The sequence below is a fragment of the Gossypium hirsutum genome, chromosome D12 (genome assembly GCF_007990345.1).
Source record: "Gossypium hirsutum isolate 1008001.06 chromosome D12, Gossypium_hirsutum_v2.1, whole genome shotgun sequence".
NCBI lineage: Eukaryota > Viridiplantae > Streptophyta > Magnoliopsida > Malvales > Malvaceae > Gossypium > Gossypium hirsutum.
In genome coordinates, this window is record NC_053448.1 from 48,807,479 (window position 1) to 48,951,657 (window position 144,179).

The 144,179-nt window shown below is 32.3% G+C and overlaps 7 protein-coding genes, 1 long non-coding RNA gene, 1 other non-coding gene and 2 pseudogenes across 13 annotated transcripts; 5 read left to right on the forward strand and 6 right to left on the reverse strand.

The window, feature by feature from the left end:
- Positions 1-12,519: 12,519 nt before the first annotated feature.
- Positions 12,520-17,136, reverse strand: LOC107946291 (actin-histidine N-methyltransferase). Of its 3 annotated transcripts, XM_041106940.1 has the most exons (6): positions 16,140-16,322; positions 15,410-15,445; positions 14,325-14,526; positions 13,712-14,011; positions 13,343-13,606; positions 12,520-13,178 (listed from the first exon to the last, which is right to left on the reverse strand). In XM_041106940.1, the coding sequence occupies exons 2-6, from the start codon at positions 15,436-15,438 to the stop codon at positions 12,807-12,809; spliced, it is 1,167 nt and encodes a 388-aa protein (XP_040962874.1). In that variant the 5' UTR covers positions 15,439-15,445; positions 16,140-16,322; the 3' UTR covers positions 12,520-12,806. The 3 variants fall into 3 exon arrangements, with proteins under 3 accessions (XP_040962874.1, XP_016736038.1, XP_040962873.1); XM_016880549.2 differs by lacking the exon at positions 15,410-15,445 and having other exon boundaries at positions 14,325-14,491; positions 16,140-17,136; XM_041106939.1 differs by lacking the exon at positions 16,140-16,322 and having other exon boundaries at positions 15,410-16,128.
- A 5,983-nt stretch (positions 17,137-23,119) lies between these two features.
- LOC107946292 (probable calcium-binding protein CML25) lies at positions 23,120-24,239 on the reverse strand. The gene has a single exon (XM_016880550.2). It carries the CDS (start codon positions 23,881-23,883, stop codon positions 23,296-23,298), a length of 588 nt encoding a protein of 195 aa, XP_016736039.2. The 5' UTR covers positions 23,884-24,239; the 3' UTR covers positions 23,120-23,295.
- Positions 24,240-42,730: 18,491 nt separating this feature from the next.
- LOC107946293 (microtubule-associated protein 70-4-like) lies at positions 42,731-48,219 on the forward strand (annotated as a pseudogene).
- A 5,676-nt stretch (positions 48,220-53,895) lies between these two features.
- LOC107946294 (dynamin-related protein 1C) lies at positions 53,896-68,238 on the forward strand. Its single transcript, XM_016880552.2, has 16 exons — positions 53,896-54,217; positions 54,303-54,366; positions 54,725-54,829; positions 55,877-55,978; positions 56,921-56,971; positions 57,077-57,138; positions 62,375-62,465; positions 62,572-62,636; positions 62,983-63,177; positions 63,300-63,419; positions 63,515-63,585; positions 64,050-64,275; positions 65,458-65,508; positions 65,942-66,215; positions 66,510-66,649; positions 67,977-68,238. Exons 1-16 carry the CDS (start codon positions 54,086-54,088, stop codon positions 68,100-68,102), a joined length of 1,875 nt encoding a protein of 624 aa, XP_016736041.1. The 5' UTR covers positions 53,896-54,085; the 3' UTR covers positions 68,103-68,238.
- A 141-nt stretch (positions 68,239-68,379) lies between these two features.
- Positions 68,380-69,621, reverse strand: LOC121224180 (uncharacterized). Its single transcript, XR_005921748.1, has 2 exons — positions 69,464-69,621; positions 68,380-69,293 (listed from the first exon to the last, which is right to left on the reverse strand). It is a non-coding gene; the product is annotated as an uncharacterized lncRNA (long non-coding RNA).
- Positions 69,622-70,621: 1,000 nt separating this feature from the next.
- Positions 70,622-73,603, reverse strand: LOC107946295 (adagio protein 3). Its single transcript, XM_016880553.2, has 2 exons — positions 73,170-73,603; positions 70,622-72,463 (listed from the first exon to the last, which is right to left on the reverse strand). The coding sequence occupies exons 1-2, from the start codon at positions 73,445-73,447 to the stop codon at positions 70,858-70,860; spliced, it is 1,884 nt and encodes a 627-aa protein (XP_016736042.1). The 5' UTR covers positions 73,448-73,603; the 3' UTR covers positions 70,622-70,857.
- A 2,579-nt stretch (positions 73,604-76,182) lies between these two features.
- LOC121224554 (uncharacterized) lies at positions 76,183-80,283 on the reverse strand. The gene is made up of 2 exons (XM_041108014.1): positions 77,902-80,283; positions 76,183-76,737 (listed from the first exon to the last, which is right to left on the reverse strand). Exons 1-2 carry the CDS (start codon positions 80,281-80,283, stop codon positions 76,183-76,185), a joined length of 2,937 nt encoding a protein of 978 aa, XP_040963948.1.
- A 4,648-nt stretch (positions 80,284-84,931) lies between these two features.
- On the forward strand, positions 84,932-88,410 carry LOC107946297 (uracil-DNA glycosylase, mitochondrial). Of its 2 annotated transcripts, XM_016880555.2 has the most exons (6): positions 84,932-85,497; positions 85,810-85,968; positions 86,082-86,112; positions 86,899-87,034; positions 87,525-87,608; positions 88,099-88,410. In XM_016880555.2, the coding sequence occupies exons 1-6, from the start codon at positions 85,006-85,008 to the stop codon at positions 88,163-88,165; spliced, it is 969 nt and encodes a 322-aa protein (XP_016736044.1). In that variant the 5' UTR covers positions 84,932-85,005; the 3' UTR covers positions 88,166-88,410. The 2 variants fall into 2 exon arrangements, with proteins under 2 accessions (XP_016736044.1, XP_016736045.1); XM_016880556.2 differs by lacking the exons at positions 87,525-87,608; positions 88,099-88,410 and adding an exon at positions 87,115-87,518 and having other exon boundaries at positions 84,938-85,497.
- Positions 88,411-94,078: 5,668 nt separating this feature from the next.
- LOC121224820 (small nucleolar RNA R71) lies at positions 94,079-94,185 on the reverse strand. Its single transcript, XR_005922564.1, has one exon. It is a non-coding gene; the product is annotated as a small nucleolar RNA R71 (small nucleolar RNA).
- A 12,483-nt stretch (positions 94,186-106,668) lies between these two features.
- LOC107946298 (putative pentatricopeptide repeat-containing protein At2g02150) lies at positions 106,669-112,210 on the forward strand. Of its 2 annotated transcripts, XM_016880558.2 has the most exons (4): positions 106,669-107,756; positions 107,868-109,384; positions 110,653-110,747; positions 111,012-112,210. In XM_016880558.2, exons 1-2 carry the CDS (start codon positions 106,785-106,787, stop codon positions 109,116-109,118), a joined length of 2,223 nt encoding a protein of 740 aa, XP_016736047.2. In that variant the 5' UTR covers positions 106,669-106,784; the 3' UTR covers positions 109,119-109,384; positions 110,653-110,747; positions 111,012-112,210. The 2 variants fall into 2 exon arrangements, with proteins under 2 accessions (XP_016736047.2, XP_016736046.2); XM_016880557.2 differs by having other exon boundaries at positions 106,669-109,384.
- Positions 112,211-113,111: 901 nt separating this feature from the next.
- LOC107946300 (protein CHROMATIN REMODELING 19-like) lies at positions 113,112-120,193 on the forward strand (annotated as a pseudogene).
- Positions 120,194-144,179: the final 23,986 nt, after the last annotated feature.

Genomic DNA, 144,179 nt, shown 5'->3' on the forward strand with positions numbered 1-144,179 from the left:
CAAGATCTGCAATCTTCAATCTATTCCACTGCCAAATACAGGGAGATAGAGTTATCGGCTTCAATGTACTCCACTGTGGTCAGGGAGGTAAAATCTGCCATCTTTGATCTGCTTCGCTGCCAAATACAGGAAGGCAAGATCTGCAATCTTCAATCCATTCCACTGCCAAATACAGGGAGATAAAGTTATCGGCTTCAGTGTACTCCACTGTAGTCAGGGAGGTAAAATCTGTCATCTTTGATCTGCTTCGCTGCCAAATACAGGATGGCAAGATCTGCAATCTTCAATCTATTCCACTGCCAAATACAGGGAGATAGAGTTATCGGCTTCAGTGTACTCCACTGTGGTCAGGGAGGTAAAATCTGCCATCTTTTGATCTGCTTCGCTGCCAAATACAGGAAGGCAAGATCTGCAATCTTCAATCTATTCCACTGCCAAATACAGGGAGATAGAGTTATCGGCTTCAGTGTACTCCACTGTGGTCAGGGAGGTAAAATCTGCCATCTTTTGATCTGCTTCGCTGCCAAATACAGGAAGGCAAGATCTGCAATCTTCAATCTATTCCACTGTCAAATACAGGGAGATAGAATTATCGGCTTCAATGTACTCCACTGTAGTCAGGGAGGTAAAATCTGCCATCTTTGATCTACTCCACTACTGCTTAGGGAGATAAGATCTGTAATCTTCAATCTATTCCACTGCCAAATATAGGGAGATAGAGTTATCAGCTTCAATGTACTCCACTGTAGTCAGGGAGGTAAAATCTGCCATCTTCGATCTGCTTCTCTGCCAAATACAGGAAGGCAAGATCTGCAATCTTCAATCTATTCCACTGCCAAATACAGGGAGATAGAATTATCGGCTTCAATGTACTCCACTGTAGTCAGGGAGGTAAAATCTGCCATCTTCGATCTGCTTCTCTGCCAAATACAGGAAGGCAAGATCTGCAATCTTCGATCTACTTCACGCCAATACATGAATATAAGATCTGCTTTCTTCGATCTACTTCGCCACCAGTATGGGAAGATAAGATCTGCATCGTCAATCCACTTCCTACCAATATAGGAAGACCGGACCTGTTATCTTTGATCTACTTCACGCCAATACATGAAGACAAGATCTGCTTTAATGACTTCAATCCATCCCACTGTAACTTCAGGGGTATAGGATTTGTTTCTTTGATCTGTTCTCTGGGGAACATGACCTGCAAAATCCATTTCATGGACCTATTTATGCCTAGTGTTTAGGATGACATGATCAGAATGAATCAAATGCTCCTAACTAGATGTGTATGTATTATATTTGTAGAATGTCATGAGAATGATCCATTTTTAATGCTTAGGTTGTCATTCATCATTGTTCATCAAGGTTCTATCACTGATGCCTTCTTGTTCAGCCAGTTTGACAGAAAACCCAAAGAAATAGACGCTATTTAGACTATCATTTCTCAAATGTTTCCAACCCTTAGGTTTGGTTAGTTCTAAACAATAGTCCTGTTTCAGGTCCTCGTATTATTTAGAAACTTTCAGAGTAATATGCAGAACTCCTTCTGCGTGTGTATTGTCAGTCCATTAATCGTTATTTCAATGAAAAATGCTTGAAAAAGATTATCAAAATGGGCAAAATAAAATTTTGTTGAGAGCAAAGCTCTAAACAAACAAATCAATCAAGATAGCAAATTTTGCTGAGATACGAGATGAATAAGATGGAAAATATTATCACAATGGATAAGATGAAAATTTGTTGAGAGCAAAACTCTAAATGAACACATTAATCAGGATAGCAAATTTTGCTAGAATACAAAATGAGAATAAATTAATCAAGATGATGTATTTTGTCAAAAATACAAAAAATGAATAAAATGGGAATAGGTGCCCCAGATATTGTAGCATGAGCTTCTCTGCCCCAAACTTCTTAAGGACCCTTTTGAACTTGATATGTGTTTAGAAGTCCTAGAAGGCTTTGTTGATGCCCCAAGATGTAGCATCTCTCCTTCTTATTAATTCAGAAAGGGTAAGACTACCGCATGCCCCACCTTTGAACAAAATTTGAACTACCCATTCATGGGTTTTCAATTCAAAACCCTTTGGTCTCAAGGCGCCCTTTGCGGGTTTTCACCTTGGCCTCTCCTTTTTCTTTTTCTTTTTTCATTTTTTCATCTTTCTTTTCGTTTTTTTTTCAAGTGAAGTATTTATTTCTTGAATCAGAATTCTCGAGATTAGGTAGGTTCTTGCCATCCATCCTGTCAATATCAACGCTTTTTCAGATAAGGCCTTCCACATAAGGTCCTTTCCAGTTCGGCATCCATTTTCTTCTGAAGTCCTTTTGTATGGCAAGAATATTCTTCGATATCAGGTCTCTGGGGCGAACTTTTTGGTGAGCTCGCGTATTTTATTTTTGGTACTTTTGACCAAGACGGATAACCTTGAATCTTTCCTCTTCAATCAAATTTAACTGATCATATCGGGTTTGGATTTGCTTCATCCAGATTCAGCTCTGACAAGACTTGAAGGGTAGAAATATCAACTTTGATGGGTAAAACTACCTCTATTCCATATACTAGTGAGAACTGAGTTGCTCCAGTAGAGGTTTTTCTTTTATTTGGTTTTTTTTTACTTTTTATTTTCTCGTTTTTTTACCTTTTTTTTGTCTTTTTTTTTGTCCTTTTTTTTGCCTCCACTGAACTGTTCATTTTGGGCGGCATGGTGTTAATCTTGAACAGACTGCAAACTTCTGATGTCGTGCGGTTGTTCAAATTCAATGCATTGTCTAATATGATCCTTTTTGGCGTTTCATATTGACATATGATTCTTTAAGAAATTTGTTGATTGTCAGCTTTGTGATATTGGCATATGAAGCAGCTTCCACCCACCTAATAAAGTAATCGATGACTACAAAGATGACTCGAAGACCGCTAGCTTTTGGCGAGATTAGCCCAATGACCTCCATGCCCCCAATAGGAAAGGTCATGGAAAAGTCGTAACATGAATAGATGGAGGTACATGAATTTTGTCCCCGTAAATTTAGCCCTTGTGGCGTTTCTTGGTATAACTTATGCAATCCCCTTCCATGGTGGACCAGAAGTACCCATATCTCATGATTCACTTGGCCATTGCAAAATCAATGCATGTGTTCCTCAGACACCCGTATAGACCTCTTCCAAGATCTTCTTTTCCTTAAGGGCGTCCATACGTCTTTGTAGCTCAAGCATATCTTGATAATGTGAAAACATCTTTGAATTCTTGGAGTAACTCAATGACATCTCGCTTCGTCTCTGCGGTGATACAGGCTCTGATCTTCACCTTTTTCTCTTCTCCTAAGCTCACAATTTCCAACTGATTTTTTTGTAAGGTAGGATTTGCTTTTCGACTTACTCTACCATCCTTAATAAATCAGGAGATAAATTACAGTCTCGATCATCTTCGAAGTCTTGAAGTTCCCCTAGACACATATCTTGCTCAAAAGGAGATTCTTAGTCAATAGTAGTGTCGCTCATGTCATTGATATTTGGAGACCTATTCTAGGGACGAAAGAAGACTCAAAGGGCAAATGAATCAAAGGGTAATTATCTGTGTAGTATGAGTTTGAATGAAATGGAAGGAACAAAAGAATATTTGCCAAAACCAGACACAAAGATGCATTTCATTGAAATAAAAAAATGTGGACATACGCTTTTTCACAAAAGGATTTTCTATTGCTCCTAGGCTTAGAGCAATAAGAGCGTTCCGAATGTTACTCTGAAATGACCCTAAAAATTACAAAAATCTCCTCCACAGTCCAGTTGTTTTGAATGCCTCTAGGGATGCAGAAACAAATTCATGGTAGGCTTTTTCATTTTTTTAGTTCTTCTTCAAAGGCACAAACATCTTCACCTTTCGAACCATCGATATATTCAAATAATTTCAATTCTTTATCATCCATCTAGTTCTGTACTAGAGTTCTAAACTCGACGTACTTCTGGATTTTAGGAAATTTACTGTATGCAATGAAACGTAGTGTTGATGCATGAATGCGTATTTTTGGATTTTAGGAAATTTATTGCATGCGATGAAATGTAATGTTGATGCATGAATGCAAAAAAAAGATGTTGATTCTCGGTTCAATTCTATTAGAACAACTTTACTAGAAAATAAATCTCTTTACATAAAACGGATATATATATACGACTTTGCCCTCATATGCGGAGACATTCGATCCTCTTCTTCATTCGAGCGTTAAGATAAATCTCACGAACTCTTTAAAATGAACATCTCTTCTATCTCTTTTTTTTTTGCTTGATCCAGGCCGCGACTCGTTACTCACTCATCCTGGTGATGCTCGTTGGCTTCTCTTTAAAAAGTTTACCGGTTCTCGAATAATCTTTGTCATCTTGAGTCTTCAAGCAACGAGGCAAAGTCGTATAGTCCTCCACTGAACTATCATCCTTCTTTTGTTATATCTTCTCGGACCGTATTAGGACAACCGTATCGTCATCCACTTTATCAAGAAACCCATTTTCTTATGACAAGCTCTCTATTTAGCAATTGAACGTGAATCAACACCTCTTTTTATGATGAAAATGCAATGCAATCATAACAAAAAGAAAACATGTTAGTACAAAGCAAAAGCAAGCAAGAATAAATAGAACACCTATTTGGGTGAATACTAGGGGTTCGAAGTGGTTCTACCTAGGGTGGGCTCCTAAGGTTCACTACATGGGGTTTGGTTCTAAAGTAAGGGTACCTGAACCAGCAGATTCCTCGATCCTCACCCATTATAGGCTCATATGGACCGAGTTCAGTTCAGGGGAATACATTTCCCTATGGCCATGCGGAGATGAAAATCTCACGAAGACATAGGTACGGATGTATCCCGGAAGCGATTCACTATCCCATGCGGAGGTGAAAACCTCACGAAGGCGTAGTTTCTCACTCCCACTTAAAAGGGTATGACCAGCGGTCATGCAATGCAATGTGCAGAGGTATAAAACAAAATACAGAACACGATAAAAAAATATAACTCAAAATAAAAGAGATGCAATGAGAGGATCGTAAATTTAAATCGAATTTTCCACTTTCAACAAAAAGACAAGAAATAATCAACACGTGGCTTGACTCTCTTACTATCCCCAGCGGAGTCGCCAAGCTGTTGACACCATTTTTTTGGATGGAAACGGGGTCGACTTGGATTTTGAAAATAAAGCGAAAAATGGGAGTCGCCACCAATCTTTTTTGATGAGGTGTGATTGGGTCACCTCGTAAAACGGTTGTTTTTAATAAACGATTTAGATTTTATTAAAACAACGATTTTTGTCTACGAAATTCAGAAAAATGGGTTCGGGAGTCGGTTACGCACGAGGAAGGATTAGCACCCTCGATACGCCCAAAATTGGTACCTAGTTGATTAATCAGTGTCTTAGTGTCGAAAATTGAAAATTTGAAGAGTTTTAAAAATGTGATCCTTAAAAGAAACTCTGATAACGTGAATTGAAATATAAGATTCTCTTGTTCCGAAGGAATATCACATCCAGCACGTTAGGACACGATACTTTAAACCATCGAAACCAAGATCACCTTATAGTTTAATGAAACCATACTTTGAAGCTTTAAGAGGATATTTGGCTATTTAGTCGAACGAGGAATCGAAACCCAGCACGTTAGGGCACGTTTCTCGATTTTCCAAACGCGAAATATTGCCTCATTTAGAAAAATTTTCCTTTTGATGTTTAGTGTCAATGCTTGACAAAACAACAACGAATACGATGAGGTGAGCAAAGTAAAGTGAGTAACAACAATACAATAGGCAAAATGAAATGACGAGGCGATTACATAAACAAAGCATACAAATAAATAAATAGAACTAACCTTTTAGAAAAAGCACAAGTGTACATGAATAAATAAACAAACGCCAAATAACAATGATGACAATAAATACAATTATGTAAAAAAGTATATGCATGTATAATTTTAAGCCATAAAATAAGAAATGCATATAAATTATAGAATATGAAAACATAGATAAATATATACATATATGTGAAAAATAATATTATAAAAAGGGTACGTATACATGTATAAAAAAAATAAATGTATTAACAATGAATATAATAAGGGTAAGAAAACAAGTATATACACAATATATATGTAACGTGGTACTAAGGATATATATATATACAATACAGTATTTAAAATAATATTTACGTAATACAAAATATAATATTAAAAGGTATATGTACATACGTAATATATAAATACATATATAATATAATGTTAAAATATTTACATAATACTAAAATATTTAGGTAATATATGCGTATATTGAAAACTAGTAATAATATTACCGAGGTATATACAAATATATCAAGTATATATACGTATTATAAATATATAAATATATAACAAAGCATAAACTAATAAAAATAATAAGAATAATAATAATGATAACATTGGAATATAAAAGAAACAAACATAACATTAATAAAATATTAAAATAAAGTGAAATAAAAATATTAAATATGAGAATATATATAGGTATACACGTACATAATAAAACTATATACTAATACATAATAATAATAATGGTAATATAAAAATAACAAGGATATTTAATAAAGATATAAAAATCAACAAAAAAGGACTAAAATTGAATTAAAAACAAAGTTGTGGGGCCAATTTGAAATGAAAACAAAGAAAAGGGACTTAATTGTACGCGCGTGAAACGTTGGGGGACCGAAACAACAATTATTCCTTTCCATTAAAACGCAGCACATTGGCGGGGACTAAATTGAAAAGCGCGAGAAATTATAGGGCCAAATTGAAAACCATAAAAAACTTAATTGTGAAGCATCAGAAAAGCGGAAGGACTGCGCGCATAAATATCCCATTCAAATGAAAACACGCGGATCCTCTAGCGGGTCGGGTCGGATGGGTCGGGCATGGCCAAAACGACGTCGTTTTGGGGCTTAAGTGTAGCCCCCAAAACGACGTCGTTTTGGAGGGCTATATAAGGCCTAAACTAACCAAAAAGAAATCATTTGGGGAGAGGGAAAGAAAAAAAAAGAGAGAGGGAAGAGAGAAGGGAGAGAGAAGGGAGGGGGGAAGGGGAATCCGGCCAGGGGGGCCGGTCACCGGACGGCCACCGGAGGCTCGCCGGCGCCGGCGCCGGCCACCGTACGCGGTGGCCGGAAAAGGTAAAAAATTTATTTTTTTTGTTTTTTTTCGATTTTATGTGTATATATATGCTAGAAATGAGGAAGAAAAAGGAAAAAATGGATTTAAGAAGATAATAGAGAAAAACAAAATCACCTTCCGTTTTATGTTTTCGTTCCTTGTTTCCTTTTTTTTGTGTAATTTTCTCTGCTTTTTGTATTAAAATGCCAAAAAAAAAGAAAAAACCCCCCTAGAATACAGTGTTTCATTCGGCTTTTTATAGCCTGTTTTGTTACACACTTTGTTATTATTTTACTATTCTTCCTTCTGCTTTGCTTGTCTGTTGTTCTTGCAGGGCATGGCCGGTGTTGGTGGTGGGAGTGTCAGACGAGGCTGAGCGGCGCACATGGGCATAGGGCTGCTAGGGTTTCTGTCATTTTTTTTATTTGGGCTAGGGTTTATTTTTGTTGGCCCGTTGGGTTTGTTTAGTTAGGGTAGGTTAGTTGGGTTTTGGGGGTGGGCCAAAATTGGCCTGTACACCCCTCTTCCACCGTTCCCTCCTCCCATTCCCATTCCCATTCCCATTCCCATTTCCCATTATCAACAATACCAACAGCAGCAGCAGCAACAACAACAGAAACAGCAACAAGGGTGTTATTGTCTTCTAAAAATATCTATTGCCCCAGCTACACCCAACTGATGCTTTTATCACCAGTCAGCTTAAGGCTGTCCAGTGCAGTAGAATTCCCTCACTGTGCTGGAAGCCTTGGCATCCAAAGGCTATCTCAGTCCACCCCAGTGCAGTCAAGTTGATAATAAAGAGGAAAAAATTTAACGCGCTGCTGTGCGTTGGTATCCAAAGGGGCTCTTCGTCTCTTTTTCCAATAAATACATCCAATCGTTAACAATAGAAATAAGCACAACCACAAAATTATTCTAACCTTTTTATATGTCCAACCAAATTCAATCAACCTCAACTTCCTTAACCTTCAAAACTTTTAACCTCCTTTCAATTTTATTTCCCCTAAACTACCAAAACAATCATTTTTATTTTGAGTAATTTAATTTTTTTTCTTTTACGTTGAAAGAGATGGAGAAAGGAGGAAAATAGGAGAGAAGTGGAAAGGAATGAAAAATTACAGGAAAAAATGGAAAGTTCAAAAACATAAAAAGAAAAAAAAATAAATTGCTTAAAATGAAAAAATATGGAGACCAATTGTATAATTTAATCTAAAATTTTTGTTTGAAATGATGATTTAACGTGCTACGTCAACTTACTATTATACTGTTAACTACAATTAACGGCTCAATGACTAAAATATTACAACATGTTAACGTAAGTGACTATTTTAATAGTTTACCCTTTGATTTAAAAAATACTTGAATTTTTAAGGTTAAGTTTTTATCTTGTACAAATAAACTTGATTATTTATATTTGAATTAAAATGCAGATATTGTTTGGATACATACTTGTGGAAACGACGCCGTTTGGTTGCCGGAAAGACTTAAGGCAGTAGGAAATTGAATATGAAAACTGGTTGGCGTGCATAGTCAATGTGGGTCACATGGGATCTTCTTTCTGATTTGATTCATCAACTAATCATAGAATACTACATTTCCTCTCTCCTCTCCTCTCCTTTTCTTTCTTTCCTTTTTAAAAATTCCTTGATGATATTGATGGGTATTTTTGACCATTTCCCCAAATATACAATGACTTTAAATTAGATTACATAATTACATCAGTTGAATTTAGACATTTTCCTATCACTCCCAAAAATGAGAAAGTTTAGATAAAAATATTAATTTAAAAAAATAAATTTAAGTAAAATTAATGCCCGTTTTACATATATATTAGGTATTGGATAAAAAAATTTTGGCTTCAACTTAATCCAACCTAATTCAAATATATTGTATTATAAAAATAATATATATTAAATCATTAATCTAATAATAATTAAATACATTATCTAAAACCTCAAAAAAAAATTATCCACTAAACAATGTAATTCAAAATATAAAATTTAAAAAATTATATTTAATACAATAAAATATTTATTGTATTTATATAATAACGTATTTTTAACGTGTTAGAAGACTTTTATTTTTAGCATTTTTAATGTATTTTGTGTATTATACTTTTTAAAACTTTACTTTTAAATAAAAATTAATTTAAAAAGTTAATATGGGTTGGTTGGGCCAGATCTGAGTTTACCTTTTTAAATTAAGTTGAGCTTAAACAAAAAAAATAAATCAATTTTCAGGTCGGGGCAAACTCAAACTTAAAAATTTAATCTAAGAACTTTATATGGACCTAAACCAAACCCGATTCAACTTAATTCATGAGCACCTTTAATTGAATTTGGTCGAGATTTAGTTGATACGATAAAGTTTTTATTTTCAAATATTATTAATTAAAAAAAAAAGAACAATCAAATGATACCTAACGTGATTTTATTAAATAAAGAGGAGAAACTTCCGCCAAAATCATATTTTAATTTATACAACAAAAAGAGTCGTCAAATTTTGGATTAAAATATCAAATCACCATTTCAAACGTTGGTATATAATGTCTGAATTTTAAAGAAAGCCGGTGGATCATTGAATTCATTGTGTCTCTAAGAATCTTCTAATTTTATTTTTTTCACATCCTATTTTTATTTTTATTTTCCGGCTGATTTATTCATATATGTTGGAAAAAAATTATATTTTCTCATATATTTGACTATCAATGGTGATTTTTATGCTGTGTTTTTAGAAGAAAAAGAGCCACGTTAGTTAGTTAAAAAAAGCACCATGTTTTCACTCATATGGTTAAATTTTAGTGTTTTTATCTTAAATCTCGAGTTCGATTCTTCTCTTTCACATTTTTATTTTTTATTTCATATTGTTTCAAGTTTCTTTTTTTTATATTTTTAATTAATAATTTTAATATGTAACTCTTTTGGTTAGACGATTAAATAATTGTAATTTCATCTTTGGGGCATTTTAATATGTATTTTTCATTTTATGTTGTTTCAATCTTTTTTTATTTAATACTTATAATTAATAAATATATTGTTTTTAAATTTTTTTTTATTTTCAACCCATCTTTTAAATTAATAACTCTTTTCTTTATAAAATCAAATAATTATTCATTATTTTTAATAAATATAATTTTTATATGTGTAATATTTATGTTTCAATCTATATTAGAAATATCATACCTGTCAATTTTAGTGAAAACATGTATTATCACACGGTTTTTTGTTTTCTATATCTAAAAATAGTATATATCGATAAATTTCAGAAAAATCAACATAGATGATTAAATACCATTATTTCGAGCATAACTGGATAAATCAAACTTATAATTTATCTCCTAGTGAATGAATTCTTTTAATGTTACAAACCTGATTTAAGAAAAAGAGTATGGAGTAATTAAATAGAAGAAACAAATTGGAGAAAGATTTAAGAAATGAAAATCCCACAAAAAAAAGTGTGGTGGGAGGGAATGGAAGTCTGGGCATTCGAGAAGAAAAGTGAAAGGTAGGGCGGTTTTTTTCTTCATTTATATAAATGTTAGTTGAAAGCAGCACATCAAAATACCGGTTGATTTGGGCAGCTTTATATTCTACATCCACTTCCTCCTAAATGTCAATCCCACTTTTCCTGTAATTTGGCTACTCAATACCATCTTCATATATTTAACAATTTTATTATTCAAAATTCCGAAATTCAATCATTTTGAATAAATAAGAAACTGTGTGTTTGATAAATTAGAAAATAAGTACTGAACTTATATTAAAAAATCATTTTGTTATTTTGATAAACTTATATATCAATTTTTAAAATATTTTTTATTTTTTATTTTAATATAATATTTTATATTATTTGTTAGTTAAAACTTAGATACCCCTTATCATATCAGATCACATGTTCTATTTTTTTTTTAAAAGGAAAATAAAATATGTTAGTTGGAAAAGAAACCTAAAGTCTGAAGACTTAGAATTAGACCTAAGCCCGCCCAAAAAGTGAAAAAGTTTGGATAAAAATATAGGACTGAAAAATGGGTTTAGATAAAAATATAATAAGACTTATTTAGAAAACGAGCCAAGCCTCGGGTGAGGTTTTTTTGGTCTAAGCCCGGCCCAAATATACAAAAGGATTTGTTTTTTTATTGTTTTATTGCTGTTTTGTTGCTATTTTCTTGTTGTTGTTTTTCACTATTTTGCTATCCTTCACAATTATGTTACTACTACTTTATTGTTATTGTATAACTCTTATTTTATTATTAATTTTGTTACTATTTTAGAGGCATTTGTTTATTAAGTTACAACTATCTTAGTGTTATTTAAGTATACATATATTTTTTTATTTTTTTAAAAATTTGTTAGGAAATATTTATTTTAATGTTTGTAGTATTTTTTAGACTCATGCTTTAATATTTTTATCTAGATTGGGCTTGGACAAAATTTTAGACTCATTTTTTGGACTAAACCTAGCAAACAGACCTAAATTTTTATTTGAGCCCGACTTGACCCATGAGCAAGGACTTAGAATGATCAAAACAATAAAACCCTTCTAGTAGGATTGAAACCTCCAACCTAGCACTTAAGAGCTAAAGTTCGCCCAAATCTTAAATCGGAGTTCCATTGAGTTGATTCTCTTGAGTTAATTAAATATCAAATGATGAGCATAAATATATTGATTGATAAAGATAAATTTTGAATTTTAAAAAATATATATACTTTTAATAATAAAATTAATTAATTAAAATTATTATAATTTGATGTTTATTTAAAAGATAATACAATATTAAAATAAAAATTAGTTTATTCATCGGTTGAATGTATTTTAGATCAAGGAAGAGATAACCTCTAATGCTTCTTTATACAAAAGAAACAATTAAATGACTTTCTTAATATTTGTCATTAATGGGATATGATGCATTATAAAATGAGAAGTTAAGTGATGAATTTTTAGTATTAAAAGTTGTTTGTTAAATTTGTAAAAATTAAGTATTAAATATAATTATGTTGTTTGATAAAAGTAAATATTACTTTTTTAAATCTTAATTTTATTAGTATAACATTTTATATTATTTTAGATAATTTTAAATTTGGTAATTTGAATTTATTTAAAATATAATGTATGTATGTACTGTGATCAAAATAACAGTCACATCGCATCACCCAATTTATTAGATACATATTAAAAACATATATATTAATATTGTATGTATGTACTTTAATCAAAATCAAGATGGAGCACTGCAGAGTTATGTTTGATTGAGCTCATTTATCTAGCAAACAATTAATTTACCTTTCATGCTTAATTTCGAACATGGATTATTTATATTCGAGCTCGAAATGAGATTTTTAATATTAAATAAAAAAATAGAAAATATATCTTATGAAGAAAAAAGGATCAGTCTCGCAAGTATTTGATAACTTGAACTCTACACGCTCAATGACTGGATTTGGCAAAAATGGAACCAAATCCAAATTCTTTGGGAATTGAACCTAAATATATAGATCATCAAACTACCCATCTGTTTTTGACTCCCAGTCAAAATTTTCCATAGATAAAAAAGAAAGTTAAATCGCAAAAACCAAAGGGCAAACCTTTTATAACCTGAACAAGGTGTCAAACAACGAGCAAATGGGAGTTGAATGCTTGCATACCACAAGAAATCTAGCCTCAAGCAGTAGTGGTCTCCTTTGATAAAAGAAGCTTTACCCTTTTGGTGAGATCTCTCATAACATCTATAATCACGGATTTCTTCTGCATCCGGAACTGTATTGCTAACTCAGTTGAAACCGAGACGCCTTGTTTTAGGAGAGATTCATCATCCATTATCTTCGTTGGGAAGTGTCCCACTGCAATGACACAGAGTGCAATAATGGTACGAAAAGCAGCTACTTCATTTGCAACTCCAAGGGGACCTTCGGCTGATAAGGATTTTAGTACACTCAAATCATACCTCTGCACCATTTCTCTGTCATTCGATAGTAGAACTCGTAAAGCAGCTAATAAACGTCCCTCTACCAATTCGGGACCTCCAATGGTTACCTATTAGGAATAAACAGAAGGCACAATTAATGACCAAAGTGTAACCAAGGGTCAAACTGTTTTGTCCCAGCAGGCAGCAGCCATTACTTCACTTACAGTTTGGTTTATTGGAAACAATCCAAAAGACAACAATTATGTAAAGTAACACTAAGGGAAGAAATAACCTTGAGATTTGGAACTTCTCCATCTAAATTAAGCTGAAAGAGAATTTCTTGTTGCCATGGAGCTGGTGATGAGAAATTGGGTGAAGAAACACCAGCAGCCATACTGGCAGCATCCATAAGAGCACCATCATATTTGAGCTCGATATGGTCATACGGATTTGATGGTATAACAAATCCATAATCCAGTAGAAAAAAGTCATTGCTTAGACAACCGTAATTCAGAAGTAAAGGATCACTTTGTTTGATTTCCCTTTCAGCTACAACCTGATATGAGAAGGAGAAGAATGAGAAAATCTAAGATCTATTTCAGTTTTTCATCAAATCAAAACTGATTGAAATTACAAAGATAATTTATTGACATGAACCTGCCTTTATCAGCATTTTTGGATTCCCAGCATCTTGTTCTTGCAAAATTCGGGCATTTGGATTGAAGCTATGGTTGCACATATCAATCAGAGGGAGCATCATTGGAATATCACTGTGGGTTCCATTTGGAAGCTTTTTCCCGTACAAACGAAATGCCCTGGATGAGACTGCAGACATAGCCCATCCAAGGGAAGATGCATCTACATCTTGGCCACCCAAAGGGTGTTCACTTGGTTTAAGATTTTTCAGAACATTTTTGACCTCTTGCTCAAACTCCAGAAGAAAACGACACCTTTTATTCACCTGGTTGGGGGGGAAATCACAATCAACTTTGAAGCCAAATGCAGGAATCAACGAAATTTCCAAACAAAAATAAGGGAATCTACTCCCAAAATGGCGCAAATTAATGCGAACAGTGACCTTGTTCTCAAATCTCAATTTCAACACTGACCAAAATTTGATCTCTCCAACCATTAGTGTAGAAAAGATACTGGCTTTCATCAAAATTTTCAAATTTCGTCCAAGTATTTTCCACTAGATTGGATCAAAGAAAGTTCATTCACACAAGGAAATTAGACATTTCCTACCCGGTAAGCTAAATGATGAAAATAAATACCTGGTAAAGCAAAGGAGCATATTGCAAGTTCTTTATATCTTCACCGGAAAAGAAGATTGGTACAGTGTAAGTTTCTGGAAGATTGCTAATGTATGGCCACCAGAAGGATCCAACCTTCGCTCTTTCTTGTAGAAGCTTCAGACCCAGCTTCATTGCCCATAGTTCCTCTGTCAAATGCTCCCAGATAGTCCAATTTAAAACTCTAAACAGCCCAATTTACAAAATTTGGTAGTTATTAACCTACATGAAGAAATCTATTGCATGTGTTATGTGCCAAATTCTTTAAACCCCCCAAAACCATAGTAGTTACTGATCAAATAAACTTGATGCACAACCCCATAAAAATCTATTACATTTGTTATAATCTTGAAGGGTTTATTTTGCATAATTCTATTTATTCCCTTCTGGCCTTCTCTATGTTCACATGCCATTATTTTTCCAATCCGTTTTAAAAGGTTAATGTAACTGACATGAGAATGTGCACTACATGCATGGGCATACAAAAGATAAGAATAGTAAAGTCTGTTAGAGAGAAGGTGGGATAGCACTTAAGGACAAATTATATAAACATGTTTACAGATACACCTTGACAAATGTGATTTAACAGATTGCAGAATGAGAATTTAACCTTAAATTAAATAGGGAAATGTATAGAAACAGACTCATTCGTTGTATTATTTTTTCTGTCACTAATCTCTACCTAGTTTCAGACTAGATGTCTTATGAATATTTAAATTTTTCATAGAAACTATCAGAGACTTTAAAAAGCAGGAATAAACATCCTTGCAGAGCATTTTCACTCATTAAATATATGGTCCTAATTAATGCATTACAACCCTGGTAGATAAAACAAAGTTCTAGACCGAGTAAACAAGCAAGTAGCCAATTCAAGTAAATTTTTAGCTCATTTTTTCTAGTTAAGTCCAAAACAGCTCTACACAATAAAACAACCACTGGTAAACAAACCATTCTAGACTATAAGTGGGCTCTGGGAGAGTCTTGGGGTTGAATCAAGCATAGGAGCAAAATAATGCACGCATAACCACAATAAGCATTAAGCAAGTATAAAATGCTAAGAGAAACACGTTGAAATTTGCTTCCTAGGAAAGAGCATCAAGTTCCTGAAAAGAGACAAGGCTTCCATTAGTTAACACTTAGTCAATCACAATTATTAGCTAGATGGTACTTCATCCATGCGATGGAATAATTGTACAGGAAAATGATCATATATTCACATTACTCCTAGTCCGGAGCATGAAGCTATGGACTGCCATTACCCTAGTAATACTAAGCTTAATTGCTAACTCAACAATATGTACATTTAGCTATAATTTGAGGTTTACAAGGTTTACATAACAGACATTTAGAATTAAACAATAAAAGTACATATGAAGAATTGAAATCTCCTACATTTCAGTTCATTAAATTAATTAATTCATCCCGAGCAGTTTGACAAATGGCATCGTGTAGCCACTGGCAACTAAAGCATTTCAGAGCTACAAACCAAACTGCCTGATAAAAATAGGTCAATCACAATGAACTTCCACATTTAAGCTAAATGAAGTTATTCAACCTGTAAGAACTTAAACGTAATAGCTGGGCTCTTTTCTACGGAGTCATTCAATTAAGAAAACCCACACCAAAATCAATTAAATTCAAATCTTCATGGAGCATAAAGGAATCAATGGGCAGTTCCAATGCTGGGAAGTGCGCAAAAAAATCACCAAAATTCTTCATTGTGGACTAGTATCAAACACTTAAAACACAATAAAGATACCAAAGAAGATTGAAGTGGAAATGCTAAAAAACACATACCTGGAACGCGGTTAGACAAAGGGAGCGAGACAGAGTCAGCCTCATCGTCTTTGTCTGATTGAAACTTCAAGGGAACGTGTTCAGGGAGGACGATAAGATCAGAACCCTTGGGGATTCCTCCAGAGGCGACAAGACCTAGCCCGTAGGTGGTATCCTGGGTAATTGTTACAGCCTCGTGCACGAAGCCACCTTCCCTCTTGATCCACTTGAGGAGGTCCGGTGGGTGAGGGACCAGCCGCGCTGGGTTTGAGGCGGAGACGGCGGCAGCGCATGTTAGCGGCCGGAAGTGGGAGAGAGTGGGGATAAGCAGCTTAGCAGCAGCCATGTGTTCCAACTTACGAACGTTAAATAATTCGGATATGTATATATATTTATGTAAACTAATACTAAATCCCCCACTACGCTCCGGTTTCAATTTTGTTTTGTGATTTTATTTTAGGCTAAATTGTTTAGCTTCGGTTAACTTTACTTTTTTTCAGTTGTAGGGTTATAATGATGAAATCATTTTAAAGAAAAAATGTATAGCATGGTTTGACAGGCCATGATATGTTAATTCAAATATTGAATTCATTATTCATTTTTTAAAATTATAATCATAATTATGTAAAAGAAATCATAAAATTCTAAAAGAACAACATAAATAGTCCCCATCAACAATCTTCATTGAGGTTGTGGGCATCATTGGAACAAAACTCATTCTTTCCTCTCTAAACATGCCGGCCTAGATTTCTAAAAACAAAAAACCCTAAAACTCAATCACCTTAATATACCGCTAAGAGCTGCCACCATCAGTGTCCTCTCCAACCAAAGCCACCTCCAAAATGAATCTCTCCTCCTTCCATGTACATTCATCGGTTTGGATCCACAAAAATCTAAGCAAAATTTCAAAGCCAATAACCTCGATCCATTGTCGGCTCAACACCATTTTAGAGTATAAGTTTCTCCTCATTGACAGCCACCTGCCCAAAATTCGGATTTGTGGAATGATGCCTAAGCCCTAAAGTGCGTGTAATATGTTAGGATATAGTGTTCAAAATGTTGTTTATTCGTCATTTATAATTGTAATTTTTTAAACAGATTTATTTAAATAAAATTTTGTTATTCACATTAACATTATTTATATTTGTCCTCACCAATTTTTACATACAAAATAAAATAAAAGTAAATATTGACTCATTAATTATCTAATATTTAAATAATATTGAGTTGAATTACATGGTCAGATCGTAATGCAAAAATACAACCAGTATTAGTAGGTAATCTAAAAGGTCTATAGTATGATGAATCGAAGTTGAGCAAATCGGTTAAAGAACTATTATGTCGTCTATTAAGTCCAAATGGAGAGATACTTTGTCTTGAGTGTCGGAGTGGTTCGCTCCTAGAAAATAGAAACATAAATGTGATTGTCTAGATTGATAATACATTGTACACAACCCAAGCCGAATTAATCCTAGATCCATTTATGGATTAATTCACTTGTGATGTTCATAGTGTGACTTACCTTAATTCTGAGTAAGTGACTAATTATGTGTGCATGACTCATATAGTTTGATGTATTATGTAACACCCCACACCCGACCCGATTGTCGAATTCGAATGTGTGATGTCACATTATGGTGCCGAAGTAACTCAAGCTAACTTGTTTCTTTTTGTGATATCATTAAAAGCATAATTATCATTCATATAACAATCCATTTACAATCACAATCTTACTTTCAGTTCATCGAGTTGCGGGGTGATACTAAGGTAATTTAGGTGTTAGGACTTGAATCTAAACTCAAGTATCAAGTTTCAGTATTGTGTTTCGAGACAGGGATTTTCTTGTCTTGAGACAGGCTTCCATTTACTTTAGGTATTTTTACTTTGAAAATAAACTGTCTCGAGACATTAAAAATTTTAGCTCAATATAAGGTCTCTTATGTCTTGAGACTGGGTCTCGAGACCAACTTCTATTTTTTTAGCCTCGATGTTTGAATGTCTCGAGATAAGGGGTTCTTGTCTCGAGACTTGGAGCAGGGCAAAACTAATTTAACTTTGGAGTTTACTTGTCTCGAGGTTTAAATAAGATTGTCTCAAGACTAGTTTGCCAAGTCTCAAGACACTAAGTATGTAAGTTAAAATACATGTTTATGTTGTCTTAAGACTCAATGGTAAAATAACCCTAAATGCACATTTTTAAATGACCAAACTATACCAAATGGTACATTAAATATACCTAAATCTTACATCAAAGTGAGACCATCAACTTAACATATACAAATACAACCAAACATCATCAAATTATAACCATCAATATATTATCATTTAACCAACTAATTCACATAATCAAATTTATATAAACTAGCATAATTATCTACTAATTAAAGATTAAAAATTGTCTTATAAAACCTTACTGGCCAAGCATCAAACATACCAAAATGACCACTTAAATATCATGCCCAAAACAATTTAGGTACTTGTCATTTTAACACCAACACATATGTACATACAAAAGAGGTAATAAGACGTGTTCCGAGTTGAGTTGTTAAGTTGGATGCTTGACCAATTGAAATCTATGTCTACTCGCGTATCGGTATACTAAGTATTGAATACTCAATGGTGCTAATATAATTCAAATACATTGCATTAAGAATAAACTAAAGTAAGTATATATAACAAGTACCAATACATTAATATTTACTACTTAAACTCATCATATCATTTTCCAAACTTTCTTATTCATTTCACATTTCAATATCAATTTTAATGCTTATTTATTTTGGCCCCTATTATCTAACGATAAGCATTAGAATAGATACTCAGATCTATATAACGAGTAAGTCCATAATCATCTGAAAAGTGGAACTATTTATTTTGCCATCCTAGATTACCCGACAACGATAGCTTTGAATATTTGTATTTTACCATCCCAGGTTGCTCAACAACGATGACTTTTAATATTTATTTGTACTGTTTATTCTGCCATCTCGAAATGCTGACAACGATAGCTAGTAAATCACTATATCGATGACCCTATAGCATGCCAACTATACCCAAACTACGTCTAACATCGTTTAACGAGGTATTAACATCAACATCACCATTGTAACACGTCATCATAAAATCAACGTCTCAACATTTATATACATATCAAACACAATTTCGAATATTAATCACATATTTCAAATATCACCAATCAAATTCATTATTCAAGTTTATAGGGAAAGATATCATTATCTCGATGCATAGTTATATCGATTATAATGACTAATCAATCTACAAAAGCAAATTGAAATTGAATTATAGAAGCACAAACCAGAAATAACTATTCGTTAACGGCTTTAGCTTTTCCTTTATGCCAAAATGTTTCTACGTCGTCTTTAGCTATAAAATTAAACTCGAATACAAAAACTCATTAATCACAGCTTTCGAACATAATTTACGATAATTTAAACATGAATGCATTTATTACAATTTAGTCCTTCGAACTCTTAATGTTCGAAACATTTGTATTTCACGATTACCCGGTCAAATTTAAAATGAACTTCATAAATATAGTACAGGGATCCTCCTACTACCATTATCTATTATCTAACCTCAAAATTTATATCCCTTACAAATAAGTCCCTAAAATACATAATTTATCAATCAATTCAAACTTAATTCAAGTTTAAATTACTACCTTCTACTACATTTTTATTATGTAATTTTATAAATTAACTTATCTCAATTTTAGCTTTAACATCTAAATTTTTCTATCAACATTCTACATTGGTAAACTAAGTAGAAACTTATTAATACACAAATCTAACAATTGGGCTATTCAGATCCATCATTACTTAATAAAAATTCAACCAAGAAAACTTACTAAATTTCCTTTGAGCAAGCTACGACAATGGCGGTTGGCTTTAGGAAATTTTCTTTCTTCTTGTTTTGTTTGCAAGGGAGAAGAGATGATAGACTTTTCTCTTTCCTCCCACTAACTATTATATATATATATAAATATAGTTTACTAAAATGTTTAGTTTAATTTACTTAATTAACATATTAATTTTATAATTAGCCACACTTCAATGGTAATAGATAGTGAGAAATGACGATGCTATTTTATTCAAAATTAATAGGCATTTTAAATGGTATATTTATCCTAAGGTCCTTAGTGAAATTTACACCTTAAGCCCTTTTTAAGTTCTTTTAATCAAAATTTCCTATTATTTTCACTCTACAATTTAGTCTCTTTATTATAATTAACAGTTAATCTAAATTCATTTCATTTATTAATTCGACTTTATACTTCTATACTCAATACATAGTCATTCGATTCTAATTTCTGATTAACTCAATTTAATGAACTCAATCCTAAAATCAAAATTTTCAACGGTATAAAAATTTAGGTTGTTACATATTGAAAGCTTGAGTTCAAATAACTAAAGAGCCGAAAGTTGATATGTTGGGTATGCGACTTCTGCATGACATAATTTCATTTACAATAATGTAATTCATAACCCAATAAAGGATAAATGATATCCTCTCATTAGCATTACATGATAGATAAAAAAGTAGTGTGACCACGATTCATTTGTCTAGGACAAATGATTTAATTGTTATTTGTTAGTAATTAACTTTTTCATGAAGGAATATGTAATGATTATCATGAGATAAAATATGATTATATTAGGTGAAAAAATTTAACCCAAAGAGATTAAAGATATCCTATGAGGGTAACACACTTGGACAAACACTTGTTAAGCTGCTTTCGTAATGGTATAATTCAATCATGGTACTTTAGTAGAATGACTCAATGATTAAATAATGTTATAATTAATAGATCAAGAGTAGAAACTTAATTACAATTTATTTGAGTTTTAATTATATATGTCAAATCGGTTACCTTGATATAATTAAAAAATGTTATTTATAATTAAATAATTGAAGTTTAAAATGAGATATAAAATTAATTAATTAATTAATTTTCCTACAACCCAGGCGTAATAGTTTTCTTCCAACTTCAGCTTTAAGGTATCACCATCACCAACATCGTTCTCTTCTCTTCCTCCTTGACCTTCAGTTGACTCCAAAATAATGTCCAACTCACAACCCAAAGTTATTTCACTCACAACTCAATCTCCTTCGATAGTGTGGATCGTGTAAATTAAATACTTGATTCCTCTACAAACTGTACTCACTTTTTATTATAAAATTTTACCTTTCTATAATAATATTTATTGTACCAAATTAAGAAGAAAAAAAAGTTGGAGTAACTTGAATTTTCAAGCAGGGTAAACTATATAAATGGTCACCTAATTATGTTCATATTTTTATTTTGGTCATTTAATTTTAAAAAATTTTAATTTAGGAATGTTTGAATTCATTCTTGGTCTGGTCACTCACCGTTAAATTGATAATGAAAAGTATTTTTCTAACTAGTATAATAACATATTTAGTCATCAATATTTACATATTCTATTAATTTGATCTTAATTCTAAGTAATTCAATAAAGTTAACCCTACACATTTATAAATTCTATCAATTTGATCTTCAAACTTCCTAATTAAAGCTTTCAACTTTGTTTTCTGCATCTATAAATTGATTAAGAGATTGTTATGTGTTCTATTTATTTTTAATTAATTTTTAAATCCATAATAATTAATATGTATCAGTAATAATCCGATTTAGTGTTAAATCATTTACTAAATTAATTAAAAACTAAAATTATGCTAGTCGGAGTGAAAAATTATTTTTAAAAAATATTAAATTATTTAAATAATTTTATTATATATTGTATTTTTAAATTTTGTATTTTCTATTATTTTTAATGGTGTTTTAGTTAATTTCTAACACTAACTTCTTAAAAATATAAACAAAGTGTTATGTATCAAATTGGATAATTTCAACCATAAATAAAACAATTAAAAGATGTGGAATGCTTCTGTTTTAAAAATTGAAAGCTTTGATTAGAAAGTTTAAGGATCAAATTGATAGAATTTGTAAATGTGAAGGGTTAAATTTATTGAATTATTTAGAGTTAGGATCAAATTGATAAAATATGTAAGTATTGATGACTAAATGTGTTATTATACCAGTTAGAAAAATATTTTCCGTTATCTATTTAACGGCGGGTGACCAAAACAGGAACTAATTCAAACATTAGTGCCTAAATTGAAAATTTTAAAGTTGAGTGATCAAAACAGGAATATGGGCATAGTTGGGTGACCATTTGAATAATTTACCGTAAATTCAAGTACAATTTAATCAAGGGAGAGAATAAGTCTAATCAACTTAACCAATCAATTCGATTAAATTGTTTTTTGTGGTTAAATCGATTGCATGGTTGATTTATTTGGTTATATGGATCAGTTATTAGTTATTAAATTTCATAACCGAACCAATTGACTTATTATTTATTATTTTAAATTATTTCAAATATATTTATATTTTGTATTATATAAGTTGGTTAAATTGGTTAAATACATTAATACATTCATGCATATCAAATTTGATATAAAATTAAAACTTCTAACTATTTATTTTTGAAACAAAAAAAAATAAATTGTTGAATATATATTAATATGTAGAGTATTTTAGACCGATATGATAGAAATATCGAATCAATTAGAAAATTTACATGCATGACAAATACAATTATGTTGAATATAATAGTGGATTAAGTAATAGGGAGTTAATTTGTTTAAATTGAAAAAAGAAAAGGAGAAAATTAACCTTTTGTACCCTAACTAATACTTAATATGGATATTTTAATTTGCGCTTAGAATTTAAGTTTCATAAGAATTATTATGAAGTGGCAAATAAACATGTAATATTTATGAACTCCTGTTCATATCATATTTTAATTCATGTAACCTACTTACAATGCAAAATACGTAACCTATTAATTTTAGATGTCAAAATTTTCTTTTTAATAAAATTCAATATGTATTTTCAGATTATACCTAATTTTCAATTTTAATACTAAAACTAATCGGTTCAATTTCTCCTCAAATAATAATAATAATAATCCTTCAATTCAATAGAAATTTGAAACTATTGTTTAAAAAATATAAATCTAAAAGAAATATACACAATTTTCCATAAAATAGAAGAAGAAGAAGAAGAAGCAGAGATCCAGATAAACCAACAACTGAAAAACCAGAAGAATGGGTTTCGGGGGGAAGCTATCTAAGAATCCATGGAATCATACATTGGGCCACCCAACATCATAACCTTAAATTCTTCGAAGTCAATCATCCCGTTCCCATCATTATCGACTCCGCTTATCATCTTCCTGCATTCAGTAATGGAGCAATCGTCTCCCAGGCTTTTAAGAACCTTGTGCAGTTCTTCGGCTGAAATCGAACCGTTCCCATCTAGATCATACACCGAGAACGCGTCCTTCAGATTCTCCAGAACCTCCTTGGAATCGACTCCTTTAGTGTTGAGCTCCACGAATTCCTCGAAATTTATGAACCCATCACCGTCTGCATCGAATTCTTTGATCATCTTTTGGACTTCTTCATCGGAGGGTTGTTGGCCGAGAGAACCCATGATGGAAGCGAGTTCAGACGATGAGATCTTGCCGTCGCCATTAGCGTCGAACATCTTGAAGATGTGTTCGAGTTCTTGGGGTTGGATTTGAGCGAAGTTTCGCGATGGGGTTGGCATCGGAGATTGAAGGAACGCCAATCCATTCGGAGGAACGGCTGGAGAAGCTGTTGAATTCGGGGAATGATGCTTCTTTTTGCGACTGAAAATCGACCCAAATCCCATTGGACTGCTATATCTTGGAATCAATTGAGATTGAAGCAAAGCAGCGTTCAGAAAAGGAAAGATGGAAGAAAAGCACTGACAGATTTAAAATGCAAAAATATGGTTTATAGATATATTAAAATGCGGGGTGGGTGGTTAAATTATATATTCGAAGAAAGGGAAATCTTAATTTATTCTTATTCTTCTTTTTCTTAAATGTAGGAATATTTCATCAATATTATGATTGTGGAATGAATTGTTTGTAATTAAAATTTTGGGTTTCTTTTTTCGAACAAGGGAAGATGGGTGTGCTGGTGGTAGAGGGTCTTAGGGCCTGATTGCTTCATAAAATTTGTGGGAAGGAAAAAACGATTTGTTTCAGAGATCGGACTGGACACATCATCAACCCAATTTAATATTTTAAATATTTTAAATTTTGTTTGTTCTATTACTTAGAATTAAATATTTATTTTTTATTAAGTAATAAATAGGTCCTTTTCTTACTTATCATTCCCCATTTTTTTTGGAAAATTTTTTATCTAATAAATTTCACTGCGTGTTTAAAAACTTAAATTGCTGGAAATGTTAATTTTTACTTGATTGGATTTTTTTAGCACTTTATCAAATAAAGTCTAAATTAATTAAATTATACTGTACCCTATGCATGCAAAAATATTAATTAAACTCAATAAAATTAATAAATTATATTTAAAATAGAACTAAATTCATTGTGAACAAAGAATCAAATTAATTTTTAAAAAGAATTACAGCTTCTACTTTCTAGTTGCATATTTCTGCCTGGAGAATGATCCCAATTCCATCAATGAAGCCGAAAGAAAGTAATAAAAGTTTTTCTATTTCTTTCCATTGTATATCAACACTACTATCTACCTTCAATTTGTACTAATTTGTAATTTTTTTGTGAAAATTATTGTAATCAAATTTTAGATAATATAATTTACGCATTAATGATTTAATATGTAATCTATGATTATATTTCTTAATTTCAAAGAATGCTTATTACATATTTATTTAATATTATGTATTCTCAAAAGAATTGTTTATGATCAGTTTTTTTTTAATGAATGTGTTTTTCCTTTAAAATAGTTAATTTGTGTATTTATATAATATGGTTATTATTCAAGGATGTGACATTACAGGTAAATCTCTATGCATGTCAACACATATCCTACTCTAAGGTTAACGCGTGTTTTTTAGATGTGGGTTCGCCTATATGGCGGTGTGAACCCACATCATGCAATCTCATAAAGTATGCGAACACCTGACGTGCAAACTTAAAATGTGAGCCACATAAAATATGAGTCAGGAACCAATTGAGTAATCGGAAAGCGGGTCAATAATAGCAAGTACCATAATAAATTCTTTCTTAAAATTAAGTTTAATTCTGTAAAAAATTATTACATGTTTTCGATTCCGTCATTTTGTCCTATCTTTTTCCTTATGCAAACATAAATTATAATTTGTAAACATATAGTTTGCTAGATAATTATGATACCTAAAATGAAAAGTGAAGTTATAAATATGAATAATAGTAATTAATTTTAACTTATATAATTCTTTTAAAAGTATTATTGTTAAAAATTAAATATTTATGTTATTTTATTAGTTTAACATTTTTATATGATAAATTATTAGTCAATCATTAAAGATTTATTTTTTATCATGTATTCTAAAAATAATTATTTATGGTAAAATTTTCTTAATCAATTGTCTCAACTTATTTTCTTATGCAAGTGTAAATTACTTAAATTACATGTTTAGAATTTTTAACTTTTACCAAATATGTATTATAAAATAATTAAAAAATTATTTAATATTGAATCTTTAGAATTGGAATATAAATATACACGACAAGTTATTACAGTGTCAAATGGCTATATATAAATCGTGTCACATTCGATTGTTTCTTAATATGCAACTTCATATTGCTACAGAATATATGTATATATATATATGAGAGATAAGTGATAACCCAACAAATATAAAATACTAAAGTAATTAAGATAAAATTACATAAAATGTTTTTTTCTTGTTAATTTTATTAGTTGCTGTAATACCAAGTGCTTTCTTGGACTAATGTATTATATATGATTATTTGATTTTAGGTTTTGTTACTTATTTAGAGAATATTTTTAGAATTTAAAAATATGTAGTTATTTAATTACATCTTATATTGTCAAACATGACATAGGAAATTACGAGGTAATTATAGTCGCTGAGCACGAATATCAGGATGTCACACCACCATCACGCATCACACACATTATAAAATGTCACATTAATAGGCAATCGTCCTCTTTATTAGCGCTCTTACAAATTTATAAGTCAAACATATATTAATCATCATTAAAACATGCTAAACATACTTCAAACAAACTTCTAATATCAATTAAACATGCATTAGAGCCACTTAGCAAAATTCTAAAACAAGTTACGCAGGTTCCGATACTGAAACAAAGGTATCGATATTTCTCTTATATAGTATCGATACTATTGGAAAATTGATACCAAAATAATATTATGTTTCGCATCTAAAAATCAAACCCCAGAATTTGTCGGTACCTTAATTAAAGTATCGATTATTTTATCTCGAATATTGATACTCGTGGTAAGGTATTGATACCAAATTATCATACTGACTTCCTGCATATCAAAATATCATAGAGGTATCATTTTTATAACCTGAATCCAAATAACAAAAATACAAAAAAATCTAAGCATTTAATTTATCCCAACAAATATCTAATGAATGTGCATCATTTACTTCTTTAAACCAATGTCAAAACGACCAAAATAACAGTTCAAAACATAAAAAAAAACATGTCCGAGCAAGAATCAACATACTAAGGTCCAAGCCTATAGTTCCTAGGAATAATTAAGCTACAAAATATCCAAAACATCATGGCAATATCATGCAACAGTTATACTACATTATTCAACGTTTATTGGCCATACATATAGTTTATGGCACTTCAACATAGTAAATATTCAAACCAAAATAATACCAATGAAATAATTATTGTAACAACCCAATTTTCAGTGGTGTCAAAAATAGTGGTTTGAGGCCACCAAATCCGGTAAGTAAGTTCGTAAATATTATTATTTAATATTTATGAGTCAAATATGGTTTTAAAAAAGTTTTTGAATTAGTAATTTGTATTTTATAATGATTTATTAGGTTAAGTGGTTTTAGAAAGTGAGGTATCAAGACCTTGTTTCTATAAAACGAGTCTTAAATCCTAAACTCTAAACCTTAAACCCTAAGCCATAAATATTTTTATAAATATTTACGGAGTGTCATTACGGTAGTATTAATTTTTGTTGAAAAATTTTAACGTTTCGATAGTTAATTAATTAAAAAAGACTAAATTAAAAAAGGTGCAAAACTTGCTAATTATAATATTTAAGAGATTAAATGGCTTGATTAATAAAAAGATGAAGGACTTAAGAAGCAAATATACCAAAATTAAAAGGGTGAGGCGGCATAAGGAAGGAAAATAATAAAATAAAGCCATTCAATGGCAAAATTATAATTTAATTGAAATTAAAATGAAACAAATTGGAAATTGAAAATTTTCTAGACATTTCTTCTTGTTTCGGTCTAAACTGCCATAGGAGAGAAAGTTTTAAGCTGGTTGTTCATATTTTGTTTCATGTGAGGTAAATCCTTTCCCGTTTCTTGTAATTTTTATGTTTTTGAGTTTGTTACAATTAGGTTCAACTAAACCTTACCTTAGTTTTTTATTTTATTAAAATTTTTGGAAGTTGGCATTGATTAATATATATGATTTTAGTTATTAAATGATAAATTTTAGATATTAATTGTTATTTAAAAGTATTTTATTAAGTGATTTTTGATGAATTTCCAAATTAGGGACTAAATTGTTTAAATAGTAAAAATACAAGGGTTTGTTATGAAATTATTGCAAAAATGGGCTGTATTGAATGCCATAAATATTCGGCTACCATGAGTTTACATTAAAAATAGTTAATTTTCATGATTTAGGATTAGAGACTAAATTGAATAAAAGTAAAACTTGGGAATTTTGTAAAAATTTTAAAAATGACCAAATTACATAAAATGAATTGTTTTATCGTCTAAATTAATAAATTTAATGAAATTATTAATTTAGATCAAGATCGGGTAGAAAATCAAGGAAAATATAAAATTATCAAAATACCCCTGAATTTTGGTATTTCTACAATTTAGCCAGGTAAGTTCGTACGGTTAAAATTTAATATTTTGTATAAACTGATGAATGGTATTATTTATTTATTCTATTGTTGGAAATGAATTAGTATTGGAATTATAATATTGAATTAGATTTCGGTTTGAGTGGAACGTAGAATTTGAGTACATTTGTAACTTGGTGTATGATGGTATTAGAGGGAGATATCGACATATTAACCAATTAAACCGGGGTTCAATATTTGTTGCAAACTCTCGTGTTTTACTTTCTGTTTGGAGTGATTGGGTGGATTAGCTCTTACGAGCTTCTGTTCAGCTCTTATGAGCTTTTGTTGGCGTATTCTGGTGGACCAGCTGTATGAGCTTCTATTGATGATGCACTCTTATCCGTAAGTCGTTCTTCGTACAGAAAATATCGATAAGGTAAATTGTTTAATAAATTGGAAAGATTTGTTAATTATTGAATGACTAATGCCAATGTATAAATAATTGTGGTTTGATATGTGAATAGCTATTTATATGGCAATTGTGTGAATTGGGACATTGCTAATCAAATAAAAGATGTTAGCATGTGCAATTTGAGTATGGTACGCAATGATGTTGAAATAATGTGGTAATATGTATGAATTAAAAAGGTTGACATTTGATAGTTAATTGAAATGGATTGAATTGGTATATAAATTATGAATGTGTTGATTATTTGAATTGAAAGGAATATATATATGTGCAAATATGATAATTGGATATTGATTGTATTTGGAGGTGAAATTAAACCCTATTAACTGTATCGGGTTGAGTCAGATATAGATGGCATGCCATAAGATATGAAGAGCTCAGGAGTTTCTTCGACTTCGAGTCGATAAGGCACTGGGTGCCAATTTACTTCGGTTTAACAGATGAGACACTGAGTGTCAAATTTATATAGCGCTGGACACAATTATTACTTTGAATTTATCTGATGAGGCACTGGGTGCCAAACTGGTATGTTGGTTGGATCTGTGTATCCGTCCGAGTCTGAGTCGTGTTCATAGGGGTAATTAAATAAAAAGATACTATGATTGATATTGGATGATATTGTATGAGAATTGACAATGAGATAGTGATTTGAAACATGAAAATGAGTTATATACATAAATGCACTAACTTGTGTATTAATGATGGTGATTAGGCTTATGTCAAGTTTGAGATTATGATTGATGTATATGCTTATGTATGGTATTATACAAATGAAATGTTAAGTTCATAATTGAAATGTGATATGATGAAAAAGGAATTGATGAGTTGAATAATTTACTTATATATGAGAAATTACATATGTTATGGTTGAACTTACCTATGTTATGAATAAATATATTAATTAATTGATGTTGTTATTTAAGTTTATGTTTAGTAAATAGAATGGGAAATAAGTAAAGGAAGTTATTCGTAGTTTTATGAAAAGGTTAACAATGGTGTATAATGTTTATAAAATCCTATTTAGTTAGAAATGAATATATATATGATGTTGGTAGACTTACTCATTTATGAGTTGATGGTTATGTAATTGATAAATTTTGAGGCATTGGTATAGCTTTATATTTAATATATAAAGTTTATTATTGAATTGGAATATTAAGTTTAAAGTTTGTACGAGCTTACTAAGCATTCGTTGCTTACGTAGTTATTTATCCTTTATTTCACAGATTATCGGAAGCTTAATAGGGTTGGAAGCTTGTCGGAGTTATATCGGTACTTTCGGATGTTCTGATTTTGGTTATAATGGCATGTATAGGTTATTTTAGATAAATGTTGGCCTATATGTGTTTTGTTGAGATAAGCCACTTATTTGACTTGTGTTTTGGTATTTTGGTATGTGTATAATTTGCCTTATAATGTTGATGTGTGGAATGATTTGTGGTTGAATGATGAAAGGTAAAATAGTAGTTGAATATGCATATGAGGTATGTTTTATAACTTGGTGTGATTTGATACTATGCTATAATAAGTGTATATGTATTTGATGCTATTGAATAAGTGATACAATTGGTACCAAATGTTAAGTTTTGGTAAATGATTTACATGTTGTGTGTTAATGCAATTATACATAAAAGTTGGTTGATTTCTTGGTTACATGGATTACATGATTAAACATGTTTATAATTGTCATTTGAGGTGCCTACGGGCATATTGGTTGTATGTGAAAATACTATATGTTTAAGAATTGATTTTGCTTGTTTTGGATGCTATAATATGGCTTGTTTATACGCATAATGTTGATTGTAGGTTGACACCAAATTGGGTGAAAAATATGGCTTGTAAAATAACCTATTTTCGTCCACACGGGTAGAGACATGGGCGTATGTCTCAACCGTGTGTGACACACGGCCAGGTGACACAGCCATGTTGTAATAGCCCGATTTTAGGCTTAGTCGGAACAGTGGTTTCGGGACCACAAATCCGACGAAAAAAAAATGTAATGGCTTGAATTTTCAGAGGTGTCGGAACGGTGATTCGAGATCACTAAATTCGACAAATGGGTAGAAAATATTATTAATTTAGTAAGTATAAGTTAAATATGAAGTTAGGAAAATTTTTGAAATAGTGAATAGTGCACTAGAAATAAATATTAAAATAATTAGAATCGAAATGAGGTATCAAGACCTCGGGGATTTTAAACTGAGCCATAAATATTTTTATAAATATTCATGGAGTGTTAAAAAGTTAGTATTAAAGTTTCGTTAAGAAATTTTAAAGTTCCGATAATTAATTGAACAAAAAGGACTAAATTGTAACAAATGCAAAATTTTGGGAAATGATTAAATAGCTTAAATGATAAAAGGAAGAGGGCTTTAAAGGCAAATAGACCCAAGGTCTATTTGGGCTGGACGGCAGAGGCATGAAATCAGCAAGAAAGTAAGGAGAATTAAGGGCAAAATTGGAAAATTGCAAAATTTGCTTAATAAAGTTAGGACCCAAGTGGAATTATCTAGATTTCTCTTCATTTTTCTGAATTCTCATCAGCTAAAACACCATGGAAGGGCTTCTTCAAGCTGGTTCTTCATATTTTTATTACAAGTAAGTTCAATTCTTGACTATTTCTTAAAATTTTTGTATTTTTATGACTTTTACAACTAGGCCCACTTGTTAAATCCATTAGTTTTTGATTTTATGAAAGAAGTTGAAAGTTGATATGAATATGTGCTGGAAGTATATGATGATTTAGCATGAAATTAGAGCTTTAAATTGTTCATATGCTGATTTTATTGAAAGAATTGAATAGAAAGTGAATGTTTGGGACCTAATAGTAAAAGAGTTTGAAGATAGAGTTATATGTGGAAATTCTGAATTTCAATAGTTGTGTAACAACTTATAATGTCTAGTAAAGTACTAATTGAGAAAATTAGATTAATTGAGGGGTTAATTGAGAAAGGACCGAATTGTATAAACTGTGAAATTTGGGGCAAAATGGAAATCAACATTTTGCACTAAAGCAGTTTTGGACAGCAGCAGTAGTGTAACTTTGAAAAATCACCAAAAATTGTAGAGATTGAATTATAGGATGAATAAAATATGAAACTAAAGCTTATTGAGTCTAGTTTCTTATAAAAGGAATGATGTGAGCAATGGAATTGTAAATCATGAGATATAATAGATTTTGTGAGACAAGGTCAGAATGAATTCGGGTTCCCCTGTTCTGACTTTGGAAAATCATTAAAAATTGTACAAAAATGATTATGAGTTATAGTTTATATGGTTAGAATCCTTAATGAGTCTATTTTTAGAAGAAACAAGCTAAAACATCATCCGAATTCTGTACAATGAGATAATTAATTTTTAGTGAAGAGTGGTCGGAACTGTCAGACAGCGAAACAGGGGAAACTTTAAAGAATAAACTGTACTATTTGGCTGAACCAAAAATTATGAAAATTTTATGGTATGAAGATATGTGAGCCTAGTTTCAGGGAAAATTAACGGATCTTAATTTGGAGCTCTGTAGCTCCGGATAAAAATAATTTAGTGACTCTGACTCGGATAAACAGCTTTGAATATACATGTTAGTGAATATTGAAATTATGGTTAATGTTGTTTAAGTGTGTTATACACATTAAGGATGTGGAATGGAGAGGAGGAGGAGGAAAATTGGGAAATATATGAATGATTCGTGTATAAATGGTCATATGTTTGATTATAACTCATAAACGATGAAATATGAATGATGCTTATTTTTGTGCATTATTGGTCATGGTTTAAGCTCATGTGTGAAAATAAAGTTTCATAGTATGTGTGTATGGTATATTCAGTATATGATTTGGCATGAAATAATACCATGAATGGTTTATGAATTAACACATGTTGGTAAGCCTGATATATGAATAAATGATCAAATTGAGCGGAACGCCGGATTTGAGTACTTCTGATCAAGTGACAAGTGGAAAGTGATAAGTAATAGCTTCGGCTATACTTATCTGATCAAGTGACAAAGTGATAAGTGGTAGCTTTAGCTACACTTATCTGATCAAGTGACAAGTGGAAAGTGATAAGTAATAGCTTCGGCTATACTTATCTGATCAAGTGACAAAGTGATAAGTGATAGCTTTAGCTACACTTATCTGATCAAGAAACAAAGTGATAAGTGGCTACACTTATCTGATCAAGAAACAAAGTGATAGGTGGCTACACTTATCTGATCAGGGACAAGTGATAAGTGATCATACGTAAGGCCATAGTTATACTATGGCAAAGTGAAAGTGAAGTACTCAATTTTCCGTGACCGTTCCCTAATTTGATTAAGGATGGTAAGTGACAAATGGGCCCAAAAGAATTAAAGTAAATGGATAAGTGGTAGTGTATTTATATCAGGACGATGTTGTTATTCAAACTAAAGTGATATTTTCATTGCTAAATTGAGAATTTCATAAATGTGTTATTGAATGGTATAATCAATAAACATTGAGTTAAATGGTAAATACGTATTAGTTTTGAATTTGATGTCATTGAATTGCACGTGAATTAAATGGAAATTGCTAGTGATATGATTTAAATTATGAGCATGAGAAATTGCGAATTGAATGAAATGGAAGTGAAGCATTAAATTGCATGAGTATGTATCGGGTCTCGCAGGCCCTAATTATTATGATTATAATATTTTGAGGATATATTGTGAAAAGTTATAGAAACATGTTAATTATTTTGAAAGTTTTAATTTTGATGAAATTTTATAACTCGGTTAAATACGTTTACAAGTGTATGTGTTTTGGTAATGCCTCGTACCCTATTCCGGTGTTGGATACGGGTAAGGGGTGTTACATTTAGTGGTATCAGAGCTACGGTTTAGTCGGTTCTCGGACCAAACATAGCATATGTGAGCCTAGCTATACATGCCACGTTATTACTCTTGATGATGTGATATCTCCGGGCTCTAACGAAATTGCTTTGTTAAGACAGAGATGATTTTCAATCGAGCTATTTTCGATAATGCTAAAAATGATATTGAGATAAATGAAATATGCTCACGTTATGTTGGAATTTGGAAAGGTAAGTATAAAAATTTGTGATATGGATGTGTTCATGTATGAAAAGAGATGACTATAAGTTAAAAAAAAGTTTATGTTGTGACAAGCTCATCCAAGTATGTTGGTGATTATATAATGCTATGTGCTCAACATATTTGATTAAGTGAATATGATAAGCAAATTTACTTAAATAGATGGAACGTGTGTATGTACATCTGCTTGAATAAGTGAAATTAGTATGTTCATATGATAGAATCTTATGTTTAATTGTTAAATTAAAGATAATAAGATATTTTGTTTTATGTCTAAACCATGAATATTATAATAGTATGAAAAATTGAATTGGAAGTCAAATTGAGTAGAACGCAGGAATGAGTACTTTCGTTCAGTGATATGTGATGAATTGACGGAAAAGACCATGGTTTGACCATGGCAACATGTGAACATGTGATTATGTGATTCCGTGTAAGACCATAGCTGGGCTATGGCATCGGTAAGTGATATGTGTGATATGTGATTCCGTGTAAGACCATAGCTGGGCTATGGCATCGGTAAGTGATATGTGATTTCGTGTAAGACCATAGTTGGGCTATGGCATCGGTATGTGATTTGTGATTACGTGTAAGACCATAGTTGGACTATGGCATCGAGAAAACGAAGTACTCAATTCCGTAAGACGTTCTCTAATTTGGCAAATTTCGGTAAGTAAAATAGAAGCCAAGTATTGGAATTTAATTAGATATTAACGTTGAGCTTGAGTAAGTAAATTCGTTGTGTGAAATTGTGAGTGACAGAAAACATTTGTAATAAATAGATGTGTTAATTTGCTTGGAATGAATTACGTGGTTATGATGGTATTACATTGATGATGAATACAAAATCATATATATATATGTATCTATGAGAGCAAGTTGAAAGATTTATGACTTCACCATCACCCCCTTATCAGTATTGTTCTATGACGAAAATTATCTTGATGAGACAGATATGTTTTTCAACTGAGTTAATTCTAATAGTATAGAAATAAATACTAAAATGTTTGAGTGAAAATGTATTGATTATGAGTTGAAACTCATAAAGGTATGGATCAAAGAATAAAACATTTTTTTTTTATGAATGTTATAATTATGCAAGCATATGAGTTATGATATTTGGATTATGATGCTATATAGAAATTTTGATTGTGAATTAGTGATTTGAGTTAGAATTTTGTGTTGAGAACAAAAGTGATTAAAAGCAAATGTTTATTAAATGCTTTGAGAATGTGAACTTAGTAATGAATTGGCTATATGTGATGGTATGTGTTATGCGCATTTATGTGTAAGATAAATTTGAGGCTTTACTACACTCACCCCCATATTAGTAAAATGTTACAATGAAATTTGTGAGATTTTGGTTGAATAAGCTTACGAGTGTAGTGTTACAGAAGTTCGTGTACGGGAGAATAATAATGTGGTCGGAAAAGTGAATGAATTAGAAAATGAGGACAATATAAAAAGAGAGAAATATTTGATAGTTCTGAAAACTACTCAGGTTATCAAAATGGATATCATTCTATATGGATTGTAATTTTTCGATACTTTGTGTAGCTTCAGATGCTGAAATATCGCTATCCTGATTTTCTTATGAATCTATGTGATTATCTGTAAAAGATATGAAAATCCAAAATCATGTGTGAATTTGAAATATACTGTGGAAGTAAATCATTAACCTACCATCTGGTAAGATTTTCGGGGACGAAAATCCCTAAAGGGGGGGAGAGTTGTAATAGCCCAATTTTAGGCTTAGTCGGAACAGTGGTTTCGGGACCACAAATCCGACGAAAAAAAATGTAATGGCTTGAATTTTCAGAGGTGTCGGAACGGTGATTCGAGATCACTAAATTCGACAAATGGGTAGAAAATATTATTAATTTAGTAAGTATAAGTTAAATATGAAGTTAGGAAAATTTTTGAAATAGTGAATAGTGCACTAGAAATAAATATTAAAATAATTAGAATCGAAATGAGGTATCAAGACCTCGGGGATTTTAAACTGAGCCATAAATATTTTTATAAATATTCATGGAGTGTTAAAAAGTTAGTATTAAAGTTTCGTTAAGAAATTTTAAAGTTCCGATAATTAATTGAACAAAAAGGACTAAATTGTAACAAATGCAAAATTTTGGGAAATGATTAAATAGCTTAAATGATAAAAGGAAGAGGGCTTTAAAGGCAAATAGACCCAAGGTCTATTTGGGCTGGACGGCAGAGGCATGAAATCAGCAAGAAAGTAAGGAGAATTAAGGGCAAAATTGGAAAATTGCAAAATTTGCTTAATAAAGTTAGGACCCAAGTGGAATTATCTAGATTTCTCTTCATTTTTCTGAATTCTCATCAGCTAAAACACCATGGAAGGGCTTCTTCAAGCTGGTTCTTCATATTTTTATTACAAGTAAGTTCAATTCTTGACTATTTCTTAAAATTTTTGTATTTTTATGACTTTTACAACTAGGCCCACTTGTTAAATCCATTAGTTTTTGATTTTATGAAAGAAGTTGAAAGTTGATATGAATATGTGCTGGAAGTATATGATGATTTAGCATGAAATTAGAGCTTTAAATTGTTCATATGCTGATTTTATTGAAAGAATTGAATAGAAAGTGAATGTTTGGGACCTAATAGTAAAAGAGTTTGAAGATAGAGTTATATGTGGAAATTCTGAATTTCAATAGTTGTGTAACAACTTATAATGTCTAGTAAAGTACTAATTGAGAAAATTAGATTAATTGAGGGGTTAATTGAGAAAGGACCGAATTGTATAAACTGTGAAATTTGGGGCAAAATGGAAATCAACATTTTGCACTAAAGCAGTTTTGGACAGCAGCAGTAGTGTAACTTTGAAAAATCACCAAAAATTGTAGAGATTGAATTATAGGATGAATAAAATATGAAACTAAAGCTTATTGAGTCTAGTTTCTTATAAAAGGAATGATGTGAGCAATGGAATTGTAAATCATGAGATATAATAGATTTTGTGAGACAAGGTCAGAATGAATTCGGGTTCCCCTGTTCTGACTTTGGAAAATCATTAAAAATTGTACAAAAATGATTATGAGTTATAGTTTATATGGTTAGAATACTTAATGAGTCTATTTTTAGAAGAAACAAGCTAAAACATCATCCGAATTCTGTACAATGAGATAATTAATTTTTAGTGAAGAGTGGTCGGAACTGTCAGACAGCGAAACAGGGGAAACTTTAAAGAATAAACTGTACTATTTGGCTGAACCAAAAATTATGAAAATTTTATGGTATGAAGATATGTGAGCCTAGTTTCAGGGAAAATTAACGGATCTTAATTTGGAGCTCTGTAGCTCCGGATAAAAATAATTTAGTGACTCTGACTCGGATAAACAGCTTTGAATATACATGTTAGTGAATATTGAAATTATGGTTAATGTTGTTTAAGTGTGTTATACACATTAAGGATGTGGAATGGAGAGGAGGAGGAGGAAAATTGGGAAATATATGAATGATTCGTGTATAAATGGTCATATGTTTGATTATAACTCATAAACGATGAAATATGAATGATGCTTATTTTTGTGCATTATTGGTCATGGTTTAAGCTCATGTGTGAAAATAAAGTTTCATAGTATGTGTGTATGGTATATTCAGTATATGATTTGGCATGAAATAATACCATGAATGGTTTATGAATTAACACATGTTGGTAAGCCTGATATATGAATAAATGATCAAATTGAGCGGAACGCCGGATTTGAGTACTTCTGATCAAGTGACAAGTGGAAAGTGATAAGTAATAGCTTCGGCTATACTTATCTGATCAAGTGACAAAGTGATAAGTGGTAGCTTTAGCTACACTTATCTGATCAAGTGACAAGTGGAAAGTGATAAGTAATAGCTTCGGCTATACTTATCTGATCAAGTGACAAAGTGATAAGTGATAGCTTTAGCTACACTTATCTGATCAAGAAACAAAGTGATAAGTGGCTACACTTATCTGATCAAGAAACAAAGTGATAGGTGGCTACACTTATCTGATCAGGGACAAGTGATAAGTGATCATACGTAAGGCCATAGTTATACTATGGCAAAGTGAAAGTGAAGTACTCAATTTTCCGTGACCGTTCCCTAATTTGATTAAGGATGGTAAGTGACAAATGGGCCCAAAAGAATTAAAGTAAATGGATAAGTGGTAGTGTATTTATATCAGGACGATGTTGTTATTCAAACTAAAGTGATATTTTCATTGCTAAATTGAGAATTTCATAAATGTGTTATTGAATGGTATAATCAATAAACATTGAGTTAAATGGTAAATACGTATTAGTTTTGAATTTGATGTCATTGAATTGCACGTGAATTAAATGGAAATTGCTAGTGATATGATTTAAATTATGAGCATGAGAAATTGCGAATTGAATGAAATGGAAGTGAAGCATTAAATTGCATGAGTATGTATCGGGTCTCGCAGGCCCTAATTATTATGATTATAATATTTTGAGGATATATTGTGAAAAGTTATAGAAACATGTTAATTATTTTGAAAGTTTTAATTTTGATGAAATTTTATAACTCGGTTAAATACGTTTACAAGTGTATGTGTTTTGGTAATGCCTCGTACCCTATTCCGGTGTTGGATACGGGTAAGGGGTGTTACACATGTGCCCCCTATATCTTTTAAGAATGCAAGACAGTATGTTCACACAGCCTAGTACACGGGCATGTGACTTGGCTGTGTGACCAAGTTAGAGAGTTACACGGGTACGGACATAAGTTGGGACACAGCGGTGTGTCCCTAATTCGAATATCCACACGGCCTGAGACACGGGCATGTCTATTGATCGTGTGAGTCACACGGCCTGGCCACATGGTCGTGTGACTCCTACAGATTTGAAAATTTTTAATGTATTCCGGGATAGTACGTATGAGTTTGATTGGTTTCTGGCATGAATGTTATGTTATATGAAATGTTGAAATTTCTATCTGTTTAATCTGTAAACTCCGGTAATGCTCCGAATCCAATTCCGGCGAGGGATACGAGTTAGGAGTGTTACAATTATGACATCCATCAAAAGAGCTAGAAAACTAAACCCATAAAATATCATGAGGACCACAATAATAATCAATCAAAGTCTAACCATATTGCCTTATCCCTATAGTTCAAAAAATAATATTAATACCACCTACACATAGAGAGAGAGGGTGAGCTTAAACAAATGGAGCTTATCTCACATTCCGTTATCTCTTCAACCTGTCCCAATGCCTCAATGCCCCAAAACACAATACATATAGGTGAGTATTCACAATCTTATGGCATGCTAACTATATCCAATGATTTCAAGAGATCACAAGACTAAAATATCCACAATTACACATTTTTTATTATTGATTTAATGCACATTATCTCTGTTCATATTCATCAATTTACATCACAACTTTTACACAATGCATGTTCATCAGATTCACATTTAATTGCACTTTAAGTGCCACAATAATGCTCATTGAGCCATCACATATTCGACCACATATGTGTGCATTAAAATCAGTACATCATATATCACATACAAGTATTCTCACATATTACATGTCATAATAATACCACATTCCACAATTCAACACATATATACTTATTGAAATTTCGCTCGCTTTCGCTATATATTTGCATTATTAGCATATCATTATCACTGTCATTTGGCATGCATATCATGCTCACAACACAACACAATTCACAATAGTCATCACACATGTCTCATATCACAATATCGTATCATAATAATCAATCCACAATTATTCACATAATTGCGAAAATAAAGCAAGAGAAATAGAAAGCTTACACCGAAACTTAAGATAGGGGTTTAGGCTATTCCTAAGCTCCCAATTAACACTATGAATCATGTCTACAAGTAGCAATTCCAAACACTCACTGATCACGCTTTCGCCTAATTGCTGAAAGCTTAAACTAGCTTTTTCCTTACCTTTATCTTTACTCGTTGAAGGTCCTAACGATTTCGAAACTTCAACAAGGTAAATCACACAACAACACAATCAACAATCAACCAAAGACTCACTTCAAACAATCAAAACACATGCCTAAGCTAATTCTCATGTAATTGAAACCTTCGACATCGCAAACTTGAATTTCAATTATTTCAGTCTATACTTAATCTTTTTGCCTAAAATTGATTTCTTTCATCTAATTGTTCACCAACGACTGATTCTCAACCTTTAAACTACTCAAAACTACTCAATTCATGGTATCGAAACTTTCGACATGTTTATGACAATTTTCAAGAAAATTCATTAAAAAGTTGGAAATCTTCAACGAAACTTTAAAGTAAGTTTAGAAAATCTTCTAATCATGTCAAAAATAATTGAAAAACACTTTAAAACCATGTTTTTACCCAAAATCCTGAAATCCACGACCCAATTTTCGGCTTTAATTTAAAACATGTGATTTAACGGCTAAAAATTCAATTTAAAGGATCAAATAATATAAAAAACTAATAAGGAATCGAATCGTCACCGTAGTTGACAAAAAAATCGAACGTTTGATCAAAAATCTGAAAAATCCAAAAATTCAACAATGGAGAAATCTATGGTGTTCTTGAATGTTTTTCTTGAAATACTATGAAGATTTATGGCTTGAGAAATGATAGAAATCTAAGGAATCAAGTTTAGGAATCAAAATTGAATGAGAGGAACTTTGGAATGCAATGGATAGCAAAACAAAAATATGGAGAAGAGACTATCGTGAGTTTTATAAAGATGAAGGGGAAAATTAGGTGAAAATTAAAATTTGGTTTTATTTTATTTTAAAAACTCATAAATTAGACCCTTTTACAAATCAATCCTTATTTCAAAATTAAAAGTCTTTTGAATATTATTTTCAAAAATTGTTTTAATTTCCAAAATTCCATAGACAAAAATATTTTCAAATATCATGCTAATGAAATTCCCGAACTCACTAAAGTTAAAATCTCCATTTTACCCTCAAAACTTCTAGGCCCAATTTTGAGGTGTGACAATATTTTAATAATTTCATAAATGAGTTGGTACTTGATTGACCTATGATTAACTCATAAAAACACTTAAAATAGTTATAAATACTATAGAATGAGGTAATTTCTTTTTTAGCCAGAAACATAATTATGTGAATTATACTATAAAATTGTGTTATTTATACTATGAAGGTTAAATTTTACTATTAGCCCATGTATTTTATAAAAGTTGTAGATTTATCATTTAATCCTTGTACTTTAATTTGGTCATTTTTTGTTCCTATACTTTTCAAATTTTAGAATTTCATTCATAACCAAATGATAACTATTAAATTTATTAAGTTTTGTTATTTCCCATATCTGATGTGTCAAACATGTTATCATATGTGTAATCTCATGTCAACTTATTATTTCCACATATTACTCACTAAAAAGCATGCTGATGAATTAATGCCTATTATTTGTGTCAATATTGAAGTTTCAAAATTCAAAAAGTATGCGGACTTATAATGATTCAATTGGAGAATATGGGCTAAATCTACAACTGTACAAATATTACAAGACTAGTAATCGAATTTAACTAACGAATTTAACTGCCGTTGTTTGGGTTCAGACTAAAATTTCAAAATTCAAGAGTTACATGAACTAAATTGATCAAATTAAAGTACATGGACTAAATCCATAACTTTCACAAAATACAGGGACTAATAGCAAAATTTTACCAACTATCAAATTGTGTTTAATTTTTTATACAAAAAGAAATAGTTCAACATTAATATAGATTTGGATATATTGTTATAACTTCTGTTAAAGCCCTAGATAGGTGGATGGCATAGGATACAATTAGCAATGCTGCATTATTATATTCGTACGGGTTGCACTTTGCTCCTAAGAGAGTTGGTTGGTTATATCGGCACTTAGTGCCTCACACAAGCTAGCATGTTTTAAATGGTAAAAATTTCTAAGAGTAATAGACTAAAAAGAAGGATTGATAATAGATAATAAATTGGAAAGACTATATTCAAGGAAATTGTAAAATATTCTACAGGTAACAAAACATATTCTTAAAGGAATGTTATAGTAATTTATAATGATTCTTTATATGTTAATAAATGAATTTATTTAAAAGTGCATGATATAAGATAATTATAAAAATAATATAAACAAGAAGAAAGTTGAACGCATTCGAGAAGCAAGATGTCGAAATGAGTTGCATCAATCCTATAACACTCTTCACCCGCATTGATGATTGGCATAGACAAATAATTTGATACTAACACAATGTTCTAAATTTACAAAATTTCTTTTAACAAAATTAAAGATTTCGTATCAAAATTTTAATTTACCTTTTCAAGTGAGGATTTATTCTAATAATATTAAAAATGAAATATTGTATAGTAATATGTATCCGTCTTAATTATTGTTGAATATGTATGTGAATCTCATTAATCAAAATTGATGAAATTTTTATCCAAAACCAGGGCTACCTATGCAGGCAACGGGTCTACCATTGGGCCTTGGCCCTTTTAGCAACCCTACGAGAATTGCACTTCGCTTATCCTAACTAAAACGTCTTTATTAAGTCAGTGAAGTCTTAATATTGTTCTAATATCAATTTCATTTTATAAAAAATTAAAGAAATTAATTTCTTTACTTTAATTTCAAGACGAAGAAAAAAGGAAAAATTAATCTAATTGTGTAACACCATTACATTTTATTATTAAATCACCAACTTAAAAATTAGTAGTTTAATAATGTATATGTAAAGCATTAACAAAATATAGTAGTAGTTCAAATGTTCACTAGCAGTTGGATTAACCCTTTTGTTTTTGTAAATTATCAGTTCTAATAAATTAAGATAGAAGGACTAAAATTTTAGTTTTCAAGAAATAGAATGATGAAATTTAAAATTAGACCTTTTAGATTTGGATTAAGTGTTAATTTTTTACTTACATCACTGACTTAGTTGACCGGTAAACCAAACCAAAGCCAGTTTTCCATTTTTCTTTTCCCCACTAATCTGTAATTTCTACAGCGCCATTAAATGATCAATAATTAATCAATTAGTTAAAGTGATTAGATTAGATTATCCGTGGCTAATCACTCTTGCTTTCTCTCTCCTCACTCTGTCACTGTAACCAGATTTAAATCCACATTCTAGTGCGAGAAAGATAATAATAATAAAGTATCATTGTTCTCTCTCTCTCTCTCTCTCTTGATTTTTTTTCTATATCCGAAAATCTGTTCAACAGCTGTATTTCAACTGATTTTGAAACATTAGCATTTGGATCCACTTCAAGTTTTAGATGTAAAGCAAATCTCTCTCTTTGGATAGAGTCGTTTTCTTTTTCTTCCGTTTGCATTTTGTGCTTGAAGAAGTGGTGAGAGGAAGGATTTGGATCGGAGATGGCGGAGATTTCCGGCGAAGCAGCGGAGATAGGGAGCAATGGGAGGAGTGATTCGCCGGTGAGGATGTCTTTGACCACGGCGGTAGTAGCTCCGCCGTTGGCGGTGTCGGCTTCGTTCAAGGAGAGTGGAGGGAAAGGTTCGTCGAGGAGGAAAGTTGTTAGACCTAGCTTCGATGCGGATAATGAGTTCATTACGTTGCTTCACGGGTCGGATCCGGTGAAAGTTGAGCTTAACCGGCTGGAGAATGAAGTTAGAGGTTAGGAATGTGGGTCGATCCAGTTGTTTTTCTGCCTTGATTGGTCCAATGTAGCTACTTTTTAGATTAAAGTTAACTGTATTTTATTTATTTATTTTGTTGGATTGGGTTACAGATAAAGATAGAGAACTGGGAGAAGCACAAGCAGAAATTAAGGCATTGAGGATGTCTGAAAGACAAAGAGAAAAGGCTGTTGAAGAGGTTGATTAAAACTATTATTTTATTTTGAAAAAATTGGGTTTTAATTTATTTTAGAAATTAATTTAACTGATGGTTAATACACTCTAGCAATACCGGTTGTTGAAGTAGTAATTTATTTTGAGAGTTCTGTAATTTGCTAATATTTTGTTGATTTATGTCTGACCTTAGTTGAACTCCACTGTTTCTTTTTCCTCCGCATTAATAATGTTTGATTTTTGGTGAAGAGGTACGTTTCGTTTGAAGTTTAGAGATGGTACTGTTAAAAGAAAAATAAATTGATGGAAGTTGGAGCTGTTTGTATCCGAAGAGTAGATCCTGTAAATTTATAAATTGCTATTTCTGCCTGCATCATCATTGCTGATAGTGAAACTATGTTCCCTCTGATGGTTGGAATGTTGGTTTCCTGACCTTCGGGATATAATTTGGTTAAATATAATATAGATGTAACTGTTATGTCAGAGTCATGTTGGGTGGAATTTTCATCATTATTACTTGTTGCTTGGTAACTTTTTAAAGTTCAGTGATGGGCTGTCTCATCTAACAGAATGAATCTTTTTTTTGTGCTTTATCCAATTTCATTTTCAGGTTGCCTTGTAGCATCTGTATGTGTTTATTATAAATTGTAGATTATGGCAAATTAATTTCAATGCTTTGCATTTGTTCGGTTGGTTGGGTCCTGTCCGTTAAACTTGTTGGCTTGTCATTGTTAAAGCTGTCACAAGATTTCATGTCTACCTGTAATCTAGAACTTGTCTCATCATAGTTTTTCTATTAGATTAGATGTTCTTCCTCCATTATCTTTCTATATTCATATGCTTAATTATCTAATGGGGTTAATAGTAGTATTCCGTGTCATGATTGTTTTGATGGTTAACTGCCCTCTTTGTTTTATTTCTTACTATATTTGTATATACAATCACTCGCTAATCTTGTGAGGAAAAGTTGTGCTTTTATGTAATATGGGCTCTTCTAAACTTGCCAATGCTCTTGCATCTTAGTTTATGAACCTTTTGTAGCCATTCAATATATAAAATTAACTCATGACTGTTGCAGTGTTGGACCTGTATGAAATGTGATTTTATGTTGATTTGGAGTTCTTGTGACAATTTTTTTTATGATTGAGATGGATTCTGACTTTTTATTTTCCTTTTGCATCATAGCTCACTGATGAGCTCTCAAGAATGGAGGAGAAGCTTAAATTGACAGAATCTCTTCTTGAAAGCAAGGTATTCCTTGAAGGTTTATTCTATTGTTATGATTTTTAGTTGTTGTGTTGCTATGTTTAGTTAATAAACATGTTTTGCAGAACCTTGAAATCAAGAAAATAAATGATGAGAAGAAGGCATCCATGGCTGCTCAGTTTGCAGCTGAGGCCACTTTGCGAAGGGTTCATGCCGCTCAAAAGGATGATGATATGCCTCCAATTGAAGCCATTCTTGCACCCTTGGAAGCTGAGCTGAAGCTTGCTCGGCAAGAGGTATTTCTTGAGCTTTTGAACTATTGGTTCTGTCACATTAAGAGAATTAGAGACTGTTTATACCTTATATTCGATGGACATCTTCTTACTGATTAGTTTTTTTTTTTGGTTCTCTTTGCAGATTGCAAAGCTTCAAGATGATAACAAGGCCCTTGATCGTCTAACTAAATCAAAAGAAGCAGCTTTACTTGAAGCTGAAAGGACTGTACAAGTTGCGTTGGCCAAAGCATCCATGGTGGATGACCTCCAAAACAAAAATCAGGAGTTGATGAAGCAGATAGAAATTTGCCAGGTATTCCAATCATTCTTGGCGTATCCTTTTTTAATGTGCATCAGGAGTTGAGGCAAATATTTTTTTGCATAATCTGTAAACTATATATGAAGAAACTCACATATCCATAACTTGTATATGGTAGGAAGAGAACAAAATTTTGGACAAAATGCATCGCCAAAAGGTTGCGGAGGTTGAGAAGCTTACACAAACGGTAAGGGAGCTGGAAGAGGCTGTTCTTGCTGGCGGTGCTGCTGCAAACGCTGTTAGGGATTACCAGCGGAAAGTTCAGGAGATGAATGTAATGTGCCCAGCATTTTAGTGTCCAAGTTTGCCCGAATTCTTTTTTGCTGATATAATCTTAAAGCTCTTCTGAAATGAATGTTTCTCTGTTCCTTAGGAGGAAAGAAAAACTCTTGATTGAGAGCTAGCACGTGCAAAAGTAACTGCTAATAGGGTTGCCACAGTTGTAGCAAATGAGTGGAAAGATTCTAATGACAAAGTGATGCCTGTAAAACAATGGCTGGAAGAACGAAGATTCTTGCAGGTTCTTGTAAATCATTTCTCCTCTTGAGTCACTTGAATTAATACTTTCTACTCATTGTGGACTTTATTTCTTCCAGGGAGAAATGCAGCAACTTCGGGACAAGCTTGCTATAACTGAGCGTACGGCAAAATCTGAAGCTCAGTTGAAAGTAATAATCTGATTGTGACAACTAGTATTCTATTCTCTATGTTGATACTGCTGCTTTTGAAATAAGAACCATATTTATTTATTTTCCAGGAGAAATATCAATTGCGTCTTAGAGTTCTAGAAGAGAGCTTGAGAGGATCTTCTAATAGTGTTAGTCGCAGTACGTCAGATGGAAGAAGCATGAGCAATGGGCCTTCTAGGCGTCAGTCTCTTGGTGGAGCTGATAGCTTCTCAAAACTTGCATCCAATGGGTTTTTACCCAAGAGATCTCCGAGCTTTCAACTGAGATCCTCTTTGTCTTCTAGTACAGTATTGAAGCACGCTAAAGGAACATCAAAGTCATTTGATGGAGGCACAAGATCATTAGACAGAGCTAAAACGCTTTTTAATGGGTCAGGCTCAAATATTTCATTCAACCAGCCTTCTGAAGGAACCAAGGAGGGTGAAGCACCAAGTACTGCAATTCCTGATGATTTCCGGCCCGTTGACAAAGAGGATAATGTTCCAGGAGTATTGTATGATTTGCTGCAGAAAGAGGTCATAGCTTTGAGGAAAGCAGGTCACGAGAAAGATCAAAGCCTCAAGGATAAGGATGATGCAATTGAAGTTGATACTTTGTACTTTCAAGTTGATGTCATTTTGTTTTATCATTCTGGATAAATGCTCTAGTAATCCTAGTATTTTTCAGATGCTTGCTAAGAAGGTAGAAACATTGACTAAGGCAATGGAAGTTGAGGCTAAAAAGATGAGAAGAGAAGTGGCTGCCATGGAGAAAGAGGTTTCTGCCATGCGTGTGGAGAAAGAACATGAGAATAGGGCCACGCGGTTTGGTAACTCCAAGGGATCTGCTGCTCAGCTGCTTTCTGGAAGGTGCTTTTGTTTTATACTGTTTAGATTTTATTGTCACTGATCTGTTCTACCCTGCATATCTTTGCATTTTGCTTTTGCCTCAAATTTCAAAGTTCATACTTTTTTGAAATTTTTGTAGTATTATGGTAACTCTAAATTTACATGTGATAACATGAAATAAGTTTCTAGCAGACAAAATTACTATCCCATCCATGAACCCTTAGTAGAAGATAGTGTACTTGTGACCTTGTTGGCCCATGCCCATTCTGCTACTTGCTCAGGACCAAATCAAAGTGATAGCATAAACTGTCATCTAGCACATCAGATTAATGGCTTTTAAAAAAAATTTTGAAGTATGGAGCATATCTACATGCTTTATCAACCTTCCTTTGATTTTCCTTTTCTGCCCTTGGCAAAAGGGATAAGGGGGAGATGTAGTGAAGTTGGGAAAGCTATAAGATACATGAGTCATTTTTTGCTTCAGTATGTGCCAGTACAAACATGTATGTATGTATGTATGTATGTATGTATGTATTTGCAAAATACAAATTAATCTACAGTATAAAATTGTACTATTGTAGTAAGTATGATTCAAGTTGATTGTTGATTTGCCTTCTCATCTATGCATTGCAAGATTTTTATATAGATTTTACTGGGGATTGTTACGTAATTATTTTAAAGAAAACTTCCTAGTCAGAAAGCATGAATTGATTTAGTCCTTGGTTTGTCTATCTTATGTTTGTTCACTGCAGTTTAGAGTGGAGGAGTACGCGTAGAGCAAGACATTCTATAGATTTTACCAATCATTGTACATAATCATTCTAAAGAAAACTTTCTAATTAAAGCTTAAGAATATAGTTCAATTCATTTTCATTGGTTACAGAGATAGTTTACTTTTTGTTGATTTCAGTTAACAAGTTCTGAAATTTATGCAGAAATGCATCTCGGAGTGGGTTAACACGCAGCACTCAATGACAACAAATTTTAATTCCGGAAGCCAGAGGAGTAAATTTGCATAGGATCTCCACTCTCCAGGGTCCTTTGTTTTATTATATTTATATAATTTTAATATTTCTTTTACCTCTCCTTTGGTGAGTGAGTATAAAATTATAACCTGCATACTGATGAACCTGCGTTCACCAAAATCAGCAAAGAGAAGAAATCGGTATGCTTTCGAGTTCTGACATAGATTGCGTATTGCTATGTGTAGAGATGAGCGAAAACAAAACAGATAAAAAGGAACTATTGACTGTGGGCTAACCTTTTGTCAGGCTTCCGAGTTGCCAGTGTTTGTGCGGTTGTATAGGTAGCTCTCAACTCATCCCCCATCCTTTTATTTTTCCTTCTATTTTTGAAGTTCATATTTGTAAGATGCAGTTAGTGTGATTTGTCTTTTGAGTTTGTTAATATTATTGTAACCATATCAGATCTTGTGTGGCTTCTGTTATTCATTAATAATAGTTGTAAGAAACAAAAGAGACTTAGAGAGAAAGTTGTGTTATCTTTTTTATTTACAAGGAGTTTATACAGCTACAAATAAGATTACAAGGAAAGAAATAAACGAAATCAATCCTGATTGGTTCTTACAAATTTGCCTCTAAATTTGCTGTCATTTTGTTAACAACTATTTACAGTTATATGTAGCTAACACACTCCCATAGGCTCCTTATTAATTATGCTCAGTTTGTTATACACCCAGAGTAGGGATGGATCACATAGTTTGGGTACTAAAAATATGATTACATTGTTTGGTTTGAATGAATGATATCAAGGAATATGTAAGTAATAAAGTTAAAATGGCATCATTACCCTTAAACTACATAAATGATATTTTGTTAATAACATTATTATTTAATTATATAAATTAAATACGAAATTATAAATATTTCCAAATTTTATACAAAATCATATTGAAAATAATTTAAAATATGTAATATTTCATATAACATTAATTTAAAGTTTTTAAAATATTTTCATACTTATTTTAATATATAATATTACTTTAAAATCTTTTCTTTTTTCCCTAAGAAAACGAATATAAAACAACCCTAGAAACGTCCTTCCATAATTCAACAGTCAGCCACCATATCTGCCATTGTCCGCCACCATAGTCATCGAGGACCGACATTCGTTGTTTTTCAAGAGGCCATTCTTATAACAATTTTTCGTTCTCTCGATTTTTCAATTAATCTTTTTTCTAAATCAACATCTAAACTACTAGAAGAATAATCCAATAAACATTCACCCACCTCGTCATCTTTAATTTGCTACCTTAGCCAAAACCAAAAACTCTCTCTCTCCTGCCTTTAAAATCGCATTAAGAGGATCTATTTAACAAATATGAGAAATCCTACACATGTTACTAAATTCAAGTTTTGCTGAGATATGATTCGAAAATTAATAAAATGTTGAAGCGTGTTTTGAAAAATATTTTTTTTTGTCTATTTTGTGAAAGGGTGAAATGATTATTCAAAGGCTTGAAATGTGATATTACATTTAATACTAATCCCATGAACAAAACCATGCCATAAGAAAATGCGTGAATCGGTTAGTTATTACAGCTAACCAAACACATTATCGGAACAAATCAACAAGTTCTTTTGTCTTCACGTAACTAGTGAAGATTAAACTTTCAAAGATCTTTACTGATGAAATGGTAATTAACCATCATAGATTGGATTTAAAACAATATGAAACGTGACTTTATTATCGTACTAGAGTTTAGAAATTTATAATAAATGCTCTACTTCAATTTCAGTTAAAAGATGATGTATCCATATGATTTCACATGTAGGTTGTGTTATAGCCTTGCACTCAGATTTTGCACTAGATCAAGAGACAATATTTCGTTTTTACTTCTTGCTGATACTAAGTTTCTACCAACAAAAACATAGTAACCGATAGTAAGCCTCCTATCAATCTTGGATGTAGCTATATCAACATCTTCAAAACACTCAATGTAAGTATGCCTATAACTGTTGTACAATATGCCAGGTCCAATAGCTCATATAGATTCTGCCCTAAAGTTGATCGATGATTGATTGTAGGTGTAAACATGAATTAGGTAACAATAGTAACTGCAAATGCAATGTCGGATCGAGTAAGAGTGAGATAATTTAATCTCTCAACTATCTCCCAGAATATTTCACGATAAGGGATCACCATCATTTTTTTCGTAAAGGGGAACTATTGGAGTATTGGAAGGTTTTGTTGCTAATTTTTCATTTTTTGCAAGCAAATTGTAACGCCTTACCTAGTTTAGCGATGGACACAAATAAGTGATGTCATGATAATATTTTCTTTGCTCTTATAGAATTTTTTTTAATACTAAATTCATCATTAAACAGATTAATGAAAACTATCTTGGCTTTCAACACATTTTAAAATCATATTGAATTATTTCATAGATGTTTATACATGATAAATATATTAAATGAACTTTTGAAAATTCAAAACACTTCAAAATAATCTTAACGTGGTCCGGATGTCATTTTAACAAAATCACATTTATTAAAATAGTTTGCCCTCCATCTGGTTGGCTAAATTTTGCAACCCGGATGGCCCTACAGCTATTAGCCCAAACAATACTAACTAATAACACTTCATTTCTAAAATTTTTAAGATCTTTAGACATCATTCAAGCACGTGAATAGTCACACGTTTTGTTGAAATCTAGTGTTCTTAGTATAGTTTTCCGTCATATGTATTTGTAATTGTTCAAACAAATTAATTTAATAAAATTTCCTCATTTACATTAATATCATTTGTATTTATTTTCAACTGTTTTTGCATGCAAAGCAAAATGTATAGGTAAATATTGACTCACTAATTACCTAATATTTAACAAATATTAAGATATATTATACGGTTTGCTCATAATGCGAGAAGACAACTTATATTAGTAGGTAATCTAAATGGTTCATTCTCTAATTGGAATTGAGCAAATCAATTAAAAGACTGTTATATTGTTTATCAAGTCTAATTAAAGAGATACATTGTCTTGAGTATTGAAGAAAACAACTCCTAGAAGATAGAGACATATATGTGATTGTTTGAAGTGACAATACATCAGATAAGATCCAACTAAAATAAATTCTAGATTTGTTCATAATGTGAGTTACCTCAATCCTGAGTAAGTGACGAATTGTGTGTGTGTGACTCATATACTTTGATGTATTGAAAACTAGAATTCAATCGGTAATAAAGCTGAAAGCTGGTACGTTGGGTATACAACTTTTACATGGCATGGTTTCACTTACAATAGTCGAATTCATAGTCCAATATAGGATAAATGATATCCTCTCAATGAAATTACATGATAGATGGAAAAGCAACGTGGTCATTGGTCATTTGTCAAGACAGATGATTTAATTACTATTTATTATTAATTGACTTTTTCATGAAGGAAGATGTAATGATTACCATAGATAAAATAAGATCATATTGTGTGAACAAATTTAACTCAAAGAGATTAAGAATATCCTACGAGGGTAACACATATATGACAAGGTCATTGGACGAACACTTGAAAAGTAGCTTTCATAATAGTATATAATAGGGTAACATATATATGACAATCATGTTACTTTAGTGGAATAACTTCATGGCTAAATAATATTGTAATTAATAGACAAAGAGTCAAAACTTAATTTCAAATTATTTGAGCTCTAATTATATATGTCCAATCGGTCCTTCTGTTAGCTCGGTACAGCCTTGATGCTTTGCATTTGAGCTGATGAGATGAATTAATGAAAACGACAAATCAAAGAAATAGGTTACATGTATCACTATCTGTAGTAAATGAGCTTTCTCGCTATGATTAAGAAATGCCTTAGATTAAATTAATTTCTTTGAATTATTATTTAATTAATTGTAATTAAATAATTGAAGTTTGAAGTAGAAATTAAATTAATAAGTCATTACAGTTTTAGTGAATAAGATAATTAAAATTTTTAACTCATAAATTTTAATACAGTAAAGTTGTCATAACTTTAACGAAATTAAAATTAAGTTAAGAAAATAATTTAATTAGATAAATTACTTAAATTTATTTTAATTAAATAAATAATATTTTAAGAAATAAAAATTATTTGTTCAGTTGGTTAAATTATATGAGTTGGCTAAAAGCTCAAATAACACATAATTTTATCAAATGCACAAGTTAGACCCATAAGCTTATTTAGTAGCATGATGAGCGACAACCCTAGTTTCCAAAATAAGGGTGCCACGAACTAGGGTTGGTGTTGCTCGTAGCCTATACCAATAAGGGATAGGTGTACTTTCTATTAAAAGATTATTTTGCTTCACCTTATTCAAGTAACACTCTTGTATTTCTCTATATAAATAGAAATCATTGGCTAGGTTGAAAAACACCATACACCATACTAAGTGTCGGCACTCAATCAAAATTCAATGAGATTTATTTTCAACCTAGCCCTTTTGATAGAGTTTTGTTTTTTTATTTCTAGCCCTTGAGAGTTATTGATATTCCCACTAAGTATAAATAAAATTTTCGTTGTGATAATTGGTTCGTGAGTTAGTGCCCACATTCTAAGCCAATCGCAATTCGAGAATAGTGAAAAAGATTGTGTTGGTCGAAAATTGAAAAACGACTTATATTGTCTATTCTAAAATATAGATACGAATATAAAACAATTCACTTATTCGAGGCCAGCTTTAAAGAAGCAAATGGTAAGAAGAGAATAATATGTTTTTCTAAGTATAATATGAATATAGATGCTTTTAATTCGTTTAAAATTTTAATGGTTTAATGGTGCAAAAAGCCTTCAATTTTTTTCAAAAAAAAGTAATTAAGTCTTTTTTTTTTGCACTCAGTTGGGTACTTGAACTTTCAAAATGCATAAAAGGCCCTCAAACCTTTTCACCAAAAGCAATTAAGCCCCTACTTTTTTTACACTCAATTGGGTATTTAAACTTTCAAAATGCATCAAAAAGACCCTCAAACTTTAAAAAAAAAAGTAATTAAGCCCCTTCTTTTATTAAAAATTAAAAAAATATATAAAATATATAGAAATATAAAAAAATTATAAAATTTTATAAAGTCGTAAGAAAATTATACAAAATGTAAAGAAATATAAATTTTGTAAATATTTTTTATAAAAATTATCATACCAAAAGAAACATTTTATAATATTTCCATAACTTTTATCGATTATTATTTTTTTGATCTTTTTTCGTCACATGTTACGTTGTGTTGCGACACATGATAACTTTATTGAAAAAACTAGGGGTTGTTAAATTTTTTATGATTTTTTATAAAATTTACAATTTTTTATGATTTTATAAAAAAATTCTATTTTTTATATTTTTATTAAAATTTAATAATTTTCTAAAATTTATTATTTATTATAATTCTTTTCTAATTTTTAATAAGAGTAGGGGCTTAATTACTTTTTTGAAAAATTTTGAGGGTCTTTTTGATGCATTTTGAGAGTTCAAGTACCCAATTGAGTGAAAAAAAAGTAAGGGCTTAATTGCTTTTTCTGAAGAAGTTTGAGGGCCTTTTTGATGTTTTTTGAAAGTTCACGTGCTCAATTGAGTGCAAAAAAGAAGGAGGGACTTAATTATTTTTCTTGAAAAAATTTGAGGGTTTTTTACTCCTTGAATTAAATTTGGCTTTGAGTTTGAACTTTTAGAAATTGTAATTAAGTTTAATTTTATTGATTGAACTTGAGTAATTTACTTAAATTCATGCATGGTTTAAAATAAAATAATATTAATCAATTGAATTTTAGTTCGGTTGGCATTAATATTATTATCGATGCAGGAGTTGGTGGGTTTGGACATTCGCGTATTGAGAGGGGGTTATAAATAGTTATATTAAATTTTTTAAAGCAAATTTATTGATAAATTTTTAGTTTCTTGTTGCAATGATATTTTCCTAAATAATAATTTTTTTCATATTTAATTAATAATTTCATTTTTACTGTAACTATTTATATAGTAATTATGACATAAAAGCTTATGGTGTAGTGTTATAATTTACAAAAAAAGATATGTTACTAAATTAGAAATAATTTTATAAATGATTAACATACATAGCAGGGTTTAATAGTTAAATATCCAAACACGGGCACATTTAAAGTTTTTTCTTTATTTTTTTTGGCCAGAGCACATATAAAGTTGAGAAAAAAACAAAGCACAGATAAATATAAATAGTCAGCCATGCAAAACGTCACTTTCGTTAAAAATCGTTTTGCCGTTTATTATCGTCCTTTCTCTCTCTCTCTCTCTGAATCAAAATTTCCATTTCCAAATTTTGTAATCGACGTAGGAGCATCCATTTCGATCCCACATTGTCTTCTCCAATCCAAATCCCTCTATTATTTGGGTAAAAAATGGCGACGATGACGAGCTTGATTGGGTTGATAAACAAGATCCAAAGAGCCTGCACCCTCCTTGGCGATCATGGTGGCCAAGGAATGTCTCTCTGGGAAATTCTCCCTTCTGTTGCTGTTGTTGGTGGCCAGGTCAAAATTCCTTTTCAATCCATTTATTTATTTATTCACGTTTTGTTTTTACACAAATGTCTTTTTTTTTTTAATGGAAAATCAGAGTTCTGGGAAATCTTCGGTTTTGGAGAGTGTTGTAGGGAGAGATTTCTTGCCTCGTGGATCTGGTAATTTTTTTTATTTCTTTTCCTGGAATTTGGAATTTTAATAATAGAATTTTTTTTAAAAGGAAAAGTAGAACACTTAAATGTTGGTTCTTGGTACTTAAAAGATCTTTTTTTTTTAAGTAAACAATTATAATGCAGTTTTATCACTTATTAGTTTAGCTAAATATATCATTTGAAAGGTGTTATGGATCATGACTAAATTGGAACGGATCCGCCACGATCTCCATTCTAGATTTCAAATCATGCTTATGCTGTGATTTATGATTAAAAATGACATCCACCCATATACTATGCGAAGTTGGTTATGATAAAGAACGTACTCCTTTCAGAATCTAACTTCTTTTTCTTGCTCTCTAAGGCATTGTTACTCGGAGGCCATTGGTGTTGCAACTTCATAAGACAGAATCTGGGACTGAATATGCAGAGTTTCTTCATGCACCAAAGAAGAGATTCACTGATTTCGGTATTTCCATCATGGTGCTCGATCATTTAAACTTTTGAATTTGTTATCTATCCGTCTTCTCGAAATTATTAACTTACTTTTTGGTGTTTATGTTGCTTTCTTGGGTGATCCATGCATGAAATTCATTAACTTCTTTCTGGGGATGGGATAAGTTTATAGGTACCAGATGAGACCGAATAATAGGACTTCTTTGATACAGAAGTGCAACAGTTGTTTTATGCTGGGACAGATTTCTATCCTGTGATTTATAGGATATAGACTGAGTTTGAGGTTCGTGTTCTTCTGGATTAATCTTCAGATGCATTGTATATGTCAAGTATTGCATTATGTTACTATAGACAGATTCTTTTTCCATCACTTTTTGAAGTAACGGTGCTTGCCCAGGAAGTAGATAACTAGATATCCAGTTATTTGATAAAAAGAAAAGAGAAAAAAAAAATCCTTCCATTCCATGATGGAGGTATAATTTATAAAAAGAATTTTTCAGTTGAGTAGAAGAAACAATCATGGCATTCTTGTAAGAGGCTCTGCAGTTGTAGCTCCGAAGGAGTGACATTAATTCGGAATCTTCTATAAAGTCTACCAGCGTAAACCATATTGCGTTTCATAAATGTTAGGTTTGATGACAAGTGTTGCGTTGGTAACTCCGACTTTATTACGCAAGGCACCTTTACGTTCTATCCTATTTTGGTTAATGATCAGAGATTGATGGTCATCCCATGCACAAAGCACTTAATAAGCCTCGAACAACCATGCAAGTAGCTGTGTAATGGTAAATTCAGACTGCAGAGGAATAAGCTTGAACAATTTCCTCCAAGATGAAACTGTTTTCTTTCATCTCCTCACCAACATTATTGTTTCCAGTTTCTAGTTCCTTAAGTTATCTTCTCCATATATCCGTATAATGATTGTTTACTTTAAAAATGATTGCTGCCCCATACTTGGTCAGATTTTGTTTTTCCATTACTCATTTCTTTTCATGTTCTTGTTTTATCAAAATTCAGGTGATTTTATTATTAATAAGTAATGAGAATACTGTTTATGCAGTTGCTGTTCGTAAGGAGATTGCAGATGAAACAGATCGAATAACTGGGAAGACAAAGCAAATCTCTAATATTCCAATTCACTTGAGCATATATTCTCCAAATGGTCTGCATTTATACCACCCTCTTAACTATACAATGAACGAAGTTTTTCTTTTCTTTTATCAGATAACCAGATATAATAATGCATATCTACTTCCATTATCAACTTGAGCATATATTGTAGTGGATCATTCTACTCAGCACACTAAATTGTGCTCTTATTATAAGATTGTTCCATTATCAACTTTGATGATTTAGTCATCGAAAAATGGAACATGGGTGAACTTTTTTTGTTTACAATTATACAGGAACTGAACACATTTGTGGAAATTATGATTCTACTCTCTCCATCCCATTTGTGATACCCTTCTCTCTCTCTCTCTCTCTCTCTCTCTCGTTAAATATTGCTCAATCAGTTGTTTGCTCATTCCTTTGTTGTTCCTCTGAGGAAAGTAAGATTGTGGACAAGTACCCCAGGTTTTCAAGTTTTAAGGGCCAAATATAACTGGATGTTTTCCTCTCTAAATATATACATGAAATAGAGAATAAAACAGCTTGTCTAAATCATAAATGTAATTTCTCTTCATCGATTGTAGCTCGTCATACACTTTGAGTTTGATCAAGTCATGAGAATCATTACCTGTTAACAGATAAAAGTGCATTGCGTCAAAACTCATACCAAGTACTTCCATCAGGAGTTTCTTTGAAGGAGACCCGGTAATGGTGGGTGTTCTGCACCTCTTGGTAGTACCTCTTTGCCTGGAACTTGTATATGGCTTTGCCACTGTTTCATTTTAACTGTGTGACAGTGTGTATTGTTGCATTATGATTTGGTCTTTCATGAGATGTTGTTCCTATGTTTATTCTTTTAGTTCTTGTTTTCTTAAGTCCCCCGTGGTAAAGTCTTGATGTCCTTTTGGTTGTTCATTACGTCTTTGGTTAAGCCTTTTAAGGTGTTTACTGGTTCGATTTCTATGACTATAATGTATTTGGTTTTATTTGGCAGTTGTCAACTTAACACTTATAGATCTTCCTGGGTTGACAAAAGTTGCTGTAGGTAATAACAATAGTTTTTATTTTTTAACAAACTAAGATTTGATCTCCCTCTAAGCACGCAACACAGAATCATTAATCGTGAAGGATGTGTCTATGGTTTTTGCAGAAGGACAGTCGGAGACTATAGTCGAAGATATTGAAAACATGGTGCGTACTTACGTTGAAAAGGTGAGTTACTTGACTTTCTGATATCTTGAAGGGTGACATAGTCTTTTCAATGCTAGATGTATTTGGCTCGGATATACGATATTCTTACAATGAACAAGAAAGATGAACTCAATCAAAAGTACGAACCTGTAAGTCTGGGAAACAAGTGACCATTGTAGTTCATTATTTATCCCAATTTGAGAGAAAACGATGATTATTTAACACACAAAGAAAAGATAGATAGACACAGAATTTGACCAATATTAATCCAGGATGGATTAAACTGCTATGTCCTAATCAGGAGTACATTCACAATGATAAGATGGATAGATTAACCTGCTATGTTTAATTAAACATATGCACAATGAAAAGATGGATAGACACAGAACTTTTTGTAACCATTTGATTCAGGATAGATTAAACTGGTACATTTCAATTACGAATAGATGCACAACTATACAATAGATGATTATTAGACTGGTTTAGGCTTCCACATTTCACAGACATTGTTTAACCAAGAATTTTCATTAATAAAGGGTTAAATTATTATTTGGGGCTTAAATTTGGTAATTTTTTTATATTGGTGTCTGAATTTTTTTTTAATTTAAGTCCAGAACTTGACAATTGTTTCTACATTGGGAAGTTCAAGTTAAGCCCTGAACTTGACAATTGTTCTCATATTGGGTCCTAAACTTTAGGATTTTCAAGGACCAAATTGGACCAAAAAAAAATTCAAGTCCCAATGTGGGAACATTTGCCAAATTCAAGGTCTAACTTGACCAAAAAAAGTTCAGACCCCTATGTGGGAACAATTATTAAGTTCAAGGCCTAACTTGGACCCAAAAAATTTTCAAGCCCCAATGTGAGAAAAATTACCAAATTCAAACCTCAAAATGTGATTTAACCTTAATAAAATGGTCAACGTGTGATATGTCTCTCTACCATGAAGCAGTGATGGAACTTCTATATCATTCAATCTTCGGGTCTAGTAGGTGCCACTTCGCTAAATAACTCATCCTTACAGAGAATATGGCCATTATTATGATATTCTAGGATTACTATGTTTTCACGCCATAAAATTTCTCTGTTTTGTTTTATCTATAGGTAATAGGAGCCATTGCTGACTAAGAGCGATCGATTATAATCACAAGTTTACCTCCTTAGTTGCTATCCTTAAAATTTTTCAATTTTGTTTAAAGTGTCTTTAAAGTTCCTAGCATGGTGCCAACCAAGGCTGGCTCTTCTAAAATGAATTAAGATGATAACAAGCTTGTTAATCATCCTATCTAAAACCAAATTGAGAATAGATAGATAGTCCATAAACGTTGGTTGATACCGCTTAGTACTTCTCCCCATTTATAGTACCAATACTAATAATTGAAACAAATTGGCATCACCAAAATATAATAAGATTATGAAAAACCTCAAACTTAATGAAGTGGTACAATTTACGGTTTTCTCACGTTTAGGCATTGTTAAGCATCCAACCTCAATCCAATTGGAAATAGAAGAGGCACAACTATAATATACGACTACATGAAACCTAATACTTAAGAGAATTACATAACATTCCTCATTTATAGCTCATATTGCCTACATGTGAACAACCACACTAGGGGTCGTGTACCTTATATACGATTAGGCGGGAAGAACAACATTACAAAACCTAGGTCTTTATACCAACAACCACACCAGAGGCCGTGTACCTTAAATAGGATTAGGCAGGAAGAACAACATTACAAAACTTGTTTAGATACCATGTTCAACATCTGATCTTAACTCAATTGGTAATAAGTGAAATGAAGGAATGAGAGGGACTCGTGCGTAATAGGATTGCAAAATTGTTCTAGTCATAGATTGGCCTAAGACTCTAGACGAACAGAAAAACATTTGGAATTCAACTCAACTTGAAACGCAAACAATCCAAGTCAGAATTGGAAGAGAGCAACAAAAATCAAGTAACAAAAGAATAGGGAGACCGAATTAAGAATTAAAGCTCTTGAAGGAATCCAAGTCGATTAAGGAAACACTTGTTCTTGATGAATTTCAAACGAAATCCGACTGTCAATTAAGTGAAAACAAACTATTAGAACATATTTGAAGAATAAAGACTAAAACTGAATGAAATCACAAGAAAGATTAAAGGGAAAGTTCGGACAACCAAGAACAATGAAAAACCTAGTATTTGAAGTAATTTGGGTCATCATTGATGAATAAAAAGTTGTCAAATTGAGATTTAAATAAAATAAACAAAACCAATTAGAACTTGAATGAAAACAAATGAAAAAAGAAACCCAACAACAAAGAAAGGTAGGAGCAGCCCAAAAAAGTCCAAGAATGAGTAGAACAAGGTTTCTCGGAAGAGAATAAATGGTTCTTGAACTCTTAAGAAGCCTCTAAGCATATTGAAACAAAAATAACAAAACAATTTAGTAGAATGAAAAATTAAGCCAAAAGCAAACTGTTTTGTAACAAAAGATTTCAAACAACAAGAAAAGCAAAAGAACTCTTATTTTTGGATGATTTTCTATAAGAGAAGATAGGAGAATGCCCTCTTAATTGAAACAAGACTTGGAATTAAGTAAATTCAAATATTAGATTTAGGAAAGAAATAGAAAAACAAAGAAAAGAAAAGTGATGGAAAAGATGAGAGTGGCGTATAGAAGTCCTAATAAGCATAGGAAACAAGATGAATCCTGTAACACCCCAAACTCATCTCTATTGTCAGATTAGGGTTACGGAGCATTACAACACAATTGAAACATTTAACATCATTAAACCATTCATATATTAATTTAAATATCAATAATCAAAACTAAATATTATTCATAGCATAAATACATTTAGGGGCCTAAAATCGAGCTTACATGACGCTAAAAATAGTTTGAAAACAACCAAGGACTAATTTGAATCAAAATAGAAAAACTTGAAAAATTTTAAAAATTTTGTAAATAAAGATCATACAATCATGTGACAGAACCCAGACCATGTGGCTTAGGGACATGGCCGTGTGGCTACCTCATGCGTTTGTTTGCTCAGACCATGTAACTAATTGCGACAGTGTGAAAAATCCTACTCCTAAAATTAATGAGGCACACGGTCATATGTGACACACGGTCATATGTGACACACGGTTGTGTGACAGCCCGTGCCCCAGGCCGTTTGCACCTTAAAAAGCTTCCAAAACAAGGCAAACTTTATCTTAAACTTAGTACTAAACCAAATCAAAATTAACAATTTCCATACTTTAAAGACACATTTAAACAAGCCTAAAACATGTCAAAACATTCAACCTAAGTGTCTAACCAATGTATCATCATTGAAATCACAATTCAATTATCAACCTTAATTCACATGTCACATCAAACTAATTTGCATTCAAATTCATAAGTTCATACATAAAACTAATGTCAAACTTACCATTTCTTCTTATGTATTCACATCCATTCATATAATTATTCAAACACTTATACAAGGTTTATATCAAATGACCAAAACAACTTTATATGAACATAATCACCAAGATTAAAGGCATATGCACAAGCAAGCTAATACTAATCTTAAGTATCTTTGCATAATCTCATATGTAACACATGTAGTAAATATTCAAAATATATAAAAAAAATACACCTATTACATAACATATAACCCAAAATAAACGTATCAAAATCTACCAAAATCTATCTAGATAGTATGATCTTCAAGTCGATCCTATCGCCCGACTCTACAAAAATTTATCTACAAGGAACATGAAAAATTACACGAGTAAGCTTCAATAGAGCTTAGTAAGTTCAACGGTTGAAACAATAAAACTTGCCGTATGAACATAGTTATTTCATTAACAAGATTAAAAAATAATAAATCTTGTCAATCATAGTCACTCAACAGGTGAGTTTATACACGTACATATACAAGTTGCAAAATATGTTTAATCACATGAGATTATTCAATATCAAGTCACGATATACATTCAGAAGACCATGTAAACACTTATAAGATTTAATAACAAGTCATATAACCATTGGAAAGCTGCCTGATGAACGATATAAATAGATTCGAATACAAACACACCAGAATGCTCAAATGAGCCAAGCCAACCAAAAACACATCTGGGCACCCAATGCCAAGCCCGTAGGCTTTATATCTGCCCCCAAAAACATACCAGAATCACTGTAAATATAACATGATAGTCCATAACAAAAGCTGGACATCGGTATATTCAGTGGCAAGTAACAAATCAAAAGTCATCATTTCATTGCAAGTCAACCCCGTACCGCACGCAATATAACCTATTGGCATGCCAATTGTATCCTATCCTATATTTGTCAGGGCTCAATACAAGTAATCGTATGACATTTTTTTTCAATTTATTTGTCTATCAGTTTGTAACAATTCCAACATATAAAGATATATTTAACATCTCACAACTCAAAATTCAATATAATATTGCAAATTAATCTTATAAAACCATATGAGCTTATTAGGGCTAAACTACAGAGTTAGTAAAAGTTTAAGGACTAATCAACAACTTTCTCTTTTCCTCAGTTATCAACTTGATCTTCATCTATAAAATAGTTTATTTTATTTTATTAGCTTCAACTTCATATATTATTAAATTTAGTACATATTCCTTTTTATTTATATTTTTTTATAATAATTGCCCCAAATTTTTACACTTTATTCGATTTAATCCCTATATTTTAAAACAAGCCAATTTTCACAATTACCTCATATAGTCGTTTTTGCCAAGCATTCAACCCTATATAAACAACCCTTAAATTATGAAAAAAAATTCAATAAAATCTTTCCAATTTCACATTTTATCTATTTAATTCCTAAACTCAAAACTATACAAATTTACTTTACAAAATAGTTCAAATCTATCGCATAAACATTAAGAAAGCTTAAAAAACAACAATGGTGAATTTTTAAAACTTTAATAATATTATAAATTAGTCCCTAAACTAATTAAATATCATTACAATAATCTCAAAAACGTAAAATTCATGAAAAATGGATGTGAAATACACTTACATGCAAAGGAAATAGCAAGAACCAAGCTTGAAGGCTTAAAATGTATGGAGTTTCGATGGAGAGACTTAAAATGGAAGAGATGACAACATGTTCTTTTCCATTTACTTTTATTATTTTAATTATTTTAACTTTAGATTGTCTTTTGGCCCAAATATAACATCTCTTGCACCTTCATTAATATGTTTCTTTACTAAGTTTCTGTTCGAAATTTTCACTTTTGTAGCCGAACTGCATCATATTGGCCATTTCTCCTGCTAATCAAGACATTGCCACTTCAGATGCCATAAAGCTTGCAAGAGACGTTGATCCGTCAGGTTTCTAAAAATTAGCTTTATGCATGTATACTCTTCTGAAGCATTGCTATTCAATAGGAATTGCCCAATGAGCGAGGAGATTTACATTTTTTCATAATATTTTCAGGTGAACGAACTTTTGGTGTGCTAACGAAACTTGATCTTATGGATAAGGGAACAAATGCCGTGGACGTATGTATTTAATCATACATAACGCATCAGTTCCTCGATCATAGAAAGCATGCATAATATCTACTGCAAATGTTATATCTACATAGCAGTTTAGACAAAATCATCCTCAATGGCATGGAACATTATTACCACCTAAGTCCATGGTTTATGCCATCTCTTCTTATTTTCTAAGACATTCCTCTTGGAACTATTTCTTTCATTTTATTTTTCTTTTGGATGTAGTATATACTTGTGTATGGTTGTGGCATTGGTGCATCATGATATTAAGATGTAACATCAGTTAGAAAAACTCCCATGTAGATGTTAAACCCATAAACATTATAATTACTCGATATAAGTCTTTCAGGTTCTCGAAGGAAGGGCATACAGGCTTCAACAGCCTTGGGTTGGAATTGTCAATCGTTCTCAAGCTGACATAAATAAGAATGTTGATATGATTCTTGCTCGTCGAAAAGAGCGTGAATATTTTGAAACAAGCCCTGATTATGGGCACTTAGCAAGTAGGATGGGATCAGAGTATCTTGCAAAACTATTGTCTGAGGTCCTTTTCAACTTTTTATTTTATTTATTTGAATTAATTTTAATATTAATAACTCACAAAAGCTTTGTACATCTCTCTAAATGAGTCCTTATCTTTATTGTTTTTATACTCTTCTATTTCAGCATTTAGAGCTTGTTATCAGGCAGCGCATACCAAGCATCATTGCTTTGATAAATAAGACCATTGATGAGCTCAATGCAGAGTTGGACCGTATTGGCAGGCCTATTGCAACTGATGGAGGGGTAAACAGTTTAGATCTTTCAGAACCGGCTTGCTTAGTTTGAATGGGATACTTCCTCAGTCTAGTTCACTTTAGTTATATTAAATGTATGTACAGGCCCAGTTATACATGATTTTAGAACTCTGTCGTGCATTTGACCGTGTCTTCAAGGAGCACCTGGATGGAGGGTAAGGGTAAAGTACATAATTTTTAGCTTTTTACTACTCAGCATTGAAACTTCTATACTAGTTCTGTGTTGATTTATTTTTTTCCAGTTTACACCCTTACTAAGTAATGAGAATGAGGCGTAATTCCTTAGAACATTCCCATATTGGGATGTGTCTAGTGATTATAAGACTTGCAATTAAGGAAACATATCATGCAATCAAATAAAGCTTCAGTTCTGACCTATGACTATCGGCTATACTTAGGAATTAGAAAGCCTTTCCAGTACGGTTACTAGTCTGTGTTGTCTGTTTGGCTCTCGTATGGAGTATCTCCTACTCTTAGAGACAGTCAACTATAAAAATTAACATACTTAAAAAGTTCTATGACATTACTGTCTTATCTTATGAAGTATATTTTCTATTAATGTGGTTAGCCGTGCCGGTTCCTGTAGTATAATTCTAACAACATTAAGTAATTGGTTCAGGCGACCTGGTGGGGATCGGATATTTGGAGTTTTTGACAACCAATTGCCGGCTGCTTTGAAGAAACTACCCTTTGATCGTTATCTTTCATTAAAAAATGTCCAAAAAGTTGTCACAGAGGCTGATGGCTATCAGCCACATTTGATTGCTCCAGAACAAGGATACAGAAGGCTGATTGATGGTGCTATCAGCTATTTCAAAGGGCCAGCTGAAGCCTCCGTGGATGCTGTAATGTTCTTACTTTTGTTGTAGCTGGGATAACTTTCAATTCAGAGTTATGAACTTATGATAGATGCAAACAGAAATTACTTTTACATCGAATAAACACGCTCAAACAGACACATTGTTATTACATTTGGTTCTCCTAAAATAGTCAAGTGATTCCTTTATAGGGGTAAACGGTGAGCATTTGTGAGTTATTTTCCCTTGGAATCTTCAAAAGTTCAATCATATGTGTTTCTAGTTGCCCACAAGGTGCTAGAGAAACTTGAAGGAAATAAGTAGTTACTGAAACTACAATGGTATTATCTACTTGTTCTTACTTTCTCTCTAGGGATGGCAAAGGAAACCACAGGTTGAACTTATTATTATTACTGTAGATATTAAAAAAAGAATAAAACTATATCCGTCAGAGAACTTCCAAGGGGGGAAAAGGCCAAAACCTCTTAGACATGAGAGAGCTTATGCTTTGGCATCCTCTATGAAGGTAGATTTATAGTAAAGGGTTTTCAAATATTGAGGTTTGTGTTTCTAAGCTTTTTTTCCCCTCTCCCTCCTATTTGAAATGGTATAGCTTCTTGAAAAGAGTACTAAACTTGAATAAGGGGACCTATTTAGGATCACATTGTATGGTGTTGGTTTGTCATGTAGACCACCAGGAAGATTTATAAGAACTCTTGACGCATGCTATTTGTGGATGTGGAAATCAAGGGATGAAGACTAGTATTTGGTAAAAAGTTTTTGGAAGTAATTATGTTGATTGAGGCTTGTTACAAATATTTTAGTAATAATTTATTGACTAATGGTTGGTAGAGATAATTTATGAGTAAGTATTGCATCTTGTAATAATGCCCATTATTAGGACCTAATGATATCATGCTTTGTGATAATTCCCTGTCTTTAGGATTTTAGCAAGTATAAATATGATTCTTTTTTTTTTCTCTCTAAAACATTCTCTTTCGTCCTCTTTCTCAACAAACTCGTTTTCTCCCAAATTTCTCTTTCTTATAGTATAGGATTGGTCCTCACAAGTCTAGCTCTCATAAGAGGGTCATTTGAGCCTTTGTTTCTATTAGTATGTTGCTACTTTTTATTATCAATTTCTACTGATTCTTTTTTAAGTTTGCTAAAAGTGAAATTCCTATATGACTCTTATTCTGACTGTTGAATGCCATGTGTTTTCATCTTTAGGTGCACTATGTATTGAAAGAACTTGTAAGGAAGTCGATAGCTGAAACACAGGTAGACAATTCTTACTGCAGTATTTCTTGTTTTGTGCTGTCAGTGTGAAAGTAGTAGAACTTAATCCCACAGGCATGTATATATATTTTTTGCCATATACTTTGAAGTCGCCGCAAGCTGTTGAATTTACAAGAGATCTCGCATCTCGTTCACTTCATGTTATAGCGGATTAGTGTAGGGTTATCATCCGAGGTTAAACAAAAGATTTTACCTTAATGAACACACAAGTAATTCTTCTAATTATGACATTTTTCTTGAGTTGAAAGAAAAGGATCTAGATAACGAGGACAATAAAAATGAACTCAGCTACAATGACAATCTACTGCTTCCTTTCAATAAAAATAGAAAGATGATTTCTAAAGTTTCTTTCTGAAATGATTCTAACTACTTATTGGATTACTGTAGATAACATGCAACTTCAATTCAAATGCAGGAATTGAAGCGATTTCCATCGCTTCAAACTGACATAGCTACTGCTGCAAATGAATCTTTGGAAAAATTCCGTGATGAAAGCCGTAAGACAGTTTTACGGCTAGTGGAGATGGAGTCCAGTTACTTGACAGCCGATTTTTTCCGAAAGCTTAATGCTGAACCAGAGAAGAACCTAAACCCATCTGACAAGAAAAAAAATGCAGAACCAGCCAAGAATCCAAACCAATCTGGCCACACTGGTGACCGTTTAAATGAAAGTTATCTCAGAAGGATTGGTATATGAACTTTTATCTTTTGATCTTTTTTTTAGCTCAAATTGACATACATGGTGATCTACGATCCTTTAACACTTAATTTAGAAGAAATATTTCAACAGGATATGACCTTCCAAATACAATTAAAAACTTGGAAAATGTCGAGCATGCCTGTGTCAAGTTATAGTTCCTAAATTCAAGCCATTCTTGGAATTATCGAAATTCCTTGATTCTAACAGTATCAGTCCATTTTAGTGGTGATGGTTTCTCCTTAAGATGTTGAATTGCTGACTTAAATTCTGTTTCTTGGTACAGGATCAAATGTTAATGCTTATATAGCCATGGTTTGTGATACATTGAGGAATACTATACCGAAGGCGGTGGTTTATTGCCAAGTCAAGGAGGCCAAGAGGTCACTGCTGACCAACTTTTATGCCCAAGTCGGAAGTAGAGAGGTAAATGATTTTAAAATATATTACACTTTCAGCTATGTTGGACCAACTTTGTTTTAAGAGGTATTAGTGTCTGACATATTTGAATATGATACTCCAACCATCTTTTAAATATGTGAAAAAATCTACAAAATTTTATACCTAAATTCAAGTAACATTCCACAAATTTGAATTTAAGAGTATACTAGTTATATGTGGGGTCTGGATTCAACTTTTATGTTGTTTAAATTGGAGTATTTTATTGAAAAATCTAAGGTGAGTAAAATTTAATTTGATATAAAATATATATATTTCGAGTTATTCGAGTTTCGAGTTGAATTTTATAATTCGAATAATAGATTGGTGTAAATACTTCTTTGGTCCCTGTCAATTTTGAAAATGAGCAAATTGGTTTCTCTCAAGTCTCAACCAAAATTTTTTAAAATAATTAAAATAATTTTTAAAATTAAAAATATTTATAAAAATTCCAAAAATTATATGTTTTAATTTTTTAAAATTTTCTAAAGAATATATAAAGAAAAATTAAAATTTTAAAAATTTTCTAAAATAATAATTTTGAGATCTAAATAAGTTAATTAAGGTCATGGACTCATGGTAAAGTGTTTTTTTATTATTTTTTTGAAAAAGTTTTCAAATATATATGATTTCAAATTTATGTGATATGACGTGAAATTAGTTATATTGTAACATGATTTTAATTTAACATGTTTAATTTTTAATTTAACTCAAACAATTTCACTTGATTTAAAAAAATTCAAATCGAGTTAAGATGATAAAATAAGACTCGTCAACTTGATTAACTCAAAAAAAATTCACTCAATTTGATTGAACGCTCACCCTGAGAGAAACCAAGTTAGTTTCAATGTTATTTAGACCGTTTATTTTTCCCTGGGTACAAGGATATGGTCATTTAAATATATGAAAAAGCTTTAAATAGATTAAGGAGACGTAATAGCTAGATTAATTTATCCATTTAGATTGCATTGATTTCTAGAGAATAAGGTTGAACCTCAAAAATTATCACATAAAAAATTTGTCTTTATATAAAAGATCTAACTTAAAAAAATGGTGGGTGAACTAATAGCTATGTTACTTGAATTTAGGTGCGAGTGTTAGAAATGAATATGTGTTGAGAACAGTTTGGTTAAAATATTTTAAAATTATATTTGAAAGATCCTTTGAGTTGTTAGATTTGACTATTCATGCTTGTATTGTGATTGCATATTTTCTCGCTTAAAACATTTCATAATTTTTGATGGGTTACTATAAAGTTTACCATTTTGTATGTATTGGTGTGATGTTGATATGCTAAAAATGGTGGGAGGTGCAGAAGGAAAGACTGAGTGCAATGTTGGATGAAGACCCTCAACTGATGGAAAGGCGAATTCAGATTGCCAAACGTCTGGAGCTTTACATATCCTCAAGAGATGACATTGATGCTGTCTGTTGGAAGTGATCCCCTTTTCTTCTCTCTATTATTCCCATAGATTTTCTTTTTCTTTTTGGTCTAATTTCTAAATCATAGCAAACTGCTCTGCTTCATTTGAATGATAATGAAGATTGATTTGAATCTGATAAAAGAATAGTTTTTCAATTAGAAATATTTAGAAAAATTCACCATTTGCTTAGTTGTAAATTGATTAGTGTTATTTTTCTGATAGGATGATATCAACCTCGACCAGCCCAAAATGCATAAAACTTTTTTAAACTCAAATAAGTTTAAAAAACAAATCTTCCAAATAAAATGGCCCATGCAGATTTCAAATATGCCATCTTCACGTTATTTATTTTATATTAGGATAAATTACACCAACAGTCACCTAAGTTTCATGTCAGTCACTCAATTTTAAAAAATAACAAAACAGTCACTAATATTATCAAAAATTGACAAATCAGCCATTTATTAACATTTTCCGTTACAATCTTAATGGGACCGCTGATATGATAAGTTAACTAGTTGATGTTACCAATTAACTTGCCACGTTGGAAACCTAATTAACCCAATTAGCTAACGTGGCAAATTGACATGGAATTTACCCAAAATTTACCTAATATTAGGGCCTAGACTGGGAAAAAAAATTTGGCAGATAGAACTTGGAAAAGCTCTTAGCTATGCCATGAAGCTTGATTTTTTTCCATAGTAGTGAAAATTGAAGTGAAAATATTGAGGTTGGCATCAAAACAGTTGATTGGGCTAACATCAAGGGAGATCCCGTCACAGCCCGCTCATCGGCATCGGTTTGGTCGGAGCTCCTGCTTGTGGCGATGTTATGAAGCATCAAATCAAAATCGATGATAAAATAGCAAAAATCAGCAAAAACAAAAATACCAAATAGCAAGCCTCTAAAATTAAACCAGTAAAAAAAACAAGAATCCCAAATTGGCTTGCATCAAAAGAGAGAAGTAAAAAAAACACACTAAAAAAGAAGAGAATCAAAAGAGAAGAAACCCACACCCATTTCAAGTTTTGCGGGTTGGAGAACTCAAGCCAGTTCGATGATCCGAGTGGTCAAGAGTCATGGTTGGTCGAAGAAAAACTGTGGCCGAAATATGGTGGTGATCAGGCGGTGGACGACAAAGATTTGTTGAAGCCTTGTTCGAAGCTTTAAGGTTTTAATCTTGGAGTTTTGAAGGCCTATTGGAAAATCTGAAGTGAGATTTGAAAAAAGGCAAAGAAGAGCCATTAGGTGATGACAATTGGCCAGAGAAGGCCATAAACGACGGCGATTAGAGTTAAGAAAAAAAAAAGAGAAAGAAGAGAAGAGAAAAAAGGGACAGAGATTCAACAGATAGTAGTGAACTGAGTGGTGGCTCTACCTTGGAGGAACAAAACAACCGTAGCCAAGGTATGTCCATTTCTTCTTCTTCTTCTTCTCCTCTCCTTTTTTTTTTCTCTTTTCTGCTGCCCAGCTAGGGCTATGGGGTTGTTTAAATGACAGCTAACCCTCCATTAAATGTCATATCACTTTTTCGCTACGTCTGTAATGAAAAATGGTTAAAATGACTATTTTGTTATTTTTCGAAAGTTGAGTGACTGAATTGAAACCAAAGTAACTGTTTTATCAGCTACATCAAAATTAAATGACTGTCGGTGTAATTTACCCTTTATATTATTTAGGTAAAAACCCCTAACCAACTGAGCAAATAGTAAAATATTATTATTTCTACCACACTTTCATTGTATCATTTTAAATTGTTAATCAAATATTACTCAATTAAAATAAAATATTAAATGCACAAAAAACTATTAACAAACTATTACTCAATTGAATTTTCAAAAAGAATATTATTCAATTAAAATAAATCACAAAAAACTATTAATTAAATATTATTCAATTGAAATAAATTAAAATATATTGAAGTTATGCAAATAAAAAATTGTTATTAATATATTCAATTGGAACGTGCATAAAATTAGTTTAATTATTTTAATAAATAGTGATAACTATATCTATTAGTTATGGTCAAGAACACTAGTGGTACACATGTAAGAAAACAATTTGGATAAGTTCACACTTATTCTAATAATTTGGATACATTTGTAATTTTAAAGAAAAATAGCTATTAAATATATTTTTTATATATCTGCATTTCTTTTTATTTCCTGTTATTCTCACATCTAAATTTTAAAAACTACAGTAATAGATAAAATAATTTCTCATTTTAAAATACCAAAATGTATAATCATCTCGAATCCTCCCTTAAATGAGTACGAAAACTCTATACATATAAAAGGCACACTAATGTGTGTATAATCATTTTTAAATATATTTTAATCTATGCATTCAAAACATTTTTTATATAATATAATCATCTTAAATCCATTCATATAAATAATTATATTTTAATAATTCAATTACGATGAAGGATGATTAAATTCATCACGCAAAAAAATTATCAAACCCTATAAAGTTACTTTATTACACATATAAAGCTTTATTGATTGAGAAAAAAAATGAAGGTGGATGGTAGTAATGCGCCTAAAAAGACAAAGCGTCATAAAAACTTTTATGTAATGGTATCCGGAAAACACTGAATATAAAAATCAAAATGAAATGGAATATATACAGGCATTAAAAACACGCACACAATCTGCACCAAGACCAAACAAGGCAAACGTAGAAGGCGTCTGGTAAAAAATTGTGGAAGAAATCACCTCACATACAGTTGTGTTCGGTAATGGTGATGACCCATGAGTTTTAAGTTCTAAATCATGAATCCAAGTCCTGCCTGCTTGCTAAGCGCAACTCGTGCAGTTCGTTGAGTAGCAATTCCTCCCCCGTCTGTCCGCCTAATATCATGACCCTAGTCCCTCCAACCACACACGTACCATGACCCCAAGCAAATTTCGGTGGTTGCCCAGGAACATTCAGTGTCCTCCATGGTGGTTTCTCCTCTGAAGGATCAAGAAGGAAGAGCTGAGAAGGAGAGTGCAACCCAGCGACTGAACCACCAAATATAATTATCCTCCCACAAGGCATGCTTACTGCAACGTGATCAAGTCGAGGAGGAGGTATGATGGCATTTTGGTTACCGATGCTGGTGAAGGCACTACAGTCTAGTTGCCTCCACTGTGGTTCTTCATCCTCCAAATCAATAGTGTAGGCCTCACCTGATCGCAGTTGCAAGTTCCCACTCTTTGCCAACCCTCCGAACATAAGAATTTTAGTTCGACTGTAAACCGAAAGTGAATGGCCTAACCTAGAAGGAGGTGTCCATGACGATGGAATCTCTTTCCATGTTGGTTTTTCAGAAGTGAGATCCAGAAGGTATGTGTCACTTAGAAGCACTCCAGCATCCGTACACCCACCAGAAACAACCAACTTAGAACCATCGACCGTACACGAGCTATGCCAAGATCTGGGGAGAGGGGGGGTTCCACCAGATACTTCTCTCCATGAAGGTTGCTTGGCATCCAAGTCAAGAACAAAAACATCATTGAGCAACCCTTGCCTTCCACATCCTCCGAATACCACCAACCATGAACCATTCAGGCACGAGAGAGTGTGGCCCCAGCGCCCAGGAGGAGATGATTCCACACTCACCAGTTGCCACTCCGGATTTGCAGCTTCAAGATTGAGAACAAATGTGTCGTTCATTGGCTGCATGTCGACTCCCTCCCCTCCAAAAAGCACAAGACGGTTCCCTGCGGCACAAGCACTGAAGTTGCAACGAGAAGGCTCTACTGCTCCTCCAACAGTCAGTTTCCTCCAACAAACAGCCTCGAGAGTGGTCAGTTCTCGGGCAAGACGTCCCCACCCCAACTTCCTAGTCATCATATCCAGTGTACCAGTGACTTCCTTTCCCCAGGCATTCTGACATACCATCTTCCTCACATGCTCATTTTTAGTTAGTTGACGTATCCTTCTGCACACAGATCCAATAGAAGCAACATCCCTTGGTGTCAATCGTGATAAAATGTTATAAGCCAAGACTTCATCAGAGAGTTGGAGTATCCCACATATTTCTTGATGATGATTAAACAGTGGATTTCCACTCAAATAAGAGCATTTAGATGACTGATCCAACTGCTGCTTACAAGTCTCTTTGAAAACCGGATATGAAACTTGGTTCAGATCCAGTTTTGCTTCGGAATAAACTTGAATACCGATAACATGTGTAACAATTCCATCATCATCACGTATAGGTGCAAGTTTTAACCTGTTCACCAATGGAGTGCCATCCTTCCTGAAATTCAGAAGCTCCCCTTCAAATTCAATTCCTTCCTCAAGACATCTTCTTATCTCGGAAACAACAAAAGGATCAACCAAAGGGTGCCGTCTTTGAGCACGTCTGTCTCTATACTGTAAGAAACGACTAAAACAAAACAAAAGAATAAAATCCAACAAAGGGTCAATTTATATATTCTGAAATAGGAGCTTTCTAAGAGATGAGAAAAACAACACACAATAAGGAAACATAAATGGAGTATGCTTTAGGGCATATAGAACAAATCAACAATATTAAACGAATCGGCTAATATTCATGACCATTGAAGAATAGACAATTATTGCAATTTTATCAAAATGATAATTTAATGGAGCAATAAAACTTGCTAAAAATAGCTTCAGTTTCTATATATGATCTATTAGAGTTTAATTAGATCAAATACTCCAATTCAGTTGACGCCTATGTATCCCGAGAGTATCTCAAGTTCTCTATATTTTTACATAACTCATACTCATAAAATGTAGGATGCTTTTAAAAAAATGAAACATGCATTATCAATGCCATTATATAGTGATGAATAAGAACTAGTTTTATGTTAATTTGCTAAAATTTTAGCTTCATACCATCAAATGAGTAGAATTACTCTAACAGATAAACAGTCACTGTCTACATATTCTGATCAAGTTTGGATATTGAAACTTAGAGTAACAAATTAAAAATCCATAAATAATAAACTTTCATTTAAATTCACTCCAAAAACAGATCCGTGAACTTTATGTTTAAACCCAAAAAAAGAGATAAAATTTACTTGAGATAAAAAAAAAAAAGAAGAAAGAAATTAAAAGTATCTTACCAGTTGCGACCAAGGACTTCGTCCGCTCGGTAACCGGTGAAAACCTCGAAGACTTTGTTGACATAAATGACGGGAAAATCAGGTTCAAGAGCATCGGAAACAACGAAAGAAGTCGGAATTGTCGGGTAATACAACAGCCCTGGCTTCAAAGGAAGCTCGCTCTTTCCTTCATCTTCATCGTCGCCTTCTTCCTCCCTTCGTTCAAGCTTGTGGTCTTCATCTTTCGAGAAACGCTGCCGTTTTCCACTGCTTGGCGTCACTTCTTCTCCTTTAGACATTATTTGCTTTCTTTTTCCTACGGGAATGTTGTGGGCTTCACTTCTCCCATTCTTTGAGATTTGTTTTGCTTTGTTGGAGATATTTTTGGAGATATTTATGTGTACAACTTTTACTACCCAAAAGGCCCTTCTTTACCTAACTTTTTGCAAATCTTGCCTTCATTTGAATCGAAAATACAAATTAATATTTTAAGAAATACGAACATCCCAACTCTGGATATTTGCCCCTTTATTTTAGAAAAAAGAGGGATACACCTATTCCAAGCCTACCTAAATTAATTGTATTTAAATCTTTAATTCAAGCTTGAATTTGATATTTGACAACCCGTTTTATCAAGAAATAGACCGACGAGATGAAAAATAAATTAAATAACGAGACTTTGATTTAATCAAAAAGTTGAAATCTGAGACTATATGTATATTCTCGTAACTCTAGATATATTATTATATTTCAAATTTTCAATTTCATTATATTTGTACTTATACTTTTTTTCAAAAAATGAAATTAGAAATTGACTAACTTAGATATCACAGTTTATATATTATTTACACGATCGATGAGATTATAATGTTAAATTGTTTTGAATCATCAATCTGTTTATTTTTTATTAAAAAATCTCTTTTAAAAAAATTACTTTTATTAGTATTCAATATGGAGTTTTTTTATCAAAAAATATTGAGTTTTTTTAGTGTTATTGAATAATTATAAGTATCAAACTATTACAATATAATCGAATTAAAAATCTGTAAGTCTAAACTAAAGTAAAAAAAAAAACAGGAACTAAATGGACTAAAATCTACACATAACAATCACACATAGTGAGAATTGAAGGATCGTGCATATAATTTCACATAATAGTCTCAAATTTAAAATGAATAATTATTCTATATTTTACCGGTGGAATAAAAAGTTCACAAGCAAATTTGGGATATTATTATATATGTCTTTATAAAATTAAAAAATAAAAATAAAACAAGACGCATGATATCTTAAACTTAATTTTGGAGTTTTTTTTTATTCCACGGATAATTATCCTTTTCAAATATCAATTAAAAAATTATGATAATTTCTTAATCCCATTTATGAGATTAAAAAAATTCATCATCAAAATATTAAATAATTATGTTTAAAATAATTTGTTTAATTTTTTTTTAATTTATGTAAATGATGACATTAAATTTTAGTGGCCATGCATGTTGAATTTTTTTTCTATTTATTTCTTAAAAATTACTATAACTTTGTTGTTTTGGCAAGAAAATTGTTTTATTTGAATATTTTTTGGAATTAATAAGTTGTAATAATTATTTTTCAACAAAAACCCGTGATTTTGAATTAAAAACCGAGAGTAGCAATTTGGTAATTAAACGATACCTAAGTGTCAAGAGATAAGAGGGAGAGTCCTTGTCTGTGTAGTGACAAACACGTGGCGAAGTGAAAGCCAAGAGAAAAATATCACGCCGACCCTGCCACATCATCAATCTCAGCAGAAGAAGATATTTATTGTAACCACGGTTCTTTCCTCGGTTGACTATATGGATTAATATATAATTTCTTGAGTTTCATAAAAATATTTATTTATCAATTTTAATTTTTTAATGTTTAATTTAAATTTTTCATCAAATTTTATAATTTAAACAATTAATTTTCGTCAAATTTAGTCTATAGAAAAACACACACAATCATTAAAATATATTTAACAATCACAGTTGACTCTAGATTTATTTTATGAAAATTCAAATCTATTAATATTAGTAATCAACTTTTATCAAATCAATTATAGAATTCAAATTAAACATTAAAAATTTAACAATATTATCTTTATGTACCAACATATATAATTTTATCAAACACGTGAGAATAAAAAAAAACATAGTCATCACATTAAAAAAATGTCATACTTAAATACCAAATAATGTATTGAACTAATATATACACTTGTTTTACTCCGCATGTAATATAGTCATATATTTCATATAATACATTATACTAGGTACTATTGTCACGGACTTAGAGTTTTCCCACGCGATCCGTGCAGCCTTAGGCAGTTTCTCTGCTTAAAACGCCTAAGTCAGCCTAACTTGTAACAAAAAAAAAGATTCAGCAGCAAAAACGCCCAAGTCAACTTCACTCGCAACAATAAAGAATTCAATAGAATTCCCTTAAGATTTTCACGAAGAACAGCAGAAGAACGAAGTAAGAACGAGCCTTGAAAGATGAACAAAAGCAAGAACACTTGAGAGAAAAGTTTGAGTGAATACTCTCAAAATTCTTATTAATAACTCAATGAATATACAATGAGCAAAGAGGTCTCTATTTATAGTTGAGCCTCACAGTATATCAATAGCTATAATTAAAAGCTGAATACAATTAGAACTCTAAGCTTACATAACCAGCTATATACAAATAGAACTCTAAGATTCCATAATTATATCTTCTAGAACACTTCCCATTTCTATCAGGCTCTTGAGATGGGCTTTTAATCTCTCCAATCACCGCGTCAGTTTGGTTGGGCCAGTTTGGTTGGGCTAAATGACCTCCCTCGAACACGATGGATCGCACCAGTTTGTCATGGTTGCGAGCACCGACGCGCAACCCATGACATTCTCCCCCACTTGTACTAGCGACGCCCTCGTCGCATCCTCCTTATGGAACTGGTCAATCTTCCCTTGGAACTGCCACAATGCCTCAGCAGGTTCCCAACTTGCTTCGCTATCAGGAAGTCCCTTCCATCGAACTAAGACTCGTGCTGTGGTCGGTGGTACTTTCGTCTAATTACCCGATCTGCCTCAATGTTTTCTACTTCACGATCATACGAGACTTTTACCCCCATCGGTGCTCGTTCGGACTTGCCTCGATTCGGATCTTCTTGATCCTCATGAAACGGCTTAAGCATGCTTACATGGAAGACTGGATGTACTTTAAGTTTTGGTGGCAACTCCAGCTTGTAGGCCACCTTGCCCACTCTCTTCACAATTTTAAACGGCCCTTCATACCTTCGCACAAGACCCTTGTGCAAACCAGTATATCGTAAAATCAAGTGTAGTTTAGCAATGACTGAGTCACCCACTTGAAATTGTACATCCCTTCGGTTCTGATCGGCCCACTTCTTGCTACGCTTACTTGCCTTGTGTAAACAAGCTCTAGCCAAGTCATTCTTCTCTTGCCAATCTTTTGCGAATCTATAGGCTACCGGATTTGGTCCTGTGTAATGGGTCATAACAGCGTTGGGTGTGAGTGGCTGTTGACCCGTCACTATTTCAAATGGACTTTGATTCGTGGCCCCACTTCGCTGCAAGTTATATGAAAATTGGGCCACATCCAGCAACTTTGGCCAATCCCTTTATGTGGCACTCACATAGTGCCGAAGATACGTCTCCAACAGTGCATTTACTCGTTCAGTTTGCCCATCGGTTTGTGGATGCATGCTCGTGGAGAAGTTCAAATCTGAGCCCATTGACTTGAACAACTCCGTCCAGAACCAACCAGTAAATCGACCATCTCGATCGCTGATAATAGATAGTGGCACTCCCCAATATTTCACCACGTGTCTAAGGAATAACCAAGCTGCTTCCTCAGCAGGGCACTCTTTGGTCGCCGGAATAAAAGTCGCATACTTTGAAAACCTGTCTACCACAACAAGAATACTAGCAAACCCGTCAGACTTAGGCAAACCAATAATAAAATCCATGGATAAACTCTCCCATGGCCTTTCTGGGACTGGCAGGGGTTGAAGCAAGCCGGCTGGAGTCTTTAACTCAACCTTGTCTTGTTGGCACACTAGACAAGTTTTCACATAGGTTTTCACATCAGCACCCATGTGAAGCCAATAATAGCGATCCTCCAAAAGGGCCAAAGTGCGATGCATCCCTGGATGGCCTGCCCATTTCGAGTCATGACATTCCTTCATGACTTCCTTACGGAGTTTCCCATAATGGGGCACATAGAGGCGGTGTCCATGAGTGTATACTAACTCCCCATCAAGCCAAAATCTTCTTGTTTTTCCCTCCTTGGCAAGCTCAATCAAATTTTTGGCCGTAGGATCATGGAACAATCCCTCTCGAATGTGTTCCAACAAAGAGCCATCAGGTTGACTGATTACTGCGAATTCCATCTTTCGACTAAGTGCATCAGCAACATTGTTGGCACTTCCTGGTTTATATTCCATTGTGAAATCAAACTCTGCTAGTAAAACCTGCCAACGAGTCTGCTTGGGAGACAACTTTTTCTGGGTTAGAAAGTAACTATTGGCAACATTGTCGGTAAGGACCACGAACCTGGAACCCAATAAATAATGTCTCCATGTGCGCAAGCAGTGTACTACCGCAGTCATCTCTTTCTCTTGGACCGTATATCTACGTTCCGTCTCGTTAAGCTTTCGACTCTCGAAAGCAATTGGGTGTCCATCTTGCATCAGTACTCCCCCAATAGCATAATCTGATGCATCCGTACGTACCTCGTAAGGCTTCGTGAAATCTGACAAGACAAGTACGGGCTTCCTCGTCATTTCTTGCTTCAATTGGTTGAAGGCTTTCTCACATTCTGGATTCCAATCCCATACCTTCCCCTTCTTCAACATGTCCGTCAAGGGAGTGGTAATTTTGGAGTAGCCTTCGACAAAGCGGCGATAGTAATTTGCCAATCCAAGGAAAGATCTCAACTCTGTTACCTTGGTTGGAGGCTCCCACTCTAAAATGGCTCGAATCTTATTTTTATCCATTCGGATCTTACCGCCTCCCACAATGTGGCCTAAGAATGACACCTCTTGTTGGGCAAATGAGCATTTCTCCTCCTTGACGAACAGCTCATTTTCCCTCAAAGTCTGGAACACCTCCCTCAAGTGTCTTACGTGCTCTTCAAACGACTTGCTATAGACCACAATATCGTCAAGGTAAACAACCACAAAACGATCAAGAAAGGGTTGAAGTACCTTATTCATTAGGGTGCAGAATGTAGCTGGAGCATTCGTGAGTCCGAAAGGCATCACAAGGAACTCATACGAACCGTACCGTGTCACACAAGCTGTCTTTGGTTCGTCCCCCTTGACTATCCGAACTTGATGATACCCCGATCTCAAATCTAACTTGGTAAACCATCTTGCACTACCAAGCTGATCGAACAAATCTGCGATAAGAGGAATAGGATACCTATTCTTCACGGTGATCTTGTTTAGAGCTCGATAATCGATGCACATTCTCAAGGACCCATCGTGTTTCTTTTGGAACAACACTGGCGCACCATATGGGGATTTAGATGGTCTAATGAATCCCGCATCCAAAAGTTCCTTCAATTGTTTTTGCAACTCTTCTAATTCTGGCGGAGACATACGATAGGGGGCCCTTGCTGGCGGCACCACATTAGATACTAACTCGATTTTGTGGTCCACCTCCCTCTTGGGTGGCAAACTTTTTGGCAACTGAGCAGGCATTACATCTCGAAATGATTGTAGCAATTGTCCCACTTCTTTCGGAGACTCACTAACAGACTCAGCGGTCTCTTCGATCTTCAAGGTGGCTAAATATGAGACTTCATTTCTCCGTACACCTTTAGCAAACTGAATTGCTGATAGTGTTTTTCCCTCAAAGCTTCTCTTCCTTGTCACTTTCACCATGCATTGATGTTTCGCCTCTGAAATCACCATGTAATTGCTCGAAGGGGCAATAAGAGCTTTAACCTGATTAAGGAAGCTTAGTCCAACCACAAAATCATAGTCATCAAGTGGTATTACCTTAATGGATACCTTCCCTGACCAATTGCCGAGCTGAAGATTCACTCCCTTTGTAACCCCCTTGATTGGAATACTTTCCGAGTTCACTGTTTTGATCCGACCCCCTTCATTATCTATCTTGAAGCCCAGTTTACAAGCAGCCTCCTCAGACATGAATAAATCAGAAGCGCCTGTGTCAACGAGCGCATTCAATTTTCTGCCGGCCACAATGATGTCTACAAACATCAAACCATGGCTCATTCTATCTTCGACACCCCCTAGTATCGATCCAAGGTTGTTATCCTCCACATCGGACTCCCCATTTGCTTCCATAGCCTTGAGAGCGGCCTTCTTTGGACAGTCCTTGATCATATGTGGACCCTCACAGTGGAAGCACCTTATAGGCCCACTCTTTCTCTTATCCCAAGGTTTCTTACCATCGCCGTTCCTAGTGGGCTTTTCTTTATCTCCCCCACTATTACCCTTTAATCTGGGTTTAGAAGAATTGGAATTGTCTTTCCTCACACCAAATTCAGCAAGTGATTCTGCTACTGACATAGCCTTGGTGAGTTCTTGAACTCCTCGGCGCTGCAACTCTTGCTTCGCCCACGGTTTTAATCCGTCCATAAAGGAAAAGAATGTCTCTTTCTCCCCCATATCTGAGATTTGGAGCATAAGTTCGCTAAACTCCTGTACATACTCCCTCACAGTGCCTTGTTGCGCAAGCCGACGCAACCTTGCCCGAGCCTCATCCTCGGCATACTCTGGATAAAACTGTGCTTTGAACTCACATCGAAACTCCTCCCATGTTTCGATTTCAGACCCACCACGTCTCACATCAGTGGACCTACGACGCCACCACAACAAAGCAACGTCAGATAAATACATCGCAGCAGTAGTTACCTTAGTGACATCCTCCGTGATGCCTTTGGCACAGAAGTATTGCTCGATTCCCCACAAAAAGTTGTCCACATCTCTTGCGGACCTTGTTCCCTTAAACTCTTTGGGCTTGGGAACATCAATATTGGGCTTGGGTGCGGCAGCCGCTAACCCACCATTTCCCAAGGCAACCTTGTAGATTGTGAGTTCACCCTTGAGCTCCGCAATCTCTCCCTTCAAGGCCACCACCATAGCCTCAATGGCATCATCTCTACCAGTCAACTATTTCATATTATCCGTCACATACTCTTTAAGCTGCTCCTGCATGGACTGCAGTCCATCATGGAGCCTATCATCAACATCTTCAACCCTCTCCTTGATATCCCCCATTGAATTCTCGAGAGTGACGACGCGATCCTCTAAAGCTGACAATATGTCCCTTGAGCGACTGGCTTTCCTAGCCCTCCCACGGGTCTCCATTCCCTCAACTTCTTTTGACATCTTTCAACGGTGGCTTCAAACCTTAGCTCGGATACCAACTGTCACGGACTTAGAGTTTTCCCACGCGATCCGTGCGGCCTTAGGCAGTTTCTCTGCTTAAAACGCCTAAGTCAGCCTAACTTGTAACAAAAAAAAGATTCAGCAACAAAAACGCCCAAGTCAACTTCACTCGCAACAATAAAGGATTTAATAGAATTCCCTTAAGATTTTCACGAAGAACAGCAGAAGAACGAAGTAAGAACGAGCCTTGAAAGATGAACAAAAGCAAGATCACTTGAGAGAAAAGTTTGAGTGAATACTCTCAAAATTCTTATTAATAACTCAATGAATATACAATGAGCAAAGAGGTCTCTATTTATAGTTGAGCCTCACAGTATATCAATAGCTATAATTAAAAGCTGAATACAATTAGAACTCTAAGCTTACATAACCAGCTATATACAAATAGAACTCTAAGATTCCATAATTATACATTCTAGAACACTTCCCATTTCTATCAGGCTTTTGAGATGGGCTTTTAATCTCTCCAATCACCGGGCCAGTTTGGTTGGGCCAGTTTGGTTGGGCTAAATGACCTCCCTCGAACACGATGGATCGCACCAGTTTGTCATGGTTGCGAGCACCGACGCGCAACCCATGACACTATCACATACAATACATCATACGTCTATTCGCCAAATTCTCAATCATATAATAGTTAACAACCACACTTGCAACATTATATGCATACAAAGTTCGCTCAACCTCCATGTTCATTTGCAATCATGGGTATAGACACAACACAGAACAAACACAAATGTGGTTTAAGCAAGCAACACACATCAGCAATCACCCAAAAGGTCAAGTACAAAAACTCACCTTGCTTCATTTGTCCTCGATAACTTAGCTTATCTAAACGCCTAAGCCTCATTTATCCTATCAGCTAAGCATAACAACCATTTATCGATTAACTCAAAGGTATTCAAATCTTAATACCCATAGTTATACAGAAACTTTTTCAAGAACTCTTACTCTCTTTCCCTCTAATTTATGAGTACAAAGAGGCTTGGGGCTTACCAACTTATCGAGTTCTTGGCTTCCCAAACTTTGAATCCCACATTTACCACATCATGCAGAGATTTCTTGAACCTTCTCTTATTTTTCAGAGCAACCGAAGAAGACTTTATAGGCTAGAAGAAGATTACTAGCTAGCTTTCGAAGAATTCTTTATTCTCCACACACATAGTTAAAGTTGGACTGTCTCCTTAGTCTATTTTAGCCAATCACTGTTAATTATTTTGTCTCCCACTAGGGGGATTGTCGATTCCAAACTAACTAAACCAGAATTGAGATCCAACTGACCACAATTCAGCCACCAAAATTTTGAATTTCGTCGGTGTAGCCAACAATTTGCCAACCATTCAATTTAATCCTGACTTTTCTTCATTTTTGGGACCAAAAGATAACCGGGTGTGGCAATAACTATCTTAGAATATTAAAAAATATATTGTCTTGACATTAGACTCAAGCCCATGTGCCCCAAAAATGGAATCAAATAACTAGTAATTTGTATAACTATTATGGAAAATTAAAAATATATTATTGCAATACCAGACTCAAGCCCAAGTGCTCCGAAAATAAAATAAAATAACTAGTAATTTTTTATAATTATTTTGAAAAATTAAAAAGACATTGTTGTAGCATTAGACTGAATCCCAAGTGCCTCAAAAATGAAATCAAATAACTAATAATCTTATAACTAGTCTAGAAAATTAAAAATATTTTTTAGCACCAAACTCAATCGCAAGTGACCCAAGTGTCAATCTTTCGACCACAATAAATGTTAGGGATCGTCCCGATTAAGCAACAAACAAGTAAAAATAGCGGAAGAAATTGAGAAGATGAACACACAAATTTAACGTGGAAAAACCCCTCCAAAGAGGAAAAAAACCACGGGTAAAGATAATTTTACTATAATGGCAAAAAAATGAAGAGTACAAAAGATGGAGATAAAACTAAACCCCGAAAACCCGAAAAACAAAGAACCCAAAAAACGTAAACACAAAACTCTCTGAATGTGTTATGAGTTCTAATCTAATGGGTGTATTTTCTAAGGTTGTAAAAGAGCCTATTTATAGGCTAAATTCATATGTCAAATAATAATAAAATAATCTAAACTAATCAGTGTTTGACTGAAATAAATAAACAAAGTTTAACTAAAAGATTATTTTTTAAATTTGACTGAAAATAGGAGTCATACTTAACAATAAATACACAAAACCCTATTGGTAAACCCACTTAATTAGTATACTAGGCCTTTAACCCAATTTACTCATAATTTGATATTTATATATATTTTTTATATTGTGTTTCTCTTTATAACGTGAGATTACTAGCATTGTAAACTACTAACACTCACTTATTTGTTGGCGTGATACATTTGGCACGACATTAATCTCTACTTAACTTAGAAAAATATCAATAATGTTTATAATAATATATATTTTATGGCAAGTGGTGGTCAATTACAGGTGTTGACTGGGAGAAATTAATTTGCTAGTGCTACTAATCTAAAATTACCATTAATCGCCATAAGTGATTCCAACAACTTTTGGGAGTGATTTTGTTGGGAGAAGCTATCTCAACTAATTTTGGAAATTGAGAGTTGATTCATGATCATCACACCAATTGTCGTTGCAAGGTTTGATTGGCGACAAAGTCAATCAATTCACCTCGTTTAGGACTAAATGGAGATGCGATGGTGGCAACTAGAGTATATAGGCTTTTAGTAATGATAGCCTAATATATTTAAGCTACCATATGGCATGAGGATGTAACTTGTACCTCCTGACGAGACTTAATAATATCTTATGTGTATAAGAAATCTCTTACTTTAATTTCTAATGTAATTTTTTTAAAATTTTTAATGTAATTTAATCTATATATATTTATAATAATACTATTGGTTAGTCCAAATAGTTAATTTTGATAAATATTTGATTAAATTATTGACGTGAATTTTTCTTAAATAAATACTATTCTAACAAAAAAAACATTTCAACATGATGAGCTAGAATAAATAATTTAAAAAACCTATGTCAGCTACCAAAATTGTTAAGGGTTCTAATAATTTGGACTAACTAAAAACATGATTAATTTTCGCCCCTTTTAGTAATTATAGCACAATGGTAAATTTGCAGCTTCAATCTACTATGCTTGTATTTGGGATTTAGCCTTTATGTTTTAATCTTTGTAACACACAAAAAAATGTTTTTGTATGATAAGATGGGATGGGCATTTTTAAAAACATTTCAATCTTAGTGTTGTATAAAAAATAATTAAGAATATCAACTATTTTAATTAACTAATAGTATTATGTAGAAAAATTGAATTATGTAAAGATGGATAATAAATCCTAAAGTTGAACCTAGTACAGATGCATTAACCAAAAATTGACCTCACAATCATTTGTGATTTGATTTAATAAAAAACACTTTTTAAAAGATAAATTTAATATAAATAAATTGGTGTAAGTTATTATCAATTGATCGGAAATGAAGCAAGGATAGTTTATAATGTTTTTAATTTAATAACATATAATTTAAATTGATTTGTAATAATTTATCAATTTACAATATTAAATCTCACAATAATTGTAAGTGTTACGGGACTAAAACTTTCGTCTTGCAGTACGTACGGCCTTAGATGATTTTTTCGCTTCAAATATATTTAAATTAGTCTAACTCTCCCAAAATGAGAATTCTCACACTCTAAGGCATTGAAAATAAAATAGAAACAACTTGAAGACAAAGAAAGTTCAAAAGAACAAAACAATCACAGAAAAACAAAAGTATGTCAAGTGTTTTAGTAAATGTTCTCAGTATATTCGTTAACTCAAAAAATATGATACAACAGATGATTACAAATGAGGAAAATGACATCTATTTATAGTTGAGTTCCCCCAAATTTAATGGTACACCTAACTTTACATCGACGGACAAGATCGAAACATATCTACAATTAAGAGATTTAAATAATTCTCAAAATTACAAAATTAAATCTTATCATTTTACAAATCTTTTAATATTATATTTCCTATTTACCAAAGTAGCCCTAATTTTTCATAAGGACTTCGTCGGGCCACTAATGCTTAAAGTAGATGAGTTTTGTCAATTATTCTTCGAATCGGATTAGCTCAAGTGAGTCAAATGAGCCTGGTTTAATATATGGACATTTACAAGACATTATTTGTGTAATAGTTACAAGCTTTAAATGCGAATTGTAAAATAAGCGGGTAATAAAAATACAATAAATTCATAAATATAATACAAATATAAAACATTTTACTACAAAATAAAATAAAATTAATACAAAGTAGAAAAAAATTGGATAAGCGGGAGCGATAATAATGTATTGGGAAATTGGGATGATTTTATATCGCATACCTCATTCCCTCCAAATCCCTCTCAAGTTTCCCTCCGAATAGTCAAATAAATGCTCCTCCGTTTTGGTTCCTCACTCAGCTCCTTAAAACTACATTTATATCCCCATCCCCATCCCCATCCCCATCTCATATCAATGGCCGCCAAAACAATAACTGATTTCTTTAACCCAAACCCAGCCCCAGCCAAGCGGCGGAAACTCTCCACTTCGTCCGATCATCAACCATTTTCCTCTCTCACACCCGACCAAAAATCTCGGATTGAATTAAACAAATGCCTTGCCATCTCAAAACGCAATCTCAAACTCTGTTCCCAAAAGGTTGAAGGATCAGGTTATGTTAAGCTGGAGGAGCTTTTGGTGGAGGACACTTGGCTTCAGGTCTTACCCGGAGAGTTTCAGAAGGCTTACGCCCTCAACTTGTGCAAATTTGTGGAGGCCGAGTTATCCAGTGGCGCCGTCCCTATTTTTCCTCCTCAGCACTTAATTTTCAATGCTCTCAATTCTACTCCGTTTCACAGGGTCAAAGTAGTTATCATTGGTCAGGTAAAATTCCATAGCTTCATGTATGCCATCTTTAAATTTACACTCCATCAACGGGAGACTTGACATGGCAGTTGGTAAAACCTCGAAAATAGAGCACCATTTTGTTTACTTATGAGCGTATGGATTTACCCATGTTACTCGAGTTTGGGCGTGTCCAATTGAGTTTAATTTTAAGAAAAAAAATGTATTTGGAGACTTCTTGGAGGATTAAATCCTTACACGCTCTAATATGTATTGGATACCAATGTTTGGTAGGGTTTTGTATTAAGGAATCAAGAGTTTGAAGTAACATAGATTTTTTACTGATTTCAGGACCCATATCATGGACCTGGTCAAGCAATGGGGCTTTCATTTTCAGTGCCAGAGGGAGTAAAGATTCCCTCAAGCCTGGCGAATATATTTAAGGAACTCAAGCAAGATCTTGGCTGTTCAATTCCACTTCATGGGAATCTACACAAATGGGCTGTTCAGGTGAAAATTGCATACTCTATATTAAAATGCACTGATAATTGAACCCATAAATGAAGAAAATATGGATTTCTTCTTATAGTATCTTCTTCTCTAATTGTTTATATATATTGTAGGGTGTTCTTTTGCTTAACACGGTTCTCACTGGTAATTTTCTTACCCATATTTCAGGTTGTAGTATTATTTTTATGTGAGATTACGATGGATTCTTATGACTTTGGTCATGGAAATATGTACACTGCATTCATGACCAAGATGATTATGGCAATGGTATGGTGAAACATCATTTAACTGTAAACACCATAGGAGCTAAAAAGAGAACTATTTAGCAACTGCAAATTGTAATAGCTAGTTTATAAAAGAAGCAAGATAAACCTTTTAGGAGAAGTCTGCATGATTCACCCTTTCAAATTAGATCCAGGTACCAGTTTATCAAAGTGTTATCTCTTTAGGGATTTGAAGAGGTTGTGAAGATTAACATAGTTACCTTGCTTGTTCATATAACAAAGTCATGGTCATGTTATACAAATCTTAACTTAGGGAATGTTTTGCTACCTCTCGGCATCATCTCCTTTGGAGATTGTTAAGTGGTTTAATATTGCATCTCTTAAATATTGGATTTTCTGTGATATAAATTAAAGTTGGCCTTCCACTTATTGCTAATTGGTTTTAGATCGGGTGCTTAACATGGTATCAAAGTCAAAGCTTTGTTATGTTATTGATCCAATGTGGTAGACAACCCTTTGTAAGGTTGTCCTCGTGTGTGTTATGTGAGCTACTCGTGAAAAGGAATGTTGAGTGGTGTTATACCACATATGTTAAATATTGGGTTTCCCAAGATCGACAATTGGATGCTTAACTGAGATGAAGCTGTCCATCTCTTTTTCTAATCTATAGCATTCTTTGTTTTTTGTTTTCATTCTTGATATTTAGTAAGGAAGCAGCAAGCTAATTCTCATGCAAAGAAAGGGTGGGAGCAATTTACTGATGCTGTTATTAAGACTATCTCACAAAAGAAGGAAGGTGTTGTTTTTCTTCTATGGGGGAACTCTGCTCAAGAAAAATCCAAGTGCGTCTTTGTTTCAATCCTATTCCTTCCCTTTCCACACTTTTATATTTTTTAAATTCTGGGAATTTTTTTTCTTGCAGAAGTTAAATTCTGCTCTTCAGCTCATTTTGAAAGAATAATTCCTTTCAATATCTTATCTACATTTAGCGTCTTGCATGCACTTGCCATTTTAGGGCAGAATGCTAGTTTTAGTACAACTAATCAAGGGTGTGGGTTATGCTATTCAAATCCGGGTATGAGTGTTAAATATGGTTGTTGAGCATGAATATTTCAAGAAAAAGAAGTTGGAGCAACATTGGTTGAAAATAGTTGAAATCTAAGATATTTGTTATTCTATATGTTCTTGCTCTATGTATCCTGCTATGTTGGTATGTTTAAGAGTGCATTGCAATGTCAGGTATAAAATGTGCACTGTTCCAATAGGAAAACTAAAACGTTCACCATTATAATATTGGCAAACTTGGTTGAGACTTATCTTAATCTATCACAGACTGATTGATCAGACAAAGCATCACATTCTCAAGGCAGCTCATCCTTCTGGTTTGTCTGCAAATAGAGGCTTCTTTGGTTGCAGGTTAGTACAGGTCAAAACAAGTTCACTTTGTGATTTGCACATGGAGTCTGCTGGCTTTGTTATAAATAATTCAGTTTTTGGATTCCAAGGTATTGGTTGGTTTATTATTGGATTTTATGGTTACAACAATGGGCCAATTGAACTTGGTATTAAATAGGCTTGGGTAAGAGTGTTGGACATAAGTATGTTCCGACACAGGTATATATACTTTCTTTTTTCAAGATTTCCATGTATTTGGAGGATCCTTGAAAGATCATATTTCTGTATCATTGTCCTGGATATGCGTTGGACATGGACATTGAACATGTGTACTTGAAGAAAAATGAAACGTTGGAGCAACACAGATAAATAGTAGGCACGTACAAAACTGAACAGTTATTATTGTTCTCCCTTTTGAATTTGTTTTTACAGGCTATATAAAAATATCACTTATCAATGACTAGGGTTAAGTCCCCATCTTTTTATCTAATTATCCATATTTTTTAAACAGGCATTTCTCTTGCACAAATCAGCTTTTGGAGCAAATGGGAACTGCCCCTATAGATTGGCAACTTTGATATCTGACTGACCTTTTCTGCAGACATTTTGTGTGCAAACTAATCTATAGCCTTCTACTTGAATTTTGCTAGAAAGACAAGCTTTGGGGATTTGTTTCGGGAATTAGGTTGTGATTTTGCAATAGGCACATTTTGGGATGGGGTTTGTAACAGTTATGTGATCCTCTACTAGCTTTTGGAGCATATTTGTATGCAGAAGTCACCAAAGACTGTGCAATGATATCATGCTCATTGCTATTTGCTAACCTAATATTCTCTTTATTTATAGGGTTACTAAATACTTGATCTCTAATCTCTTAGAACGCTGAGTTGTTAATGTATGACTATCGTTATAATGTTAACCTACTTCCAAGTTCTCGTTGTGCTAAAGAATTACAGGTTTTCCTCGGAAGAGGTTAAGTTTACAAAATTTGACCTACACTGGTAGTTTTATGGCTCAAATTAAGACCTCATTATCATAGCAATTTTAGTTCAGTCGAAGTAATAGAAGACCTTAACACAGAAAATAACCAATAACGGCATAAACTGTAAGGTGAGCATGTCCATATACAATTCTCCAACTTTTCATGTTTCTTAAATTATGTTCAATATTTTTATTGATGCATATCAGAACATGAGCATGAAAGTATAATCCTCTAATGGTTATCCAAATATATCAAATTCTTAAAAGAAGATTGAACATAGTTTGTCTCAAACATTCACACCCAAGTTTGAATAATATAGATATCCGCTACTTATTTCAAACTCAACCCATGTAGAAGTTTAATCTAATCACATATAACAGAATTATTAGACTTCAAGTGATGATGTGTGTATCTGTTAAGCTACAATAAGAGCATGGTGTAGATGCATAGCAACTTATTAACTAGCATGTAAAATAATAATAATAATAATAATAAAACAAACAAAAACCGACTTCAGTGCATTAAAAATAAATTTTTATATTTAACCTTTCCCTGCAAAGCGATACAATAAGCCACATTTTCAACCTTTTTCTTTTACATTCCATCTCTCTTAAAGTTGCAAAACATAATGAAAAGTATTGAACTCTTGATTACTCGTATACACCCAAAATACATGTAAATATATATGTAAATTGCAATTGATCCAATTATAATATATATAATTCATACAACAAATCCCTTAACATGTTTGGTTTGGGGAGAGTATGAATGCATTATAGCTCAATTCAGCGGGCTATCACTAAACTATTGTTTGGTTCATTGTAATTGTCTATTACGGCCCGTGTATGCATACGAGCTTAATTAGGGAAGAGAGAACATAACAATTCCCTGTTCTTCCCACTGAATGGGTGATTCAGGGTGTGACTTGATATCCCCTCTCACTCAGCCTCATTTTCAACCTTTTTCTTTTACATTCCATCTCTCTTAAAGTTGCAAAACATAATGAAAAGTATTGAACTCTTGATTACTCGTATACACCCAAAATACATGTAAATATATATGTAAATTGCAATTGATCCAATTATAATATATATAATTCATACAACAAATCCCTTAACATGTTTGGTTTGGGGAGAGTATTAATGCATTATAGCTCAATTCAGCGGGCTATCACTAAACTATTGTTTGGTTCATTGTAATTGTCTATTATGGCCCGTGTATGCATACGAGCTTAATTAGGGAAGCGAGAACATAACAATTCCCTGTTCTTCCCACTGAATGGGTGATTCAGGGTGTGACTTGATATCCCCTCTCACTCAGCCTCATTTTCAACCTTTTTCTTTTACATTCCATCTCTCTTAAAGTTGCAAAACATAATGAAAAGTATTGAACTCTTGATTACTCGTATACACCCAAAATACATGTAAATATATATGTAAATTGCAATTGATCCAATTATAATATATATAATTCATACAACAAATCCCTTAAAATGTTTGGTTTGGGGAGAGTATGAATGCATTATAGCTCAATTCAGCGGGCTATCACTAAACTATTGTTTGGTTCATTGTAATTGTCTATTACGGCCCGTGTATGCATACGAGCTTAATTAGGGAAGAGAGAACATAACAATTCCCTGTTTTTCCCACTGAATGGGTGATTCAGGGTGTGACTTGATATCCCCTCTCACTCAGCCTCCGTTACTTGCTTCGCCTCCGGCCACTTGCCCCAATCTCTTCTTGGGCATGCCATAGAAAAGGCAAGAAGAGAGCTGCCTCTGTTTTTCTTCGTTCTGAAACCTCTCTCACTCAACCCGATAGCCCTTCTCACCCAGCCTCCATTGCTTGCTTCGCCTCCGACCACTAGCTCTAAACTCTTCTCGGGCATGCCATAGAGAAAGGCAAGAAGAGAGCCGCTTCTATTTTTCTCTCTCTAAATAAAAATTTTCAAAGGCTTCTCCTTTCTTTGTTTTTTTGTAACAGACCCAAGAGTTTTAACCCTATTATTTTCAGGTATTTTTCTTCACATAAGTTACAATCCTTTTCCTTGTATGTTAATAACTTAATATCATTCATTTACTGGGTTTCAGCTCTTTTAGTTTTATATTGCACCATTTAAAAAAAAGACCTTTATGCTTTTTTTATTAATGGATGATTTCTTTTTTTCTTTCTTTACTTCATGATTAAGTATATAGGCATTGTTGGTTCATTCTAAGAGGATATTGGATGTTGTTTTATTTTGGGTTTAAATTGTTAAAAGCATTAATTAGTCAAAGGAAAAGAAGTGTTTTTAAGGAGGATTTGGGGTTGCCTGTGTTCTTCTGTTCTTCTTCTTGATTTGTTGTGTAAAAGAAAGCACTAGGTGTTAATTGCAATGTATTTGATTAGTTTTATTTTGCGGGTGACTGATTTTGTTGTCATTTAGAGTATGCTAAAGTGAATGGTGAATTGCTTACTAAAAGAGGAGAAAGGTTTTATTTGTTTAGGATGCAAATCTATCATTTGTGCTTTTAAGTTCCTCTTTAAGTTATTCAACAAACTTGTTTTGACAAATTCATCACACACACTTTGCTCCATGTTTGATTCTTGTTCTTTTTTAACTTTCCTTATTAAGAAAAACTTTAAGATAGAATTCTTTTACTGTGTCTTCAGTGGTACCTACAAACACAATTGAATAAGCAATTAATGGATTTCTTGGAATAAGCTTTGACACCATGAGTTTCTCGTTAAATGTAACTTTTTTTCCATAACAAAGCTAAGCAGAGCAAGACAATGAATCCAAGTTAAAAATCATTAAAACTAAACAGAACATTGATGGAGTGGTATCTGGACCAATGATCTGGTCTAATTGTCAGCCGATGAATCCCTAGACTATGAAACCAAATAACATATATTCCTTTAAATTTGAAATGTTATTCATCTCCTATTACACATCATGAAATATTCCTATTTAGCTTTTTCTTCTTTGCTGGGTTATGTTATGTTATTTGTTTCTTTTTCGCCGTGTTATGGGCATGTTGCTTTACTTATTCAAACATATTGCTTTATTTATTTTTCTTCTTTTAGTACTGAACTTGTCTTGTTATTTTCGCCTCTCAGTCCCAGCCTCCCTTGCTTTCTTCGCCTCCGGTCACTAGCACTTTTCCCTTAGTCCCTTGGCTTGCTTGCTCCACTCACAACCGAGCCTCTTGTAACCACTGGATCACAGTAAATTCTTTTGCAATTAAATTCTTTGATTTTTTTATTGTTATAGAGATTATTATTGAAGAACTGTGAACCTTTTAACTTAATTCTCTCTAATATGATACTGGCCAAGATTGTTAACTTTACATCAAAAAATTGCATTACTAGAACATAAAACCAGCAACACTTCGAGTTACTAGAATAATTACCTTCTGTCATTTCAAGAATTCTTCCATAGTTCTAAGATTTTAAGCTCCATTGGAAGAAATAAGAAAGCCTACTTTGATATTCTCATCTAATAAAACATCCTTCAATACACTCCGCTTCAATTATTAGATAGAATATATTCTATCAATGTCTTATTTGCATTTAACTCTTTAACTTATTCTCCATCTTTGATAAGTGCTAAAAGTAACATGTTTTAATCTTGTTCTTAATACGTTTTTGGATGATTATTCGATGTTAATTGTGAATTTTATGCTTTTAATCTTCTAAATTTATGTTTTAATGCTTGATAGAACACTTTGGAGCAAAATGAGCAAAAGTTAAAGTGTTAGAGCAAGCTACAAGAGCCACACGGTTGTGTGGTAGGTCGTGTCAATTGCACAGAATTATGCACCGAACAGCGAAAAAACACGATTTTTAAGTTTTTCCAGCATTCTAAGACTTATATATGACAAAAATAAGAATATAGGAGGAATCCACCATAAAATACTCAAGAAAACAACTTGAAGAATATCATTGAAGCTGATTCTAAAGCAGATTTCTGTCAAGATTGAAAATTCTTAGTTGATTTTTTAGTAAGTTATCATGAGTTTAACTATTTTTTGTGGTTATATTATATCTTGAATGCTTTTATTTTCAAGCATGAATTAATTTTTTAAATATTTAGGGGAGATGAACCCTATGATGAGTTCTGTCATTTGATTTCTATTTTTACACAATAAACACTTAGTTTCTTATTTTGAACTATGTGTGTTTAATTATTGATTTAATATTTCTAGAGTATTAATTTATGTTTGATGTGCTTAAATTGATGGTTGAATAGATCCTATTTAAGATTAGATCTTGCCTAATTGAGTGGAGTTGTATATAATCCTAGAAGTAGGATAATATAAATCTATCATATTAGAGTCAAATCTAATAGGAGAATTCATAGCACGAGTTAATGTGAGAATAGGGGTTTCAATTAGAAATAAATTTCAATTAATTAACTTAGAGTTAATTTTTTTTATGCTTGAAGGAAATATTAACATAATTTAGAGATTTTTACGAATCAATGTGTTAAGTAAAGAAATTGTGTAATTTAGATTGATAATGACAAATGAAATCTAGGTGAATTCTTTCTTAGGTATTGTTTTGGTTTTTTGAATGTTAATTGATTATTTTTCTTGATTTATTCTTTGTCATGTTCGTTAGTTAATTAAATTAGTTAATTTTAGTTTTTAAATCAATCACTTGAATTATTCGGTTAAATAGTAGAAAGATAGTAAATACTAGTTCTTTTAGTCTTCGTGGAAATGATATCTTTGCTCACGTAACTATATTATTAATTGATAGATGTATTTGTCTTAGTCAAATTTTTAGTTAGTTCCGTAAACATCAAGTTTTTGGCCTTGTTGCTGGAGACTAGAATATAAGGAAAATTTTATTTCTATTAATTTAGCATTTTTTTAATTTTAATTTTAATTTTAATATTTTTGTTTTTAATTTAATTGTTACATTTTAATTTTTCTTTTGTTTGATTCTTACAGGTTCCTTTGGTTTATAACTAGAGGCAACCTGTTGGAATCGTTAATTTTTTATAGTGAAATCGAAAAAACTGCTCACAAAAATTGTAGAGAAGTTAGAGAAGTAAGGTAAGGTAATAGATTTTAATAGACGATAAAGAGTAAAATGACATTACTGTGGAGATGGATAATAATCCTATTAATCTGCAACTTCCTACACGTCCTGCTCCTCGGACTATGAATGACTATGCTAAGCCCACTTTGATTGGGATTGAATCGAGTATTGTTAGATCGACTATTACTACAAATTATTTTGAGATTAAGCCTAACACAATTCAGATGGTGCAGTTGTATGTTCAATTTGATGGGTTGCAAGATGAAGATCTGAATGCTCATTTAGCTAACTTTTTGGAGATCTACGACGTATTTAAGATCAATGTTGTTACTGATGATGCCATACGTTTATGGTTGTTCCCATTCTCTTTGAGGAGCAAAGCGAAATAGTGGTTGAATTCATTTTCACGAGGTTTCATCACTACTTGGGCTCAGATGACTAAAAAGTTTTTGTTGAAGTATTTTCCACCAGCCAAAACAATTAAGTTGAGCAATGACATCTCTTCTTTTGCTCAATTTGAGCTTGAGACATTTTATGATACATGAGAAAGATTTAATAATCTTTTGAGAATGTGTCCTCATCATGGATTACCTTTGTGGCTTCAAGTTCAAACATTTTACAACAGTTTGAATCGCTCGAATAAGTAGATAATTGATGCAACAACTGGTGAAACTCTTAATAATAAGGCACCTAAGGCAGCTCAAGAATTCATTAAGGAGATGACCCTGAATAATTATCAGTGGCAAGTTATAAGAACAAAACCTACTAAGGCAGCTGGTGTTTTTAATATAGATGTAGTTGCTATGTTGGCAAGTCAGGTGGAAGTGTTGAATAAAAAGATTGATTGTTTGAGTTGCAGTAAACATGTGAATTCAGTAATGCAATGCGATGTGACTGGAGCCAGGATGATCAATCCGGAATGTTTGCGCTTCAAGTCTAACATGGAGCATGAGTAAGTCGACTTTATGAGTAATCATTTTAGACTTCAAAATAACCCGTACAACAACAATTATAATCTAGGATGGAGGAATCATCCAAATTTCTCTTGGGGTGGTTAAGGAAATCAGAGGTCACAACCCCCTTCGGGTTTTCAGCAACCTTATCAGCAAGAAAACAAATCGAATCTGCAAGAGATGTTGACTAAATTTATTTTAGTGTCAGAATCTAGATTCTAAAACATAAAAATGACTTTGATGAATCAACATACATCTATTTAGGGACTCGAGAATCAAATTAGCTAGCTTGCTAAATTGATTTTGGAAAGACAACAAGTAAGTTTACCTAGTAACACTGAAACCAACCCAAAGAAGTAAGTCCACGCAATCACTGACGAAGTGAAAAGGTGTTGTCGAGCTTGAAAAGAAGTTGAATCTAGAAGCTGTTGAGAAAAATGATGGGGTTGAGGAATGCAAGAAAGAACATAACCTAGTGGTCAGAGAATACAAACTACCAATTCCATATCAGGTAAAGTTGAAGAAAGACCGCATCAATGAACAATATGATAAATTTCTTGAACTTTTGAAAAAATTGCATATTAACTTACCTTTTGTTGAAGCCCTTTCTCAAATGCCTAAGTATACAAAATTTTTAAAGGAGCTATTAACAAATAAAATGAAGTTAGATGAACTGTCCACTGTGGAGCTTAATGAGAAGTGCTCGGCCATTCTCTGAAACAAACTACCCACCAAGCTTAAAGATTTAGGAAGTTTTATTATTCCTTATTTTATTAGTAGTTTAAATGTAGAAAAACCTTTGGTTGATTTGGGTGCTAGTATAAATATAATGCCTTATAAAATGTTCAAACAACTTGGTCTCAGGAAACTAAAACCCACTAAGATAAGTATTCAATTAGCTGACAGATCGATTAAGTATCCTAAGGTTATTATTGAAGATGTACTTGTTAAATTTGATAAATTCATATTCCCTATTAATTTCATTATATTGGACATGGATGAGGATATTGAGGTACCCATGATCTTAGGTCGACCTTTTTTAGCCACTGTTAGAACTATTATTGATGTGGATAATGGCGAACTTGTGTTGAGGGTAGGTGATGAAGATGTTACTTTTCAAACACGTGATTTTGTGAGAGTTTCTAGTGAGCGAGATGATACTCGTTATTCTATTAATGTTAGTAATCATGTATCTCAACATGCTTTGCAGGAAATCACTCATGAAGACGTGTTAGAACTGTATCCTGTTCAAGGTGATAGAAATCAAAGGACAAGTGAAGAAAGAATGATGAAACTCGATGAATTAGATGAGTGACGAACAAAGACTGATGATAACCTGAGAACGTTCAAAGAAGTAACAAAGAAATGCCATGGTGTGCATTTAAAGAGGACATACCAATTCAAAGTTGGAGACAAAGTGCTGCTGGACAATTTAGATCCACGAATTTTCCCTAAAGATCTTAATTTAAGATGATCGAATCCATTTGTAGTACAAAACGTATTTCCATACAAAACCATTAAGGTAACACACCCTGATTATGACACATTCAAGGTAAACAATCATTGACTCAAACTTTATCCTGGTGTTAATATTGATAACGAGAGAAAAGAGCTCCGACTCCAAAATCTAACTTAACCATGAGCTTAAAAAGGGAAGTCTAGCTTAGACTTTAAATAAGAACTTCTTGGGTGGTAACTTGAATTTTTTTTATTTCATTTAATTTTGTTACATGCTTAGTATGTTTACTTTTATTTCTTAAAAAAATAAATAAAAATAAATAAATAAAAAAATGGTCAACACGGTCTAGGGTAGACCATACGGCCTGACGACATGACCATGTGACTTACATAACATGGGCACACGTCTATATGCACACGGGGCAAAAAAATCTTAAGAGCCACACGATTACAGAAAGTTACATGGCCTGGAGACACGACCGTGTGACTCATACACCCCTTGGCACGGTCATTAGAAGAAGCGAACAATAAACCCACACAACCTCACACGGCCGTGTGGCACATATGACCTAAATACATGAGCGTATCATAGATCGTGTGACTACTAGAGTTAACTTTTCAAAAAAAATTTTGTGACACATACGGTCTTAGTGGATTCACACGGTCTGGTGACATGGTTGTATGGTGCACACGATCTAGACACACAGGCGCGTCCCAGGCCATGTGAACACTGGAGTAATTTTTAAAAGTTTTTGATAAGCCATATGGCCTCACAGAGATACATGGCCGTGTGGCCTACATGGCCTGGCACATGGTCGTGTACCATTTTTTTTAAAGCTAGTTTTTTTTTTCTTTTGTTTCTTTACTACCCCATTTCACCAAACCTAAATCCTAATCGTTTCTCTATCTTTACCATCATCACGTATCCAAAAGTCCCCCTAACTATCTTTATTTTTATTTGTTTTTATTTTATTTTCTGAACATATATGTTTTATTTTATTATGCACTTTATTGTTATTCTTTTGACTTTTTCTATTTGTTTTGTCATCTCTTTATCTTATTTTATTTTTGTTTATTTTTTTATTACTATGCTCGAAATCATGTTTTTAATTTAGGATGTCCTACGTTTCTAGATTTTACTATTTCGGCGAAATCATCCAAATTCAGGGCATTTTTAGTTCTCTTCCTCACTTCTGATATATTGCTTCTTGTGGTTATATTTGTTTGTACATTGAGGGTAATGTACATCTTAAGTGCGGGAAGAATTTTATATATTTATGTGATATAGTCCTTGAATTGTTATTGTGTTTAAGTAATTTACTCACACATATCATTAAAGTTAATTTATTTAATTTGGAGTTTTTATTGATTCTGTTTGGTATTAATTTGTGGATTTTTGTGTATTATTTGATTTATACTTTAAGACATGAGAGGGTCAAACATGATAAGCCATTTTTTAGAAATTACTATTTTAGGTTGTCTCCTTAAACTGAAGCATTATATTGAAATTTTAAATTTACAAGTTTGACATCAAAATCATAATTTTTTGTAAGCTTTTGAGCCTATAGAGCATATATTTTTTGTACTTATTTTATTTTCAGTTGTGAGTATGTCAACTTGATTTGTTATTCTAAAACTTGCTACGGTTATACATGTCGAGGCTACATTATTGATTTGATATATTGAGATAATAGAGACATTTAGGATTTAATCAGATTAACCTTCAAACATCTTACCTGTTGTATTACCACTTAGTAAACTCTGTTGATCCTAACATATCTTTTTATTTAACAGTCGTTCATCTTAACCTGTAAACCACATTAATGTTGTAACATTTTTTTATTAACTCCATTTTTGTCAAGATTCGATTAGGTTAGTTGTTTGACTATGTTTCATCATTTACATTTATGAAATTTCTCATTATTCTAAAAAAACCCAAAAAAAAGAAAAAGAAAAATAATTAAGCTTGAATCGTTAATCTCATCTTTTGTATAAAAGCTCATATCCACTATTTATTTTTTGTTGATGTATTTTTTTAATTCAGCAACTTATTTTTTTTAGTTTGATAACTTATCAACTCGACTCTTTATTGTAACAAACTTTTATGACCTTTTCCGCACTTTTAACCTAAGCCCCGCTACAACCATGTAAAGACATCTTAATTTGTGTGTTATATCATTCTATAGTGGTAGGGATTTGATTTTCAAGCAAGCATATGATAATAGCATTTCTTGTTCGACTGTTGAGTGCACATTACTTGAACTTTAAACACCTTGGGTGCTTGAGTGAACCTTAGTGAAGGTGTTCGTTCTTGTTGAGTTTGAATTTTAGGTTATTGTTGAGATAGGGGAGACACCTATATTTTTATGCCTTAAAAGTTTCTACTTGGATTGTTTGTGTTCTTTAGTGTCATTTTAGTTTGAGTTTTCAATGTATGCTTATCTGTAGATTATCCTAAGACATTGTCAGTGAAAACAATAAATTATGGGAAGTTAACTTGAATGTGGGTTGAGAACTTTGCTTGAGGACAATCAGATGCTTAACTGTAGGGATATTTGATAAGTGCTAAAAGTAATATGTTTTAACCTTGTTTTTAATCTGTTTTTGGATGATTATTCGATGTTAATTATGAATTTTATGCTTCTAATCCTTTAAATTTATGTTTTAATTCTTGATAGAGCACTTGGGAGCAAAAAACGAGTGAAAATCGAAGCGTTGGAGCAAGCTACAAGTGTAACTCCCCTTAACCCTAAACCGTCACCGAAACAGGATTACGAGGCATTATTGGACATCTCAGACAATTTACAAATAATTCTTAGATAAATAACGAACATATATAAAAGAAACATAAATTCATATAAATTTATGCTAATTGACTTCATTTTTTTTCTATTTTTTTTAAATTTTCGACAGTATTTCTGCTTATTTTTACATAAAACCCCCTGCAAACTTAAAACCAAAAACAACCCAATACCAATATTTCAATCAAAAAAAATTTATACTTTAAAACGCTACTAAATCATACTTAATAAATTGATTCACTATTTTATTTATCATTCAAAAGATTATAACCATTTACTCCCAACCAAGATCATTTAGCATATATATATTTATATATATACGACTCGCGTTCAATCACCTAGTACATGCCACTTAAACAAAAAGAAGAAATACATCACCAAAATTTTCTTGATGGAGTCGGGATATTTCTAGATGCTGAACTGGACCTTGAACTCTAATGACCTGCGCACGAAAACAACTGTACGCTGAGTATTTCATACTCAGTGGTATTACCATAATTCAAATTATAATATTAATAAACATGTAATGTATAAAATCATACATACAAATTTAAACTCAAATTTCCTATTTCAACAATAACAATTCATCAATTAATATCATATATCCACAATTTGGAACTTGGACACATCATGAACCTTAGATTCATTTCTCAATCTCATATCACATTTCAATTCACAATTCAACTTTTCATTTCATTTCAATAGCTCGATTGATCAACTCATTCGGTTTATCATTTCATTATTTACCCTATTAACAAAACTCGAACTTTGGCAGATACACAGATCCAACCAAACACTCCAGTATGGCACCTAGTGCCTCATCGGATAGTTCGAAGCAATAGTTGACACCAAGTGTCTCATCGGCAAAGCTGAAGAAAGTTGGTACCCAGTACCTCATCGAATCTATCCAAAGAAATATATTGACACCCAGTGTCTCATCGACTCGAGGTCGAAGTATCCCTGAACACTTCCAATCCTATGACATGCCAGCTATATTTGACTCATCCCGATTAGTTAATAGGGTCTCCAAATTCACATATTCATACATAATCATAATTTAATTCACTTTATTCAATTCAGAATTTTAATTCATTTTCCAATCAAATTCAAACTACTAATTACTTTTCAATCAATATACTTTTCAAATTCTCATATATTTTCTTCATTCAATTCAATTTGATTCAATTCAAATCAATATTATCATTTCAATTACTTACCTAATTTTACTTACTTTACATATAAATTTAAATAGATCATTTACTAATAAATAATTTAAATTATAGTAATACAAACCGTGATTTTCTTGAGTTTACTCCTCGATAATCTTCTCTTTTCCCTTCCGTGCAGATGCTTCTGGTTCTTTGTTAGCTACAAAAATAATAATAATTTACAGTATTAATTACATCACAAACTATAATAAATAATTGAATTTCTAATCGATTCCTACCTTGTTCTCAATTTAATCCTAACTAAGTTTTCTTACTTTTTTAATTCAATTCACACTCTATTTCTATTCAAAATTCATCCAAACTCAAATTTAACTATTAAAATTATAGCATATTTTCCTAATTTCAAATTTCCCTCAATTTAGTCCCTAAAACATAAAACTTATAGCTTACTTCACAATTTAATCCTTTTTATCAATTCTAACTTGAAATTCATTCAATTAAATCCCTAATTCAACAATTTATTCAACATAAACCATGCTTAAAACCTATAAACTTCCAAAACCTCAACTTAATTTCAACAAAACTCTATTCTAAAGCTTCTAAAACATCAAAATTAAAAGAAAATGGCTTAATTGACTTACCAATCAAAACTTTAAACCTTAAACCTTTAGTTTTTCCTTTATCTTTTCTTTCTTTCTTTTTCCTACTCTGTTTCGAATGCCTCTGTTTCTTTTATGTTCTTCTTTTGCTTCTTTTTCTTTTATTTTACTTACTTTACTTTATTTATTTTATTTTAACTAATAATAATAGTAATATATTATAAAAAAAATCTTTTACTTATTATTTAAGCATATATTTATTTTTATTACAAGTGTACCTATATAATTATTATTTTTACACTTGTCTTTAATCTTTATCATACTTTTGTCATCTATTTAGTTTATTTAATATATAACAATATAATATAATATAATATATTATATAATAAAATAATATACTAATGTTTAAAACATAAAAAAAATCTAAGATTTTTATCACTTATACCGCCTCATTTTTTGTTAATGGCTTAATTGTCATTTTAATCCTTTTTATTTTCTATTAATCTATAATTCAACTTTTACCCCTAATTTAATTTAGTCTTTTTTCCTAATTTCTCTTAATTAAGCTAAATTCACCTATCTAAAACCTAATTAAACACACAACTAGTCTCGTAAATATTTCTAATAATTATTTTCGAACTCAATTTACTAAGACGGAGGCCCGATATCATACTTTTCTGATGCCCGTGAATTTTAGGTCATTACAACAAGAGCCACACAGATTAAACCATTCCACACGGCAAACCACACGACCGTGTGACTCACATGGGTGTGTGGTAGGCTGTGTCAATTTCATAGAATTGTGCATCGAACAGCGAAAAATCACGATTTTTAGGTTTTTCGGGCATTCTGAGACGCATGTATGACAAAAATAAGAAGATAGGAGGGACCTGTCATAGAATACTTAAGAAACAACTTGAAAAACACCATTGAAGCCGATTCTAAAGCAGATTTCTGTCAAGGTTGAATATTCTCAGTTGATTTCTTAGGAAGTTATCATGAGTTTCTTTATTTCTTGCAGATATATTGTATCTTGGATGTTTCTATTTTCAAGCATGAACTAATTTTCTAAATACCTAGGTGAGATGAACCCTATGATGGATTCTGTTGTTTGATTTTTATTTTACGCAATAAATACTTAGTTTATTATTCTCAATTATGTGTGCTTAATTTGTGGTTTAATATTTCTAGAGTATTGATCCATGTTTGATGTGCTTAAATTAATGGTTGAATAGAACCTGTTTAAGATTAGATATTGCATAATTGAGTGGACTTGCCTACAATCCTAGAAATAGGACAACATAGATCTACCTGATTAGAGTCAAATCTAATAGGGGAATCCATAGCACAAGTTAATGCGATAATAGGGGTTTTAATTAGAAAGAAGTTTTAATTAATTAATCTAGAGTCAGTTGCTTTTATAGTCGAAAGAGATATTAGCATAATTTAGGGATTTTTATGGATTAAGGTGCTCAGTAAAGAAATTGCGTAATTTAGATTGATAGTGATAGATGGAATCTAGGTGAATTCTTTCTTGGGTATTGTTTCGCTTCTTGGTTGTTAATTGATTATTTTTCCTGATTTGTTCTTTGACGTGTTTGTTAGTTAATTAAATTAGTTAATTTTAGTTTTTAAATCAATCACTCGAATTATTCAGTTAAATAATAGAAAGACTGTAATTACTAGTACTTTTAGTTTTCGTGGGAACAATATATGTGCTCACCGTAGCTATACTTTTAATTGATAGGTGCACTTGCTTTAGTGAAATTTTTAGTTAGTTCCATGGACATCATCTCATATATATATTTATTTATTTATATCGACTTTGAAGGCTTTCTGAGCATTTTTTTTCTCATTATAGTTATTCTTTTTAGCTTTGCATTGTGAGCTTTTAAGATATATACATCATATTTTATTTTAAGATTGATTTATACTATGATTTGGAGATATGTAACACTTTAATATCTTGCAATAATGACTCATTTTCCTTTAATAGTACAAAGTAAGAGGATAAAAAGAATTGGTCTTGCATTGATAGTATGGTTGCAAATATGGAAAGTTGCGAGTTGATTCTTAGTTATGTTGGGTGCGGTCTCTAGCCTACACACTTGTAGACCAATGATTAGATTATACAATTTAGATTTTTATGCTCAAAGATATTATGTGAAACGAGTTGCACATGCTAGTGATGAGTCTTGTATTGAACAAGTTAGGATTAATAGATTTGCTTCTTTTTTTTTTTTAATTATGTGAGATGCTACAAACTTTAAGAGGATTAAAGTCATCAAGAAATATGCTTGTAAATGAGCAAGTGGCAATGGTTTTATATATTATTGCTCATCACCTTAAAAATTGAGTTGCCAATCATCACTTTAATAGGTTTGGGGAAAACTGTTAGTAGATCATTTCACAATGTATTGAATGGTGTGATATGCTTACAAGATGTGTTATTTAAAAAGTCAGAGTCAGTTCTAACTAATTCTACAGACACAAGGTAAAAATGGTTCAAGGTATTGGATTGGGTATATGTTATTTAGAAATAACTCACTTGATTTAGATTTCAATATAGTATACTGACTTGAACTTTTACTTTATTTGTAAAATTGTTTAGGTGCTTTAGATGGAACCTATATCAAGATTAGGGTTCCATCAGTTGATAAATCTAGATATCGAACTCGAAAAGATGACATAACAACAAATATGTTAGGTGTTTGTACACTTGATATGCAATTTGTTTATGTTCTTCTTGGTTGAAAAGGTTTTGTTACTGATGGATGAGTTCTTCGAGATGCTATTACTAGGAGACATGGACTAAAGTTCATTATGGTAAAGTATAGACATGGAGGAAGTTTAATTATTTTTTTAGATCATACTAATATTGAAAACAAGAAATTGATAAATAGTGTTTTCTTAATATAGGTTGTTATTATCTAGTTGATGCGGGTTATACAAATTGTGAGAGATTTCTTACACCTTTTAGGGGACAAAGATATCATTTGAATGAATGACACCAATGTCACCAACCAAGTACTCCAGAAGAATTTTTCAATATGAAACATGCATTAACGCGCAACGTTATTGAAAGATGTTTTAGTTTATTAAACTTAGATGGGGTACACTTAAGAGCCCATCATTTTATCATGTGAGGGTGAACAATCGAATCATTATTGCTTATTGCTTACTTCATACTTTTATTCAAATTGAAATAAGTCTTGATCCTATTGATGCGACACTGAGAGAAGATTTAAATAGTAATGTGATAGAGGATGATGAATCTAATATAATCAATATTCATTCAACTAATGCATGGGCAAATTGGAGGATGAGACTAGCAAATTAAATGTTCAATGAATGGTAAGCATCTAGAAATTAATGAGGCTAAAAGTGCTATTTGAAAGACTTTATGTTATTTTATTTATCTTTGATGTTGTGTTTATGGTATTTTTGTATTGTACTAGACTTGTATTAATTGAATGTTTTTTTATTTATTAATTGATTGTGTGGAATTTTTTTTAAAAGTGTGCAAGGCTTTTCACAATCACCTGCAACTTTTTTCCTAAAACTCTAGAGAAACCAAAGGGAAATGGGTTCCGAAAGAAGATGCTGCATTGATTTCATTATGGTAGACTTGCACAATGTTGGAACTTTTAATGCAGATACGAGATTCAAGGTTGGTTATTTACTTAAATTGGAAAGAATGATGGAAATTTTTTTACCTCATGCAATGCTAAAGGCTAAACCTATTCTTGAATTAATGATTAAGACATTGAAAAAGGATTGGGCAATCATTTACAATATGCTTAGAGGAAAAGACATGCTGTAAATGATTTTAAATTTCAATTCCATTACTGCCCTATTCCATTCCTAGAGAATGACTATTCTATTACAATCCTATTCCATTCCAGTGAACCAAACATGTTGTAAATGATTTTAAATTTCAATCAACATGATCTTAGCATTAGGAATTTATGTTCATGTGGAGGGGATTTGGGAAAGATAAGCGAGAGGCATCATTTTAGCTTTAACCAGTCTTAGTGCAGGGGAGTATGTTATTTTAATACTTGACAATAGCATGACATGAAAGAGCCCAAATGAGAATTTTGATAGAAGTTAGAAAGTGAAAAGAAGCTTTGTGGGGTAGAGGCAGGACTAATTGATCGGAAAGGAAAATCTGGATTTTCAGGAGCACTAACTCCATCAAGGAAGATACGATAGGTGGCCAGTTCTTCGAATATATTTTTCTTGTTACTTGGTTTTTGCAACTTAGATTTCAGCTTCTGTTCCTACACACTTCTTATCTGTCTTGTGCCTTGCAGCAACTAGTTTATTCATAAGGATGCCCTCTTATCCTTTCAACCTCAACCTGAAAGCCAAACCATATAGTTTGTGTACGTGAATACATATCTACCGATTAATAATAAAATTTCTAACAAGCAATCATATTCATTTGAATAAATCCATAAAATAGAGGCAAAAAGGACATCCTTGTCTCACATCTTATTAATATATACTTTTTAATTTCCTATATTCATGAATCAGTTGTACTTTACTATGCAATTCATTTACATGCATATGCAGGTGAAAAGATTGGTACGAGGTATTGAGGATAATTAATTGCCCTAAGCTTATGAGCTTGGAGAAAAGTGTATAAGCGAAGCTTAATCTGGTTGGTTAATGTGTGAATCAAGCTTGACATGAGCTTGATCTAACACGAAATAACTCAGTAAAGCTTGAATAGTAAGCTCCTTGGTCCATTCCTTACCTCTCTCTCAACCCTAATTATGGAGTTGTTAGTGGAGGTTGAAGATATGCCTTATATTGTGATCTATCACAATCCGTATTAAACAACAACTAAACTAGTTGAAAATAATGGGATAATAATAAACAAGATAAATAAGGACTCTTGGTAGCTAAGATATCAACGTTGTAATCCGATCCAATATCCTCAATCCAAGGGATCAGATAAGCATGATCTAATCCGATTCTCCAAAATAGTTTTCTCAAGTGATACAATCTTCATTGATGTGCTAGATACACACCACAATATCAACACAACTCAAGAATCAAGTTCAATAAATTGCCAAATAATCGCAGGAAATCTTTTGATAACATAGATTCCTATTTCTTAATGATATCCCATGATCAAGACAATTGACTGAATCTCGTGAAACCGTTTCATAGAAGTTCATTGATATCTTCTTTTTATGAAACAAATCGACTTCGATTCTTGAATAATCCACATCACTTCTGCTACTATTGTAACAAAAGATTTCATTTTTATGTGGAAAAAGCCCATATCAATAATGATGATTTTATGTATGAACAATTCCTCAATATATTGTTCATTCGTAACAAAATATTTTCTTTGTGCGGCGGTTAAAAAAAAACATTTTTTGTGGGGAATCTCACAAATATGAAAATTGTCCAACTTTGTTGTAACACTTCAAGAAGTGGCCACTTCCTCAAGTACATTTTAGTCATTCCATGTTTTTCAACAAATGTGGAATATTTAACTCAAGCTTCACAAGCTAGTTTTATTCTTTTTTTATTAGTACAATAGTTTGGAGTGATGGTTAAAACTTCTTCAATCTTATATGACATGGGTTCAAACTCTTTTTTTTTTGGATAAATATAAAAAATTTATACATGAACTTTGAATCAATATACAATTTGATAAATGATCTTTTGTTTTTTGCAATTATATACATTAAATTTTGATTTTGGTTTAATTATACAAAATTAAATAAATGAATACATCAACTTTTTATATTATACAAGGATAATTATTTGTATATATAATATGTAAATGTAAAATGGTGTTATATCGAAAATGATATTAGTTTTTTTTATAAAAGTTGAATGAAATTAAAAATTATATATAAAATTACACAAAATCAAAATTTAGGTATGATATTACACGTTTAACTAAAATTGTTAAAATTCTTGTGTAGTTTTGAATTACTTTTTAATAAGTTTAATACTGCACTTCAACACCTTGGGTTGTAGTGGGCTGAGAACTGAAAGCCCAAAATCTCTAAGAGAAGCAGTCGATGGCCTACCGCTATAGTCCATCACCCATTAACCTAGACACCTTCTCTGCTACATTGTTAAACCCTAACCAAAACTCATTCCCCAGTTCCCAGTTCCCAGTTCTCACTCAATCAGTCTTCGAATTTGTTTAAAAAAAAATGCAATCTCCGCTTAAAAAATGAAGCTAATCTCTGCAACTCTAAGTTTCTTAACCAAAATGCTTGTATCTCTCCGCAATCTCTTACACATCAACCGCAGAATCCCTGCCAGAGTAAGCCACCCTTTTCTTCTCTTTCAAAACCCTCATCTCCTCAGTTTTTCTCCACCCTCCAATAACTCTATTATTTTCTGCCCTTTTGTTTTGTTCACTAGTTTTTGTTTTGTGATCAAGTTCCCATTTGGGACTAAGTCTAATTGTAATACAAACATTTTTTTAGATGATTTCAGTAGGGAATCATTGTGTAGAATCATTCGACAGGACCAATGGAATGACCCAAAGATTGTCAGTTTATTTGGTTCAAGCTTGGCACCCATTTGGGTGTCTAAGATCTTGGTTGGTTTGAAACAGGAACCTCATTTGGCATTGAAATTCTTCAAATTGGCGAAAACCCAGAAAGGGTTTAGCCCTACAAGTGAATCTTATTGTAGATTAGTACACATTTTGTTTTATGGTAGAATGTATTTTGATGCTACTGCTGTTCTTAAGGAATTCGTTTTGTCAAGGCGTGGGGTAGTGTTTCCAGGTTGCGATTTTTTTGATGTTCTTTGGTCTACTAGGAATGTTTGTCCGTATGGTTTTGGGGTGTTTGATGCTTTGTTTAGTGTGTTGGTGGATTTGGGATTACTTGAGGAGGCTAGCCGATGTTTTACGAAAATGAAAAGGTTTAGAGTTTTGCCTAAAGTTCGTTCTTGCAATGCTTTTTTACATAGGATTTGTAAGTCGGGGAGAAGGGACCAATCTCGGAGATTTTTGGAGGAAATGGTTGGGGCTGGCATCGCCCCGTCAGTTTACACTTATAATATAGTGATAGATTGTATGTGCAAAGAAGGGGACTTGGAGACTGCAAGAATGTTATTTAGACAAATGAAAGAGATTGGCCTAACACCGGATGTTGTCACATATAACTCCCTACTTGATGGATATGGAAAGGTAGGATTTTTGGATGAAGTCCTTTTCTATTTTGAAGAGATGAAGAACGTAGGGTGTGAGCCTGATGTAATTACATACAATGCCTTGATAAACTGCTTTTGTAAATTTCAGATGATGCCTCGTGCTTTTGAGTTTTTTCGTGAAATGAGGAATAAGGGGTTGAAACCAAATGTTGTTACTTATAGCACATTTATTGATGCATTTTGCAAGGAAGGGATGATGCAGCAAGGGATTAAATTCTTAGTTGATATGAGGCGGCTTGGTCTTTTACCCAATGAGTACACGTATACTTCTTTAATCGATGCTAATTGTAAAGCTGGTAACCTAACTGAAGCATTGAAGCTGGCTAATGAGATGTTGCAGGCAAATATTGCCTTGAACATTGTTACATATACAACTATAATCGATGGCCTTTGTGAAGCAGGGCGAACGAAGGAAGCAGAGGAAGTTTTTAGGGCAATGCTGAAAGCTGGTTTAACTCCTAATGTGCAAACTTATACTGCCCTTACTCATGGCTATATGAAAGTTAAGAAGATGGAGCATGCATTGAATCTTTTGAAAGAAATGAAGGAGAAAAGCATTAAACCTGACCTTTTGTTGCATGGAACTATCATCTGGGGACTATGCAACGATGATAAAATAGAAGAAACTAAATTTGTCACCGATGAAATGAAGGCATCTGGACTGAGTCTGAATCCAGTCATATATACTACAATCATGGATTCTTATTTTAAGGCGGGGAAAACCATTGAGGCACTGAATCTGCTAGAAGAAATGTGGGACCTGGGAATTGAAGTTACAGTTGTGACTTTTTGTGTTTTGGTTGATGGTTTGTGCAAAAATGGATTGGTTCTAGAGGCAATTAATTATTTCAATAGAATGCCAGATTTCAATTTACAACCTAATGTTGCAGTTTATACAGTATTGATTGATGGCCTCTGTAAAAATAATTTCATTGAAGCAGCCAAAAGCATGTATGATGAAATGCTAAGTAAAAATTTGGTTCTGGATACAACTGCTTACACTGCTTTAATAGATGGCAATCTGAAGCACGGGAATTTTAAGGAAGCTTTGAATCTGCGGGACAGAATGATTGAAATGGGCATGGAGCTTGATTTGTCGGCTTACACTTCCCTGGTTTCAGGGTTTTGCCGATGTGGCCAGTTAGAGAAAGCAAGAGAATTTCTGGATGAGATGATAAGCAAGCGTATTCTCCCTGATGAAATTCTTTGCATTGGTGTATTAAGGAAGTACTATGAGCTCGGACATGTTACTGAAGCCATTGAGTTGCAAAATGAAATGGCTAAGATGGGTTTAATTACTAGTCCTGTCCATCTTGCTGTTCCGAGTGTACAAACTTAAAGTCTAATTGTTTGGTCCTCTTGTTCAAGCTGTGTACAAAACATGAACTGGAGGACTGGGGTGTACCATAAAATAGAATAAGAAACTGTGGGCAATCCTGGTCGTGAGAATGCAAACATGTTTGAGCAGAATCGTTGATAACAAATCCTTACTGTGTCGTTTCTTAGTGATGCAAAACTGTGGGCAGAAGATGTTTTGTTTTGGAGCCAAATAAGCTTTTGGTGCACTGTGCATAGATCGTATGTTCCATCCCTTGATGCTGACTGGTGAGTTATGGTCACAACTGATAACTTTAGTTTCTTCAATGTGTAGAAACAGTGGGAATAGTGTATCTTATTGATGCATAGTTTTTATAGGATGAGACTACAGTATAAGACGTCTTAGTAATAGAACTGATAAAATTAGATTTGGTTTTCCAATACTCTTCGTATTTGCTTTTGATTTCTTATATTATCATGAAATATTGAAAGTGATAGGGTTTATCCTTAATTGGACGTTTTAAAGGTTGTGTTCACGGTACTGGAATGTTAGAACATCTAAACATTTCCGGGAATTAGAAAAGCCTATGTTATTCAGACTCTGATGAGTGTTGGATACGGGTATGCGTCTAAAATGGGTATGCTCAACCTTTTTCTAAGTTTTCTGTGCATTTGGAGGGTCTTTGTAGTGTCCTATTTTCATACCCATGTCTGAATATGCATCCAAAAAAGAAAATGAAGACCCAGAATAATATAGAAAACAGCTAACGACAAGTTGTTGCTTGACAATATATCCTCTCCCGGTCATTTGAATGATTGATCTTGATATATGTACTTATGGCAGTTTATGGTTCAGGCTTCAGAAGTTGTTTTGCACCAACAAACTGTCGTAGTTATTGAATATCTCTGATTTTTTTTTTCACGTCAGCAACATATTTATGTGCCAAAGCTCTCCACTAGGGATAGTTCTTCAACATCAAACCTGTAGGCATTGATAAACTACTCAGCACTACCCAATAGATCTGAATGCTAACTACCGATTTCTTAGCACTGTTAGATTTCCTATGTGTCAATTCAATAATGTTTCCTTTTCCCCTAGTAGTTTTGACACCTGATGGCTGCTATGGAAGTTATACAAGTTCAGTTGAGAAGTAGGTTTGAGGAACTGATTCTTTGTATGATTTTGTTGAGTGTTGACGACCATGCTTCTTTAGGTGATAGCATCTTTGCACTGACAAATACCAAATTTTTATTCAACTGAATTACAGTCAGCATATACAATTAAGTCCATGGTTACAATATCAAGACTCTTGTGGAGAGCTCATAGTCTGAGTTTACATCTATGCCACAAACATTTTTCCAAAAATACATTGTATCTTATGAATTTTAAGTAATTTGGGTAGGGTTTGGTGTATAAGAATCCAGATGCCTCTTTTATCATCAATTTAAGACTTCCTTTTTTTGTTCACTAGCTTTCTTGTCAGGGTTGCTTTTCAGTTGACCTGTATCGTGCTAGCTTCAATGGCTTTCATTTTTTTAATACACTTATCATTTAGGTAAAGCAAAGCTGCATTCCTCAATCCGCATACTTGTACTCTTGACTGTCGGTGCAGATAAAAAGGTTTACAGCAGATGATACTGTTCTCTTCAGGTAAGTTTTTAGTATTATATATTTTTCTCTTTATTTTATGTGGGAAAACTAGTGCCATAAAAACTGTGAAATTGGTTTCTTTTTTCCGTTTCCAATTCCGTATTTAATGATGAATCATTATTTCGGTTATATGTTTATGGATGCATATTTTTATGTTTAATTACTTCGGTTTAGATATCTAGGATTATTGATGTGTTATAGTTAATGCAATTATTGAGCTTGTGTAAACTGACAAGGAAGGCTATGTTTGACCTGCAAACACAGAGATCAAATGGAGATTCGAATTTGATTTCTGGGACTACAATGTCAAACTCTATGGAGGAGAATGTTAAATGTCTTCTCCAGTTGTGGGTTTGATGGGTATAAGACTAATGTATATTGTGTTGGAGGCAGTAGATCTGGGTGATGCTATAAGCATGACAAGGTTTGTGTGCATCAGAGACAACAGCGATAGCGAAGCAACAGTGGTTTGTTTTCTGGGCCCTTCTGCACCACATTGAGGAGATCAGGTAGGCGTTGGAGTTTGAATTATTGAACGAGCCAATGAAGGTCAGGGATCTCTGTATGGAATCGGAAGAAACATTATCTGTTTGGGAAGCTGGGACAGTGTTAATCTACTATGCCTGATTGATCTGCAGTTGTAGTAGGCTTGACAAGTATAAAACAGACATATATCGTGTTGGCATTGGCATATGTCCAGCACCGAAAGCTCCGGGTAAATGCCAGGATTATGTGCATCGAGTGATATCGAAGCATAAAGCCGGACAGGCAATGAGGTTGGATTTATGGGGCTTACTTCTATGATCCTTTGAGGAGTCGGACAATGAACGGGTAAACTATAAAAATAATTACTTTTGTTTGCTTTAGATTACAATTTAGTCGCTTATGTTTGAAATGTTACGTTTTAGTTGCTGATGTTATCGTTTTGTTATGAAGTGGTCACTCTATCATTAAACTCCATTACTTCCTTAACAGCAGTTCTACGTTGCAATTTAAATGGGTTTTAAATGCCAACTTGGATGTTCAATTGTTAGTATAAAAATAAGTTTTTAATTAAATAAATTTTATTTGGATTGCCATGTAGGATATTCAAATTAGTATTTAAAATCCATTTGAACTGTCGTGTAGGATTGCCGTTACGTAGGTAACGAAGTTTAATGGTAGTGTGACCACTTCGTAACAAAACGATAATGCAAGTGACTAAAACGTAGTATTTCGAACGTAAGTAACTAAAACTTAATATTTTAAACATAAGTGACTAAAATGTAATCTGATGCAAACAAAAGTGATTATTTTTATAGTTTACCCGACAATGAACATGCTCGACCACCTAACTTATTACAGAAGTCTGAAATAGTTTGCAGAATTATGAATCATTCATGTAAAAACTAGTTTTAAAGTTGCAAGCATTTCAGTGATTCGGAGCTTTAGTTTTCGAACATAATAATACTCTTTTTAGTACAGATCACACTTGAGCATAGACTACGATGTTTCAGTTAATTTCATTTTATGACGATATCTTATTTTCTTTGAAATATATTTTTTATAATAATAATTTTTTTTAACTCAAGGATTCAGCTAATAGCTGCACTAATTTAATAAAGAATTTATATAAAATACAAATAAATCTTAATTATAATAACAAATGTTAAAATATATCATAAGTTTCTTTTTATTTTTATTTTTTGTAAATTTGGAATTGAGTTTTTGTATTTTTAGAAATTTAATCTATTTGCTTTTCAACTTTTAAAATTTAGATTTAATTGTTAAAAGTTAAAATTATTTTATTAAATTTAGGTTTATGACTATTGAGTGAGTTTTTTTTCATATAATGATTTTTTTATTCTCAAATTTTATAAAAAAAAGTCATGGATTGCTACATCGATAACATGTTAATATTTAATTAATTTTTTAAAATTTAAAAATATTAATTTTTATACTTTTAAATAATGTTAATGATTTCTAAATTTTAAAAACAATTTTTATAATTCTTTTTAGATTTTTTTTAAATTAAAGAAAATAATTACATTTTTACATGTCATTCAGGTCAACAAAATTAAAAGGAATGTGATTTGACAAAAAAATAAATTTTTTAAGTAAAATTGCAAGAGGTAAATAAATTATTATGTTTTTTAATTTAAAAATACCATACTAATAAAATTAACCAAAATAATTGGATCGAAATTTAAAATAAAAAATAAAAAATAAAAAAGGAAATTACAGTGATATATATTAAGCAATGACAAATTATGCAATGAATAAATTAAGTCAGTGATATTTTGGATTAGTAAACATAAACAATCCAGTAAATAAATAAAGATGACCGCTTAAACTTCTGTTTACTTTCACTTGTGTTTAAGAAGTTAAATCCTCTAGACTCATATGCGCTAGAATTTAAAGGAAAAACCAAAAATGAAGCGCGTTTTGGACGAAAGTTCAGACGATGGATTGGAAAATCATTCTTTCAAGCCTTCCCGGGTTTCAAAGAAAAGCCCTAACCCTCCTCCAATCAAATCTTTCTCTTTCTATTCCCAATCTCACACTAATTATTCCGGCCAAAGCAGCGACGATTGCGTCGAAATCCAACAGTTGGAGGACGACGGGGTCTCCAACTTGGAAGACGACGATGTTGAAGCCGAGGATGTCGCCCGGCCTGTCAACCGTGTCCGTCGATTCGTGGTTGACGACGACGAGGAAGACAATGAAAATGCTTGCTCTGATGAGGTGTTTGATGTTGAGTCAAGTGAAGAAATGGAGGAACTGCAAGAGGATGACGTGGTAGGGAAGGCGTTGCAAAAGTGTGCGAAAATATCGACTGAGCTTCGGAAGGAGCTTTACGGGAGTTCTGCTGCTTCTTGTGAACGATACGCCGAAGTAGAAGCTTCTTCCGTGAGAATCGTTACGCAGGTATATTTTATTGAAAAGAAGTTGAAAGCATCTTATTTTTTTTTGTTTGGTTACTGAGAAAATTGAGGCAGCGAAGGCCGTGATCACTCGAACTTTTTGTCTATATCTATATATATTTATTTAGAAAAGAGCTCTATGAAATTGCAAAAGTTTGCATTAAGTTCAGATCGACTTAATTAGGTGAATGCATGTCATTATGCTTTATGTTTAAGCTGTAGTTTGATGGAAATCACCACAATAGTTGCAAATTGGTATTGCTTGAAATTTCGTTTTGACATCATTTTTGTGGAGACGATTGTTTTGAGATACTACATGGCTGAAATCGGGGAATGTATGAATGCAATATCTGTTCAACATTACCTTTTGGTTTTCAGATAGGCTTGTTTCTAAATTGGCTTATGTCTTACTCTTGCAGAATGATGTTGATGTTGCATGTGGGGCTGCGGATTCTGGTTTTCAGCCAGTTCTCTAGCCATATCAACTAGTTGGTGTAAACTTTCTTCTTCTGTTGCATCGAAAGGGTATTGGAGGAGGTACTTGTTTTGATCTTTGGACACCAGTTCTGTTATGCCTGGGCTTTATATTTCTAGGTTTTTCTGTTATTGATGTGGTTCCTAAATAATAATTTGTATTTGTTGCTGAGATTTGATAAATTCTTGAGCACATTCCTATATCTAATAGAATTAAGCTGAGAAGTAAGAACAAACGGTTTCTGTAAAACCTAAATGCTCATTCTTAGATGTCTGTATTGGCCTAGATTCTCATGTATAGTTGGAGATCTTTAATTTTTATTGGGTGACTAAAATTTAAGATGAAGAAACAGAACATGAAATTCAGAACTATGGGTGGTGTTGTCAAAACTTGTGTTGCATGATAACTGCATCAACCTTCATCATCTGTCACTTTCTTGGAATGTGTCTATAACTTTGGTTGGGAAGGGGGGAGAAGGAAATGATAAGAAACTTGAGTAATAATGGCTTTCTAGAATAGATAATATTTAGGTTTTATACTCTTAATTTTCAGGGAATGATATTGAATTTTTGTTCAGTTTAAGAAAGCCACGAAAGAGATCTTTCAGATTCATGATTGTTTCAATAAGTTTCCAATTTGAAAAGAAAAAGAACGTGACAAGAATTTGGCAGGGTTGGGGGTCCTATTGCTGCATTTGATTTTGAATAAACCAAACAGGGAATGGTTGTTTCTTTTGCTTTCTTTTTTCATATACTGATGTTAATTGTAAAGTAATCTGGCCTTCCAGTTTTTTACTGGCTAATAAGTGTGGTACACAATCATCAATACTTATTGCTATTAGTCTGTTGCAACCTATATATTAGATGCTGATGCTTCTTTGTCTAGATTTTTTTCACTGTTTTGGATGCTGATTGTCTGGTTTTTGTTGACTTGATCCAATTCTTTTCTTATTTGAAAATCGTCCCTCTTCCAAATAATTTATTATTATTACTCGCTTGTCAAATTCATGCCCAAGTCAATTGATGCTGCAATTTGGGGCAGTCGTGTTAATAAGATATATATGCACGAAAAGATTTGTCCCTAGACTTATAATTTTAGGCTCCAAGTACATATTTGTCTATGTTTTAGGTAATTGGTATGGTTTGGAAGGGCTAACAACTTTTTATACATGTGCAGCTATATTGGCAGATGAGATGGGTCTTGGGAAAACCATTCAGGTACCAGAAGACTAATTTGTTTTGCCAGATAAATCTTGTCTACATTTCATTTTATCAGGCTAAATTGCTTTCCTCTACAGGCTATTACATATTTAACTTTGCTGAAACATCTGAAAAATGATCCTGGTCCTCATTTGATAGTTTGTCCTGCCTCAGTTTTAGAAAACTGGGAAAGAGAACTTAAGAAGTGGTGCCCAACCTTTTCTGTACTTCAGTATCATGGTGCTGGCAGAGCAGCTTACTCGAAAGAGTTGAGCTCTTTGTCCAAAGCTGGATTACCACCTCCATTTAATGTCCTCCTTGTGTGCTATTCACTTCTTGAAAGACACAGGTATGCTTTTTGTTATCTGGGTTTGTGTTCTATTCTGTTTGTTTGTCTACATGAGTGTGTACATGTGTGTATTTGGTTTTTATTAGTGGTTTCTATAGTGTGCAGCAGAAGGATGATCGTAAAATTCTGAAACGTTGGCATTGGAGCTGTGTGCTAATGGACGAGGCCCATGCTTTAAAGGATAAGAACAGCTATAGGTGGAAAAACCTAATGTCAGTTGCTCGAAATGCAAAACAGCGTCTTATGCTAACAGGCACACCACTGCAAAATGATTTACACGTACTATTACCTTCTCCTCTGTCCTAAAGTAATTCTAGAACCAGAAGTAATTTAAGTAAATAATGGTTATTGAGCATTGTGGTGGTATGGTTCAGTGAGTCATATGGTTCACATTATTGAGAAAAGTTCTGTTATGCTGAAGCATAGAATTTCATCCATTAAAAACTATTTCTCAAAGAGAACCAAAATTTAGTATGGGAAAAATGAAGCAATTCTTTTCAATGTAGACTGTATTATGACAGCAATATTTCAACTCAATGAATCATGCTTTGAATTTCTAGTTTAGATAAAAATGTCTTTTGTTCCTTAGTCTTTCATATATTTTCTTTGCTGTCAATGGAATCCCATTTTGGTAAGAAATACCTTTCCTGTTATCATGAAACCTTCTGATAAGATTTTTCTTTTGTCTGAATAAAATGCTGCTGGTATTAGAAAATATGTTTTCTAAATATGCTTCTGAGTATTGTACATGTTATTTTGTTGCTGCTGAGTGGATAGCTTTTTGTTGCAGGAGCTGTGGTCGTTGCTAGAGTTCATGATGCCTGATCTTTTCGCCACTGAGGATGTAGACTTGAAGAAGCTACTAAATGCAGAAGATAGGGAGTTGGTTGGTCGTATGAAGTCCATTCTGGGACCATTCATCTTGAGGCGTCTGAAATCTGATGTCATGCAGCAACTCGTCCCAAAGATCCAACGGGTAGATGCTTTCTTACTCTTAGGTTTTGGTTAGATATTGTGTATACTTTATTGAGGGACTTTAATTTGAAAATTCTTCTGTAGCGGTAACTGTTTCAATATTCTAGTGTAGCTAAGTATCCCTTTTGCAGGTTGAGCATGTAATTATGGAGAAGCAACAAGAAGATGCATATAGGGAAGCCATAGAGGAGTATCGTACAATCTCACGAGCACGGATAGCTAAGCTTTCAGAATCTGATATGAATAATATTGTTGGAATTCTTCCTCAACGTCAGATCTCAAACTATTTTGTTCAGTTTAGAAAGGTGCTTCATTATATTCCTTATCTTTCCCTTGCCATGTATTTAATTTCAAAAGGGTCTCTGGTGCTTAAACCTAATATCTTTGCTTTAAACTTCTCTAGATTGCAAATCATCCATTATTAGTGAGGCGAATTTATAATGATGAGGACGTTGTTTGCTTTGCTAGAAGGTTACATTCAATGGGTGTTTTTGAATGTACCTTGGACAGAGTAATTGAGGAACTAAAGAATTACAATGACTTCTCTATTAATCGGGTAATTCTTTTGATTAAGAAATTTCCTTTTCCCTTTTCAAGACTTGAGGCTTGCGGTGATTACTGTTTGTTTTAAGTATATTTATTCTTTATTCTGTTTGTTTCTTAGTTCCTCTTTCAAGAAACGAGAGTCATTCAATATATTTGAAGTAGTTTATAGAATAGGAAATTTAAATTATTTGTGAAGGTTGAAAAAGAAGATAGATCAGAGTTAACAAGGAAGACTTTTAAGTACTGGAAAAGGATGAGAATATCTTTGAGTATCAGGGTTGCAGGTTGGTTGGTAGTTTCTCTTCATTTTATCAGCATGTTCCCTAAATTTTCCACTCAATATGAAGACCTGTAGTTTAGTTCTCTTTCTGCAATAGTTCCCTTAGTAGTGAACCTATTTTAAGTTGTTTTGTAGTATAAAAACAGTTGCAGACTGATTCAACCTAAAAGCTTAAATTCTGAGGTGAGTGATTGAAACTGGTTTTCAACACCAATATGTTCTGAGCCCATAATTGACTTTTATGTCGAAACTGAGATGAGGGAACTCAAGATTTGAATAATATTTTAGTCAACCTAAATTGCTATGTGAGTGATCAAGGATGTGATTTTAATTACTGACAACTTCAATGATAATGTAGGCTATTTTTTTTTGTCATATATGTTCTTGGGTGTCCATAGGCCAGGCTGTGGTCCAAAATTTTTCTTTTAAGTTCTTTACCCAAGCCTAGTCGGTGGTCAGCCACTAAGGAAAAAAAAGTTACATATTTTTATAGTTAATTTTTAATAATTTTATTGTTAAATACTAATTTGAGCTGGTCCAAATTTGTAAAAACCTTGTCCAAGGTCTGGCCTGTATAGGCCATATGACTGGATTGACTTTTGGGTCAGTCTTAGTGGTTTTGCTCCAAGTTCATTTTAGATTTATCTGGTCTTCCAGTTTGGGTCCTCTTTTCTCCTTTGAGGCTTGAGGTTAAAGCATATTAGGTCATTATGATGTGGAATGGATCCATCACCATCAGTCAACCATAAAAGTAGGTTGATGGATGCTTCCTTGTGGTGTTCACCGTCCATATAATATTTAGCATACTGATACCTACATAATTTTCAAAGATCGAATGTAGTTTCAATTACGACATTTAAACAACCTAATGAAAACGAAATACAGACCTATTTGCAGAGCTTTATTTTGGATGGCATGTTTTGTTACAGTTTCTATGAAGTACTGGTTAGAATTGATGTTATATTTATTTCAGTTCTAAGCAGACCTAATGAATACAATAAACTACGAATTTATCACTTATTGATCACTTTATCCAAATGCTATTAATCCACAAATTTACTTGTTTTAGACCTCAATGTTCAAGTGTGATCATTCATATTTAAACTTATCTTTCCAAATAGCTTATTCCATTTCAATCGTGACTAGTGGATCAGAAACTGATGAGTACCTTTTGTGCATACAATTCCCTTTTATTCTTCTTCTCTGCGTAATGACGGCTATAACTGCTAAGTTTATGCTGGTGTCTCTTTTTGCAATTTTAAATCTAATGTGACCAAAATTATAATTTTTTTTATTTTATAGTTTTGGTATTCATATATTTGTTTTAAACATCGTTAATACAGCTTTTAATTCGCTATGGAATTACTGGTGGTAAAGGAGCTCTTTCTGATGAGTATGTTATGCTTTCAGCTAAATGCCAGGTATTGTTTATTCTCTTTCTCTTTCATCCTCCTAACTGTCATGCATCAATTACATTTGCGTGTGATTTATGTTGCTGCAGGCTTTAGCAAAGCTTCTCCCTTCACTCAAGAGAAGTGGGCATCGAGTTCTGATTTTTAGCCAATGGACATCAATGCTTGATATCTTAGAGTGGACTTTAGATGTTATTGGAGTTACATATAAACGGCTTGATGGAAGGTGTTGCTTACATTCTGCTTCACTAGATTTTTCTTTGTCCTCCTTTATGGGATAAAAGTTTTGTTGTTTTCTTTTAAATTGCTGGTTCCAGTTTTCTACTATGAGGCTTAACTAGTGCAGGCATTTTTTACGGGCAGATAAACATGGTGTTCCAGTTTCTTTTTCCTATACATTCTCTAACATTATCTGTGCATTGAATATTTCTTACTTTGAGCAGTACTCAGGTGACTGATAGGCAGACTATAGTTGATGATTTCAATAATGACACTTCAATATTTGCGTGCTTGTTGTCCACGAGAGCTGGAGGGCAGGGTTTGAACTTGACAGGAGCTGATACTGTAATTATCCATGACATGGATTTTAATCCACAGATTGACCGGCAGGCTGAAGATCGTTGCCATCGAATTGGCCAAATTAGGCCAGTTACTATATACAGGTGCTCAGAAATACCCTTCTTTTCCCATTTTTTATTTCTTCTTCTTGGCTCATCAATGCATTGTGAAGTTGTAGATGCAAAATTAACATAGTTTCGTATCATTTGCAGGCTGGTTACTAAAGGTACTGTTGATGAGAATGTTTATGAGATTGCAAAAAGGAAGTTGACTCTGGATGCTGCAGTGCTAGAGTCAGGTATTGATATAGAGAACGAAGGTGACACATCTGAGAAAACGATGGGACAAATACTGACATCACTACTGATGAACTAGAACTAAACTAGTATGTGATAGATTTTTGTTTTCTTTACTTTTGCTTATTCTTTGTACACATAAGACCCATTGTTGTATCAGTTCGTAGATGAAGAGAAAATTGTCTTGATCTATTAGATTTAGGATCATTTGAGGGGAAAATCAACCTTTAAAATTTTTAGGGCATGCCTTACATGGGTATTAATTAGCCAACACCAACATAGAAGAATATTTATGAGAAAATTATTAGCAGGAGAGATGGTGACTTTTCGGTGCCTTTCAGATAGAAGTATCAAAACCCCACCTCCTGAATGGCTCCATCTTCTCCTTAAAGAGAAACTAATTGATTTGTGATCTTACATTTGATATAGTAAAGAGTACCAATATTATTATTATCTTAGAACCCTTTTACTTGGTGGAGGTGGATTTACATCGGTATGAACAAATTTTGGTAGTTGGCAGCTAAGTTATTTTTGGAGGTGATTATTTGATACGGGTATGTGTTTGATAGGCTCAAGTATTTTTTTTCTTTTCTTTTCAAAGTATTATTTCCCTCTTCATGCTCAGAGGATTATATTTTGTGCTCATGTCCAAATGCGTCAAATATAGTTATTGAACATTTGTATTTTAGGAAAAATAAATAACTTGGATAGATACGGAGCATATTAAGAAGAATGAAGAGTACCTTAGAGAAAATAAAGCATCTGAGTAATATAGATTAGTAAATTGGTAAATTTCTGGTAAGCTATGAAGATGCCTCGGAGTTTAGGGAATTTGGATATGCAGATGATATGAACTGTTAATTAGCGTTCTGATGTTTGAATGATGGAAAAGTTTGAGGGCAGGAATATATTTTCACAAGAACGAACACTTCTCTATTGATTGACTCAAACATACCACGTGATAAAATTTCATGCGTAAACTATTTTTAGTTCAAATTGCAAATTCTGCTTTTTTTAAATCTTGTAATTGGCATGTAGTATATGGTAGGCATAAGGTTTGTAATACAAGGCACGAGGGAGGGAATATTTGTGGGATAGGGATGGAGAGCAGCCCCCCCATGTGGAGGGCTGGAGGCGGAGAAAAGATGCAGGGGCCACTCCAGGGTGGGGCGCCCTACAATTACTTCTCGTCTACGGCCTACCCTACCAAATAACAATTGCCATCACCATTGGACCGTACTACCTATCTCTACCGAGGTAATTCATGTCTCCTTTGTTCACATGATATATTTTAAGGTAAATAAAAGATAAAATGTTATTTCTAAGGTACTGTTGATACGAAATGTTAAATACTTTAATAATGATTAAGAAGTCGAGATTCGAAGGTACACATGTTTTTGAATACTAAAATAAAAGAGAAATCCTCTCAAATTTTGGATTAATTTTTAATATTGGATAAGTAACGCCCACCTTCGAAAATTAATGGTAGATATAAAGACATGGTTTTAGGTAAGCAATGGTCCAGAATCTATAAATGGGTTGCATGGAGGAGGTAAAATGAGTGAGTCCATCAATCAATGATACTAAAAGAGGGGGTTTGGGAATGGGAAAAACATGGAAAAATTGTTAGTTGGAATGTAATTTCGCTTAAAATTCCGTTTTAAAGATATTTGTTGCTGCGTCCATCCCCATCTCCTTTTTCTCTCTCTTTCTCTTTCATGTTAAGAGAATCTTTTTACGGCTTTGATGAAAATGATGATTGATGGAGAAAATTTGGCTGCCCGTGACCTCCAACCGTCTCTTTTACTTGCTGTCATTATTTGTAGGTTAAGTGGTTAAAATTTACCCCCCAAAAGAACAGAAAATTCCTGCTTAAAAGTGACACCATGAATCATTTGATTTGTTCAGGTTTGGTTTCTACTTTCCTTTGTGCTTTTAGACTCTGACGGAAGGTCGTTTTGATTTTTAAAAAATACATTAAAAATTAATTGAACTGAAACTGACTTCAGTTTTTTTTTTGACAGAAAACTGACTTCAGTTGATTGGTTTAATAGGTTTTCTATTATATATAAAGAAAAAGGTTGCCTAAAGACTAGATCTTGAGCATGAACATGAAGTCAACCATAAACTTGAAATTAAAAACAAATCTCTTGTTAGTGATTTAGAATAAAAAAATTAAAACACTTCAAAATTAGTATTTTTCAATAATTTATTTTTACATACCTTTGATAATTCAAAATAACAAATAATTTTGATAGATTTTTTTCTATAAAAAAGTGTGGAACATGATATGTAAATAAGTAAAATCTTTTAATTAATTCAATTTTAATTTATTTGTTTTTACATTTTATTATTTCATAAAAAATGATGTTTAAAATTTAATTTTATCTAGAATAAAGTGAAATATTTAAAAATTAAGGATGCAAATTTTTATAATTTAAAATTTTTATTTATCAAACACTCAAATTCTATTTGGTAATCAATTATAAATAATATATTTTATAATTTAAAATTTTAATTATTGCTTATCTTTTAATACTTTAATTTTTAATTTATCAATTAGTTTAAAAAAAATTAGGTAGGAATAATAAATAAGTTAACTTTTGTAATACAAGTTAAGGAGAATTAGCAGGATTTTCTGGAACTCTACTGTCAGAATAAGAACAGTGATGGATTAATTAGATTTGTTTAATTAATAAAACTTAAACACTCCATTACACAGAAGAAGGAATTAAAATAAAAAAAGAAATAGTGGGGGTGGTGGGTAGAGGTCATATTCCCAGTGCTTGTCAAAACATGTCTCTCTCTCTTAAATGCTTGAATCCGAGCAGAGAGACAGTAAAAAGTAAGAGAGGCGAGGCAAGGGCAATGGAGGAGTGGGCGCCATGTGTCCTTAGAAACCCAGGTGTCGCCATCAGCTCACATGCATGAAACCCAATTCACATGTTTCCCTGTTTTAATGAAAAATTGTACATTCATTCTTGTGGGTATTCATTCCAGTTTCACCATCTCCATATTAATTGCAGTTCCTTTTTAACTGCTGCCTGGCTACACCACACAAAGCTATCCATCCCAACTTCTAAACACTGTTTCAAATGTGCTCCGCCGTTTTTCAACTTCTCCACTCCCTTACACCCTCTAACTGTGAAAACAACTATTTTATATGGATGATACACAGCAGGGATGCAGTGCAGTGTATAACATCTTACATATATTTTATAATATTTTATTATTTATTTTTAATGACTTTGAAAATTAGTTATTAAATATATATCGTAATACTTTATGAATCTTATGCCAATAAATAAATGAGACTTTAATTCATAGTATTTTGGTGTGTGTTTAAATTATTTCGATTGGTTGGTGAAACTAATTCACTCCAGGGATAGATATACTCTACTCAATATTACAAGCTTACAGTATAAATACAAACTAGTGGGTGAATTTTATTTTATTTAATTAAAATATTTGAAATCAAATTTAAAACATTATTTTATATTTTAAAATTGTTGTTTAATTTTGTTAATATAGCAACAAAAAAAAAACTTTATGGATATTATTAAATTTTAATAATACATTATACATTACATTATAATACAAATATTCTAAGCACTATAAATGGTTAACTAAATAATAATTGTTTTTTTACTTATAAATAATGATTTAATTATTTCAATCATCATTATCTAAATTAATGGGTTTGCATACTTAAAATGGAAAAAATTAATTTTAATATTAGTAATATAGATATACTTTGAGATTTAAGATTTAATAATTTGGCATTTTAAAATAATTCTCTGAATTAATGCTAGTTTATTGATAGGGATAATGATTTATACTTAAAAAGTTTAAATTATAGTTCTATTCATTTGTTGTAGATAGGATTAATTTAATTTGAAGTTTAAAGGTAGAACTTTTGTTACCGTAATTGCTCTTTATTAGTATAATAATCATTAATGTTTGAATGGGTCAATGAATATTATTTTTACTTATTTTGTTTTATGAGTCGAAAAATAAAAAAGATAACCCTCGTCCCCTTTTACATCAACAATGTATGTCAAAAATTAAATTTACGAAGGCTCTTATATTCATTAAATTATCTTTCACAATACAAATCTTAAGAAAAAAAAGAGCAAAAATGGAATATAATTATCTCAATATAACCTAATACCAATGATCTTAAACAAGTCCCTTATATATGTATATATTACGGGAAACTATTTGCAAGTAAATTGGAAAAACCGGTACTTATGTGTAGTACCATCTAATTTAGATGCTTGTGATATAGATACTCAATATGTTTACACAGTTTAATTTTCTTACGTTTATGGAGCTTTCTCAGAGAGATAATCTACTATCTTAACAACTTGTATAACAACTAATTACAACATCTAATGCTCACTAGATTAGACTCCTCACTTTTGCACTTAAAATCTAGACAACTCTCCACTAAGTTTTCAACTTAAAATAATAACCAAGTAACATACTTGATTTTGCATTCAATCGTCTCATAGAAAATGTTCATCTTTGAACAAAAATAAGTGCTTTTAGATCAATAGATCACCTATACAAGTTTCCTCAATTTTTAAATAACCGAGCCTTTCTAACATGTTATATCAATTACAATCAATCTTCCCAAATAAATAGCATGATAATCTATATGTGGAATATCTCCAATGAGGCTAGGATAAGTTTTGAATCATCAGGGTATGCTTCCAAGTTTACCCAATCTGATCCAATCTCTTCAAACTTGGGAAGTTGATTTCCTTGATTCAATCCAAATCAATCTTCAAGATATGTCACTATAATGATTTGCATATCATAGATGAGCTTGTAGTTGTCCAAAGTATCAACAAAAATCAAAATTTCAGAATTTTGTTACCAAAATTTGTCAACGCAAAACATAGCAAGTTTCTGAGCGGAGCAAAATGCCAGCCACCAATAGAGATTACTCCTTAGCATTGCTAAAAAATTAGCTCAACATTCTCCCCATTTGAAATATTTTTAAACAAAACCATAATAGAAGAACATATGCAACAAAAAATACAAATGCTCCCTAAGTAACTTCCCCTTAATCAATTACACTTAACTATTAACATAATCAAACAAATAAACTATTCATGTCATAAAAAATACTATAAATTATATTATATTAGGCAGAATAGAAAATGGCTCACAAAATAACAAACCAAAGTAAAGAAAAATAGTCCATAAACAATTCCTAAAAAATGAACTTTGAAAATAAAAAAAGCTAAAATCATTTTCAGCATCCCAACTTTCTTCCAAGTTGCTCCCCTTTTTTGTTTATTAATGGTTCTGCCAAAGAGATACTGAAGTTGTTTGGCCAACAAATCATTCCCCAATACCTTGGCTTGATGTTGTTGAATGACTCATTTTTAAGAAGCAATCTCAGTATCCAAAAGTTGTAACATTCTTCGCTTGAAAGCTGAAAGACATCTTGGAGTTCCAGACTCAAAGCCAACTGGTGCAGGCATTACTTCTCCAGAACCAATTTCATCGTAATATTTTGTCAAAACTCGTTTAATTTTATTAATCGCTAACTCAAGCCCACTTATAGTATTTTTTTTTAAAAAATATCTTAATTTTAATTTAATATTTAATAATTATATATTCTTATTAAAATTTTAAACAAGACAACTTAACATATGTTTATATTATAATTATAATTTTTATGTGAAATAAATTACATATTATGTAAACTAAAATAAAATAAAATATTCTAATATTTAAAATTGGATTGGTTGGAGCTACACTCAAGATTAAAAAGAGATATTTTAAATTAGCTTTTTTTTTTGTTTAAAATCACTCTTTAGATTTAATATTTTTGTCCAAATCCTCTCAAAGATAGACTTCAAACTAAGCTGGCAATTCGACACTTGAAGAGGTTAATTGATGTGGACTTTAACTAATTGGAAAGGAAAAATGTTCGATATTTTGTTTAAATACACTATGAAAAGGTTTGGTTTAGGTTTATTTAGATAAGTCTTCTAAATTTAATCGAATTTTGATATATTTTAATTGTGACTTTTTTAACATGTAATCTTATACCTTAAAAATACCGTTTATATACATTTGCTACTGCTGCTGCTGCTGCTGCTTCTTCTTTTGTTTAAAATTTCCACTGTCTAAATCCCTGAATCAATATATACGCACACGTTTATAAGACCATGAAAGTTAAAGCTTCATGAAATTTGATTTGTTGGTATTTGTATATTATTTTTGATATATTTTGTTATTTGTAAATTATATACTACGATAAAAAAATATATGTTACTTTTATTTAAAAAAAACTACATTTAATAAATTACTGTATCAAGAAAATATTCATTACTTTTCTTTAAAAAAGTTATGACTTTAATTGAAATATGATTCATAATTGTTAATATATATAAAAGCACAAATTTAGAAATTTTTTTGAACTGATGAGAATAACTTTTATTTTACATCATATTACTGAATTCATATTTAAAAATAAAAAACTACAGTAACATAGAAGTTGTGATAACTACACATTATAATTACACATTTAAAAAAAATTATAATTTAATTTACAATTATTAATTTAAAAGTTGTTCTAATTTTAAAATAAAGTTATTACTTAAATAGAAATTTAAGAATAAAATATAGAAAAAATTGTGATAATTATAATTACACTTAAAATTGCAATTATAAGTAAAAAAAATGACTAAAAAAGAGTTGTACTAATTTTATTTTAAAACAAAGTTGTGCTAATTTTATTAAGGTAAAGTAAAGTTATTACTTAAATAGAATTTTAAGCATATTAATTATCACTTGATTAATATTAGAGTTAATTATGTTAATTAATTATTATTTTAAATAATCTTACTTCGCATTCATTATATAAAGTGAAACTATATGGTATATTTAATATATTAAAAATACTTTAATTGTAATTTAAAAATTTATTATTATATTTAAATTCACAAGCTAAATTTTTTTAATTGTATTTAATAACTCATATAAGGAATATTCTTTTATGTTAATTTTTGTAATTAAAAGTTTAATATTAAAAAAATTAATTAAATATTAAAGGCATAAAAACACATGCAATACGTATGTCATTAGAAATTAGTAACGTTTAATATTAAATATAATATTATATGTATTATTATCAAGTACATTAGTGGTGAATTTTTTTTAATTCCATGAACATGTTTGAAAAATTATCATGCATCTTTAAGATATATTTAAATAATAAATAAGACACTTGATAGTTTTTTTTTAAAACTTTGATGGTAGAGTTATATTAAATAATCGTACGTACGTATGTACGTTAATTGAGCTATCAACTAATATTATTGTGGCGCCTCAAACTCAGCCAGAACGATCTGACCCGAATTTTGAACGTTATATTAACCACTAAAGTGATTCTCCGTTTAAACCTTCCCAAGACACACCGACTGACTAAACACACCACACTATTAAACATGGAATATTAAAATCCTAATATCATACTTCCGCTGCACTACTCTGATAAACAAATCAACAATAAGACTAATTCATAATTTAATATTTAACAGGCAATTACTTCAAAACTTCAATTAATTAGACATGCATGCAACAAGGTGTTTTTAAAGGCTATATTTGAAAGGGGTTTTGGAAACCGTTTTATTTAAAAAAAAAGCATATGCTTAGATTTAAATCGTAACATGGTAAAAAGTTGGAAAAAAATTTCATACTACAAGGTTTGAAAATAGTATCATAGATTTATATATAAAAATCTTGTTTTGGAAAATAGATTAAACTACACACTCAATTCCATAAAGTTATCATTTAATTAGTTTACAGACAATTAACAGTTATGTAATTTGACCAATTACACATCTCATGCATACTAAACATACAATTGTTTTCCAAAACACACGTATACCATCTAAGTCTTACTTCAATGCTCAACAGCTCTTCCACCTGCACTTAAAAGTTAGTTGAACAATTGACCAACCCATTCATTGAGCAGTCATAATCCACCATTAAACTGTCTAACTAAGAGTTTCAACCCAAATAATTAAAGAGTCCATAATTTCCAATTACAATCCAACAATTATAACAAAATCTAATTCTAAATCTCATAATTTGGTCCCACATTCCCTTCCTCATTTGGTTTTGGGAACCCATCAACATACCCAGGTATAGCCTTGTTTTAGATCACTTGGATAGCTGACTTCCCTGCCTCTTCACAAGCTAAATCACTACAATGTTTTAAAAGAATGTGAGCTTATTGAAGCTAAGTGAGTGCTCAAACATACTAAAAATAAACACATCAATTAGGTTAAAGTAGGCATACAATAACATTTCACATATTATTACAATTTGCACATAATAGTAACTCATACGAAACAATAGATCTCATAAAATAAGCAGCGCACATATAATAAGAAATTCACATAAAATGGACGAATCACATAATTTATCAAGTCGCATCAAACATCTTTTCATATGAAATAATCGTTCATACCAAATGACAGCGCATGCTAAATAATAGTTCATATTGCATCATAACTCATATAATTCAAATAATGATAAATTGATATTTTCTGATTATGAAACATATAGGAGACTCTATTGCCATTTTTAAATGGACTCTATCACCACACATAGAATCGTTATCTAAAATCTTGTTCCTTATAACTCAAGCATGAACAAAATCATTCAATATACATTTCTAATATGTAAAATCTCAAACCGGGTTATCCTTCAGACGATAATCCGAGATCACGAGTTCATGTTCAACTTACTTCAATCTGTCATCCCGGATTGCCCGACAACAATGACTAACCACCCTAGATTGCTCGAAAATGATGGCTTACCACCCCAGATTGCCCGGTAATGATGGTTTATCGATTTAGATCTGTCCTCCCGGGTTGCTCGGTGACGATGACCTGTCATCCCGGATTGCCCGACAATGAGGGTTTATTGATTCAAATCTGTCAGCTCGGGTTGTCCGATGATGATGACCTGCCATCTTGGATTGCTCAATAACGATGGCCTACCACCTCGAATTGCTCGGCAACGATGGTTTATCGATTCAAATTTGTCATTCATCCCTTCATTTCATACGAACCAGTGTTGGAAAATATGGACATCACATATATAATAAGGGTAATTACATGTTATTATTTACTATCATGATAGGTTAGCCCAAATTAAAAATGATCTTATTTGGTTAAAATTTTATTGGGCTTTAATTATTAAATAAAGTATGGGTCAAATATGTGTAGATACTCTAGTAATTGAGTTCTAATCAAATTCTAATTAATGATGGGCTAATTAGGAATTAGAACTAATATGCCAATGTTATAAATAGTAGGGTTATGGTCCCCAAATTATACACAAGATATCTTTTCTAATATCCCATCCTTAGGAAAGAGAGAGTAAATATTCTTTGAATTTCTTGTGTACTAATTTGGAAGATCAAATCCCCAAGATCGGGAAAAAACTTTAAGGAATTCATGGATTCAGATGTGCTTCCGGTTTTAGTTTTATTCTTGATTTATTCTTGATGATATGACATGATAGATCCTAGTTTATTAAGTTTTATTTTTTTAGATTTATTTTACAAATCTAGCAACCAGTTTATAATTCATAATTCAAAATTCATCAGTTAACATATTCTTCAATATGCTTTAACTAATTTCTCATACAAATTATTGATTATGAATTATATCTATAATTTCTACTTTATTCACTTTAGTCCTTGTATCAATAGTTAACATCAATGTACTTCAATTCAGTTCGATTCATCTTCAATAATTCATTATGACAATCTAAGATGTAACGCAACAAAAAAAAGAGATTTAAATAAGCATTAGACCATAGGAATGCTTACACTTATAATCATGGTTCACATATCATTCATGTCATAGCTCACATAGGTCATAGTTTGCATATCACATGGCATATATTCGCATATCACTTTAGCATAAGTTCGTATATCACATGACATAGGTTCACATATCACATGGCATAAGTTCGCATATCACATGGCAATCACACAATATAGGTTAACACATCACATATAGTAACACGACATAGGTTCACACATAGGTAGGGCACATACTTGATTAGAGGTTCGTACTATACGTAATTGTTCGAACATAAGTAAGCTCACACATGGGTAGGTTTCACACAATGGTAAGGCTCGCATGTATGGTTCACACAGTGGTAAGGTTTGCACATAGGTAGATTCACACAAGGATTTGGCTCGTATAAAGGTATGGCTTGCATGGTATAGTGGATGGGTTCACATATAAGGTGATAGGGTTCACATGTCACTGGTGATAGGGGTTTACACATGACTGGTGATAAGGGTTTGCACATGTTCGGTGATAGGGGTTCACATGTATCAGGTGATAAGTGGTTATATACTAACAAGGCACGGTTCATATATTAGCAAGGTAGGGGTTCACATATTAATTAAGTAGGGGTTATATACTAACAAGGCACGGTTCATATATTAGCAAGGTAGGGGTTCGCATATTAATTAAGTAGGGGTTCACCTGTATTACCTTAGCCTGCGCACTAGAGTTTAAATGTAGTATACCAAACCACTCATCTTAGCACTTGCTTCAACTACAATGCTCAAGTAAGCTCTTATTTGCCTTTGTCCATGCTTGTGGAGGCTCCCAAATGAATTGGAACTTCACATACACATAAAACACATTTCAAAGGCATTATTAACAGCAACAAACACAATTAAATCATTCCAAAATCACAAATCGAAGCCTCATAACCTCTATACCAAAAACTTAACTAGTTTTGCCAAAAAATACAATTTCACTACTCAAATCTCATTTCTAAGCTTAGATTTCAACTTCATACATCCTAAATATCATCTAATTACAAGTCTGAACCATCAATTTTATCTAATTACACAGATCTAATTTTTTCGAAAAAATCAAGCTTATGTTATCTTTGTCAAAGGATAACGTTTGATTCATTAAAATTACTTAAAGATTTGTTAAATCAAGATAAAAACCTTTTAATTAGATCAAAATGAGTTAGAAATCACTTTAAAGCGTAAACTTAACTAAGAAATACAAGATCTACCATTTTTAAACCAAAAATCAACTTAAAATCAAGTTATCTATTGAGATCTTGATTAAATCATTTAAATCTCGAATTGAAATAACAAATCACTTAGTTTAATTGTAAAAAGCCAGAATATTACCTCAATTTTTCAAAATCGGCGAGCTATGGAGCTAATTTGAGCGAAAATGTGTGAAGATCTCTTAAGGATTTGAGGATGAAAACGTGATTAATCTTCAAAATTAAAAAGAGATTTTATGTTTGGAGAACTCAGAAATAAAAAAAAAAGATGAGCTAATTTCGGGAGAAAAACTCTAATTTGGTGTTTGACAAATTTTTTAATGGAATGTGAAAATGAGAGGGATGGGACGGTGGGTGGTTTAAATAACCAACCAAAATTTAAAAATTGGGCATTTGCCCCTTTGACCACCTACAATTTCCTCTATTTTCCAAATTGGTCTTTAGTTTCCAATGAAAGCCAATTTCAAAATTATTTTCAAATCAAACCTCGTTTTTAAAAATCTATTTTAACCAAATTAATTCTCGGACACCTAATTTTGATTTCTCAATCTAAAATTTTTAATTCTAATTATTTTAATATTTTATTTAATTAATTACTAATTATTTAATTATCTAGCCTAATTACGGGCTCTGGTTCACTAACCTTCGATTTACTTGTTCGATTCTACTAACCCAGTTTTTGGGGTGCGACAATTATTGTTATTACTACAATAAGGAGGATGTGGATTTGAGCATGTTTAAGCACATTTTTCCTTCAATTTAAAGATTTGGGGGCTTATATATAAAAATATGTAATCTAAATTTAAATTTAATTGACTTAAACTCATGAAATCTCTCTCCCAAACTCGAATATTCATCTAAATCTCTAATTCTTAAATATATATTGACAAAATTAAAAAAAAAATATCTAGTAGAAATATATAGATTAATTTAGTTAATAATGAGTTCGTTTTAACAATTTAGTTATATACACTACATAGTTTAAAGTTGATTAATTATGAAGTACACAAAATTCTTTTCTCTTCACACATATAAAAATTTCAAGTAGTTAATTGACTTGAAAATTTGGAGGATAAATTTTATTTATAACTTTGAAAAGAAGTTACAATATTTGAATATCTTGATTACAAAGAAAACTCATTTAATTCTTCTTTCTGGTTTGGCTTCAATCCAAGGGTTATCTAGACGTGATATTGGAAGAATGCAATTTGCTTCAAGTGTTGTGAGACTTGCTCTTGAAACGGTTTGGTGAGATACTTGCTTGAGAATTTGATTTGATTGGATGTAAGGGTCTTTGAGACTTGATCTTAAATCAAGGATGACCACTTCAAGGGTCATCGAGACATCTTGAAAATAGATTTTGTCTCATTTGTGTTGGCACAATCATATTGGGGAGAGCTTTGATACAAGAGCCATTTAGAATTGATCTTGGATAGAAGAATACACTTCAAAAAGGCCTTCTAGGTTTGATCTTGAAAAACAGGTTTAACCTCCTTTCTATTAGTTGAATTGGATCAAAAGACAACTTTATTCAAAAACGACTTTTGACTCCCCTTTGCGATTGAGCTACATCGAAAGGCAACTTTTCTTTAGAATAAGTATGACATTTGTTAGAATTTCTTAAAGTATTTCAATTTCTTTAGAGATTTCTAGACTTCTTGTACTTGTGAATCTATAATGGCTCGGGTGACCCTATTTTATAGTGCTGATCACCTCAACAACAGAGAGTTTTTGTAAAATTTAACTTCTTCATTTGAGTGTTCTACAAGAATTAAACTCTTTTATTTAGTATTTATTTCTTATTAATTTAGAGATAAAATAATCATATAATATGATCCTAAGTCACATGCCACAGTTCGAAATAAAATGATACTACAATCTCTGAATAATAAAATATAAAATGTCTAGAAATATTTTAACAAATCCGACCTGAAATCCTTCGGATGCAGCGTCCTAACCTAGTGAGTTATCTATAAGGATAAAAATTTAATGGGGAGTGAGCTATGACGCTCAGTGTGAGTTCCATCACAAGGAAATCATTGCAAATAGTTGGTAAGACATATTAAATAATATAGTATAAAATATTCATAATCAAATATTAGTTCAGAGTATTGTTATCTTCAATGCAACCATTATTAACATATAACGGAACTCATAATAGCAGATATCAGAATAACCAAAAATTCAAAATTTTCCCACAATATACATATATAATCATATTTTCATGCATACATGTATCGTAATATAATTTCCAAATTTGTATGTACATGATTTAAAAGATGCCATACAGTTTCGGGTTTTTAACAAAAAAGATCCTACCCCACTGCTGCATACCACAATGGGAGTTCCCCAAAACTCTAACCACTAACATACCAAATTGTGGATTAACCACCAATAGTTTGCAATTTTACTGCCAATGGCTGTGGACACAAAACAAAATGTCGCAGATGGAATCTGCATATGGCTGTGGGTACATAACAAAATATTACAGATAAAATCTGTCAATGGCTGTGGAAGCACTACATGCTTGCAGATGATAATTGTCAAAGGGTTGTGAATGCACAACAAAACATCGCAGGTGGAATTTGTTATGGCTGTGGGTAAACAGCAAAAATAAATGCAGATATACTGCCAATACTTCCTCCGATCATATTGTCCTATCCCATGCAATGCAATGTAGCAAATTTAATACAAATATCATATGGTGACATTTAATGTAGTAACACATGGCAAATCAGTAACAAAATCATGTTTTTCATGTATTCAATTTAGCAGTAATATAGGGCATGTCGATCATACGATTGCAAGTATATAGATAGAATAGTAACATATATTATTCATAATTTATGCAAATATATATAAAAGCAATTAATTACCAAATTAATTCGATCAATCAAGGAATCTAACATATTTAATTTATTAGGGACCTAATTGCATAATTTAATCATTAAACTAGTTCAGAACTTACTTAGGGACTAATCTGATCAAAACATAAAATTGTGGGTCTAAACTATAAATTCTTGGTTCTAGGGGACACATGGCTGTGTGATTAGACCGTGTGGGAAGCCTTGGGCCGTGTAGAGGAGGTACACGACTGTGTGGCTAGGCCATATGAGAGACTGTGGTCGTGTGGCATTCAAAATTTCAACCTACAGAGAAGACACGACCATGTGAGACGCGAAAAACCTAGGGTTTTTGAGGGACATGACCGTGTGATGGGGCTATGTGGTCCACTCAGGCGAGCCACACACCCGTGTGGTTGGCCGCGTGGTCTATCCTAAGCTCTGCTTTGTCTCGATTTTCTCGTAAAAGAACACACACTTGACATTAGATTCTCGAACGACAATCTTCACGTCCAAATCTGATCCAGGATACCTACAACGAGTCTTTCAACCAACAAAAACACAAAGATTAATGACAAATTTCAAGATTATCAAGATTTTTCGACAAAGATTGAAAAAGATTAGTAAACGAGTTTGGAAGATTGACAAAAACAATGAAATTTAAAATTTTATGGTTTCTATTGATTGGATTAAGAATACTTACTGATCTTTCAATGAGATTTAGAAGGTGATTGACGATAAATCAACAACCGGTGGAAAAACATGTTAAATTGATAATTGTTTTTGATTTGGGATTTCAAGAAGTTAATTTTCCAACAACAAATGTAAAATCTTTGTGGGAAGAAAAATGAGAAATAAAAGAAAAAGATAAATTTAAAGAGAAGAGAGAAAAATTCTATTTAGGGGTAAAGAGAAATTTAAAATCAACTTATAATTAGGAAAAGAAATTAAATACATAAGGTTTCCAAAATTGGAGGGGCTGATTAGGAATAACTCTTATTGCCATCCAAAAAGAAATGAGGAGAGAGAGTGGCATGACTTAAACCTAAGAAGTAAGAGAGAGATGTAAAGGACTTGCCATCTAAACTATTGCTCACACTTGATATATTTTTACCAAAACTAAGAAATATCTTAGTCCAATTTTGTTTTTTAGTTGTTGAAAAAACTTAGAAGAAAATGGAAAGAATAGGGTTTGAACTTAGGATTTCTTAAGAATTATTCTAGCTACATAACCATCAAAATTAAGCCATTTCTTGATGATTTAATAATTCTAACCCTATATATTTTGGGGTGTTACATTCACCCATGATAATTTTAGCTTGACTTATAATAATTTTAACTTGGCACGTGATATTTTTGTAATTGATCCGAAAATTTCTTCTCGTGGTATTACTTTATTCATCATCATCAAGAATATTAACAATCTAATATTAAGTAGGGAGAGGAGATAATATAACATAGGAAAAGGAATATGGGAGGAAAGAGACAAAAGGGAAAGAGAGGAGGAAAGAAGGGTTGACATGCTGAAAAAGGATTCTCCATGTTAGAGTGGGGGATTAGGATCCCACTGTCCCACTTTCCCTGTACTTCCTAGAAGAAGAAGAAGATTTAAAAGTTATGTCATTTCTTTTGGGGGCTTACTTTCATTGTCACTCCACCGTAGGACATTAATTGGGTCCTACGAACTGCTAAAACTCTTTATTATTACATAATATTTATGACCCACTTTTTTTTCCCTGCAACTCACCCCTTTATTATTATTAATATATATTTTATATTCTATTTTTTTTCAATAATAGTATCTTGAAAGTTTGAATTTAGATAAAAATTACTCCTTTTGATTTCCTGTTTTTATTGCAATTTTCTTTCTATGTATGAGTTAAAGCCATATCATGAGCAATAATTAACATTTCATTTATTTCTTACATATTTGAGTTCACATTAAATTTGGGTTCCTTTTGAATCGCAATTTTTCTTATATTTTAATCAAATTCAAAGGAAAAATAATTAGTGTGAAGTGTATCCTTGGAAGAAGATTTCAAGACCCCACTGAATTGACCTCATGGTGTTTTTATAATCCAAAACTTTGATGTGAGAGAATTTTGTTTGATGTGATAATTTAATATTATTATAAGTTTATATTAATAACTTCAAATACAAGTAGTATACGTCAACCATGGTGTAATATTAATAAGAGAATACTAAAATGAATATATTAAAATTTTTCAATTTGGAATGTATGTTGTGTGCATGGGAGCAAATTTCATAATTAATCCCAATAAAATTTGTAAAATTATTTTCTTCAAATTATATATATATATTTAATGAAGAATTGAAATTAAAAGCTTATATAATTTTTTTGTTAACTTTGATCATAATTATCCTTTAAATAATCAAGGTATTTTTATTATCCAGTTGTTTATTTTCATAAAAGAAACATACAAAAGGGCAACAATCAAGTTTTTATATTTTGCAATAAATTATTGAAAATTAACACAAAAATTAAATATAATTTTGGTTAGAATGATTAAGATGAAAAGTAAATTTTATAAAAAAAATTGAGTTTAAATATCATAATATAAATTTATATTATAAAGATAAAAATATCTTTAAAATAATATTTATTATTTTGTTAAAATAATGATTTTTGTTTTGTTAAAGAATTTTTTTTTATAATTTACCATTTGAGTTAAAACTTGATTGAAAGGTGACACTAAATCAATCAAATTCTCTATAAATAGAACAAATATATTAGAATGTAAGATTTTGAATAAACCCTCAAAACAGTAATTTTAGAAAAATTATTTAGTAGAAAATTGAAGAGTTGGAAATCTTCTTTTGTTTGATCTTAAAATGAAGAAGATGTGATGTTGAATTGCTTAAAATAATTTAAACTTGAGGGAGAAACACAATCTTAATTTCAAAGTAAATCTTTTATATTTTCAACTTACATACATATTATAAAAAAACAAAACCTTATTCCATTATGTTAAAAAGAAAATAAATACAAATAAACTCGTTCGTAATAAGGTTTTTCTTTTTCAATTTGATACGGTGCTTCTTTTTCTTCAAATGATGTAGTTGGCGTAAAGTCATAACTAGAGAGAACATAATTACCAAATATAATAATTTGGATTAATGACATGTTAACTTCTATTTAATGTTATTGCTTCACTTAATATTTTTTAGTGAATTAACTTTTAGAAATGTTGGTAAAGGGTGAGATTTTCAATCCAGTGAGTTCTTAATTTAAATATTATTTTAATTTAAATCTCACTACATGTGAATCTTATCTAAATTTATTTTTGTTTAGATATCAAAATATTTCGATTATTAATTTTTTTTGTTTGTGCATTTACTTACTAATAAGAAGGAGGCTTATTCAAGTCTCACCATGGGTAACTTTTAGATTTATGTTAGTTTATTAATGGATTTGTTTAGATATATTCTGATTATTAATCTAATAATTTATTATAATAATTTGACTTTGATTATACTCATTTGAATGTATTGATTATAATACTAACTCTTTCTAAGATATATATTTGAAATGGTTGTTGTAAATGTACAATTTCCTTTAGTGTCATAATAATCAAGGTTGTTTTGTGTTTACCTATATAATTATTTTTATTTTTGACAATTTTAAAGTACATTCACACACATGATATTATCTATACTTTATCTTGTACCCTACACTTGAATATCTTTGCCCCTTGTCACAGAGAGAAAGCATCGCCACAATGCTATCAAAGACAAGCGTTACATTAGATCTAATCTCATTAATATTTCTAATTTCTCAAGTTTGTCAACCTCACATTAGATTACATTTAGGCCATACTCTAATGTAGGTCTAAATTGGACTCTACTAAGGAAGTCATGATGGTAGGATGGATTTGCTCTAAACCCTCATCCTCTTATAAATATCTTCTTTCCCAGGATCAAAAGGGTGATATGAACATTAACCATTAGCTACCACTCTACCAAAATACCACCTCAAACCTCCACCCTTAATGACTTTCACAGTATACGCGGTGTGAATCACCGCTATTGTTAACCCCAATACCTTGTATAACTTATTTGTTAGTAATGGCTGTGGGAATCTAGATGAAAGCTACGGCTTAATTGACCCAACACATCTTAGAAGTGCAAAAAAAAAAAAAAACCTACCAAGTATGGATATGGAGACAACTAATACAATCAATGGGAGTATTATTGTACAATTATTGTTATGAGCAATGCCATTAGCAACAACCAAGGGTGGAGTACCAACATTATGTTGCTTACAACCAATATGGCTAATCATGTGGCCAAAGAGAATACTACCAGCAACCTTAGCTAGAGCAACCACCTAGATATTATCAAAACTACTTGAACCAACTAGATCTTGTTGGAGGGAACCGACAACTGCAACCTCAAGGGGTGGAGAATCCCACTGTACAACGTAATACTCCCATGAAACAATATATTGAGCTAGGGGTATAGAGCTCAAATTACACCAAGAGGGAAGGTGAATTAGTGTTTAAAATTTTAAGAAAATGAAAGCACCAAAGATGACACAAGAATTTTAGAATGATTTACTTTAATTGCCTACCTCCACTACTTTAGCTTTCCTCAGCTAAGGATTTTTTCCAATTCACTAATTGGTACCTTTTTAAGAAAAGGTATAACTTTTACATAATCTCTATCTTTTAACTTGATAAAATAACACCACTACCCCTTAAGGTTTTCTACCTAAAAACATTGGGCAACTTCTCGAAAAGAGAAATGAAATAAGAATGAATATGAAACCTCTCAAAGGTAAATATGAAATGATTGCTCTTACAAATATAACAATACACTTGTGCAAAGAAATACAAGTAAAACCAAGAAGTGATTTTTGAATGAAATAGAAGTGTAACAAATGAAAGTTTTGAATTTTTGCTCTTTGCTCTTTGTAAGCTTGATTCTTGTCTTACTTGAAGTGTTATTTTATACCCTTTCATTGATTTGTAGATGTTTGGAGATGTTGGAGGGAGTTTCTAGCTATTGGGAGAATTATTTATGGTCATGAAATGTAGGTTACAGAGCCAAAGGTCAATACTTACCAGGGTGGTCTCAGTACTTTGTTGAAAAACATTTGTTAGAAGATCATGAGTCTCGATACCTTCAAAATAGGTCTCAAGCAATCTAGAGTAGGTCTCGGGACTTGAAGAATAGGTCTTGATACCATGTTCCTCTAAATATAGCTATGGCTACAAACTTTCAAAGTCTCAAGACTTGCAAGCCTAAGTATCGATACTTGGTTGCTAAGTATTGAGATTTTCCTAGTAAGTCTCACTACCATACATCTCTAAAAAGCTTTGTTAGATACTATTTGAGGGGTATTAATACCTATAATGTTTAGAAACATGTTTGAAAGAAATACTTTTTAAAGATCATAAGAGTACTTAAATTTTTTTGCAAGTGTCTAATGTGTTCTGGAAACATGTTTTGAGTTTTATAACACTAGAAAATATTTTAAGTATAATTAAATAAATACTTGCAAATTTGGTTAAAGGAATTTAAAGTTATTATTTTTATATAAAAAATCTTAAAAATCAAATCTAGCAATAAACAACTTAAGCTTTTGTTGGAAAAAAATACAACCAATAGCAAGAAATAATATTGTAAAACAACTAAATCATTTGAGAGTTAGGGAAAAATGAGGCAATTTAAAAATTATGAATGTGGCACCGAGACATGAAGATGTAGCTTTATTAGCACTAGACATAGTGATTACCCTAGGTAGAACATGAAGAAAGGAAGTATAACACAACTTGGAAGGATTAGGCGTGGCATTAACTAACTCTCCTCTTGAATGTTAAATAGGGGCATTGAAGAAATAAATGTATCTTTTAGAAGTATTGATAAAGTCAGGAGAAGCCTCAACGTTTCAAAATGAAAATGATCTGTTGACATTCTAGAGACCATTTACACCAATGCAACAGCTACATGTGAATTATAGAAGCATTTGACACTTACAAATACAACTTGTTTTTTCCTAACATTATATGAGAATGTTAAGAATTGGTATTTAACGCTCCCAATAAAGTCCATAGGCAACTTTGATGAACTAGCTTATTAGTTCAAAGGACATCACTTGGCTAATATTATTGCGTAAAAAAACTCCACCATTTTGTTCGTTTCCAAGAAAGAAGAATATGAAAATTTATAAGAATACATTAAGCCATTTAACACTACTATAAAATGAATTAAGGGCTTGGCATATGACTGGGTGATCTAAGCCTTAACAATTTGAGTAACCCCACAAGCATTTGAAGTACAAATTGATAGAGCACCAAATAGAAAAACTATATGCCTTTTATGAAAAAGCACATCACTGTATAGAGGTGGCAAAACAGAATTCCTCTAGCTAGGGGTTTGCAATAACAAGTTGAGAAAAGAAATCAATAATTAATAATTAGGAGAAAATTTATCTAGAGTACACCAGGAAGATAAAAGAACAAATCCTCACCTTAAAGTTGATATAGGAAGGCAACCCTTTGTAGGGTAAACTTAAATAATGAAGCAAACATTGAGTCAAAGGAATTAGTTTCAAAAAAATAATATTAGGAGATCCCATACCAATGAAACCATCACCCACTTAGATGCGATTGAAAAAAAGATACAAATATCATTGAGAAGCAAGGCAAAGTATGAACGAATGTATGAATTTGGTGGACTCTATGAAAGGTTTTGTCAAACGAGACCAACTAGGATTGTTTGTAGAGAATTAACATAGATAGCAAAATGCCAAGAGGAAAAGGGATTTAAAAAAAGAAATATGAGTGACATAGAGAAATTGTTAGGATCTATCAACATGATATTAGGTCTTAGGAAAAGCGGGCTGGCTTGAACACACAAACAAATGATCACCTTAGAATTATTATGTTTGTAGAAGTTCCTTTTGAAAGGCTTAGAGAAGAAGATAGGTCAAGAATTAGATTTGATGAGAATGATGAAAGGGTTGTGATTGATGAAGATGACAACAATCATCTGGTAATAAAGACAACAATTGTCAATCTCAAAGTGAAAAGGATTTTGATCGATAGTGGTAGCACGATAGAGGTTTTGCATTAATGCCTTACAGAAAGTGGGCTTAGAGAAATAGTAGTTAAAGAAAGCCAATCTATATGGTTTTACCAACCAACCTATAAGGCAAAAGAGTTTATCACACTCCAATCACTCTCTAGGAGGTGGAGAAAATTGTCACAGGAATGATGGAATTCTTGGTAGTTGATTAACATTCATTGTACAATGTTTTTTTTGGAGTTTGCTAATGAAGAAACTTAAGGTGACTTTGGTGACATTTTGTATGAAAATTTTCCACCTAATATAAATAGTGCCACATGATAAATAGGTCAGCGTGCAGTAGATAGTGCCACATGATGCTATTACAAATGACACAACCGTTGGCATTGAAAAAAGAGGACAAAGAAACATCTAATACCCATTTCTAAAAGCATGTGAAGTGGTGAGTGCATATAACCAAGAAGATATTGATAGGCCTAAAAAGCATGGATGCTAGAGGGGAGATAAGCATGTTCAACGCAAAGCCAATAGAAGAGACAAAAAGCTTATGAACCTGGTTGGTTGGAGAGAGTAACTCAAATCTCCACCACCATTCCTAAGCAGAAAAAGACTATCCTCAAAGAAATGCTGAGGAGACATGTGGATGTCTTTGCTAGTATACAATGGATATGCCAAGAGTGGACCTTAGAGTGATGAAGAATTCACTAAAGGTAGATGTAAGCGCTAAGGTTGTGTGACATAAAAGAAGAGAATTTAACCAAAATAGAATAGTAGTTTTAAATGAAGACATTCAAAAGTTACTTGCAACTAATTTTATTAGGGAACTCATGTATTTGGATTGACTGTATAATGTTTTCAAGGTAAAAAAATTGAATAGAAAGTGGGTTATGCATGCTGATTCATTGAATAGTACAAAAGTTCACCAGCAAGAGAAGATTGTTTCAAAAAAAGTAAACAAAAAAAGAAACATAAAAACTAAAATTAAACTTAAAAATAATAAATAAAAAGAAAGAAATAAAATTATCAACACCGATCCCCGATAATGGCACCAAAATTTGTTAGGTTGTCAAGACCTACAAAAATAAAAGCCTACTTAAAAATATAAAATTAGTAGATAAAAACAAGTAGGGTCGTATCCCCAAAGACCAGTAATAATTTTATTTCTCAAGTAAAAAAAAGTAAAGTAAATATGATGGGGAGTTTTATAGAAAATAAAAACTAAATTTAAATAAAAGATTAGCAAATAAAGCAATAATCAAAGTTGAGGACAAATCAATAAGATAAAGCTCTAGTCAAAAGTAAAATCTCCATTTGATTCATAAATCCGATTATTAATGCAAGGGCATTTTTGAAGCCTTTAATAAATTAGTTCTAGTTGTTAACTCAACACTGGGCAACAAATCTCTCATTACCTGTTCAATAACCAAGAGGCAAAACATAATCTCAAACCCTTGAAACAAAGACATATGTTTTCATGTACTTAATCGAAATTCTATATGCTAATAGGACATAGTAACAACAATACTCCATACAACTAGAAAGCATTAGAATCAATAGACCTTCGTGCTCATGTGTGGTCGTCCTTCCTAACAATATGCAATGTATAAGAGATGATAGAAAAATCGAGAGAATATATTCAAATTTTATAATGCTTTCTAAAGTCACTATATAACAACTCGATTTTTAGTGGCGTCGAAAATAGGGTTCGAGACCACCAAATCTGATGAATAAGCTCGTGAATTTTATTATTTAGTGCTTACGAGCCAAATGTGATTTTAGGAGAATTTTTGAAATAGTAATTAGCGTGTTATAAGAAATTATTAGGTTAATTGGTTTCGAAAATGAGGTATCGAGACCTTTATTCTATAAGTCGTAAATATTTTTATAAATATTTACGAAGTGTCAATAAGGTAGTATAAAGTTTCGTTAGAAAATTTTAATGTTTTGATAGTCAATTAATTAAAAAGGACTAAACTGAAAAAGGTACAAAACTTGTGAATCATAAGAAATAATGATTAAATGGTTAATAAATAAATAAGGGATAACTAAAGAAGCAATTAAGCCTAAAATTAAGGGATGAGGCGGCATAAGTAAGGAAATTAGTAAAATATAGCCATTTAATGGTAAAATGGTAAATAAATCAAAATTACATTTACAAATTGAAATTTGATAAGTTTCTAGGCTATTGATCTTCTAAATTCCGACAAACAGCCATGGGAGAGAGAGTTTAAGCTGATTTTCATATTTTTGCTTCAAATCAAGAGCTCGTAGATAATCGTGAAAAAAAACGAAATTAGGACAATAGTCTCTGAACTACTACAAATCCTACAATTCAACCCAGGTTAGTTCGTATGGTTAAACTTTAATGTTTATTTATTAAATTAATGAATGATATTATGTATTTATTCATACCTTTTGTTGAAAATAAAATTATTGTTAAAGATATGAAATTGAATTGAATGTTCAAAACGAGTGGAACGTGGGATTGAGTACAATCGTTCTGTGGTAAATGATGAATTGACGGTAAAATGCAAAGGATGAATTGATGGCAAATGTACCCAAGTAAACCGAGGTTCAGCATTTGTTGCGAACTTTCGTGTTTACTTTTCGATTAGCTCTCACGGGTTTCTGTTTAACTCATATGAGTTTTCGTTCAGCTCCTATGAGCTTCCGTTCAACCCTTTATGGGTTTCTGTTTAGCACTTATGTGCAGCCTTTGGGCTTCTGAATGAGATGTACTCATATCCGTAAGCCGTTCTCTGATTTGATAAAATCTAACTAGTGACATATGAAATTAATGTTGGAAATTTAATAATATTATTGATATTGATTTGAAGGAAGTGTGTTCATCGAATTATATTGTGTTTGACAGGTAAAATGTATGAGTAATTTACTATTAAATTTATTATATCAAGTTCGATAAGACCTATGTTTAACCTATCGTACTTTCTAATCTTCATTAAGCTTACTTGTGTTGTTTACTGTCCTTGTAGATTAAATTGAGGTCGGGAGATCGGATCAACACATCAAGCCTCACTATCCAACTTTATCCGGTAGTTTTTGCAATGTATATTTTGGTTTATATGGCATGTATAGGGTTGTAGTGGTTTTAAGTAAAGTTGGTTTGTGTAAATATTAATAGTTATACTTTGTTTATATTTTAAATCAACTTAGATGAGTATGGATTAATCATGTATGAAGTATGCTTGAAATGTTTAGTTGATGGTTAATTAATTGGAATATTGAGACATGGTTTGAACTACTGAATTTAGTAAAATATGCACATAGGTGTAAGTAGTTAATTTGGTAAGTTAAGATATTTGAATATATGTGATGATATGTTAGTTATAAAAACATGATATTGGCTTGAATTGAAGGTCTTGTTGTGATTTGTGAGTGTGGAAATGGTTGTGCAAAGGCTAATATCAAGATTGGGTGAGAAAAGTGGCCTTAAAATG

Bases quoted from the DNA above. Each gene is read 5' to 3' on its own strand.
- LOC107946291 (XM_016880549.2), bottom strand. From the start codon at position 16,464: ATGGCTGCTGCTAAGCTGCTTATCCCCACTCTCTCCCACTTCCGGCCG. The intron at 14,492-16,139 runs GTATGTGTTTTT...AGCATTTGACAG, and splicing joins TTTGTCTAACCGCGTTCCAG to AGGAACTATGGGCAATGAAG. The intron at 14,012-14,324 runs GTATTTATTTTC...CCCCCCAACCAG, and splicing joins ATGCTCCTTTGCTTTACCAG to GTGAATAAAAGGTGTCGTTT.
- LOC107946292 (XM_016880550.2), bottom strand. From the start codon at position 23,883: ATGGGATTTGGGTCGATTTTCAGTCGCAAAAAGAAGCATCATTCCCCG.
- LOC107946294 (XM_016880552.2), top strand. From the start codon at position 54,086: ATGGCGACGATGACGAGCTTGATTGGGTTGATAAACAAGATCCAAAGA. The intron at 56,972-57,076 runs GTAATAACAATA...TGGTTTTTGCAG, and splicing joins GTTGACAAAAGTTGCTGTAG to AAGGACAGTCGGAGACTATA. The intron at 57,139-62,374 runs GTGAGTTACTTG...TCACTTTTGTAG, and splicing joins TGCGTACTTACGTTGAAAAG to CCGAACTGCATCATATTGGC.
- LOC107946295 (XM_016880553.2), bottom strand. From the start codon at position 73,447: ATGTCTAAAGGAGAAGAAGTGACGCCAAGCAGTGGAAAACGGCAGCGT. The intron at 72,464-73,169 runs GTAAGATACTTT...GTTTTGTTTTAG, and splicing joins GAAGTCCTTGGTCGCAACTG to TCGTTTCTTACAGTATAGAG.
- LOC121224554 (XM_041108014.1), bottom strand. From the start codon at position 80,283: ATGGTGGTGGCCTTGAAGGGAGAGATTGCGGAGCTCAAGGGTGAACTC. The intron at 76,738-77,901 runs GTACGTACGGAT...TATAACTTGCAG, and splicing joins ATTTCACGAAGCCTTACGAG to CGAAGTGGGGCCACGAATCA.
- LOC107946297 (XM_016880555.2), top strand. From the start codon at position 85,006: ATGCTCCTCCGTTTTGGTTCCTCACTCAGCTCCTTAAAACTACATTTA. The intron at 86,113-86,898 runs GTAATTTTCTTA...CTTGATATTTAG, and splicing joins GCTTAACACGGTTCTCACTG to TAAGGAAGCAGCAAGCTAAT. The intron at 87,609-88,098 runs GTTAGTACAGGT...TTTTTTAAACAG, and splicing joins AGAGGCTTCTTTGGTTGCAG to GCATTTCTCTTGCACAAATC.
- LOC107946298 (XM_016880557.2), top strand. From the start codon at position 106,785: ATGAAGCTAATCTCTGCAACTCTAAGTTTCTTAACCAAAATGCTTGTA.